Genomic DNA, 143,209 nt, shown 5'->3' with positions numbered 1-143,209 from the left:
AACCTGGAAGGGGACGTGGGGGGCGGGTGGAGATTGCTGTTTCCTAAGGCTTCATTGCAGGGATTTGCCTCCTAATGACCATGCACACCAACCTCAGCATCAAGCTGTCCAGCATGTAAGGACACATTTGTAGAAGGGAGTGCTTAGGGATTTGGATCTCATTCCTCCTCCTGGATGTCCCCACTCCCGAAACCACCCCAACTACCATCTGCTTGGCCCTCAGAATTCTCCTCATCTAGTCCCTCCCTGGGGAGTGGAGTAGATTTGATAATTTTCAAGGTTTCTTCCAGCATGGTTTTTGTCTTGAGTGTAAGGTGAACTAGAACTTGGAATAGGAACTGTGGGGTCCAGAATGTTCAGGTTAGCCTGTGGCCATGGGGACCTCCTTCAGGCAGACCTTGTGGTCAGTAGAGACCAGCCCTGATTGAGACACAGGTTGGAATTAGGTGCCCTCCTGAGTGAGATGGCATCCTGCCATGTCCCCCAGATGTCTGCAACGTCTGCTCCTTCATGCAAGGACTGTCCCTGTCAGCAGCTCCAAGGGCCATTTGGTTGACTTTGATCCTTTTTCAAACCAACACAGAGCCTTAAGAGTCATCGGTTACACTCTGCCTGTTAGTTTTTCAATGAAGGACATCATCCCTGCTTGGGCTCTGACTGTTCAACCCACCAGTTGCCAAAATTGTACCCATGCTAGTACAAAAGTCTGGTATGAAGCTTTCCCTGACCCTTCAGATACAAATTGCTCCCTTCTCTGGGCTCCCCTGGTCCTAGCTCTAATGTTGCTCTTCCTGGACCATGTTAGCTAGTAGTTGTTTTGCCCTTTACCATTAGGTGGTAAGCTCCACCATGGTGAAGACTGTGTCTCATTATTCATCTCTGTAGGAGGGACCTCGTCGATGCTGGAATTGAAATGACTTTTGTCTCACATTTTGATCAGTGATCAGGGCTATATTTACCTAAATCGTATGATTTTGTGAATTGAAAGCATATTTCCCCTGGGCCTTTCTCCTCCTAGACCAAATAGGTGTGATGATTTTAGTCCTGTGTAATATGGTACCATTCACCCATGGAAGTTCTAATGAGTCCAGAAGTTTGTTTGTTTGTTTGATTGTTTCTTTCTTTCTTTCTTTTTTTTTAAGATTTATTGATTTATTTTTGAGAGAGAGCAAGAGAAGGAACGGGGGAATGGGAGGCAGAGGGAGAGGCAGACTCCCCTAAGCTAAGCCTGATGCGGAACTTGATACTTGGACCCTGGGATCATGATCCGGGCTGAAGGCAGATGCTTAATCAACTGAGCCACCCAGGTGCCCCAAGTTTCTAAGTTAATCTGTGAATCACTGAGAAAGAATCTACCCTGTTCTGTTCAAAAGGTGACAAATGGAGTTGACTAATCAGCAAAGGACGGAGAATCAAACATGCCTTCTGCTAATGGTGATTTTTCCTGTTAATGTTTTTTTCCTAATTCTTTCTAGTTTAATTTGTTTATGATATTTAATCTTTTTTGTTGTATGCTTGAGATCAATATTTTGACTCTAGTTTACTAAATATCAGTAATATTTTCTAATATTTTAAAGCATTATTCAAATGTTTTAGGATATCCTGAACATCTTTTAAAATCACTATATTGTTCTATAATGTATAGAAAATACACTTTACCTAATTTTTATAGGCAATATTTCCTTTGGTATTTGGGGTTATTTCTTGGAATAGTGTCCCAAAATTGGAATTATTATGTCAAATGCTTTTTTAAAAATCCAAAAGGAATATTAAGTTTTTTCACTTATTCAAGTAGTTTGTACTTATTGTTAATAAATACAGATAGATTAATAATTACAGGAATATGAATAAGAAGGAGAAGAGGAGGGGAGCAGGTTTCACTATCTAGAAAGAACTATTAATATTTTCATGTATATTTGTCTAGATTTTTTCTCTGCATGTTTATTTTATAAAATTTGGAATCATAATTCCATATAATTCCAATATATATAATTCCATATAATTCCAATAATACATAATCTACTTTTCAAATTACCATGAATTTTTCCATGTATAAAATATATTTCTTCACAGTTTTAACAGCTGCACAGTGTTCCATGGAATAACAATGACAGTTGACACTCATTTGTCCTTACTGTACGATAGAAGGTTATTCATGAGCTCGTTACAGATCCTTGTGATAAGCCTACATGATAGGTACCATTATTCTCTCCATTTTAGCAAAAAGAAAAATTCGGCATAGAAAGATCAAGTAATTTGCCTAATTATAATGTATATGAACCAAGAGTCTTTTGTATGACATTGAAGTTGGGGTTTTTTTTTGTTTGTTTTTTTGCTGTCATAGTGATGTTGCTCTTAATTCATGAAACACATATTTATTGAGCTCCCACATATGTTGGGTGTTTTGCTGGAAGCTGCATATACAAAAGTAAAATTGTCAGCAGAAGGTAAAATTGGTTGAGGAAGAGACCTATCTGAAAGTCTCCTGGCATCGGACTGAGTGTTCTCCGTTCTGTTTCCTCCCATGACTGGGGGAAGTCCGCGCTGTGATGACAGTGTCTGGCTGTGTGTGCTTCTGTCTCTCCCACCAGCGTCAATATTTCCCAGCTCCTCTTCCTGTTCTGCGCACCTGCCAGGGTGGGGCCTTGTGGAGCTGGCCTTCTACCTTCCTGAAACAGGCAACCAAAGCCAAAGGTGTGTCCTGTGGTCGGGGCGGGGGGCTGGTCTCACACCTCTGATTCTGCTGTTTTATCTTTGTAGTGTTTTCACAGATAATGAAAGTGTTTAGAAAGGTTCACTGTCATTTATTAAAGAAAAGTGCACTGGTTTCTCCATATGGAATGAATAGCTTCCCACCGGGTTACTCCACTCTGCTCGATCCCCAATCTTTCTTGTAGGCTAGTTGCTGATATATATTTGGTGTGTTTGGAGGGAGGCTAAGACTTTTCTGGGCACCAGAAAGGAAAAATTAAGCATTCTGGGGATTTTCATGTATTTTATTTTAATATATGTTTTATTGAGATAAAATTTGCATACCGGGGCACCCGGGTGGCTCAGTGGGTTAAAGCCTCTGACTTCGGCTCGAGTCATGATCTCAGGGTCCTGGGATCGAGCCCCGCGTCGGGCTCTCTGCTTGGCGGGGAGCCTGCTTCCCTTCCTCTCTCTGCCTGCCTCTCTGCCTGCTTGTGATCTCTGTCTGTCAAATAAATAAATAAAATCTTAAAAAAAAAATTTACATACCATACAATTCACCTATTTAAAGTGTACACAATTCTTTTTTTAAAGATTTTATGTATTTGACAGAGAGAGAGAAAGAGAGCCAGAGAGCACAAGTTGGAGGGAGGGAGAGGGAGAATCAGGCTCTCTGCTGAGCAGGGAGGCCAATATAGGGCTTGATCCCAGGACCCTGAGATCATGACCCAAGCTGAAGGCAGATGCTTAAGTGACTGAGCCACCCAGGCGCCCCAATTCATTGGCTTTTAGTACACTCACAGTTGTGCAACTATCAATACTATTTAATTTCAGAACGTCCTCATCATCCCTCAAAGAAATCCCATTTCCATACTAGTCACTCCCCATTCCTCCCTGCCCCAACTCCCCACCCCATCCTCCTGGCACTGGCAACTGCTAATGAGCTTTCCGTCTCTATGGATTTGCCTATTCTGGACATTTTACGTTCATGAGATCATGCAGTATATAAGCTTTCGTGTCTGACTTGAACTTAGCCTGCTGCTTTCAAGGGTTCATCTCTGTGGCATGTACTGATACTCCATTCTTTTTTTATGGCTGATAAGATTCCGTTGTGTGAATAGACCACATTTTGTTTGTCCAGTTATCTGTTGATGGACATCTGAGCTGTTTCCACTGTTTGCCTATTATGAATAATGCTGCTATGAACGTAAGTGTACAAGTTTTTATTTGAACATGTGCTTTCAGTTCCCTTGGGTATACACCTAGGAGTGGAATTGCTGGGTCATAAGGTAACTCTCTGCTTAACCTTCTGAGGAATGCCACACTGTTGTCCAAAGTGCCTACACAGTTGTGTGATTACACTCACCTTGTAGGGGATTTCATGCTTTTTCATTGCAGCTACCATGACAGTTTCTAAAAGCTAGCCAGTCGCAGGCCAGCTGGCCCAATGACTCCCCAGCTCACAATCCCACAGTGCAGAGGACTTTCTCAATCAGCCGTGATCCTCTTATCTTTCTGCAAGACAAGTTGGCAGGTGTATGGGGTCTTCATGTCTTATGTTTGCATGTGTTTAGACGATCATTCCTACTGATACCTGACTTCAGTGTAGAGGTTCTTTTACACTTTTACATAAAATCCCAGGCTTAGGACCAGTTATGACACTCTCTTTGTATGGTTCTTTGCAGTTTTCAGAGCATTGGACTTCTTCCCTTTCCTTTGGATCCTTGTGCTCTGTTATTTATTTATTTATTTATTTATTTATTTTTAAAAAGATATTTATTTATTTATTTTGTGAGAGAGAGAGAGAGACGGATTGAGAGAGAGCATGAGAGGGGAGGTCAGAGGGAGAAGCAGACTCCCCATGGAGCAGGGAGCCTGATGTGGGACTCAGTCCCAGGACCCTGGGATCATGACCTGAGCCAAAGGCAGTTGCTTAACCAACTGAGCCACCCAGGCACCCTGTGCTCTGCTTTTAAAGCAGAGTGATCTTATTAAAGATTGGCCTTATTAGAGAGTGGCCTTATTAAAGCAAAGTGATCCCTGCTAAGGTGTGTTAAGGCCAGTGAGATGTTGATCTTTCCTGAGGGAACTCTCTGAGTGCCAGTATTTGCCTATAGCGTGAGCATGTCTGCGATGGGGCATGTGTGTGGATCCATAACAGAGTAGACTAGTTTCTGAGGCCCTCTCAAATCCAACCCTACGGGATCCCTCTCTATGCAGAGGCCATAAGCTCAGCATTGTTGGAGGAATAGTACCATGTTCCATCCGCAAGATTTCTCTAGATCTTTCCTCTTATACAAAAATCATTCGTGAAAAAGCTGAGATTGGTGGCAGGATTTCAAGGAATTTTTCTTTTTACTTATTTTCATTTTCCTAAACATTGAAGATGTAATCACTAAAAATGTTCAGAAGAAACAAAAGAGTGGTCCAAAGCCCAGGATCCAGAAGCCTCCAGGATTTTGAGTTCTTCTCCAGCAGCAATTCTTGTTCACAAATGCTCCTTCCCTCTTGCCCATTCGCCAGTTCTCTGTGCCTGGGAGAACATTCCTCACAACCAGGGCTTCTTTAAAAAGAGTCTTTGCCAAAGATCCTTGTCAAATGTTTTTTCATCATCTATAAATCACATACAACTGCTTTCCCCCAACATCAACATCAGTGTGTATGCTGATTTCCTCTGAAAATGGTCAGGCATGATCACTCGGAGAAGCGAGGTTCCTCTCTCTCTCTCACCAAAGTCTGTGTATTCCCAAGTATTCTTTGCATGAGCTTCTTATTCTATCAACTCTCCCTGGGTAAAAAGATATCAGATTCTATAGATAAGCCCCCTTTAAAACCCAGTTCCTTGGGGCGCCTGGGTGGCTCAGTGGGTTAAAGCCTCTGCCTTTGGCTTGGGTCATGATCCCAGGGTCCTGGGATCGAGCCCCGCATCGGGCTCTCTGCTTAGCAGGGAGCCTGCTTCCTTCTCTCTCTCTGCCTGTCTCCCTGCCTACTTGTGATCTCTGTCTGTCAAATAAATAAATGAAATCTTTAAGAAAAAAAAAAACAAAAACCAGCTCCTTGGGGAGATGTGTGTTTCTGCAGCCTGAGCAGTCCAGAATCCTAGCCTGAAGGCCCCATGGTCAGTCCAAGGGCTGGATGTTCCTTGTTTAAATTCAGATTTATTTTCTAGCTCTAAATACAATTTGCAGTGCTACCCTACACCACTTGTTGCTATAACCCACTTTTATATTTACAGTTGCTCAGAGATAGTTCTAATAGTCCAACAAACTACCACCTGGAAATAAAGCAATTCAGATTCCCAGCAACAGTGAGCTGCCTTATTTCCATAGTCCCGTGTCCCTGTGATATTGACTCATCAGAGATGCACTGATTCTTGGTGATTTCAGAGCCATCTACCTCGGTTCCTGCTTCCGGAGAGGAGTGTGTGTAAAGTAACCGTCGCATTCTGTCTGCCCATCATAATCTTCAGGTTTTATGGGTGTGGGAAGATGACATCCTCAGCAAAAGATAACCTTCAGGATCTAATGTTTAGGAATTTAGGAAGTTCTTCTTGAGCAGAGGCTGAATATTTCTTTGCTGCCTTCAGACCGTTGTCTCAGAGCGGATCTAGTACCTGGAAACAGGAACCGTGGTGCGCTGAGTAAATACCGTATGCCTCACAGTTACTATTACAGTGTTTTATAAATGCTGCCTCATTTGATTCCTAGAATAGCCCTGGGAGGTATGTATTATTGGCAGCGTTTTCCTGAGACGAAGAGGCCTAGAGATACAAAGTAACTCAGCAAGATGGCACATATCTTTGGTGAAGCGGCAGTTTGAACTCACTCACTTATTGCTGCTCCTTCTTGAAACCCTACTCATACAGCACTCAGCTCTTTTAAGACCATAAAACAACAACAGTAAAAGAGAAGAGACTTGTAGAGAAGAGGCTTGTAGGAGACACACAGGCCCACAGAGACCTCAAGGCCTTCATGGCAGCACCGAGGGCATAGCCGAGCATGAGTCTAGCATGTCCCACAGACCATCCAGAGGGGCTCAAGCTCCTCCTTCTCCCCCTGAGACGGGCAATGTGAGCTTACAGAATCCCCAGCAATGCTGAGGGGCTGTGGGGAGCATCTGGAGTGACCGCACTCCTGTCTGGAAGAGGAGCCAGAGTGCAGGCTGTGAGCCCTCTGGCCAGACAGGAATGTGTCCTGGGGCTTCTGCGGGCAGCGAGGCTGGAAGGCTCCGGGTGCAAGCGCCCAAAACCCAGGGGATCACCATAAGTGACAAGGAAAACTTGTCCCAAGGGGACTGCCCCTGCCGGTCTGTCCCTGCTGACCCCCCAGGCTGCATCATCAGGGGGCCTCCCTGTGGCTGAGTAGCTGGCCTGGCTGATCCCTGAGGGCACCTTCAGAGAAGGGCTTTCCTGGGGTTGGAATAAGCAGGTGCAACACCGCCTGGGGTCTGAGGAAGGCATCCCTGTGCTGCCCACCCCCCGCATTGTTAGCTGTGTAGCCGCTGGCTATCGAGCACTGAAGTGTAGCTAGTCTAAATGTGCGGAGACAACAATACATTCACCAGATTTTGAGCACTTAGTACCCCTAATATATCCAATATCTCATTACTATTTTACTATTATAAATACTAACCTTACTATTAGTGTCGAAATGATATTTTAGATTTAGTGACTTAAAAGACATTATTGACATTAATTTTATCTCTTTCCTTTCACTTTTTTGAAATGTGGCTCTTTGAAAAATTAAAAATTCCAAAACTGGCTTGCTATATATTTTGACTGGACATTGCAATTTAGACACTAGACCTTTACTGAAAGGCACAAAATCACACAGACTTGGCCATACTCTAGAAAGCTGGGAAGAGGTCTTCATGCAATCTCGATGCCCTAGGCTTCATTCGGTAATTAAATAAGCGGCACCTTGTCCTCTAGGGTCCCAAGCCCTGGCCCAGATCCGCAGCTGTCCCAGCCCTCCAGAGATCTGTCACAAGCCACCCCTAACCACAGGAGACAAGGCGAGGTCAAGGTTGCTGACCCAGGCCCGTGCACCCCGAGGGGCTGCAGAGATTCTCAGGGGGAACTGCAGCCATTCCACTACTCTGGAAAGCTTGGCAGAAAAATATTCTACAGCTTCCCGAGTGTTGCCTCCTTGGCTGATGAGATCCGTGGTTCCCGGCCCGTGGCTTCTGGCAACCCAGCCAGCAAGGGTGGTGGTCTCCACTGCTCGGAAGCTCTAACTGGCAACTCTGAGTCTCTCCAGTTAATGAAAGTGTTGAAAAAGAATTACACGTGAAGATGTGATCGAATAGTCAAAATCTGTCCAAAGGTGCTATTCTTAAGAGGATATTCCTGAATGCTGCCCTTGGTGATGGCAAGTTTGGGAGCCACAGGCTGAGGTAATTGTATCCTTTAGGGTCCTGGTTCTCGCAGGTTTGGTCTCCACATTTGGCTGGTAAGTGACAGAGTTCCCCTCAACTTTCCCCCTGGGATATGCCCTTGACATGTACATCCCTTCAAACTTCGTAGAATTTCGAGATTTGGAAAACTTCCATCATTTCACCATCTGGGATAATGAGCAGCCTGCCCTCACAGCCCAAGTCCCATGACCAATCCCTGTGCTCTCTGTTCAGCCTCACGGACTCCACGCGTTGGAATGTGGCACGTCTCCAAGAAGGAAGCCAGAGCTGGAACCATAAATTCCTTAGTTTACGCTCCAGCTCTACACGCCACTGTCGCCCTCACAGAACCAGTCCTTCGTCTTTATGGAGACCACAGGGACCTGGGCCCTCCCAGTACGTGACCATCCCACTCTCCTTGACCTCTACCTGTGCCTCCAGCCCTCACCCTCCGTGAAGGTCACCTCGACCAGAGCTAAGGGCCTGTGCTCAGGGGAAGGCTGCCTGGGCCTTGTCCCCATGCCTTTCTTGTTACGGCCTGTGGGACCCTAGGCAGGTTACTTCCTCTTTCTGGAACTCAATTTCCTTATCTGTTCGCTGGGATTTATGAGAGCACCTACCTCATAGGGCAGGATGAGATGAATAATTATATGTGTGTATTTGTACATATAATGAGATAATGTGGGTAAAGCTTTCTGTAGTCCCTGGATCATAGACGCTCTCAGCAAATATTAGCTATCCTTAGTTCCTACTGTCTTTCCACCTGCTTTCTTCCCTCAGCCGCTGGGGCTGCTCAGAGAAAGACTGCTCGCCTCTGTTGCAGTCATCTTTTTCCCACGCTGGACCTGCCCACGGCCTGGTCCTCAGTGTGTGTGTGTGTGTGTGTGTGTGTGTGTGTGTGCGCGCGCGCATGCATGCATATGTATGTGTGTGTGTGTGTGTATGTATGTCAACTTTTTATTCACAAATATGTGGTTACATATTTCACAAGTATGTATTTTTTAAAGGATTTTATTTATTTATTTGAGAGAGAGAGAGAGACAGAGCATGAGTCAAGGGAAGGGGCAGAGGAAAAGGGAGAAGCAGACTCCCTGCTGAGTAAGGGGCCTGATGGAGGGCTCCATCCCAGGACCTAGAGAGCATGACCTAAGCCGAAGCTTGGAGATCGCTTTCTGATACTATTTATCTGGAGACATGAGATCCCACAGGTTGTGTTCTGTCTGAAAGAAGACTTTCACTACCTCCCTTTCTGACCTTAGTCAGTCTGCACTTTCTAATTGATTAAGTTCTTTCCAGCTTATCCCAACTCAGGCAAAAGACACTGTGGGCAAAGCATCCCATGAGGGGAATGGAAACTACCCCCTCAAGCAATAAGGACTGCCCTGACCCAGCCTGTGATTGATCCTGAGACAAGGACTGATGTGACCTTCATGCCCACCTGCATGTACCCATTGAACTTGGCTCCACATTTTATTTATTTCTTTTTTCACTTATAAAGATTTTATTTATTTGTCAGAGAGAGAGAGAGAGCACAAGCAGGTAGAGTGGCAGGCAGAGAGAGAAGTGGACTTCCAATGGAACGGAGAACCTGACCCTGAGATCATGACCCAAGCTGAAGGCAGACACTTTTAACGACTGAGTCCCCCAGGTGCTCCTATATTTCTTATTAGAAGTCACAATATCACAGTATGAGTATAAAACATGTTGTCTATTTGTTTATCAGCTGGTGGACATTTGGGTGGTTTCTCTTTTTGGCTATTATGAATAATGTTGCCATGAGCATTTGTATATAAATTTGTGAGTGGCCGTATGTTTTCATTTCTTTGGGGTAGATACCGGGAGTGGACGTGCTGGGTCCCATGTTAAGTCTATGTTTAACTGTCTGAGGAACTGCCAGACCGTTTTCCAGAGTGGTTGAGCCATTTGACATTCCCACCAGCGCTGCAGGAAGGTTCCCGCTTCTCTGTATCCTTGCCAATGCTTGTTATTGTTCATCTTTTTGACGAGAGCCATTCCTGTGTATTTGAAGCGGTATCCTGTCACAGTTTTGATGTGCATTTCTCCGAAGGCATTTAATGATGGCCACACCTGTTAGCCATCATTTGCTTATTAACTCCTGGATTCTCCTGATGGGTATTCTAAACACATTCCAAACTTCCTGAGGTCCCAATTCCTGTCCTCTCCAGAGATCCCATTTCTTCCGCTGTTGCGCAACATCCTCCAGCCCTCCCCGCCGCCCCCCCGCACTCATTCATTCTTCAACAGACAGTTACCGAGCCTCTCTTGTGGGGCATGGGCTGATCACTAGAGATCTGTGGCTCTCTAAGCCCTGTGCTTTGCCTTCAACCCCCGTCTGTTCATAGTCTCTTCTGGGCCCCTGACAGTCTGATGGCAACATGGCACTGTGGGACTCCTCTGCTTAAAAGGTTTCAGTGGCTCCCCAGAGCCTTTGGGATGAAATTTAATGGCAAACTTCATGGCAACACAAGGTTCTGTGCAGAACCATCCTCCTGCCCATTCTCCTTGCCCGTGCATACTTCGCTACCATCTTAGGCTCCAAGTGCATAATTCCTTCGTGCAGCCCACATATCGCATTCCTTCCCACTGGAAGCTTCCCCAGGGCAGGGGATGATTCCTATACATCCTCACATTTCCTACAGCCCTAAGACAGTACTCGACACATCCCATACCATACAGCCTACGCAATACATTTACCATTCAATTTCTAGGTGAATAGAGGCGAAATACACGAACGGAGATAAGCCATTCTGCCAAACAGTGCGATTGATTTTGGGTTTTAGTTGGCTAAGATGGCTTCTATTCTGATCTCATTCCACATGGTCCAACCAGAGTGATATACCAGACCAGCTGAACTGACAAGGCTTTCTTTTACTTTTTTCTTTTTTTAAGATGTTATTTATTTGAGAGAGAATGAGCCATGAAAAGGGGGAAGGAGCAGAGGGAGAGGGAGAAGCAGGCTCCCCACTGAGCAGAGAGCCCCACATGGGACTCGATCCCAGGACCCCCCAGGATCATGACCTGACCTGAAGGCAGTTATTTGACTGAGCAACCCAGGTGACCCTTGAGGCTTTCTTTTAGTCAAGTGTTTATAACAGATAGTGATGCCTTCAGGGGTTTTAACTCATGGCAAGTTCACATTTGTTTGTACCCTGTAGGGTTTTCAGCAAGATGAAATAAAGTGATAGCTCATAAGACACCCATGATCTGAATACAAACGTGTTGAACAGAGCCATGTTGGGGGGCTGTGTGGACATGTGGAGGGAACACTGGAGCTTTGGAAGTGTCTGGTCATGCTGGTCATACTGTACTTTCCCCTTTCGTCCTCATCTAGGCGGGACAAAGGTCTCTCTCTCCACCCAAGACGGGGAAATGTTTTCCTCCTGGATGGTTTTGTTGAGGGAGGGGATGGCGAGGACGGAAGTGGGCTTCTCGTGGGGTATCCGGCCGGGCCTGGCCCTGAGGGAGACAGGATGCAGGCAAGCAGCCCCCCAGCCCCCTCTCATTGGGCTGTTTCCTATTTTCAGAGTATATGTGCTGGCCCGTGTGGTGCAACAGTTGTAAATGCATTGTCCTCAAATCTAAACTGGGGCAGGAGGAAACGCCTGGCCTTTACGATAGGTCTGTATTCTTATTCGCTGAGACTGTTGTTTGGGGGAGATAATAAACACGTAGAGAGGGTTTTCAGAGATCTGTGTGGAAATAACTCTCCTGATGACATCTGAAGCAGGATGCAGCTCTTCTGCCACTGCAAACCTCAGCTTGCCCCCTGGCTCTTCCCCTCTGCTTCCCTCCTTCCCTCAGGGTCCTCCCAGTTGTCCGTGGCTCAATGGGATTACCCTTGACCCCTCCCCAGGGGACTGATCAGTGAGGGGATGCAAAGACCCCACCCCCTTGCCTCAGTTGGGCACAGCTCTGAAGGGCCATCCCCACTCCAGGGCACCTCAGGGGACCAGCCGCAGCCTCTGGTGTGCCTGCACCACAAGGCTGCCCCTCTCTCTCCCAGCCCGGCTTCCCCCACTCCACGACAGGTGGGTCTCTTCAAGACATCCCTGAAACCTTCCCGCATACTTGCCTGCCTCATAGTGTGGGTCCTAGGGAACCCAAGACATGTGGAAGCACAGAGGGGTAAAGGTGCAGAATGTGTTCCAGAAAGTCAAAATAGTCCCGGGCTGGGGCACCTGGGTGGCTCAGTGTGTTAAAGCCTCTGCCTTTGGCTCAGGTCATGATCCCAGGATCCTGGGATCGAGCCCCGCATCGGGCTCTCTGCTCAGCAGGGGGCCTGCTTCCTCCTCTCTCTCTGCCTGCCTCTCTGCCTACTTGTGATCTCTGTCAAATAAATACATACATACATACATACATACATACATAAAATCAATCTTAAAAAAAAAAATAGTCCCGGGCTGGCAGGCTGGAGGATTGGGGGTGGGGTGGGACCTACCGCGGGGGCAGCTCCTCCTGCAGCACTGAATGTCCAGTGAAGGACCCGTGCCCAGTTTTCTCCAGAACCTAGCCTGCACGGCCGCCCTGGGCCCCAGGGGCTTCACCTATTATAAGGATAAACTGTTGATGACTTAGAGAACATGGCAATTTGTGATCCGAGTAAATAACAACCTAGAAATGTTGGGGAATCATTCTGTTTATCAAGGCTTTGGAATGTCAAAGCTGCAAAGCAGCCTGAGAGCACATCCCGTGCAAAGGCCCTGAGTTATCATGGGGAGGTGTGAAGCCCCAGAGAGGAAACATGACCTCAGGTCAGAGCCGCCCCGGGAAGCCAGTGTATCAGTCTGTCCACCACTCCTCGGGGCAGTCTATACTTCTTCCTGATAAGAACCTGGACGTAAGCCCTTTGTCTTCGTCTTTGTCCTGTGACAGTGATGCCTCCAAAGGAGTGCAAACTGCCTTTGAAGAAGACTGCCATCCATCTTCCCCCAAGGCCGTGGTCAGGACAAATAGGGAAGCCATAGAAACCACGACTGAGGGGACCTCTATCTAAGCGCCTTTCTTCAGAAGGGGCCTCACGTGCTGTAGTCACTGTTTATATTCCGTACTCTCCTTCAAGCCTCACAAAGACTCTAAGAGGTGGTAGGGTGAGCTCCCATGTCACAGGTGAGAAGACTGAGGTGTTTAGTGCCAGCTCTGGCTGTGGGCTTAGTGGTTTCTCTTCACCACACTCCTCAGGTTCGTTGGACGTACGAATGTTGGACATCTTCTCTGGGGAAAAGGGTGTCAGGAAGTTGACCTTCAGCAGGGACACATGTTATGACCAATAATTGCAATCAGCGGCAGCAACTGAACCTCTGATAAATGGACGACTCCTGACTCACCAGTGTGGGAAAGAGCGGTGCTCAATTCTGGATGTCCTATCTAGAACTGAGGCTTGGTCTCTTGATCGGCCTCTCTGAGCCGGACAATAATTAGCTCACATAACCAGATTCTGTGTGAACTTCTCTTCCCAGATTAGGCTTATTTCTGGAAAGCTAGCTTAGGACCGTCCCCAGCAGTCTGATTTGTTAGCTTCCCATGAGCTCTGTGTATTAGTTATTCCATGGATGGGGAGGGTCCTGTGGTTGGTTAAGTTGGAGAAACACTGCATAGTTATAAATCTTGAGAAGATGTTCCATCTACTTTAAGGCAATAAGTTGTATTTTAAATTTGCCTACTTTTGTTTCATGTAGAACTTTCTAGAAACTTTTTTTTTTTGGTAATGGAACATTTTAACCTTCTTGAAGGGACTTCATCTCACCTTTCTGAGCCCAATTTCTCTCATTTGTTCTGGTTATTACAACAGGGTTTTCTGTCTTAGTCATTCTTTTGGAGTCACTGCTTTGTATCTTCCTTGCATCCCCTCCAATGCCAGGGTCTGGCCTTGCTCCTGGGGCTCTGCTCTCTGCTTCTGGTCTTGGTTCGCGGGGGACTGACAGGGTTCCCTGGGACAAGGGGCTCCCACTGCTGAAGCCAAGAAAATCCCAGGTGCACCAGGGCACATTGGTCATCTCTCCGATGACCAATGACCATTGCTCCATGCCTGCAGCTTCCCAGAGGCCGCCCTGGTGCTTCCCTGACCTTTCCAGGGATTCCTGGTGCTGGTTTCAGCCTCCCTGATAGAATGAGCAGCTGTTTGACCTTCAACTCCTTGCTCCCCGTCTGGGGCCATGACTGCAAGTCAATCCCCATCTTTCAGCTAAACTCACCCTCATCAGCCCCTTGCAGCTGGGGCAGACCTGATGTTCCCTTGCTGTCCATATGAGCAGACCCCATCCCGACCCCATCCCATCTGCCTTATGCAGACTCAAGAAACTCATGCCCTGCCCTTAGCTCTGACAGGCACAGGGGGAGCTGAGTGGCTCTCTCATACAGGGTCATGGCCGTGGGATCCTGGCTAAGAGGGAGGGATGGGGCTGCCCCAACATGTTTGTGTGGACGCAGAGAGAGAGCATTGTGTCTAGGGAACCGAAGCTGTGGCCTCCCGGACCTTTCCCTCACCCCTGCCCGGTCATCGCAGGTTGGAGGATTGGCACCTGTGACCGGCAGCTGTGTCCGTGTCTGGGCCACACAGATGTCTGCTCATGAAGGTGTGGTCTCTGCCGTCAGAGGCTCACTCCCCGTTGAGGAGGGTGATGGAGATGTGGGGAGGAATGAGCTCAATCAAGGGTTAACACGGGTCCCAGCACAACTGAGGGAGTGATTAATTTCCCTCATTTTCACTGCTATAGATATCCTTCCTTCCTCCCGTGTCTTTCCCCAGCCTTTCTACTTCCCTGCTGCAAGGCTTTGTGTAGGCTTGGATCAGGAGTTCCTTTTGTTCTCTAAAGTTCTGACTTATTGAGAGATGGTTGACATTCCCGCAGGGGAAGGCCTGAGCTGACGTGTTGCCGTCACAGCCATGTCAGAGGCAGGTCTGGACCAGAAGGGGGTGTTTCTCCAGAGCCGGCGAGCCCTGGAGGCTCCCCATCCAGAGGTGCAGGGACCTCATGGGACTGAGTACGCTGGAGCCCTGGGGATGGTGGGAAGACCCCTTGATCATTCAAGACTGCTCTACTTGACGCCTACTTGGTGACAGGCAGTGCTGCAGACTCTGGGCTCGAGCGAGGAATGAACAAAACAGACCTGTGCCTCCTAAACCTTGGATCTTTGGGGAGACAGACACAAACCAAAGGCCCACAACTCAGGCTTTTGTTTGAGGAGCTGTGAAGTCATTGCAAGGGTCTGCCTAGAGGAGTGTGGGTTCACAGGGATCTCGGAGGCTTCTGTGCTGTCAAGAGACCAGAGGGGTACGGGGGCAGGAGCAGAGAAGCCAGCGAGGAGGCTGCATTTGAAGGATCCACGGGAGAGGGGATGGTGATGTAAAAGTTGTCAGACGTTGGACCTATTTTGAAGGTAAAGCTGGAGAGATAAAAGGTGTGGTATGAGACGAAGGTGAAGTCAAGGATGCCTCCGGGGATTCTGGAATGAGTCACCATCAACTGAAGTGGGGAAAGCTAGGGCAGGAAGGGCTTTTTTTGTGGGGAGAGGATCTTGCCCAGTGATAGCTGGACGCATATGGCTGTGTGTGGGTTAGAAATGGTGTCCTTTCCTCTGGTGGACACAGCCCCACATTGGGGGCCCAGCTTACCAAGAGGAACATTAGATTGTCCAGCCTGAAGTCCCGTCTCTGTGAATACCCTTCCCAACCTCATACAAAGGCCCTGCACCCAGTGACTGTGGTCACAACAGAAAGGCCCCGCCTGCAGGCGGGATGGGGCCAGTTGAGTACTGGGAGCAGTGCAAACTGAATTTGGAGCATCGTTCATATCCCCATGTCATGTTTTATAGTAAACTTGATATTTGCCTCACAGCTCTCGAGGAAGCCTGCTTGCATGAATTCATTAGAGGTATAAAGGGAGGAATGTTAGTATCATTGGTCCCCTTAGGATTGAAAACTAACGAATGCTGTTTTGTTTTGAAGTCCTACTATCCTCTTTCATACACGCTAAGAGCAGATAAGTTCTCTATATTAGTCCTTCTTTATAGAGCAAACCAAACACGGGGAAATAAGGGCATTTATTCTTTTCTGAATGTCTTCCCTCTGCACTGGATAGAACTTTCAATGTATTTGCTTTGAAGAATTTTCTTCCAAATCTAAGGAGTGTTCCATTCTCTTTCACGCTCATCATTACCCCTGAAATGACCAGATGATTCCTGCTTTTCTTCAGAAGGGACCTCACAGGCTATAGTCATTGCGTTGATATTCTGTACTCTCGTTCAAGCCTCACAATGACTCTAAGAGGTGGAGGCTGAGCTCCCATTTCCCAGGTGAGAAGACTGAGGTTTGGAAAGTAGCAATGACTTGCCCAGGACTTCCCAGCTACTATACGGCAGACCCTGAATGTAAACACAGGTTCGTTTGGTTCCAAAGCCTCTGTTCTCTATTAAATAGTGTTCCTTGGACTGACTTTTCTGATGTAAAACCTAGAATCCCACAGTCCCAGGGCCAGAGATGTCTAGGATTTGAAGGGAATACATGCATCTTCTCTGTGCCTCCTTCCCTACCTGATGCCTGGGCTCCCTCTAGACATCCTTGACGAGATGTATCCATCAATGGTTCCAGACCCTGGTCCTATACAAATGCTGGCAAAAGTTTGGGAAGCTTATCAGAATATGTATTTCTGTTTGTCATCCCAGAAAGATATTATTAGAAAGTCCCCCATGTGGTTTCAGTGCAGAGTGGGCCTGGGGACAGTTCATGCAGCCACATTCCGGTGATGGTGAGTGTCCCGCCTACCTCTGGAGTGGGCCCTGCCCATCACTCTCCCCCTCCCCAAGTTCTCCTCTAGTCCTTCTCCTCAGCTAGCTCTGGCTCTTGGAATATATCCCTTAGATTACATTGAACCCCATCTCCCTGTAGGTTTTACCTACTGAGCCCCATTCTATACATTGGTTCACACAGAACATATCTAACTGCTCTGTCACAGGTACAGAATTGAAGGCACTAACGTGTTCCCAGGTCTTTCCTTCTCTAGAGACAACATTCCCAGTTTTGTCACCTGCATCTCCCATTATTTGATGCCAAGTTCATAGATCATCTGTGTCATGTTCTTCTAAAATCATTTGGGTGGTCCACGTTCTTTAAATCGTGGTGCCTAGGGGTGCCTGGGTGGCTCAATCGGTTAAGTGTCTCCCTTCAGCTCGGGTCATGATCTCAGGGTCCTGGGATTGAGCCCCTTGTTGGGCTCCCTGCTCAACAGGAAGCCTTCTTCTCCCTCTCCCTTTGCCTCTTCCCTTTGCTTCCTCTCTCTCTCTCTCTCTATCAAATAAATAAATCTTTAAAAAAAAATTGTGGTACCCAGAATCAAAGGACACACTTTAGGCATGGAGTGGTTCACACAACACAGCAGGGCCTCTTGCCTTTCTGGTCTAGACCCTGCCTTCCTCTGACTGTATTGTGAAATTAGGTGAGATGTTCTGGGTCATGGAAGGGTTGGCTTCTGTGGAGTTACTGGCCAAGCTGAGTTCCACATGTGTCTTTAGTACACAACGCTGCTGAGCAGGGTCTCCTCTCCCTGCTCCTGGTGCCATTGTTGACTTTGGACCCAAGGTGAGGACCATAGGTTTATTCCTGTCGCATTCCCTCTTGTCATATTCTCCAGCCTCTTGGTTTTTTGGATCCTGCCTCTCCCCTCTGTAGATTGAGGGGTCCTTCCTCTGAATCTTTCAGAATGTCTGTGTTCAGACTGGTTTATACCAGACTCTCCAGGCCACATGGTGGCTGTGGTTACTGCTGTACCTGAGATCTTTACTCTGAGCCATGCCATATTACACACCCATTGGTATCTGCATGTACATTTAGATTTTATAGAGACACAATACATAGATGTCATGGACATGGTTGGTGCCCACCTCACTCTCCTCGGCCCTCTTTTATCAGCTCTGAGTGTCTTTCCTAACTGTTAACCATGTGTTCTGACACTAATAGTTTGTACCTGTGACTTTCAGAGGATTTTCTGTGGCCATGGAGGTTCTTGCCCCTCCAGAGTTCCACAGTGCTTGGGAGCCATATACCTCCTTCCCTGCCCTCCCCTTCACCCCCACACCAGGGAATGACTGGCCGGTGTAAGAGTACAAACACCCTTTTGTCTTAAAGCACGACTACCTCTGAGGTGCACTGTATACTCCAGAGCTGTCCACAGCATCAGGCTGGATCTGGAACTCTCCCTAAAATGTTGTCCTTGCTTGCTTCTTCCTTTTCCTCTGTCTCCACTCCCTTCCTGGTTTCCCCTCAGAATACCTCCTCGATAATCATATGGATCCTTGGCTCAGAGACTCTTTCTGGGAGAAGATGGTAGTCATAACATCAATAGATCCGATATCCTGCGTGAATACACATTTATTAAACATCTCAGGGCTTTTTTATTTTTTAAAGAGCAAAAAACCCCACTTCCCCTTGTAAATCGGCTATTTCATTTTTGGTATAGATGCGAATACGGGTATTACTCATATTTTGGTCAGTCCAAATGGGATTTCCTGAGAAGTCACCAATCCAGAAGCATTCAGGCAAATCTGACTTACTCATGGAAGGAAGCACTGGGTTACAGAAGGGGATGTTCCTTGTGCTGCTCTGCTCAGGAAGGGCCCTAATTCCTTTAACATTTCTCACCAGACTTACTCCTTCCCTTCTGTGAGAATTTTTTTTTTTTTTTTGACATTGGGTGGAGCTGTCTTCCTCTTAAAGACAGTAACCAGAATGTCTTCCTGAAAACATAAATACATAAGGTTTCTGCCTTTGCACCTGCAAGTTTTCTACTACAAGCCCACTGAGCTATTTGGAAAAGTCAGAAGGATGCCTGTTTTTAGATTTGCCCCTTTGCGTTTAATGCACAGCAAAGTCCCGGGGCTGAGAAAGGAATCATGTGTCCTTTAGTGATTCCCCTTCCCTCAGGAGCTCTACAGGTATTGGCTGACTATTCACTAAGGTGACCTACAATTCACAAAAATCCTCCAGCTTGGGCTAGGTCACTCGGTGCTATTGATTTTCTGCCGTTTGAATTCCTCCCCTCCTTTCCTTTCTACCGCTGCCAGTGGCCCTAGTACAGAGCCTCTTTATCTCACATCAGTACCGTTTCAGCAGATGCCAAAATGCTCGCTCTGCAGTCTCCACCTTCCATCCAGACTCTTATCTCTGCTGCCTGAGCCTGTCACTGCCCTGCTCGCAAACCTTTAATAGCACCCTACCACCTGTGGATTGATGCTCAACTTTATTTAAGGCCTTGGCAATCTGAGCTCTACTGGCCAGTCCCTTCTGCTCCGAAGGTCAAGCTAAACTAGATAACACAGTATTTCCCAGACTCTCTGACCCCTTGGTTTCCTCTGGCCCTGGATGCCCTGACCTTTCCTTCTCATCCTTTGGGGCCAGCTCCCATGCTGCCTTCCTGGGGAAGGCTTTCTGCTCTCTGCTGGAGGAACAGCTTGCCCCCCCCTTCTCTCCTGCCCACCACAGTGCTTTGGACTTTCTCACGTCTGCTTCCACCCAGTATCAGAGTAAGCTGGCTGGCCTTGGGACGCTGGAGCCATGCTGCTGGATGGGAGCTTACTTAGCCCCGCCCCTTACTAGCTCTGGTACCACGGACAAGTCACACTACCTCCCAGGGCTGTGATTTCCTCCTCGGCAAAACAGGAGACCTGCACCTTCCTCATGGAGATGCCCAGAAGGTTCAATGAGTTGGTGTATTTGGAAACGTTTGAATGCAGAGAGTGCCATCGAAGGGGTAGATACTATTTTACTTTACTAAGTACCTGCCTGTCTTCTCAAATTGATTGTAAATGAACGCCTGGAAAATGGGAGTGGTCTTCATCTTGGTATCCCCAATGCCTGGCACACGGTAGGGACTTGCTCCATATTTGTTCAGTGAATGAGCTTATTATATTTTACCAGTGTTTCATCTGTGCATGAGTTAACTGGTGAGGGCAGGATTATTTTCAATGAGCTGGGATTCCCCAGAGTGGACCAGCAGCAGCTTCCAGCCCCATGTCTAGACAGGTTTATAAATGGTGTGTGTCTGGGTGACTTGGCCAGGGTGTTGGGTTCCTCTTGGTCTGCTTATCTCTAGAGCCTGCCCTCTTCTTCTCCAACGCCCCATGAATATGGGGTAGTTCTTGTTCTACTTCAGCCAGAGCTGCTCTATAATTTAATACCCTTGTTCTTGGGTTGGAAATGTGTCTGTCTTTTATTGTGAACATTTACTTTCTGTTTAGCATTCAGAACAGGAGAATATGCCAGGACTGTGACAGCTGAATGGCAGAGGGAGAAAAGGGAAGCTTCAGAGACGTAAGAGTGAGGAGGGCCCACAGTAGCAGGAAGCCTGGCTTTGCTTGGCCTCACCTACCCTGTGTCCTTGTCCAGTGATTCAATTTCTCATTGTCTCTGCCAAGAAATATCAAGTCAACAGTCTCCGAGGCTCATGACTTTGCTGGAGAAGTGGATCGCCTTGTTAGCTCCTCAACTAAAGATGCCAGTGGAGAGTTTTGGGAGCAGCAGAGAGTGATAAGGACAATTCTGAAAGCAGAGGCAGGGAAGATATGAGAGCATTCTAGAAGTAGGGTGAAAGAAGGAGGTTCAATTCAGTGGTTGATTTCAAGGGAATAAAGAGTGTCTATACAGACATCTGGAATTTTCTATAGACCTGTGCTTCAGCAGGGAAATTCAGGACAGCTCTTAGGAATGTGTGACTGCTACTGTGGATGGGTAGGATGGCAACTAAGGCAGTCTTGTCATAGGTCCTGTTCCCTTCTGCCAGAACAGCAGTGGTCCTTGGCTACCAAAGCTCACGGTGGGCCCGGAGTAGATGGGAGCAATGTTGAAAGGGAACAGGGTGACCTTCCACCCCAGAGTCCTGCCCCTACCCCTCTCGAACCTGCCCCATCCAACCCTTCAGTTCTGTAGGCTGTAGAGGACATCTGACTAGAGCAGAAGTGCTCACTTTTAATTCCCCTTTTGAAAGGAGTCAATCTTTCCTTTCCATCTTTTCCTCCCAGAACTGTTCATAGAAACTCACCACTATGACTTTATTTCTTTCTTCCATTTTAGATACACTTTCCATTGATTTCTCAATCCCAAATTGCCTTCCCACTCCCCATCTTTCTCCTTTCCCACATTGCTGGGGGCTCCCCACTCTCCTCTCTCTTGCAATTCCATATGTGTTGGCCTAGTAGGGAGGGACTGTGGCATCTGTCCAATCACAGTCAACACTGTGTCCAAACACAGTGACAGCCAGTGTGGGGGACTTTCCTAACTGGGATAGTCCTGGGGCTCTGACTGCTTCTGCTGGCAAACTGCTTGGAGACCTTCACCCAACCTAGAAGCTGGGTTTCTGTTTTGTTTGACCTTGAGTGAGTTGCACTGTTGCTCTCTAACATCATTTCATTGTTCAACATTATTCAACATTTAGCGTGTACTTGCAACATGCCAGTTACTGCTCTAGGCAGAGATGTAAACGCAGTCCAGTTACAACAAAGAGCTCACAGGCTGATGTGCCGTTGGCTGCTTTTGTAATAAACTGTAATATAGCATGGAAAGTAATATATTAACAGTATGAAAAAGACTTGGGTAGGTAGAGGGAAGATTAATCCATGGACCACATGTCCTTTCTAATGCTGACTCCATCTTGGGTGGTCACTTGGGAGGTTGCCATCGTGGAAATAAACATTGATGATGCCAGGCTATTCTGACTCTGTCTGAAGGGCAGCCCATTTCCTTTCTCCTTAGGGCAACATAACAAAACAAAACAAAACTTAACAGAGCTCCTTTCTGCTGAGATAACCAGGCAGATATTTCTAACCTGTATTGGCTTTCAATGGCCACATTTTGACCACCGTCACTACTTATTGAAAAGCAGACCCAGCTTTCAGTTTTATAAAACTCTCTGAGGATGATGGGGCTGCGTGGAAGTAGGATACAAAGAGACCTATTGTGAAGGGTAGGGGATGAGAGGGTGGTCCAAAGGCAGCAGACTGGAAGTTAGAACACTCCAGATTTAGCTCCAGTCTATTCACCAGTTAACCTGATGTCCCTGCGCCTCATTTGCAAAATAGGGACAGTGACAGTATCTGTCTGTTGGGATCATGGTGAGAATTGGATGAGAAAATGCATACAGAGCATGGAGAACGCAGGCCCAGGGGTGGTGGTGATGACAGCAGGTGAGGTGACTTTGGGACCGTTGCTTAGAAACTCTGGCCTCAGTTTCCTCATCTGTGGAATGATGGAGTCCCGCAGGAGCATTCGGGAATCTGCGCGGCCTCAGTTTTTTGAGTATCTTTCATGTTAGTGCTACACTGGGGGTTCAGAGAAGGGCAAGGCCTGGCCCTCACCCTCTGGAAGCTGGCCTCTGGGGAAGGGGACACACACACACACAACTCTAATGGAAGACAAGTTGCCAAAGAGCTGCTAGGTTCATGAGTGTGAGTGTTCAGGGCAAGTGGGCCCTGGAGAGCTTGATGGGGAGGCAGTGTTGGACCCGGGCTTTGAAGAGTGAGTAGAGAGAGATTGTCTTTCCCTGCTGAAAGACACATTATCTTCAGGATAATGGTTCAACCCTTAAGCTGAGTCTACCAGGCTCTTCGTGACCTGGCTCAGCCTCCTTCTGCTGCTTCTCCGTTTGCCCCCATCAGGGCCCCTCACACTGTGATAGTTTAAGGACCTAAAAAATACACCACACCTTCTCTTGCCTGGTGCCCATCTTTGCATATGCCAGTTCCTTTGGTCTGTAACCCTTGCCTCCCTCTGCTGGGGGAGGGGTGCAGCAGAGCCGTGGGATCCGACCCTGCGGTCTAGCCTAGCTTTGCCCCTGCCAGCTGGTGAGGCTTCTGCTGTGTTACTCAATCTCTGGGTGGGTGAGTGTCCTCATCTGCAAAATGGGGATACGGGAAAATAATAGTGCTTGCCTCAGAGGGTGGTTGCAAGGATTAAATGAGTTATATATGCAAAGTACTTGCCGGCTGGGACCACAGTAATCACTGAATAAATATGAGCAGTTGTGTAAACATTCTGCGCCTGGCTGGCTCCTGCCAGGTGTTAGCTCCTTCAGGTGTTAGCTTCGTCACCACCTCCCTGCACGGGACAGCTCCCAGGAGCCTGTTGCATGCTCCTGTTGGTATCTCCTCTTCTACCAAAGTACCAACACCTGTCGCCCCTAGGTATCCCGACCAGATTGCAAACATCATGAGGACAGACAGCGCCAGTAGATTGATTTGGTGCTGGAAGAGACACAGTAAATAATGAATGACATCTCTGAGGGTTCCAGAGATGCGGCTCCTGGGGGGTTGGCGGTGGGCCACTGAGTACCGTGAGGATGAACAGGCAGGGGACCTTGACACCGCAAGCAAGAGACAGAGCCTGGGCGTCCAGAGTATCTAGGGCTCCCGCTTGCCCCGGGAGGGACCCCGGGCGGGCACTGCGCCACGGGCAGAAGACAGCGCTCCACTCGGGCCGGGTCTGCGCCGGGGGGAAGAAAATGCAGCCGGACGGGTCTGGCGAGCGCGCTGGGGCCCCGCCCCCGGCCCCGCCCCGCCGCCGCCGGAGGTGCTACCAGCCCGCACCGCCCCCTCGGTCCCAGCCTGCACCGCCCCCGCGCCGGGCGGGCTCCGCGCGCTTATTCGGCCGGGGGCAGAGCCGCTGCGGGCCAGCCGCCGGCCGCTGCTGCGGGATGCTGCGCTCCACGTCCACCGTCACCTTGCTCTCGGGCGGCGGCGCCAGGGCACCCGGGGCGCCCAGCAGGAGGGTGAGTAACCAGGAGCGACTGCCGCCGCCGTCCCACTTCCCCAACCCGGCCAGGACCCTAGCGGGGTCAGGCGTTGGGGACGCGCGGGAGCCAGTTCCCTATTACCCCCGCTCCTCACCCCCAGCCTTGACCCGCACCCCCACGACTCTGGACTCAACTCTCCCATCCCGTCCCAGCTCCGGCTGTGATCCTCTGGACGGCCAGCCACCGGCTCGTGGGGCTTAAGGGACTTTCTGGATTCCCAGAAATTTCCTTTCCTTCCTGTCTCCTCTCTTAGGCCACGTTAATTGGTGGCACGAGTTTAAAAAGCAAGGGGGAAACATTCTTGCATTTCCTTACTTGAGGCTCAAAGGGAATGAATGTCTTTAACACCCAAACTTGCCTCCTTTCGGCGATTGAACAAAAGGTCACTTGTCCCCACTGGTGATAGAATAACACCGATTCTGGAGTGAGCTTAGCTAAGGTGTGGGCTTCACCTTACAACAGCGAGATCAGCAGCGGAGCCCAGTGGTACGGGAGTTGGGTTTCTGCAAACCGCTTTCTTCCTTCGTTCTGATTTGAATACCAGCACAGGGGCAGCCGAGATAGCCCAGGGAGCCCTGGGCCCCGTCTCCAGGAGGGTTGCACTTTAGAAGCGCTCTGTTTCTCCCACACCTTGGTTGCATTTTTTCTTACCTCTCCAGATGCTCTGTGAAATGATGCTAGGCTCATGCAGGTTGCACCTGTCTGGTTCTGTATCTCTTCCAAGATCAGGCCTCAAAGCGCCCTGCCAGGGGCTGGCCTTGTGGCTGCTTAGTTCATCCCTTTCTCATAGTACTCATGATATTTATCACTTGGTGCCTCTTTTCTGTGGTTGAGACTTCTCTTATATTCCCCAAGTTTTAGCTAAACAGATGCTTAAGTCCAAGTCAGGACCCCCTTTGGCACCCCCAACTTCTAGTCTTGCACACGTGCCTATATGCGTTTCCATACTTCAGACGAGGGACTAGCGGTTACCTTCTGTGCTTTGTTTATCTCTAGAAGAAGGTCATTGTGTTACTCTTGGGTGTGGACCAAGTGATGGATTCTGAGGGGTGTTGTCTGTGTGTGTGTCTGTGTGTGCAGACATGTAGGACTGACAGAACTCTGTTCCTCTGGTTATTAGCTTTGTAAAGCAACATCCCCATCAGGTCCAAGTGGGTTTCCAACCACAGTCCCAGCCTTACTCCAAGACAGGCATTGGCCTTTTTTCTATGGAAATCCTGCTCAGTTGGAACACAGTTGAGATTGAGAAAGAATGAAGTCATTAAAAAGCCAGCCCTGAGCCTGGACAGAGACATATGTGGGACCAGACTGCATGAAAGTGTCAAGGGCCCTTCCAGAAATGGGTGGCTAGATTGGGGGTGGGGGTGGGGGCGCACTGTAGATGGGACTAGCACACTAGATAACCTTTGTGAAGATTGTTTTTCTCAAATGTTTACTCTCAAGTATTTCTTTAGTTGTAAGTGGCACAGTGGACAGACTGTTGAGAAAGCTTTGCCTTTTGATTAAGACAACCAAAATACTTTGGGCTAGAGGGGTCAGGGACCTAAGTCAGACCATGTGGGGCTGTTATGAGCACACAAGTACTGGCACACTTGTTCAGGAAAGAAGATATCTAAAGGTTCTAGGATTCCCTTTAAGATTACCTCTGCTCGTGATCTACAAATACCACAGGTCCTGGCAATATGTGTGTGTGGGGGGGGCATGGTGGGAAGATGTGATCTGTTGATTGATTTTTTTTTTTTAAACATTTATAGATATCCTGGAGGATACAGGGCTAGGCATTGGGATCCACTCTACCCGTGGAGGCAGTCCTTATCACAGACTACCATCGTACAAAGTGATGGTTGTTATACTGGGGTACAGTGTTAACAGAGTTGGGTGAAGATAAAAGGAAGGGTTCTTCCCAAAGCAACTGAGGAAGACCTCTCTCTTCAGGAGCCATTTGAGTTTGGTCTTACAAGGTGAATAGGAGTTCGTGGGATGACTGGTATTGGGATACTGAAAGGAGGAAATGTTACTCATTTTAATGTAAGTCTTGGCATACATTGTATCATAATGGCATATTGAATTTGCAAACACTTATGTTTTTGGTGAAAGAAGAATGGGATATCTTGAAAATAAAATTGTAGACCAAGTAATCATGAAAATTGTTCCTGACGTCGAAAGTAGTTTGTCAGTAAACTCTGTGTCATCCTACCTTTCCTCTTGGATATTGGACAAGTGATGGTCTTGAACAAGAACATGCTAGCCACCATCATAGCAGTTCTGTTTTTATCCAAAGAGCTTACCAAATTAGGGACTGTGGGAGAGCCAGGCTGTGTTGGTCCAGATAGTCAAGCCAGCTAGAGATGGTGGTGACAGCTGACACTGAGCCGGGAGTTTTCTGAGTCAGCCAGCCAGGGTGGTGTAGCCGGACCAGACTATCACAGGTTATCCCCTGTCCCATCGCTGCCACAGACAACTTGTATTTCCTTCTTATCTGAAATCATCTCTCAAAGAAAAAAAAAAAAAACTGGTGGGAAAGTAATTTCTGTCAGCTGATAAGCAAAGAGGCATTTATGGAAGCCAACCAGCAAGGGTTGTGAAAAAAAAAAAATCTACCTTCAAACCAGTTGTGCACTAAAAATAGTTTTATCTCTGGCAACGGCAGGAAGATAGATTGGCTGGAGAATAACCACAGACAGCATGATGCCCTTCGAGAGTGCTGGGAAGACGTTTACAAAAACACTGATATCGCTTCTCGATTTTGAAGGGAGTTTTGCAAACGAACCTTAATCCCACTGAATGAGCCTTTGAAATGAAAGGTCCGCTGTGTGGCCAGGTTGTATGTGTTGAGCAGGGAAGGCACGTGTTGCTTCGTGCAGCCAAATGCTTTTGGTGAAGCTGTTCAGCTGGGGCGGTGAGAGACCGAGATCTGTCAAGGGTTTCCTCCAGCACCAGGCCATCTTGATAATGAGAGATTGTTGGCCGGTGTGATGGGTCGTGACCCCCCAGTGGTTCATAAAAAGAAAAACAAAACAGAAGCAAACCCAAGAAAGGCCACAAGATAGGACTGCCTTGCTGATCTTTCTGTTTGGCAAAGGTGTCTTCTGTCCAAACCCAGCTGGCCTGCTGGTTCTCCCTCCTTAGCTAACACACACTCTCCTAGGACACATTTCTATCTGATTGGCTCAGAATAAAGAATTTTCTTCAGCTGGCCAGTGAATGGGTCACACAGGTATTTACTTCCTTTTCACAGAAACATCTGTGTGTGTAACCTCTGTATCTGTGGGCTCCGAGGAAGGGACGTGGCACTCTGGGGCCTCAGTGTCTGGTGGAAGGAAGCTAGTGGCGGCACCCACCAGGAATGGGTGGGCAGGGGGTCCACTGCCCCCAGAAAACAGGCAGGCTCCTCAGCAGGGCCCCCTGGACCCAGCCCTTGACAGGCCAAGTTGCAAAGTTTTGGAACTGTGGCATCCTCAGGACTTAGCCAAAAAGCCTCTTTCACTTAAGTGTGACAGTTGTAGGTTCAGAAAAAAGTGTCCCAACCTCTGTGCTTTGGTTCACCCAACTTGTTTTGTCAGAGGAAGGATGAACAGACGTTGAGTCTTGGGGGGCTCTTAGGACACTTGATTTCCTCAAGATGGTGAACCCGTGGTGCTTCTGCAGAGGGTATGGAGTGGGATTCTGGACCCTTCCATGTCTTCAGTGTCCTGTGAGAGGGCTGCATACGTGGTCTGTGTCACAGATCACCTGTCCTGAGCATCCATACCTGAGCAAGAACCCCAGATGCCCGAGCTTCTGATCACTTGGAAAAGCCTTTCAGGTCAGCCATCTCAAAAATGGTCTAGTTGTGCTCAAGGAGTTGTGGATCCAGGACTAATGAACCAGAGATCATTTAAAAAGCTTCCATCTGAAATACTTTTGGCCATTACCTGTGTCATGGTCTTCGAGCTTCCGGTGGCCGGCTACCCCAGCAGAAACAGTTCTGATGTTCTCCAGCACACAGAAGAGGGACACAGGGCTATTTCCCTCTGTCTTGCTGTCGCTGAGTGATTATTTCCTAAATTTCAGTCCTATTGCTGACTCTTATTTGTACTTTAAGGCCAGAGTGCCCTTTCTAAAATGCAACTCCCAGTCAGCTGATGACCCCACTTCAGGAGCCCTCCTTGGTCCTACCAGCAACAAGTCCAAATTCCATACTCAAGCATCCAGGCCTTTCTGATCTGGCCTTTGCCTTCCGTGTCCCCCCTCCCACACGTTTCCCAGATAATCCACATTGCTTGCCATCCCCCAAGCTTCCCATGCTGTTCCTCGCCTCTTTCATGCTTCTTTGAGGAGGGGTCCCCTCCTCCAGGGAGCCTGTCTGAATTCGCCTTTTCCGTTTTTCCCTTGAGGCCTGTACACCCGGTTATTGTTTACATCATCTGTGATTTACTACTGAGGAGAGGGGTTAGGGACCCTCCCTCCCCAAGCCTGGTGTAATTGGTGCTTAAAAAGAGAAGGGAGTCACTGGGGTCCTACAGGGGCCATAACTCATGCTGAATCAGCAAACAAGAAACAAGGAAGAGAAACTTGGGATAAAGCCAGCCTGTCACCTCTGGCCCACCTGGGCAGGAAGCAGGTGACAGACAGTCGGGAGTGCTGGTCCAGCTGAAGAGTTTGACAGTTCTGGGAAGGTCTCCAAATAGTTGCTCCATCCTGTTGCACAAGTTGACGTCTCATTCCTTTGGTTAAGTCCGTGGTTCCCAACCCTGGTTATACATAGAATCACTGAGAAGCTTAAAATATCTGTGCCCAGGCCCCACCCCAGACAGTTTAAACAGGAACCTCTGAAAGTAGAGAGTAATACCCGGGTTTTTCAGGAAGCTCCCCAGGTGATTCTGATGTGCAGCCAAGAATTGGAACTACTTCTTGAATCATTGCTGTCTTCTTAGAGCTTTCTTGGAAATACAGACATTCCTGGGACAGTGCTCTGGAAGGTCGCATTGCCTTTGTGGAAGGTCAAGGCGGAGGTGGGAGCAGAGTGGGGAGGGGGTTTCCTAACACACCAGGTCACACTGGTATTTCTGCGCATTCACTGACCTGCGATTTCTCTCTGCATGTTGGCATTCCTGGGCACATTGTGTGCCTGTACAGAAGTGAGCCAGTGAGGACAGACAGGAGAGATCACTGTCCTTATATTTATGAGTTTTGTCCAGAGTCCATCCCAACACAGGAAAGAAGGGCTCAAGAACCCCTTATACCACCTACAAAGAGTCCAAAGCTGTAGATCAGCTCATGCCGCCTGGGCCATATTTGGCCCTCTTGGCTTGTTTTGTATGCCTCTGAGATAAGAATGGCTTTTCCAGTGGCCTGCAAAACCTAAATATTTCCTATCTGGCCCTTTACAGATAAGATCTGCCCCACTCTGATGGAGTGGACCAGGCCTGCGTGTTCAGGACTACAGCGGAGCTAAGAGGTCAACTCCAAGGGGTGTAACTTGCTCCACACAGTCTGACCCACATAGTCCAGAGGCCTTATAGTTGGGCCGAGCAGAGTGTGGTGCCTGTGTTCCAAGCCACAACACAGGAACCGCACCTCCTGTTGTTAGGTGGAACTGGGCAGGAAGCCACCGTCACCGAGTGGACCAGGCCTTAGAGAAATGGAAATGCATGTGGCTAATTTCCTTAGGGAAATACATCTCTGGCAACTCATGAGCATCCCTGCCCCCTCCCTGGGTCATCTTCTCCACCCCTTTTTATTTGATGATACTTTTCTCTTGGGTGAGCCCATGTGGTGAAGCCATGAGCATGATGGTATGTGGCTCCCCAGTTTCTCCTGTCAATGGAGACCAGCCTTCTGCCTCCACAGTGAGGGTGGGCAGAAACAGGGCCCCAGAGGACCTGCCTAGCTCCCGGGTGCCCTGAGTTGCAGACAAGGGCTTGGTTGTGTGATTCTTGTGGAGGAGGCTTGAATAGTATCCGTGCCTCCCTTGATGTCCCTCCCAGGGGGGTTGGTTTGAAGAAAGTAGAAGGCGCTCTGGGGAGTTTCAGATATATTTGCCTTACTGCGTTTTACTTCAACCTAAAAAAGAAACACCTACTGACATGTAATTTACTGAGTAAGTGCCTATTATGTGTTGATACTATACTAAGCCCAAAGGGTGACAAAAGCAATTAAGCATAAAGCTTGCGTGATTTCTTCCCCTATTTCCCAGCCCCCCTTCCATCCATGTTGCAATGCATGGACTGTAATAGGAGGCACCCAGTAACTGCTGTTGGATCACTTAACTCAGATTTGAGTGTTAGTCCCTTCCTGCAAAGAGGTGAATGACTCCTGATTGTCTTCTACTAGAGACCTTGCTTCTCCATCAGGCCTTTCTTTGTAGCTTGTTAGAGTTTGGCCCTTACCTGTCTGTTTTCCTTCCCCACTCTAGTGTAGGTTGTAGACCTGCTTAATGTTCTCAGAACATTCTCACATCTGTGCCTTTGGCCTGGAGCAAATGCCTTGCCTCATAGTTGTTTGCTTTTGTGATGATGGATTCTCCAAACCTCAATGAACCGCAAAGTCCTTCCTGTCTTTCTATACCCAGCTCAGATGTCCTCTCTAGGAGCTTTTGATATACTCCCACCTCCGATTAAGACCGTTGTTCCTTTTATATTCCTACTCCTTTGTAAGGAAGTGCAATTCCACCAAGCCTTAACCACCAGGTTCCCCTGCCTCTCAGGACCTTTACTGGTAATGTTAAGTGTTCCTATGTGTCTTGTTTGGGTGTGTTTTTGGATGCTGAGCTCTTGGGAACATGGCTGTTTCTTTTTCATCTTGGTACTCTCATTGCCCTTAATAGTATTTTATAAGAAGTGGGTGTTCCATAACCTAATGATGAAATATACTGAGTCCACCTTCCTGCTTTTGATTCACTGCAACAGACCATTGCTTGTAGGGACAACTAATCCAGTAGCTGTGGTGTTCAGGGTAAGAAAGATTTAGTTCTTCTCATTGTTCAGAACATAGGGCTGAGCCAGCTACTGTGGGAGTCCTGGGAATAAAGGACCCTGCCCTTCTCAGGTACTGCCCAGCCTCGGCTGCTCTGGGGATCATATATCAGAGTTTAAGGAAACCATAAAGATCAGCATCATAAAATGCTAAGGGAGATAAGCAACCCTACGTTGATCTTACTCAGGGGGAAATTTTCCCATGGGGAGATTGCCTGAAAATGAATGAATAAAGGGAGGTAAACTACACCAGGTCAACCTAGTGGGTTCCTTCAAAGGTTACTTAGTGCTTCTGTTGAGGAATTCAGGATATTTTCTAGACCTCTGGGTGGTTCTCTTTGATGCTCATGAGGCACTCCTGTGGATCTAGGAAAGCTTGATCTGTCTCTCTCTTTTCTAGATACAGTGTCTCTCAATCTTTATTATTGCTATCACTGCTATTATTTTTAATTAAAAAATTTACACCTACTTGGAAGAGTTGGACTCAATGTGGGAATCCCACTTTACATGGACAACCGTCACCACCATCCATTGGTTGTGTTTCCTTCAAGTTTTTTTTTCCCATAAATCTATGCAAATTATCAGAGTGTATTTAAAAAACAAAAATGGGATGATTATTCACATTTTTCCCTGTAATTTCCTTTTTTTTTTTTTCCACATGACAACACATTTGACCATCTTAGGAAGGCGTTTGATTTTCTTCCATGCTGGGTTTCCACTGTGTCTGTGCAGTCCGTCCGTCAGCGGGTCAGTACTGATGAGAGAGTGCTGGCCCCACGTGTAGCCCGTGCCTTACAGCACCTCTAAGGACAAGAGTAAACATTGAACACAGGGGCTGGCTCTGACCTCAAGAACCCACTACCATTGCCAGATAGCTTTGAAGTCAAATGTGTGATTTTACAGGTTCCTTTTAGGTTCGTTCATTATCTCTCACCAGGGAAAACTGATGGCTTAAGGGAAATACATTCTATTTCTTGTAGGGCTTTGTCATCCCCCAGGGTACACCTGACTTAGTGTTGAGTGCTGCGGGAAGTATGCTGAGGTATAGCAGGGTTCTGGGTGGACAGATCAAGAATTGTCTCACACAGGGGAGGGAAACAGTACACTTTTGGGTGATTGGACCAGTGGAGTCCCTTCTGGGCTTTGTGCCCTCTTCAGTCTTTATTCTGAAAGTTACATTAGGGACCAGTCACCCTCCAAAAAGGTATCACTTACAGTAGATCCATGACCAAATCGTTGTTTCATGAAAGGCATAACCGTAAAGCCAAATGGGACTGTTTCTTTTTGGAACTTACAGGATGATGGTTGCATCTAGATAATAATACAAATATCTCATACCAATAGAGGCTTCCTATGTAGCAATTTACCCTTTATCTGCATTTTCACTTGAGATTCAAAGAGATTGAAGAGCTTGCCCATAGATAGCCAGCCCAGCCAGGAGGCATTGATACCTGTAGGTGTGGGCACTTGTGCAAGCGTGTGCGTGTATTTACCCTTGTGTATGTGTACACACATGTGCGTCTGGAGTGGGGTGCAGGAGGAGAGCACTTCCTTTTCTCTGCAAAACAGTGCTGCGGATTAGATCAGCCTATCACAGAAGATTATTGACCGTCACAGACTTGGGTTGCCTACCTGCTGTGAGTCCCACTTTGGTGTTTGTGCAAATGCCAGCTCATTTCGACCAGTCCAGGTGGCTCCAAGTCAGGGGTTTGCCTTCCCCTGGAGGAAACCTGATTCCCCGTCTGTGCTCTTGGCTGTCAGTGAAGAGAACTGCCTCCTGGCTGGAATGGGTGGGTTGTCCCTGGCCAACAAGACTAGCAGTGAGTTTCGAAGGGTTCAGTGCAAAGTTGGCCACATCAGGGGCGGTGAGCGCTTTGGGGTCCCTGGGGGATGCAGCTTGCCCAGCAGAGAGTGAGGATGGAGAATAATTATGAAACCAAGTCATTTAGTTGAAGGAGCTGGGTTTTTTAAATCCGGAGGAGAAGAGGTTCAGAGGGAAGGAGGCCAGTGTAAAGGAAAGGGAATTCTGTTGCCATCTCTGAGGGCAACCCCGGGTCCCTTAGATAGGAGTTCTGTGGGAAGATGCAGTTCATCATCAGGAAGTTGGCGACACCGGGGAGCAAAATGGGATGTCTTGAAGGGAGGTGACAGTGTATATGGAAGTGCTAACACGTGTCCCACGTGGGCGCTCTTACCTGTAGATGGAAGATGCTATCCTTAGTCTCAGCATTCACCTGCCAGGTACATGGGTGCATGTGGGGGTTCCTTTCTAGGCTGGCAAAGATCCTTACAGTCCCATCCCATTCTAGGTGTCTAGGCTGCAGGGTAGTTCTGCTCAGAGGCCGCCCTCTGGACCCATGCAGACCCGAGACCCTGCAAACACGGTTGGGGCTATATTTATCTGCGAGTGCTGCTGTAAGAAGTACTGCCAACCACAGGGCTCAAACAACAGACATCTATTATCCCATAGTTTTGGAGCTGGAAGTCGAAAATCAAGGTGTTGACAGGGTTGGCTCCTTTGAGGGCTGTATGGGAGGGAGCCGTTCCAGGCTTCTCTCTCTAGCATGTTCCCGTGGTGGTGGTCTTCCTACATGTGTGTCTTTCTTCAGATTCCCCTTTTTATAAGGATATTAGTCATTTTGAATTAGGCCACCCCTAATGACTTCATTTCAACTGGATAACCTCTGTAAAGAGCCTGTTTCTGAGTAGGGTCACATTCTGAGTTACTGGAGGTAAGGCTCCAACACAGGAATTTTGGGGGGACACAATGCGGTCTATAACAGGGACAAGCAGCACTCCCGTGAGCCAGGCCCACATGGTTGTGGGCTGGGTACTCTGCATGCTGCTGGGACCCTTTTTGGGCTTTTCCAGTGGCCCGATCCCTTCTCCCTGGGAAGTCAGAGCAGGACCGGGCTGTGACATTAGGGTGAGGTAGACATATGCGGCATTAAGTACAGTCTTGTTGGGCAGACATCGCCACCATTCATCTGCAGAACGTTTGTATCTTCTCAGACTGAAACTCCATATGCGTTGAATAATAACTCTCCATTCCTCTGTGTTCCCAACCCGTAGCAATTACCATCCTGCTCTCTGTCCCCGTGCATTTGACAATTTGAGGTAGCTCAGATACATGGAGCCCTACGATATTGGTCTTTGTATGATTGGCTTCTTTCATGAACCATAACGTCCTTAAGGTTCATCCATGTTACAGTGTGTGAGAATTTCCTTCCTTTTTAAGGCCAGATAACATTCCATTCTACGTAGATACCACGGTTTATTTATCCGTTCAGCCACTGATGGACATTGGTGTTGTTTCCACCTTTGGGCTGTCGTGCCTAATGCTGCTATGAACACGAGGGTACGGACTTTTAAAAACTTTGTGCTTAGGTGTATTTATGTCTGTTGGAGAAAGATCTGACAGGAGCCCCGGAGAAAGCACCTTTACAGCCCAGACACCCGGTGCATATTTTGACCTTTGCATGTGAACTATGACCATTCTGTACGTGTTGTTACGGAACCTGAGCCTTTCAAAAAAAAAAAAATGTTTGAGGGGAACCTTGATGGCTCAGCCATTAGGCGTCTGCCTTCAGCTCAGGTCATGATCCCAAAGTCCTGGGATTGAGTACTGCATGGGGCTCCCTGCTCAGCGGGAAGCCTGCTTCTCCCTCTCCACTCCACCTGCTTGTGTCCTCTCTCTCGCTATGTCTCCACCTGTCAAATAAATAAATAAAATCTTTAAAAAAATGTTTGAATGCAATGAAATTACTTGGTAATGTCCTTGTTTTGAGGATCAGGGTGGTGAGTGCCCCATATGGGCCAGGCAAAGGCTGGTCTTAGACTCAGGTTCCCCTGTGGGGTTGGTGACATCACCTCCTTGCTCAGCAAGGGGAACAGGCTCTGGGAAGCACCAGGTCACTCAGCAATTTCTGCCTCAAAGGCGGGTTCATAACTGGCTTCTCCTCTGCGTCTCTCTTAGGCAAATGTCTGCAGACTGCGGCTGACCATCCCCCCCGAGAGTCCAGCCTCAGAGCCAGGTGAAAGGAAGACTGAAAGAAAAGAACAAGTAAGCTGTCTCTGAGGCAAAGCTCTGACAAGTTCTCATCTTTGCACTCCTTTTATTTTAACCCTGGCCCCCGCCCTCCCTCCATCCAGGCTATTCACAGAGTCTGAATGTCAGCGACTCTGCTGATGAAAAGGCCCTCTCGACCTTGCCACCCCATCTTCCATCTTCCCAGACGTCAGACCGCCCTGCCTGACTGGCCCTGCCAGCCTCCTGCCCCTGCTCTTGTTTCTTGGTGAACACTGGCTCTGGGAGGCCTCGAAGCTGTCGGGACACTGGGCTTAGTGACGGGTGCCATGGCAGGGAACGGGTTTCTCCTGAAAAAGCCCAGTCCTGTGGAGTCAAAGGGCCCTTTGTAAGCTGCCCGCAGCCGAGCCTTTCTCAGCAGCTGGAGGCGGAAGCCCGGCTCACAGCGAAGGCCTCTGGGAGAGGCTGGGCCCGGCAGGCAGCCTGGGCACGGGGCAAGGGCACTTGGCTGGAGGGCAGAGGAGGTCAGCAGAGATTTTTGTGCTAAGCACTGGGTTGTGAAGATAAGTCTGACCTTGTCCTTGTCTTAGAGGAGCTCGAAGTTCTTCAGGTGAGACAGACCAATGAGCAATGTAGACTTGCTAGTTCAAGTGTTTGGATCCGGAAGGGCAAGGAGGGCTCTGGGAACACGGGGAATGGAACAGCTGACTGCCAGGGGTGACACCGAAGCAGAGGCCCAAAGGCTTTGTAGGAGGTGCCGCTTGCCTCTAGGCCTCTTTTTTTTTTTTTTTTTTTTTAAGATTTTATTTATTCATTTGACAGAGATCACAAGTAGGCAGAGAGGCAGGCAGAGAGAGAGGAGGAAGCAGGCTCCCTGCCAGGCAGAGAGCCCGATGCGGGACTCAATCCCAGGACCCTGGGAGCATGACCTGAGCTGAAGGCAGAGGCTTTAACCCACTGAGCCACCCAGGTGCCCCTCGTCTCTAGGCCTCTTGTCCCAGGCAGGCCATTTTTCTCATTTGCAGATGGTTACGGGACACCTCATGGATTCCAGGCACTATGTGTATGAGCGGAGTGTGCTGTTGCTACACCGTAGGTACAGTAGCGAACAGAGCAGTGAGCAAGAAGTGCCTGTCAACTCACGGAACTTACCTCCTAGTCAGGGGGAGAAGGAGAATTAAATAATCATATTTTAATTTATTTTTTAGAAAAAATTTTATTTATTTGACAGAGTGAGAGAAAGCACAAGCGGGGGAAGGGCAGAGGCAGAGGGCAAAGCTTCTTGCTCCCTGCTAAGCAAGGAGCCTAATATGGGGCTTGATCCCAAGACTGTGGGAGCGTGACTAGAGCTGAAGGCAGATGCTTAACTGAGCCACCTAAGTGCCCCTAAAAAATCATATTTTATAGAATTTGGAGGGTAATGAGTGCTGTTGGAGACAAAGCAAGTGAAGGGGAGAAGTGCATTGGGGGGTAGGTGGTAATTTTTCCTGTATATATATTTTGTGTAAGCATAAAACAATAAAATGATATACGGTCATAGAAGTTTTATAAGTAGAATCATGAGACAGTGACAAGCCTTCCTATGGAGGTGACCACGAGTGCAGCCCCCTGTAAAAAAGGAAGCTCCCCTTTGAGTGGTACATGGTTGATAAAATCCTTAAATTTACTGTTGGTCTTTGTCTCTCCTCTCCTTCTCTTGTGCCCTTCTTCTTCACATTTTCTACTAAGGACAGAGCTCTTTGTAGTAATTCAAATGATGAGTGACAGGGGAAGGAGGAAGCAGGCAGGGAGAATGAGGTTAGGACTAGAACCAGGCTGTGAGAAAATGACATAACTTACCTGCTTAAAGAGAAAGAATGAGTCCCAAAAAATGGCTCCAGGTGGGAGCAAGGCGAGTCCAGAGCTAGCCTGTGACATCCCGTGCCGGAGAACAAGGTGGACACTCACACAGCGGGGGTCATAGCAAAGGACCCAGAAGCCAGTTTGAAGGGGGTCGCACTGCACTGGCAAAATTGGAATAATGTGAATATTAAAAAGTAATGACAGGAATATGTTTGGACACATTGCATAATTTAAAAAAAGATTCATGAGTGTATAATAATCATCAGAGATTTAAAAAGGGCAAGCTGTTTCATAGAACTTTGGCTGATAAATTTCGAGAATCTCTCTTTAGTAACCCACGGGTCAGTTCACTAGTGGATGCCAAGGCTAGCTGGTGGGGGTGGCTGTGGGACAGTATTTTCACATGCTCCCAGAATATCCCCTCATAGGTTACCTCCTGGCTCCATAGGCAAAATGGTGCCATCTGGTAGCCAGCATTTCAGCCAAAGCTCCCATCTAGCTTTCCCAGGAAGGAGGCAGCCTGATCAGTGGGCTTCCATGGTGACGCAGTCAAGGAGTGGACAGTATCCCCTATGAGATACTCATGCCAGACTTGTTCAGCTACATCGAAAAATAAGGAAACAAAGAAACCCCACATGTAGGACATTCTGCAAAAACAGCTGGCCAAAAGGAGACTAAAGAGAGTTAATGTCAAATATAATGAGTGAACCTTGGTTAGATCCGGGATCAAAAAAAAAAATCAGTTGAAGTCATATTGGCATAATTACACGGTTTTGAATCTGAACCACGTATTCAATATTATTGAATAACTGTTAACTTTTCTTACTTGTGATAATGGTACTTTGAACTATTTTCTCAGCCTGTGTGTAGCTTTGAATATTCTCCAAAGAAAAAGTTTGGGGGTAAAAGCTCATCCCCAGAATCACCCAGCCAGACACTTGTTGTTGACTAGATGCGGGGGGTGCTCTGCCGCTGGGGGGGGGGGGGGGGGGGGTTGTCCCTTCTGCCCTCTCTGCCACCTTTTCTGTCCCTTTTAGGGAACTGGACCTGAGCTGTGTGCAGGGCCTCATGGACTGCTTAACACATGAGGAATGAGAAGGGGCACTTGTTGAGGAAGCGTCCCAGGCTGGAGGGTGTGAAGGACAAGGCCATAATGGCTAGCCCCACCAGCCTGACAGGGGAAGTGGGGAGTCTGGTGTGTCGGAGTCAGACCCGGGCAGATGTCTGTGAATGGTCTCTGCCGCTGTGAGGTGCCGCTGAGAGGAACCCGATGTTCCCGAGGAAAGCAGGCATGTGTTCCACACCAAGCGGGAGTTGGTAGCCAAGTCCTATACTTTGATTTGCCCATTTAGTCTGAAACCGTGCTTTTCTACCTTTTCAAAGTGATAGGACCCTCTTTTATTTTTTTAATCCGAATATTATCACAAGCCTTCCTATGTAAACCAGAAAAAAAGCCAGAGCCCCCCCCCCCGCCCCCGCATAACATTTCCCCCCCTCGGGGCTGAGAGGAGCAGCAGGGAGGAGCTGTCGGGGCAGAGCTTGCACCAGGAGGCCTCTACCCCTGCTGGGTGGACCTGGGGTGCAGCCACGCGCCCTTCTGTGATGCGTCGGTGACTCACTGTGAAAGAATCGGGGTAGAGTGGAGGACGAGGGTGGGGCTGGCTGTTTCCCCAGGACTGAAGTCCTTGGGTGGCGGTTGCACCAGAAGGTACTGGTGGTGGCTGTGAGGCTGTCCTGAGTGACTTTGCCACCATGTCCTAGGCAGTGTTTGAGTCACTGGGGTCAGGGGTCAGGCACGGGCAAGGAGGCCCTGAAAGTGACACGGGATTCACCTCCACCATGCTTGTCCCTCCCTGGGATGTGGTGGCCCACAAAACTGCAGGGCGCCAAGAACTCCAGACGGCCCCCCTGTGGGACAACTTGGGTTTCTGGGAGGGGCCAGGGGCGTGCAAAGGCTGGGATTCGAAGTTGGCATGGATGGGGAAGTGGGGAGACGGGAAAGGCCTGACTGACGTCCGATGAGGCAGAACCTGTAGGACATTATCTAGGATCCTGTTTGAGCTGCAGCTGAAGGAGGGCAGGCTGGGGCCTTATTCTCTGACGCCATTGTGGGTGATGTTTACTGTGTTTCAAGCCCCTGGGATTCCATGGGGACAGCTGGTCACACACACATGCCCCTGCCCGTTGGGCCAAAATCACTACAGAGGAAGCCCTTACCAGGGAGGGCTGTAGCGCCTGGCGGATTTTGCCCAGCTTCATGACAGAGTGTTTGGAGAATCCTGGAGGCAGTCACCTCAGAGACGTCTTTTTCTGGAGTCCCAGTTCCAGGGGTGTGTCCGGGGTGGCTTCCTGTTCCTTCCTGCTACTTTTAGTCCTCTTCTAGAAGGTACCCACTGTCCCATGACTGCCTTTTGCAGGCCCCAGATGAGCTCTGAAACAGTTTCTCTGCTACTCAGTTTCCTTCTCTTTAAAGGAAGCATAGTAATGCCTGGGTGCGAAGAGTAAGGAGCTTCCTGTATGAAAAGACCCACCAAAGTGGCATGTGATATTGCTTAAAGAGGACCAGTCTCAGCCTTTCGAATGCCAAGCACAGTGACACTTCTTTGCTCTTCTCCCTTAGGCCCTCTGGAAGTTACTCCCCTTCTGGAAACTGCCTGTCCCGCATCTTCCTCTTGGGCTGTGTCCATGGTGTCTTTGTTTGATGTCCTTATGTCCTTCTCTGTAAATCTGAGCATCCCTCTGCCCATGTCCTCAGTCCTTGCTTCCTCGCTCTGCAGACCTTACCTCCCAGAGCTCCTTCTTTCCTGGCTGGGAGCCAGCCTCTCTGGGGAGATGCTCACCCTACCCGTCAGCTCTGCCCTCCTGACCTGTCCTGCTGGTGGCCGGGACAGTTTGCCAAGTCCTCTACGTGGGGTATTTTAAAAATACAGGTATCTCATCAGTGCATTACCATTATTTTGGTATTTAAAAATATGTATCTGGATCCTTTATAGGAACAGACATACCCAGAAAGGTTTAGGCTGCATGACAGTTTGGAATGGAATGTAGGTAATGGCATTTAGGAAATGTTCCGACCCTATGCTCTCTGTGTGAGCCTCCAGAGGCATCTCTCATGCCCATTGCCCAATGACCAGTGAGAAAGTATGTTTTCTTGCATTTGTTATTCGTAGGTATTTTACTCAGAGCCATTTGCAATGGGTGATGTCTTTTTATTTTGTCTCCCAGAGCCCAGCTCCCTGCCTTGCACATAGCAGATGCTTCAAGAATGACTTTTGAGATATATATAGATATAGATATTTAAATCTATATGTTTGTTTTGTTTTAAGTTTCTTAGGGCTGCCATTGCAGAGTACCATGAACTGCATGGCTTAACCAACAGAAATGTATTGGCTTGCAGTTTTGGAGGTTAGAAGTCTGGGGTCAAAGTGTCAGTCAGCAAGGCCATGCTCTCTCTGAAGGCTCTAAAAGAATTCTTCCTTGCTTCTTCCAGCTGCTGGTGGCTCTGGCAGTCTTTGGTGTATGGCTGCCTCACCCTAGTCTTTGCATGATGTTCTCCCAATATGTGTGTGTGTATCCAAATTTTCTCCTTTTTATGAGAGTACCCATTATACTGGATTAGGGCTCTCTCAAATGACCTCATTCTAATTTGCCCTCTCTCCAAATAAGGTCAAATTTGGAGGTAACAGAGGTTAGGACTCCAACATATCTCTTTTTTGTAGGACACAGTTCAGCCCAAAACAAGTTTCTTTGAGAATGTTATCTAAAGGTGCCTGGGTGGCTCAATGGGTTAAAGCCTCTGCCTTCGGCTCGGGTCATGATCCCAGGGTCCTGGGATATCAGGCTCTCTGCTCTGCAGGGAGCCTGCTTCCTCCTCTCTCTCTCTGCTTGCCTCTCTGCCTACTTGTAATCTCTGCCTGTCAAATAAATAAAATCTTAAAAAAAAAAAAAGAATGTTATCTAAAATTATAGTAACAACTCAAATAATTTAGCTGTGGGCTTTTGTTTATATATTAAAAATTGTTAAAAATATGGGAGAGGAAATGTTCTTAGTTTGTGGGTACACATTTCATACTGAGGAGTTGATAAATATGGACTAGAATGTTTATAAAATTGTTGAACATTAAAATTCAAATTGGTGTACATAATGGTGAAATTAACCCCCATCATTTTCAAAGAATTTCGTGAATGTATGTATCCATTCCTATGCAAACCTGTATGTAGTGTATTCTTGGACACACACAACACACAGAGCAGCAAGAGAACTCACACCAGCTATTACAGATTTATCAGCTAAATCAGGGTCTCACTGCATACTTGAATTTTAGTGAGCCCGACTTGAGCTCTGCTGATTGAGTCTGTGGGATGGTGAAGTCTTGTGCAAAGCAACAAAGTAATTTGAGGCAGATGATATTGTCTTTTTTAAGATTTTGTTTATTTCACAGAACACAAGCTGGGGGGTGGGGAGCAGCAGGCAGAGGCAGAAGGAGAAGCAGGCTCCCTGATGAGCAAAGAGCCTGATGTGGGGCTTGATCCCAGGACCCTGAGATCATGACCTGAGCTGAAGGCAGACAGTTAAGCCACTGCGCCACCCAGGCACTCCAAAGCAGGTGGTATTTTCAGTAGCTGTTAACATTGCACCACTGTAGATGTCCGTTAGTGACCTGTGTTTTTACAGAAATGGTCTCTCTTTAGATCCTTAAGAATTCCAGTGAGGGAGAGCAAGTACGTGTGTATGTATGTATGCAAAGTCTAGAACTTTCATAGCCCAGTATGTTTCAAAGGAGCAAACCCTTGCTTTACAGTCCCCTTTCCCTTTAAAGCCCTAGATGAGTAAGCGTGCTGAGTCCTCGTCCTTGGTGTGACTGTTTATACAACAGCAATGGCTGTTCCCAGGGGAGGGAGTGTGCTGCCAGGATTCAGATTGGCGCTGGTGCCGCCCTGATGGTGTGCGGGACTCCATGTGCCTCTCAGAGATAGCAGCCCCTGGAGCATGGGAAGAAGCCTGAGTCCTGGTTCTGGTTCCCTCACCCGGCACCATAGAGGTCGGGCCAGACAGGGCATCTCTGGGCCTCCATTTCCTCTCTAGTAAATGTAGGTATTAGCCTGGAGGCAGCGTTTTTCCAAATCTCTTTAGCTGTCGAACTCCGTATTCAGCTGAATATGTAGGGAAGTCCCTCAGTAAAAGAGGGAAAGCCTAGGGGCTGTGGTTTCCAGCAAGCCCAGGGCTGTGCCACCTGCTCCAGCAGTCTCTCCTTTCCACTCTCCACCCACCGCCCCTGGCCCCAGCCTTATCAGACACCAAGGATGGCTGGGGTACCGTTTACAAACACACTGGACCACACAGCTCTTTTCCATTTTTTGACCTCCTGAGATTGTGATTTCGCCCTAGGAAGAGCAGCAAGGCCAGTTGAGGGGTGAACATCTCACTGTCCTGGCCAGTTTGATGGCTGTGATGCAAAGAGCAAAAGGACCCAAGAAGAGAGAGGCAGACAGAAGCCTCCCGACAAATGCATAGACTCTAGCAGGACCCCAGATACTCAGAAATGGAAAGCCCCCACCTCTAATAATGTCTCCTGGTAGCCCCAGCAGCATGCACAGGGTTTTACATATATTATGCTGTGTATTTCCAGAACGACCCTCTGAGGTGGGTGGTTTTCTCCCCATTCGTCCAGTTCAGGACGCTGAAGCTCCGTACGGTGAGTAACTTGCACAAGGCCATGCAGCTGGTACTCTGGATAGGCAGCTGGTACTCTGGATTCGCAGCTCCAACTTGGGTCTGAGCCTTGGCCGTGTTGCCATGGGAACGTCGACGCTCACACCTTCTCTTATCAATGAAGGTCTGTGGAGGATATTTGTATTTTATCAGTCAAGGTTACCTGACGTGAATACTACAGGACTGAGTTCCAGCCAAGTAGTTCCTGATTTTGCCCTCCGGATAGTCTTTTCTTTTCCCTGGGGTTGTTGGGCATAACCAGCTGTTGTCTGCGTAGAAGCTGGAAGGTGATAGCTTTAAAAAGTTACCTCCTATCAGGAGACTATTATTAGAACTACACTCCCTTTGGTATTTCTGGTTGGCTACGAGTTATTCTACTCCTTCTTTTTAAGCATAAAAAATGATCGGTGTTTGTCCAAGCATGAGTTTACTATTTTATATAAAATGGTCTCTTCGGTCTGTGAGATTCTCAGAAATAACAAATACCTTAATAAGCCGGAGATAGCCATTTCTTTGAGGAGACTGGGCTGTCTCTCCCCTCCCTATTTGCCTCCCAGGCTGTGGGAAGGCCTCTCAGGGTGGCTGTCGTGTTCATTTTTGTCACAAGGAGACGAAACAATGTCAACTGTGAGTCATGACTGGGGACTCCTAATTTTTTTTTTTTTTCAAGATTTTATTTATTTATTTGACACAGAGAGACACAGTGAGAGGGGAAACAGAAGCAGGAGGAGTGAGAGAGGGAAAAGGCTTCCCGCCGAGCAGAGAGCCCGATGCGGGGCTCGATCCCAGGACCCTGGGATCATGACCTGAGCCAAAGGCAGACACCTGACAACTGAGCCACCCAGAGGCTCCTCCTCATTTGCTAGAATGGACACACGGGTCAGACAGGTCAGAGCACATTCCTGACAGTGCGGTCCTCTGCCTGCAAGGTGGGTAGCTATGACACCCCTGGCTCAGCTCAGCTGTCCCTGGGTCAGCTGCTGCCCTCTGGCTGGAAGAACTGGGTCAAAACAAAAGGTTTTGGAGATAACTTGGCTTCCAGTTTGCATGTCATTTAGTTCATGTCATCGTCCATCTAAGTCGCATTGGCAGCCTGGACAGGAGACCAGCTGCCCATCCTGGCCTCTGGGGCTAGGGGCTGCCTGGGGCGGGCTACTACTATTGGTTTGAATTTATGTTAAACTGTGTGTGTCTGAAGTTCCCTGAGAATACTTCTTGACCAAAGGATTTTCTTCCTTTGCACAGATGAGTGTTTTTGGATGACCAGATGCTCCAAATCTTCTGGCATAGACCCAATTTCCAATATTCTGTCTTCCCTCTTCTTTTGAAACATACTTATTAAGCGTCTCTTTATGTCAAGTATTGGGAATAAAATGGTGAATATGGCAGCTCTAGTCCCTGAATTATGGAGCTTATCTTATGGGAAATCCTTTATTTGGAGTTAGGGTTTGGGAAATATGGTCTGGCTCTTTCAGCAGCCCTAAAGCCCTTGCAGTAGGAACGTAGGCGGCGTTACTTTTCTGTGGTTTCTCCTCCTTTCGAAGGCACTTTCCGGTACATTCACCTCTGGTAGACGAGCCTATCGGTAAATGTTCGGCTATGAGCACATCCCAGGGAACAGTTTAACTGAGAGATTCTCTGTATGTTTCTCTGATTCCGCCTGTTGTTAATTACGTTGCATCTCACGTGGGGGTTACGGATTCATTTCGGTCAGATGGTAGTTTTTCCCGTCTTTGGCGCCAACTCTCTTTTCATTTTGTGCCTTTGTTAGGGCGTTGGTTTTCAAAGCAGTTTTGCCTAGTATTGTCTCATGCCCGGGAGGCTTTTCATAGGCCAACTATATTTTTAAGAATTTGATATTTTAATACCAACCAAGCAACATTAGAAAGAAGTTTAAAAAAAAACCAAAACAACTTTTAATTACAGAGAATTTCAAACGTATACAGGAGGAGACCGAATGGGGTGCTCAATCACTGACCCTTAACCCAGCCCCAGAGCTCTCAACCCAGGCTCAGTCCTGCCCTGTCTGCACTCTCATCCGTTTCCTCTGCCCGTATCCCAGATATCATAAATATTTAAGCATGTTTCTCTGAAAGATAAAGGCTATCTCTTAATACAATCCCAGTGCTGTTATCATGCCTAAAAAACTAATATTTATCTTATAGGGAGATATTTTAAAGGACCTGCGAGGAAAAATACGCAGCCACAGACACAGTGCTAGGCATGGCACCTCTTTTTTCCATTTTTTTTTTTTTTTTTCCCATGTCCTACAACATGCAGACATTTTGTCAGAACGATAGCAGTCTCGGGCTCCTTTGCCACTGCTCTGATAGGAATTTTATGACCGGGGCAAAATCAGTTCCCTGTCCCTCCCTCTAAGAAAAGCAGAGGATGTTCCCTCTGGCTGGGCCATATTGACATCTGGAAAAGTCCCCAGAATTTCTTCCAACTTCTAAAGCTCCCTCTTCATTCAGCAAATATTTATTGAGAAAGTCACTAAGTGTCTGTCACTGTTAGGTGTCGGGGATTATAATAGAAAAGAAGACCACAAGGCCCAGCGAATAGACAAGCAAGCCTTCTGTGTATGATGATACTAATACCCTGTTGTGGTTATGAGGGTGCAGAGACCTAACCAGTCCGAAGGGTGAGTGAGGACGTCCTCGAGGGGGAGACATTTTGGCCCAGCCATGGGCACTGCACACAGAGAGAATGGCCCGTGTAATGCCCTGTGACAAGAGGGAGGTTGACTGATAAAGGACAGAAAGGAGGTTGGGGGTGAGGGTCCAAGGGAAAGACGGAGCCCAGGAGGCTGGATGGGAGCCTGCCTTGTGCTGAGCCTGCCTCTTCCTCGTGGCCCTGACAGGACTGGGGCCACGGCTCTCGGCTGCCCTGTCCCTGAGGTCTGAGCTGCCCCATGGAGACATGAGATTCAGTTTCACTCCTGACTCATAGCTACTTTGAAGATTTTGTGGTCAAAGGGAAGAGCTTAGATTTGGGGAGATGTCCTCAGGCAATTGAATGTCGCCACCTTGGAAGAACTAATAATATTTATGTGGTCGGGTTACTGTGAGGATGAGAGAAGATGCTGCACAATAAAACAGACAAATACTTGTCCCCTGCTCACTCTTCATCAGCCTCCCCTCCGTTTCCCTGTCACACTGCCTGGGGAACCCTCTCTATGTGGAGTGTCCCGTGAGGATGGCCCTGCTCCTGAGCAAAGTCCTGGGCTGGGCCCTTCTCTGGGCTCTTTATTTAGTTCCTGGCTTGGTAAGAATTTTTTAGTTTTAGTTTTTTGAAAATTGAAATGTAAGTTATTCATTAAAAAATGACGTCCCCACCCCTTTCTTTTTCTGGTTAAAAATCTAACCCACAGAAGCATAAGCGGGAAAAAAGTGAAATCCCGTTTTAACAGAGCCCACTGGCTTTAAAAGTCTGGATTCCATTCTTCTAGATGTTTTCTACACACAAACATACATTTAAAAAAAAAAAAATCCAAGAACCCGGAAATGACTGTTTTCCGCTTCACAGATCTTCAATGTCTTTCCATGTGTGTAACTGTTGGAGACATCACTTTCACAGACCTTGTTGTGACCTTGTGTGTGTTTTCCTCCACGGGTGGTGGTCCCTGTCCCTCCACCGGGCGGGAGGGCAGAGTCCTCTGGATGCGGCCACCTGAGCGTCTTCCTGAAAGCCAGAAACGCCTTTCACCGAGGCCCCAGGTCCTCATCAGCTTGTTTTTCAGGAACTGGGTGGAGTCTGACTGAAAGAGCCTGCTTTTGTTGCCTGGTCTGCCAGGATTTTCTTTACAGCTTTTCCTCTTCCTAATTCTATGTCTGGGAAACCGGGGCCTGGAATCCCAGCTTGTCATTCCACCAAGAGCCATGGAACAGCCTCTTCACCTAAATTTATGTACAGATTTCAAGAGTTGCATTAGTGCCTATGGGACCCCCGCACCATGGACTCCAGTGGAATCATTTTCTGGAAGCAAATTCAGTGTCACAACCCCTCATATCCCGTCTTTTGCCAAATATGTACAGAAGGGTAAGAAGCAATGGATATTTTGTTTTCTAGGTGTTTTGTTTTTGTTTTTGTTTTTAAAGCTCCCAACCTAGACAGACAAGCAATACAAACGGTTATAAAGAAAGAATTGAAAGATATTCTGATACCCAGTACCCCTGCCCCCCACACACTGTCCCCTCCTTAGAGGTTATTACTATTAATAATTTGTCATGTGTCTTTTTAAACTTTTCTTTGACAAACTTTCAATGAATGGGATTATAAAGTTTTTATTCTGCCACAAATGAATGCTTTTTAAAATGTAAATTACAGTTTTGTATGCCAAAAATATTTTGCGAGTGCATGGAAGGAATTTATGCAAAGGTGGTTTAAAGATTGGTGGGACGGGTGCTTGGGGGGCTCAGTCAGTTAAGCATCCGACCTTTGATTTTGGTTCAGGTTGTGATCTCAGGGCTGTGGAATCGAGCCCTGAGTCGAGCTCCGCACAGAGTCTGAGAATCTCTCCTCCCTCCACCCTTTCCCCTGCTCATGTTCAATTAAAAAAAAAAAAAAGTAAGTAAATAAAATCTTTAAAAAAAATTAGTGGGAGAACAGAGTTGCCATTATGGAATTCAGGCTTCTGTACTGTGATTGTCAAGGTACCAGGGTCAACCCCAGGGGAGACTGGACATAGGTTGGTTTGTCTGTGACATCTCAGTCCCTGGTTTTGTCCTGCCCTTCCTTCTCCCTCATGGAGGCTCTTACTCTGTCCTCCTGCACCTATCAAAGCCTACAGCATACTTGGTGTCAAGAGAGTTGGCCTTAAATCTAGATGTGTGGCTGGAAGCAAGCTATTTAACGTCTCTGAACTTGGGTTTCCTCAGCTGTCAAGTGCAGAGGACCATCGCTCTGTCACAGAGCGGTCGTAAAGATTCAACGTGCTAAGGGACGTATCTGGCTTATGGTAGAAGCTGAACAAATCTTAACTGCCCTTTTTTCCGGTTTCTTGAGCCTTCATTCTGTAAAGGTGTGTCAGGACATGGTACCCCTTCCCAGGAGTGTTTGCCTTTCAACATGGATCAAAGCTTTGGGTGAAGGAATTAAGGTACAGGAAGGTTCTTCTGGAGAGAAGCTATGCTGCTTCTATGCCTGGCTTTTCAGAACTACTTCATGAATTGTCATAGCCCAGAGGGCAGCCAACATTCCTCCCCCAGTATCTCAACCTCATGCATTTCAAGGGACATATTCAATGATGAGGTCTGAGGTGGAAGGCATCCAGAGGAGCTGATATGAGGTGCTGGGGTGTGGGGGAAGCATTACCAGGATACTGGGAGTGTGAGAGTGCAGACCCTTGCTCTTATCATGAGGGACAACACAGGTCCATCTGGCATCTTCATGAGAATGAGAAGGGCACTGGTCTGGGACAGTGGGGCCCGCAGATGGACTCTTAGGTGGGTGGATAGGGCTTCAGTAGAAATTTGAGAAAGATGCCCTTCCTCCAGGTGCAAGCAGGAGAAGGGAGAGTGGGCTGGGTCTCCGACAGCCTCTCCTTGCCGCCTGGCTCCTTGGTTGCCCACACAGCCTGCACGGCATACACAGCGCACCCCTTGTCACAGCTGCTCCCATGAGGCCTAAACGGTCATTCTTCTTTCCTCTCTTCTCCCTTCTTGAAGCAGCCTGACCTAAGCAATGGGGAGCCCACCAGGAAACTTCCTCAGGGTGTCGTCTACGGTGTGGTGCGGAGATCGGATCCAAATGAGCAGAAGGAAATGGTGGTGTACGGGTGGTCCACCAACCAGCTGAAAGAAGAGATGAACTACATCAGAGACGTGAGTCGTTTAAGGATGTTTGTTTGTTTTGTCCATACTCCTTTTGTAGCATGCGAGATGGTGGAGTAGGAAGCATTGATGTGAATGTGATAAGGCCTTTTGGAAGAATTCCTAGCATTACCATTTTGGATGGAAACGTTTCTGTGGATCTTCACGGTAGTGTTTAAGGTACAGATGTAATTGTGCAGCGAGGTCTAGCATGAACTGCTGGAGTGACTTAGTAGGAATGCTCAGGAGACCAGGTGACTCCCTTCTTCTGTGTATGAGATGGAGGCTTTTAAGTGATTTTTTGTTTATTATGTTGGACGTTCCATTCCTGGCATAGGAGTTTTGGAAACTGTATGCATTTGGTTGCTCTGGGCTGTAAGGAACAGAGATGCCATCTCAGAAAGGAAATCTGTCTCATGTGGGGATAAGTGTAGGGGTAGGTGGGTTCTTACCAGGGCACGTCCAGGCTCTAATCTTCCTTGTCTGAGTTTCCCTTGGTTCTAGCCTTCAGCCTCAGGCTCATGGCATCACCTGAAAATATCATGGTGTCTAGAGGAAGAAAAGAGGGCACTCACCTCTGTTTTCTTTTTAGAGGCCCCCTATTAGGCTTCTCCTTATGTCTCATTGGCCAGGATTGGGTCACAGGCCCATTCCCAATCTACCCTGGATGGGTCCCCTGGCGAGGGGAATGGGATTGATTATGGCTGGTTCAGACCAATCAGTTGTGTTGAAACAGATGCTGAGAAGTCAACCACAGTAGACACTCCATCTCGGGCCACTCAATATCATTTCTTTGTGTTTGATACTACGTTTCTTAATTTTTAAATTATATACTTTTTTCAAAGAAATTTGGAAAATATAATAGTGTATAATAAAGAAAAAAACAAAACCATCTATAATTCCACCATTTAACCAGAATAGTTATTAAGGAACTTTTCCTTCTAAATTTTTTATTTCTTTTCATCTGTCTCTCCGTCTGTCCATCCGTCCATCCGTCCATCCATCCATCCATCCATCCATCTATCCATCTCCATTCCTTTTTGTTTCTTCGTCCTCCTAGTGCCTTTGTTGGCCACATCAGTGTGATTAGATGGAGAGGAAATGAGTTTCTCTGACAGTGTTGGGCCCTGAGCACCTAGTCTGGTGGACTAGAAAGTTCTCATGAGAAGCAGAGCAGTGTGGGGCAGTAGAGTACCCCCCCGGGCCTCAGTTCAATGTCTACCTCTGTGTTTGGACCAGCCAAGCTTTTGTTCTCTCCGGGCTTCAGTTTTTTCCTATGTAGATTGTAAAGGTTGGGAGGGGACCCCTAAAGTCAAAACTGCCAGCTTTTTATATGGTGTATTTGCAGAGAAGACACAAAGTCATGTTGTCAGCTCTTGTGTGGATTTTTTAAAAGAATATCTCTTATTAAGTATTAAAAATAATAAGTGTTTTGGTCACCTTCTTTCATGTGTCTTGTAAGATTTGGATACTTATATAATTAAAAGGAATAAAAAAATCTTGTCTTGATTATATGTAATAATAATAATAAATACTTAACTGAGAAAATGGAGAAAAGCCAAAAAAGTTATCCACACAAATGCATAGGACAAGTGTGACAACCACCAGCCTCAAATCCCCAGTCATTATACATACTCCTCAGGTAGAACTTTCAATCTTTGAGTGTCTCATTCCGGATTTTCCTATATTAGAAGCAACTTGAATATCCTAGTCTCCCCTCTTTTTCTGATGGAAATACTTAGTCCCTTCTCGTATACCTCAGTGTGGCACCGCTTCACAGGTAGGCCTTTGAGGCAGAGCTGAGAGTCGCCAATTGCCCAAGACAAAAACAGCAGGTGGAGGCTGGTCGTGAACCAGGGATGATGTGTGTCTAGGACACAGGGTGGTTCTGACCTGCATTATTAGCTTCCACTGGGACTGCAACTTAAAATTAATTAAGGTCCCACCTTCTAGAGCTGCCTTTAAGTCCATCCCTGGCCTGCTTATGCCTAAGCATGTTTACGGGATTGTGGGTTCTCTCTTGACGTGGGTGACTCTGGCCTGGCTGGCTTCCTCCAGTATTTGCCGCCCAGCCAGAGAGCCGGCCCATGGATGAGCAGTATGAGCGCCAGCTTGGGGTCACAGTGAAAGCCATTCCGTCTGCCCAGAGTGCAGAGTTGTATTTGTAGGTAACAGCACGTTTTCCCAAGATGTTTGTAGGTAACAGCACGAAAGTAGACTCTGTCATCAGAATTCATTTAGGGAAGGCGTGGCACCTTGTTTGCACCCGGCTGCTGAAATCTCCAGTACACAGTCAGCCCTAATAAACATGCAGTCTGATTTAAAACCATGTGCCAGCTATGCAAATACAGCTTCAAGGTGAGGTTCCCCCCGTGCTGTCCCCTACACACCCCTCATTCCCACCAACTGCTGCCTTCGAGCCCTTCCTGCAGGGAAGTGCTGGAGCTCTCTGCAGGGGGCTGGCCTGGAGACTTTGTTTCTATTTGAGGACCCCTGAGCTCGCCACCAACCAGAGGGGCAGCAGAAGAAGGGAGGAGATGCGGTCAAGGTTTTTTGTTTTTATTTATACAATTTTTTAAAAAGATTTTAATTATTTATTTGACAGAGAGAGAGATCACAAGTAGGCAGAGAGGCAGGCAGAGAGAGAGAGACGGGGAAGCAGGCTCCTTTCTGAGCAGAGAGTCCGATGTGGGACTTGACCCCAGGACCCTGAGATCATGACCTGAGCTGAAGGCAGAGGCTTAACCCACTGAGCCACCCAGGTGCCCTATGTATAAAATTTTTAAGGACCTGTTAATCCTTCTAAAGTGCTACTGTAGAGAAACTTAGTCAGTGGTTGTGTAAACAGATGTTTAGGGGATCACCCTGACCCTTGTTATATTTTGTGTCTTGTGTATTATTGGTCATTGTTGAGGAACTAATGTTCAAATTTATGGTCTCTCTGGGCTCATACTTCCCTGCTGTGTATTCCAGACACTTCATTGCTCTTTGGTAGTCAGAGGTGACACAGGGAAAATTAGAGGGCTTTTTGGTTTTGGTTTTTTGGTTCTCCTAGCCAGCTGTTTATAGAGTCAATTGGTTAAAAATTTTCTACTTCTAAAAATGCATGGTAGGAAAAGGGGTAAATCTTGCCTGAATGTGTTTGGATAGGTGATAGGTGAATTTCAACAAACCTTCTTCAGAGGTTCTTATTTGGATAATTAACCTTTATTAATAATTATAATCATATACAATCATAGTGCATATGTATTATTACTGGTATTATTTGGATAATTCCCTTGACTTCTAACTAGATATTAGGAGTGATTTTATCCCTTAATCTCTTAAAATTGTTTTTTTGTTTGCTTGTTTGTTTTTGTTTTTTTGGGGGGGGGCCTTCCTGTCATTAAGGTTTCAACAAATTTCACATGAAAATGTTATAGCTTGATCTCTAATAGCATCTCATCTGCAGGTGAGAGCCACTTTGGAAAAAGTAAGGAAACGAATGTATGGAGACTACGATGAAATGAGACAGAAGATTCGACAGCTCACCCAGGAATTGTCAGTAAGTGACTATCTCAGTGACTTGGAAACATGGAGGGGTGGTAGAGCTTAGCACTCCTTGTGAGGGTCTGCTACCTGAATATATTTGAGTTTATGATGATGTTTGCGAGTGGAATCCTATTTTGAATGAACTCAGGGAATGTTATCACGGAATTAAGTTTATTATTTAAAGGGATATTTTTGTGGCAAGAATGATCTTTACATTAAAAGCATTCCCTCCACAGTCCGGAACAAGACAAGGAAACCAGCTGTCATCACTACTACTTAACATTGTACCTGAGAGATTAGCCAATGGAATTGAACAAGAGAAATTAATTTAGAGGCATAAAAGTCAGACAGGTAGACGTAAAACTGCCACTATTTGCAATCACACTATTTGTGTGATTATATACCCAGAAAGCACAAGTGAACCAATGAAAAAAAACTACTGTAAAAAAATTTTGTAAAGTAGGAGGGTAAAAAAATTAATAGTAATGGGCAAATACATTTCAGTATACAGAAAACAACTGGTAAGAAGAAATAAGAGCAACAGAAAACTACGAAATATTTAGGAGTAAACTGACCAAGAGGAAAGACATGCCATGTGCTTAGACAGGAAGAGCCAAAATCGTAAGCCATCAGTACTATTCAGGTTAATGTAGGAATGTGTTGTAACTCCATAAAAACACCAACAGATTTTTATCTTATGTTGCTTTTGCAACTGGACTGGATGATCCCAAAGTAGACAGAAGATAAATATGAAGAGTTGAGGAAATTCTGGAGAGAAATGCAATGAAGAAGACTAGCTCTATTAATATTACAAGACATTGAGAGAGCTTCAGAGATTAAGACCGTATCATATTGGCACATAAATAAATAAGCATCCATGAAAAAAGCCCAGAGATGTACGTCAGTATGTGAGAAATGTAGCAACCTAAAGGGAGGAAAATGGGCCAGTCATTATACACTGTGGGGACATCTTATGTGACATCACGACAGGCTTATATCTGGATGAATTCCAAAGAGATCAAAATCTTAAATGCTGAAGGTGAAATTTAAAAGTGCCAGGAGAAAAGGTGTGTGAGTTCTTTTATACTCTTGGAATGGAGAAGGCTCTTTGTTACTCTTGACATGACATCCCAAACTACAAAAGAAAAGTTTCATAACTTTGACTACACTGAAATGAAAGATGTGTGCTGGCAAAAACACCAAAGTCCAATGACAAACCCAGCCCAAATGACTTGTCCTTCACATCATAGGTAACAGGCTAATTTTCCGAGTACTTAAAGAGTACACAGACATCAAGAAAAAAAGGCCACAACTCAAAAATAGGCAAAATATTTGTTATAGATAACTTACAGTAATTTTTATCCATGAGCCTGGCATCCCTGTGGGGGTGGACAGGACACTGTACTAGCAGTGCTGTGGAGGAGCAGGCCGATTGCTGGACAGGATGTGATTTTGAATCACCCCGAGGACGAGCAACTTGGCAGTATCTACAAAATTACTTAGGTCTCTACCCTGTGACTTAGCAATTCTGTTCTGAAGAATGTATTCTATAAACTCTCACGTGTGAAATGACAGAGGTGTGAGCTTAGTTATCACATTGTTTGTGACAGAAACAAGACCGGAAACCTAAATATCCATCAAGAAGGGGAAAGTAAACTAAATTACTACTCTGCAAGAGAATACGCAGAATTTAAAAAAGAGGAGCTCAGAAAGAGATACTGAAAGATCTCAAAGATACAGAGTAGATGGTAAAAAAAAAAAAAAAAAACAAGATACAGGGAATTATGTACAGTGAGCTACCACTTATGTAAAACAGGAAGGGAAAATAAGTATGTTTAGCTAGTTCTATGGATATGAAAGCAGTTACTAGAAGGATAATCAAGAAGCTAATTAACCAGGATTCTTAGTTGAGGGGCAAAGCGGGCGTGGTGGTACCTGAGTGGAGGGGACAGGAGTGGTTGATTGATTTTGGTGTCTCCCTTTTATATTTGGTAAATGTTTGAACTACTTGAAGGTACTATTTTGGAGTTTAAGAAAAAATAACATTCCTCTGGTTTAAACAAGCTAAATCCTGTGAGAAAAAAAAAATTTTTTTATACTTAGGATTCATAATGGTGAAGAAAAAAAGTCCATGTATATATGACACACTTTCCAGAAAGGTAAACATCTGTAGGAAGGAAGCACAGTTGCAACAGTCAAGTTTAGGCAGTGGCTTGGCTGGGAGATGATCTGCTTAAGAGCCATGGCCCTGATTATAGGGGTGGGGGCGTATAAACAGAGCCGCCCAGCCCGGCCCGTTCTCCCTGACCTGCTGGGAGCGGTCTGGGGAGTCCTCACTGACTTGTGGAAATTCACTCTGCCGTCCACGGACACACACCAACAGCCATAATTAAAGCCAATGGTTGGCATTGCAGCAGATGCATAAGAGAGTCTCTTCCCCCCCTCTTTCCATCCCCATCTCCCCCACACCCCCATTTTCCCATGCGAGAATGGTGGCAGGAACTGTCCGTCTGCCACAGTGCCCTCCGGCTGCAGGCCAGCCCGCCTTCTGCAGCCAGATGACGGCTGCAAAGTTCCTGTTCGGTGAGCTCGCCCCTGAGCGAGAACATGCCGCCGGCCTGCCCCCAAGGCCAGGCCTACTGTTCCCACTCGGGCTCCCCCGCACACAGGGCACCACCCACTCCATCATTGCTGGTGGCCTCCTGTGGGCTTACAGACCCCATGGGCGTCCAGCCTTGACCGGTCCCGAACCCTCACCCCTACTCCCCCTGCCTCCTGCAGCGGTAGAGCGCCCCCCTCCCCCCCCCGCCCTCTTGAAGCTCTGGCTTGAGGCTGCTAGAACTCTTGGATGAAACCGTGTCAAAGGTGCGGAACACACACCCTACAAAGACCACACAGTGGCAGCCCCATAACGTGCTTGAGAAGCGCATGAGCCCCACGTGTGCTCTCTCTGGTGACTAGAAAGGGCAAGATGGCGGGAGAAGGTGTGGCAGCTGCGTTCCAGGTCCAGCTGTGTCTGTTCTCAGCCTCTGGGGCGAAAATACCTGAACTCAGACTCGGTTTCCTTCATAGAAAGGGAGGGAGCTCTGGCTGCTGCACGTGTTGTGAGGACCTAGCGAGGCCCCACAGGGGAAGACGTGAAGGAACAATGTCTTGTCTTTCCCCCTCTGGGCCATGCAGATGCGGGCTTTGTAACCTTAAGCTCTACTTGGACTATCAGGAGAAGGTTCTAGCCTAACCAAAGCTTGTTGCGGGTGTATGTGGTTTTGTGTAACTACCTTATCATCTGTCTAGGCTTCCCAGGCTCAGCAGGAGTATCTCAAGAATCATATCCAGACACAGTCGTCAGCCCTGGACAGTTTTAATGCCACCAACTCGGCCTTAACGTCGGACTCCATCGGCCTGCAGGTACTTGTTTGCTCACGGTCAACCTGGGTGCCCTCTGGGTGGGGCGGGCATGCCTAACCAGGTGTGGACCCTGTGCCTTTGGAGAAAAGCAAGTCATGGGGTGTCTTCGGACCATCATGCAGGATCCTTCAAGCATGGCCACGGTAGAGACCCCGCCAGGATGCTGGTGAAGGAAGTGAAAGGAAGTGCTTCCAAGCGGGGGCTCTAACCCTTTGAGTTTTATTTGTTTTCGCCTTCGTTAAAATGGGAGTTTCCATCCTGAGCTTTTTGCTAGAGGCATCTCCTTCTCCAGCAGGCACCTGAGGGGGTCTTAAGTGTCAGCGCCTGAAACAGCCCATCACCGCCCCTTGCAGCCCCAGTTTAGGAAGTTCCACTGAGACACAGGAGAGACAGACTTAACCACAGACAGTCTGTGGTCAGGCGTGGCGAGGAGCTCCCAAAGGCTGTTAAGCACGTTTGCCTAATTTAGAAATTATTTCACAAGAAAAATCCTATGCATGCCAGAGGATGTCCTAGAGTAGCCGACAGGGATGCAGAAGACTCAGGATCCTCCAGATGTGTGTGGTCAATCCCGGAGAATTGCTCTCATGAGTCATCTGATTTGCTGGGAGCTCACCAGGCCCGTGCCACCCTGTTACCCTTCCACCCCAGTCCTGTGTCTCTATGCAAATTAACCTGAAAGCATTCAGGACACAGTGTTATGTTCACCAGAAACCGCATCCCTTGGCTTTAGTCTCCAGATATGCAAAGGATAGTTTCTACTTCTCCTCCAAGTTCATTTGACTCTTATCTTTCTACCCCCCTCTTAAAGGTCCCACGGCCATTACTGTCCTTCCTGGTTCTATATTAATAACTTTTCAGATAAACAGATTTCATGTTGGGATCACCAGCTGTTACAGCAGTAGCTCCAACCCTAGAGCTGGGTGCAGCAGTGGGCCCAGGTGGGCGTCGTGTTCCAATTTGTCTGGGAGGCCATCTCCATCGGGGGCTTGGAGCCTCACCCTTTTCCTGGTCCTTCTTGGTGTGTGCCCGTTATCCCGGCCTCAGGCGTGGCCTTGCTTTGGGTCTGGTTTATTCGGTATCTTTGGCTTTCCCTTCCTCCTGCCATCAGGGGGGTTGGCAAGGCTCCCTTTCCTTCTCTCTTGGGCATCTTCCCACTCCTGGCCAACTGGGCGATGCTGCACCTCACCTGAGTCCAGACGTGAGGTCAGCTGTTAGAACAGGGTCAGCTTTGACCCAGGTACCCTGACTGGTTCTTAGTTATGGTCCAACCTCTTGGCTGGGGGCAGACCAAGGAGCTTTATCACAAAAAGATTAAAAATTATTGTTAAAAAGAAGCAGCAGAAAGAGAAGGAGAAAAAGGAGAAAAGAAAGGCACCCTATTCACAACCAGGAAATTCAAGCGAGTCTGAAGATAGTTGTGTTCTTATTTCTGCAAGGCTCTGACCTCTCTCATTGGTCAGACTAGCCTATTTTCATTATTCTTGACCATGAGACCAGACCCCTGGTTTGATTTCACAGAATGTCAGAACAGGAAGGAGGTGCTGAGATGATTTCCAGTCCCCTTGTTTTATGGATGAACAAGCCAAGGCCAGCAGAGAGAAATGCCTTGAACAAGGTGTCTAGTTAGTAGCAGAGCCAGGATTAGAACCTTGGTCTCTGGGTCCAGATGTAGGCTCATGAGCATGAGAGCTGGACCTGTAAAGCCCGGAGGGCTTGGAGAGGAGTGGTTGGGCCAGGTGGTTTCTAAACCCCTTGCAGCTCAAATTATTTTCTGATCCTCTGCTTCCAAATGGCTTCTGTGTTTCTTTTAATATCGCTCCATCAAAAATCCTTTCTCCTGATTCAAGGAGAATGAGAGGCATTTTATCCAAAGGGGAGGCTAAGGACTTGAAAAAGCTTCAGGGACTGATCATCTGCAAAGAGAACAAACGTATTAGAAAATGGGTCCAACCCCAGAGTTTCCCTGTCTATCTGAAAGTTGAACACGACTTGGGGAGGTGGGAGGTGGTGCCCATAACCCAGTCCCCAGTGGTAAGAATTCCGGGTTATGGAGACCATTCTCTGTACGAGGAGTTCACCAAGTGGAACCCAAAGCGTTACCTAACACCAGTGTGAATCCAATCGCTCTTGCTCCAGTGGGTGGCCGGGAGCAAAAATCTGCAGGCTTTTGATGCTTGTCAGGCCCTGGTCTGAGTCCTCAAACCCTGCTCCCTGGTGCTCCTTTGTCATCACCCTTTTCTAAGGGGGGAAGGTGGCAAACTCGCCGGGCGTCACCAGCACCTCAGCCTTTGGACAGGCAATCCACAAACAAGCGGTGACAGCCCCTGTAAGGAGAAAAGGCAACACTTCCATTCTCCAAAACGCGTTTTGTTTTTTTATTTTGTTGTGGGAATCTGAAAGCGACAGAAAACACAGAGAAGAAAATAAATATCCCCCCTAAGCCTACCACCTACCGGTAACCTAGTATTTGGATTTTGGTGAAATTCAGCTAGTCTTTAACCAAATTTTCTCTGCATAAATGCATTTGAACAAATGTTTATACATTTGCCTTCTCAAAATGGGATTTGTTCTATCCTTACTATTTTCAAAACACATTTTTTTTTTTTTAAATGTGAAATGATGCCTTAGGAACACTGTTCCTTGGAAAGACTCCATTTTAGTCCATTTCCATCCATCCTGAGCAGTGGTAGGGTGGGTGGGCAGAGGCTCGCTGGCCACCCAGCCACAGAGCCGGCGACGTCTTGACCACCGTCGGGGGACCTGCAGCCCCTCAGACCCCAGGGTCCCCGGCTTGCAGCTGCCGGGGCCTGACCTCTCCCTCAATGGTTAATGCCAAAGGGATGTCCCAGTGCCTGACTCTGGCCACATTTACTCACATCACTGGCTCTGGTTTTGATTTCTTTTCACATCCCTAGAAAACCCTGGTGGATGTTACTTTGGAAAATAGCAACATTAAGGATCAAATGAGAGACCTGCGGCAGACCTATGAAGCCTCCGTGGGCCAGCTGCGGGAAAAGCAGAGGCAGTTGGAGGTGGCGCAGGTAGAAAACCAGCTGCTGAAAATGAAGGTAAAGCAGAGTGCCGACGTCCCCGTGAGCTGCCTCCTCATTCCCTTTTCTCCTCTCTCCTCCCATCTTCAGGAATTCCATCTCCTTTCCCCTGTTTGCCTTGTTGGCGTTGTCCGCGTTTTTGTGGCCAACCCTACGGGGCTGGGCTGGAGGGCACCAGAGGTTTGTGTGTTCGCTGCTGTCAGTCCAGATTGGGGTTCCCCGTGAACACCCCCAGCGGGCACTCCTGCCCCAGCCCCAGTGGTCTCAAGGGCTGCTGAGACCGTCATCATGGCGCTGCGATCACACCCTGGGGGTGTCCACAGGCCTGGGACTCCAGAAGCTTCACAGTTTAGATTTTCTGTGACATCTCAAGGTCTTTCTGGGTGGTGTGAGAGGAAAGAGTCTGAGATCACACAGGAAGAACATCCGTGGGCGACCAAGGACTCTGGGCAGTGTCCCTCTTGTCCACCAGCCCGTGCCTATTCCTCGGCGGGGCTTCTCCTGCCTCGGAGGTGTTTGGGCCTCTTCTAGATGGGAAGCATGGATTGATCTCGTACCCACTGGTAGGAACAGACCCATGGATGGTGCCTAGAAGGCACTCAGTAAATTATTTCCTGAATCAATATGTTCATACTTAAGTCTGTGGATTTCCAGTCGTGTTCAGCACAGCATTAGGTGGTCCTAGAGGAGAGTTCCTCATGAGTGGTGGACCCGTATAATGGATTGCTCAAACCAGGACACTTTTGGGACTGGAGGGTGGTGCTATTGAGAATTGAGTTGGGGGATGCATGTGGGTGGCTGAGTTGGTTAAGCGTCTGACTCTTGGTTTTAGCTTGGGTCATGATCTCAGGGTTGTGGGATCGAGCCCTACATTGGGGGTCTGTGCTTAGTGGGGAGGCTGCGTCTCCCTCTGCCTGCACTTCCCCTGCTCACACGCTCCCTTCCCCAAATAAATAAATCTTTTTTTAAAAAAAGGAATGGGTTAGGGAGACAAATTGGGACATGCAGTCCCCCTCCGTGTGGGGGTACCTCACATGGGGGGGAGGGGTTGCCACATTACATTTTAAATTTTATTGCTTATTCTACTCAGACCCACTTCTAATAACGTGGTGATCTTTTTTCCAGCCCACAACAGAATACTCCAGAATTTGAAAAGCCATCTTTTGAGGTTAATTAGGGTATGGAGATTTTATCCAGAGATAAAGGTTTATTAAAATTGATAAAATAAAAGATAATAAAACTTAAGGATCAAAAGACATTAGGCCAGAAAAGTCCATGAAGAAAGGGATTAAGAAGATAGTGAAGCGTGGACACATTTTAGAGAGAATTCACTTTTTTTTTTTTTTTTAAACAGGGAGAGGGACAGGGCGAGAGAGAGAGAAAGAAAGAGAGAGAGAGAATCTTAAGCAGGCTCTATGCCCAGCACCGAGTTGGACATGGGGCTTGATGTCACGACCTTGATATCATGACCTGAGACAAAACTGAGTCAGACACTTAATTGACTGTGACAGCCAGGAACGCCCTAAGAGAATTCAATTTAAAAGTGGCTAAATTGAGAGGACAGAGCTGACACTTAGCTACATTTGTCTTTTGAAAAATTTGCTCACGTGGAAGGTCTTTGTCCTGAAACCACCGTGTGAAGTACTGCCTTGTCTTTTCCTACCCATCCGCTGTCCCTCTTCCCGCTGTCCCTCTCCTCTGCATTCCCGCTGCTTCTGTCTCCCGCAGCAGCATCCCACGTTCCCTGCTGCGTGTCCACACCTTGCCCACCTGGCGAGAGGGGCCGGCTCCCCGGGGTTGGCAAAAGCCAGAGCTCTGATGGGCGCGTCTTTGCAGGTGGAATCCTCCCAGCAAGCCAATGCCGAGGTGATGAGAGAGATGACCAAGAAGCTGTACAGCCAGTACGAGGAGAAGCTGCAGGAGGAGCAGCGGAAGCACAGCACCGAGAAGGAGGCTCTCCTGGTGTGTACGTCCTAGCTGCCGACCGACCAAGGAACGGAGAATGTTCCGTCTGTCATCATTGAGGGGGCTGCAGTAACAGGGTTTCTGCCTGGAGGGGAGTCAGTAGACACTAACGTGGGAGAGGGTCAAGGTGTTCATTCACTGGCTCCCTCCCTCCCCCACTTCTTCCTCCCTCTCTGCATCCCTTTCCTTGCCTTGAATACCCCCCTTTCTCTGGCTAGACTCTCTGGCGAGTCTGGGCTTCCGTGCAGCTATGCCCTTTCTCCCTCCATTGGCTCCTCTTTCCGTGAGATGCCCTCCTTCCCTGCCCACACTCCTCCCTGAGCTCCTGCAAAGCCTTGAAAATGCTATCCCCCTCCCCACCATGCACCAAGTCTTTCCCATTCATGAGAAGTGTCCTCTGTGTTTGGGAAGCCCACATTCTTTCTGCTCTTTGCTGTGGCCTTCTCTTGTTCCTGTTACTAGACTTGGACTGTACACCTCACATCCTGGCTTCCCTAGGAACGAGTGTAAGTTCCTTGAAGGCAGGGAGCGGTGGCTGCCTTATCTTGTGTTCTCAAAGCTCTATACGTGGGCTGGGTGGTTGACCGAGTTGGTACTTTGCAATATACGGGAAGGGTCTAGCAGTCTGCATTCAATTCCAGATATGGCCCTATTGCCCTTTATGCTGTTGGCAAATACACGGACAATTCGAGCGTCCAGTCAAGGGAGAAATAACGCTTGCAGGCTTGTTTTTTAGATATAAGGAGTCGGGGAGAAAGGAGAAAAAAGAACTGGGCCCATTAAAAAGCCACACAGTATTTCTTTCTTTCCAGGTGAGAACCAGAATCACAGGAGTTCATGATACAAGTTCATGACACGCCTAGGCCCCCAGGGTGTGCTTCTAGAGAGACGCCATGATTCAGCAAGGCTGGTGCTGTTTGGACCCTAGTCAGCAGCCTTGGGTCTCCAAGGCTGTGCTGAGAACAGTGTGCTTCTTTTGCAGGAAGAAACCAAGAGTTTTCTGAAAGCAATTGAGGAAGCCAATGAAAAGATGGAAGCGGCGGAGATGAGCCTGGAGGAGAAGGACCGGAGGATCGGAGAGCTGGACAGGCTGATTGAGCGCATGGAAAAGGTAACAGACACTGCCCTAGGCCCAGCACCTGCTTTCCCAGGCTCCCCGCCTCTCTCGAGTCCCAGCAGGCTTGTCTGAAGGCTTGAGGCGCCCTCGGCACCCATCCCGCCTGTCCTTCCAATTTGTGATTTAAACAGGAAAGACAGAGCTGTAAAATAAGGTCTGAGGCAGTCCGACAAAGTTCTCATTTTTCCTATGGTAACTCTTTCGATGCTTTAAAAAACATTCCATATATAAATATTTACCCAAATTTGTATTTTCGCACCCTGCTTTGCTGGGGTCCCAAGCACAAACTTCCATTTACTCATTGAGTAACCAAGCCTTATATAAATGTTCCATCTGTACCCTGAGTGGGCCTGCATCTGAAAGGTTGGCTTTTCTCGGACACCCCACATCTGCCAGCCGAGTGAGGTCACCACATTTTCTGTGGGCATTGGGAGTGGGGATGGGGGTAGGCTGGGAAAGGCAGGAGCTCGAAGGTAAAGAAGACATTTGAGAGCAAGGGAGGAAACCGGACATTAGGCAGAAAGTGGAAAACGGGAAGGAGGGGTGGGAGAGAGAAAAGAGAAGGAGCAGGAAGGAGGAAAAAGGCAGGGTGACCTTTAGCAGGTGACAGCTGACTTCTGGGGGTGGGGTGGTAGTCTGGGGGCAAAGCTGTGGCTGGTTTCTGGAGAATGGCTCTCAGCAGCTTGTGGGTCGGTAGGACAGTGACCACCTGCCGAGACTGTGACGTCGGAGCCCCCGGTAACTCAGGCTAAGTGTCCCCCGGCTGGTGACGAGCCAGGGGTAGGGACAATGCAGGTGAGGTGAATGCTTGGGCTTCCAGTGATTCTGAGGGCGGTCTCCTTACCTCTGTGTCTACAGCATAGACCCCCTCCCGTCTCCTGATGAGGCAAGGCACAGCCAGGATGGGAATGGCATGAAACTCCGTGCTCTGGAGCTTCGGGGCTTGGGGGGGTTCCCACTTAGGAAATGTCTTTGTTTGGGAGAGACTTGAGCAGAGTCTGTTACAATGCCACCTCCCCTCCTTGGGAAAACAATCCTAACTTTTATTGAAGAGAAGAGGGTATGGGCTGGTGATGGTCGTGAAGATTGAGCAGTGATGGCATCTTCTAGAACCTAGAGGAGCTTTCTCCCACATTCCCTTTCCTCTCCAACTGGTCATGGCAATCCTCCCCGTGGGTGACAGATTTTCCAGCCACATACAGGCGCAGAGTGAGCGGGTCGCCTGGTTTGGGTAGGATGCCAACTGCTTGTCCATGGGGTGGCTACAAATACAGTTTTAGAATCAGATAGACCTAGAGTTTGACTCTTGCCTCTCTTTCTAGTTCTGGGCAGTTACTTTTCCAAACCGAGTTTCCTCTTCTGTAACATGCTGATAGTAAACATTCTTTCACTTAAAGCTTTGTGAGCAGTAAAACAAGAGAAGTCCACACACAGTGCCAAGCCTGGTGCCTGGCATTTAGTAGTGGCTCAGAAATGTGGGCTTTGATTTTTATTTTGTCACTGACCTGTCTAGGTGTCTGCCCCCAGAGTCAGCTTTTTTTAGCTGGACTTCTTTTTTTTTTTTTTTTTTTAAGAGCTTATCTTCTTTGTACCCTTGGGATTCTCAAAGTAGGATTTTTCCCCACTGATTTCCATGTAGCGCCTGTGTGAGAGGTGATGGGCAGGAGGCCAGGGAGGTGGGAAGGCTAGCCCTCCCTGCCAGCATTTGTGGGATACAGGATGTTCCCCAAGTTCTGTCAGCTTTTTCTGTAGCAAATCAAAATATCAAAACGTATTGTCCTTTCTCTAAATCCTCTTTTCCATTTAGGCGAGAGATGGGTTTGCTTTATTTCACTAGGATTAGGTGTTCCAATGGATGGCTGCTTCTCCCTCAGAGATCCTTCTTTCAGAGTAGGAGAGAGAGCAGTTGTCCTTCACCTGCTCTGCTGACAGCGTGTCCCCACGCATGAATGGTGGCAGTGTGGTATCCTGCCTGCACCCATTTTTGGATTTTCAAAACACTGTTTTTTCCCCCCTGATTAGTAAAAATCTCCTAAGAAGTGTGATTGCTCAGGGACCCTGCTGCAGAAAAGGTGACAGTCTGTGCTTGGGCAGTGTGTTTGCAGGCATGTACAAATGTAAGAAATTACTGGGTAGTGTGCATTCAAGCTTTGTTGTACTTCCAGTTAGGGAAAAAAAATCGAACTTTTAAAGTGTGCCGGGGGGCGCCTGGGTGGCTCAGGGGGTTAAAGCCTCTGCCTTTGGCTCAGGTCATGATCCCAGGGTCCTAGGATCAAGCCCTGCATCAGGCTCTCTGCTCAGCGGGGAGCCTGCTTCCTTCTCTCTCTCTGCCTGCCTCTCTGCCTACTTGTCATCTCTGCCTGTCAAATAAATAAATAAAATCTTTTAAAAAAATAAAATAATAAAGTGTGCCGGAAGTGAGGCCTTTCCCTACTCTAGAGGGCTGTTTTGGGGAGCATCTGCCACTGGGGGTGCTTGTCTCTGAAAGGTCCATCACTATTATTTCAGGGCCGTTGTAGTCTTCCAGCCAGCCGCGAACCACATGAGGACAGGGGAGCCTCCTGCCCAGGTGGGCTGTAAGGCTGTGTCTTTGTTGGAAAGATTTAAGAACAAAAACAGATCCCCACTGAAAGTTGGTCTTCCCTCATGAGGCTAAATCCATCAGTGGTAATATATACTCTTCCTGCGAGAGCGGACAGTTCCCCCATCTCTTCCGCCTATTCCTTGGGTACCGCGGCTCGTAGCCTCAGCAGTGGTGGGAGTTAGTGTTTCAGCGACCGTGTTTTCAATAATTTGGCGGGAAGAGTTTGTTGGGAGAATTTCTGAGAATGATGAGAAGCACAGGAGTACTGAGGGTCTCATGTAAATTAATCTCCCGATATAGCGAACAGGGTTTGATAAATTTCATTTGAAGGAAATCTGTGACACCAAGATCTATAATGTATTTCTAGAGCAATTTTGGTTATGATAGGTGCTACTTTTTTTTTTTTTTCCGAAGGTTTTATTATGTTTTTATTTGGCAGAGAGAGAACAAGTAGGCAGAGCAGCAGGCAGAGGTAGAGGGAGAATCAGACTCCCCTCTGAGCAGGGAGCCCCGCATGGGACTCGATCTCAGGACCCTGGGATCATGACCTGAGCTGAAGGCAGATGCATAGCTGACTGAGCCACCCAGGTACCCCTGAGTGCTACACTTTTTTTTTTTTTTTAAATTAACATATAATGTATTATTAGCCCCAGGAGTACAGGTCTGTGAATTGCCAGGTTTACACACTTCACAGCACTCACCATAGCACATACCCTCCCCAATGGGGAGCTATACTTTTATTAACATTTTCCACTTTGTCCGAGGAAATAATAGTCCATATTCTTATATTATCTTTTTGGATAAACTTTAAAATTTGCATATATACAGCAAAGGGTACAAATCTTTTTTTTTTTTTAAAGATTTTATTTATTTGACAGAGATCACAAGTGGGCAGAGAGGCAAGCAGAGAGAGAGAGGAGGAAGCAGGCTCCCTGCAGAGCAGAGAGCCCGATGTGGGACTCGATCCCAGGACCCCGAGATCATGACCTGAGCCGAAGGCAGAGGCTCAACCCACTGAGCCACCCAGGTGCCCCATCAAAGGGTACAAATCTTAATGGACGGCTTGATATATGTACTAGTTTCCTATGGCTGCTGTAATAAATCACCACTGTGAGTCACTTAAAACAACCCCAGTTTATTGTCCTATGGTCCTGGAGATCCGAAGTGCTAAAATCAAGGTGTCCACAGGGCTAGGTTCCGTCTGGAAACTCTAGGGGAGAGGCCATTTGCTAGGCTTTTTTTTTTTTTGGAAGATTTTATTTATTTATTTGACAGAGATCACAAGTAGGCAGAGAGGCAGGCGGAGAGAGAGGGGAAAGCAGGGTCCCAGCTGGGCAGAGAGCCCGACACGGGGCTTGATCCCAGGACCCTGAGATCATGACCTGAGCCTAAGGCAGAGGCTCAACCCACTACCACACAGGCCCCTTGCTAGGCTTTCTAACTTCTAGAGGCTGCCTGCGTTCCTTGACTCAGGGCTCCAGCTGGCAGCTTCAAAGCCAACAGTGTAGCATTTTCCAGTCTCTGTTTCTTCCTGGCTCCAGCCCTTCTTCCTCCTGCCCATAAGGGCCCCCTGGATAATCCAGGGTCATTTGACCATGTTAAGACCCTTAACTTAATCCCATCTGCAAAGTTCCTTTTTCTGGGTAAGGCCACAGGTGCCCAGGTCTCAGGCCTTAGGATGTGGCCATCGCTGGGGGGCCACCCATTATTCTGACGGTCACAACACACTTTTACAAGTGAACCTACACGTGTAACCACCACCCAGCTTAGTATATAGGGTATTACCCAAATTCCAGAGATTCTTTTCTTGATGACGCAGAAATTCATCAAGAATTTTGCAATAACACAGGCCACTGGCTGAGGAGTATGGATTTTCATTTTCTAGAACTATAAATTCTCACAAGATATCTGAACCTAGGTTGATGGGATACTTATTCATTGACTTATTAAAGATTTCTTTGTTTTTATTGGAGAGAGTGTGCACACAAGCAGGGGGAAAGGCAGAGGCAGAGAGCAAATCCTCAAACAGACCCCCAGCTGAGCATGGAGCCCTGACGTGGGGTTCAATCTCATGACCTTGAGATCGTCAGGTAGGCCCAAACCAAGGGTTGGATACTTAACTGAATAAGTCACCCAGTCGCCCCATAAAAAGAAACCTTGAATGGCTTTATCCAGGATATTTGTCTCTAATTCATAAACACATCTGTAAATGCAGACCAGGAGCTTTGGCAGTTTCGAGCTTCGGTTAAACTCTGGTGGGTGGATGCATAGACCCTACGGGGCGTCCTATAGACTTGACCCCAAGAGTGCTGGAATCACTTGATCTACGTGCACTGATTCAAATATCGGTGTCTGTTTCAGGAACGTCATCAGCTGCAGCTCCAGCTCCTGGAGCACGAAACAGAAATGTCAGTGGAAATAATGGACCCTGACAAGGAAAGGTAAGACGGATGCCCTTTATCGCATAACGGACTTGGGTGGTGGACGTGCTGTGTTTCCGTGGGCTCAGCAGGTCCTCACATTTTCCTTCCCTTGGTCATCACCATTGCAGACTCTTACATGTCGAACATCAGGCTCAGAGCTTCTGCCCCGGGGCCAGTTTCTCTGGGCGCTCACAGCCACATCTTGCAGCCCATGACTGGTTGTTAGAGCAGAGAAGCACCCTGCAGGCTCTCTCGGGTGCAAAAGTTCAGTCTCTAAATGTTCTCCATGACCTTCAACTCCACAGGATGCACCTTGTTGATGAGAGCACACATCATCTGTGACTAAATACCACTGCAATGGAAACTAATTTTAGAATGCCTTTTTTTGTGTGTCCAGACATTGTTTACTCAAACCTGGCCTTGTGCCCTGCCTGTGGGCATATAAAAATCTACATCAAAAATGAGGGGGCGGTAGTGCATGGTCTTCCCCTGAAATCAGAAGGCAGAGAGGCTGTGCACCGCCCTCTGCTGAAGGAAAGTGAGGTTGGGATGATTCGAGCAGTTTGAACCAGCTGCTTAACTTTGCAGCTTTGCCAAGATTCCTTACTTATCTGCAAAGTGAGAATTCCTTTTAAAAGGGAGGCATGACGGTGAGTGCCGGTCTCATGGGGTCATTAACTGTGAGGGAGCTGGGGCGCCCACTGCCTGCCATGTGGTTCGTGCTGCAGAATGTCTGTTTCCCTTCCTCTCTGCAACTTCGGGCTTCGCAGTCTTCTGTAGACTTTAACGTGGCCTGGCAGAGAGGGGAGGGGTACACTGACCGCCAGACCCCATGTCCCCGGCTCCATTCCAGCGGCCCCCAAGCCCTGAAGAGTCTGTCTGCTGCTCCTTTGGTCTCACCGAACTGAGCAAAGGCCGAGGGTGGTTTGTGCTGTTCTAAGACAAAATGTCAAGTGTCTTAGGATGCGGCCCCATTTGTTTTGATGCAGAGAAGGTCTTTCACCGTGTTTCCCAGTTTTTCAGAATAAATGTTGCATAGACAACTGGAGTTCCAGATTTCCCCGGACTCGGCCCCTTGATTTCAGATAGCGGGTTGTAGTCAGAGATTCCCGCCTCCTCTGTTTTCCGAATCAAGGCATTTGACTTGTATAATGTATAGTGTACAGTATTATACTAACCCCCGGACAGAGAGCCCCCCCATTCTATATGTGGTGCCCCCCAAATTCCGTTTCAGACCCTGGAAAGTAGTGTTGCTGTCCTTATACAAGGTGAACCTTGCAAGAGGGAACATGAGTAAAAGTCCCGTACTTCTCCCGGGTGGGTGGTTGACAGGTAGTGAGCCCCCCCCCCCCCCCCGGGAGACTCACGGAGTAGGAGGCATGTGTGGCGGAGCAGCCTTTCCTGTTCCGGGCGAGGCTCCCTTCCGCCGCGACCCTCGGCACTGGTGGGGCTGCTCTGGTTGAGGGCCCCGCGCCTCACTCTGCTCCCTGTGTCAGGTATCAGCAGCTGGAAGAGGCATCGGCCAGCCTCCGGGAACGGATCCGGCACCTGGACGACATGGTGCATTGTCAGCAGAAGAAAGTCAAGCAGATGGTTGAGGAGGTAAGCCCCTGTGAGAGGCCACGGGCCAGGACGGCTGCCTGTCGTGGGGACCCGTCAGCCCTCGAGCTGGCTCTGCGTCTCAGCTCAGTTCACCATGGCTCATGAGTGGAGGTCCTCAGGCAACTGTCTTCATGGCCCAGAAGGAAATTTCCTCACATGTGCCACTTCTGCCCATCCCCGGGGACTGGTGATCATCCCTCTAATCAGATAAATTGTCACAATTAAGAAGGCCTGGAAGCGCATTTTATAAGCTCACTGGACTTCAGAGGGCTGCGATTCTCCAGGGGCGGGCCTACAGTTCAGGGGAGCCCCCGGTGTGATAAGGAACGTTTCCTTTAGCTCAGGTCTCTGCACGTCCTTGCACCTGGCTGCCTCTCTCCCAGGGACCACACCGTCTTTCCTTCCTCAGTGGACAGGTGTCTCCTTTTCCCCTGTTCCCTTTCTCCTCCCTCCTCTCCCTTCTTCCCTCATTCTCTTCTCCATCCTTTCTCTGTCTGTGGGACATCCGACCAAGTTACATGTTTACTCTGTGCCGGACATAGCTTACTTGTCTGTTATTCTAAATGGAAAAAACAGGTAAGTTGAACATTTATATTTCTACCAGAGGAAAAAAAATTCTTTCACTTGTGTTACTACAGTCTGTCTCTCTTTCCTGTGGTGCTCAGTAGGAGAAATCCCACGCTGTAGTACAGTGAGTCACATATTCTTGTCTCTTTCTTGCTCAATTAAACATCGGATAGAAAAAAAGGAACAGTTAATCCTAACAACGTTATAAATTCCCTATGGTCTAACTCTCTATCGTGCATTGAGAGGGCTCTAATTTAATTAAACATTTGGTTGGCAGTGGAAAAACTGAAAAAAACACTTTCCTTATATTAAGCACTGCTCTGAAAAGTTATCTGTTAATGAATTATTGAAATTAAAAGCATGCCTACTGATAAATTACACATGTAACAGACAGGATTAAAATATGCCTATTAATCTCTAAAATGTTGGTGATATTAGTGGAGCGAGGTTAAGGTCAGGGGACTGTGAGGTTGGGGAGGGATACATTATTCTCTTGTTGGATAAACATACACATTAGGTGAAATCCGTTGCCTAAATAAGAAATGAAGTCATACCGTGCTGACTCCCGTGAATCTTATGCTGGCGCATCTGTGAGTGTCAGAGAGCAGAACAGAAGAATGAGGAGACCCTCTGCACTCCCACTGCACACCCAGGCAGGAGCCACAGTGGCGGGTGGGTCCTGCCCAGTTAGCAACACTGGCTACGCATCAGGAGCGTGTTTGCCTAGGAAAAGCCTTGCTTCGTTATGCTTAGTTAACACCTCAGGCGGCGACGGCTGTCAGATAGTAGCTTTTCAGTTTCTGAATCTCACGCACAGGAACTCTGGCCAAGGCTGTCCCTGTTTCCCCATGTGCCTTTGACCGTGGAGCCCTGCATTTCTTCTAGCTCACCACAGTGAGGTGGTGTGCCCTGTTCTTAGATTTTATCTTAGAGCCTCGTACCGCTTGGCTTCTGTTTCGGGGTTGAAGATTGGTTCCTAAGTCAGAGATCCTTCTTCCAAAGACACTTTCAAGTGGTTTAGGAGTCTCTGGTTTCTAATTTCTGGAATAAAACCGAGAAACCCATTTGAGGGGAGCCAAGGGAAATCGATATATGAAAATAGAGAAGCATATAAAGATCACTGTCCATGCCTGCCTTTTCTACCTATGACGCACTGTCTCCCAAACAAGCTTCTCTAAGTCTGGCCGATGGGGTCTGGAAGACACAGTCACCAGAATGAAACCGCAGGCTGAAATGTAGGGTGGCTCCGTCATCAGACTGAGCACCACCCCCAGCTGGGTTTCCACAGTGCATGGGGACCAGAAAGAAAAGAGCGACTTTCTATTCTAAGTTTTAACAACTACCTAAAACAGTAGTAAGAAGGAAGGTGTGTTCCCAGCATACCATGCTAACTTACGCCACAAAAGGATGGTTTACACTTTCAGTTGCCGCTGCCCATGGTGCGAGGAGATTTTTTTTCTTTTTTTCTTTTTTTTTTTTTAAGTTGCAAACATTGAAAAGGGGCATCGACCAATCAACACATTTAGAAGAGCAGAGTTAGGTTGGAAAGGAGTTGAGAGCTCTAGTGATTCAGGGAGCGGCTGAAGGGCTTGGCTAAGAGATGGCCAAGGAGAGGCGTGAGAGCTGAGTTCACGTCTCAGAATGTTTTTGTTTTTTTTTAAATAATTTATTTATTTATTTGACAGAGATCACATGTAGGCAGAGAGGCAGGCAGAGAGAGAGAGTGGAGGAAACAGGCTTCCTGCTGAGCAGAGAGCCCAATGTAGGGCTCGATCCCAGGACCCTGGGATCATGACCTGAGCCGAAGGCAGAAGCTTTAACCCACTGAGCCACCCAGGCTCCCCAGAGATTTTATTTTTTTTTTAAGATTTCATTTATTTATTTGTCAGAGAGAGCACAAGCAGAGGCAGAGGGAGAAGCAGGCTCCCTGCCAAGCGAGCAGCCTGATGTGGGACTCGATCCCAGGATGCTGAAATCATGATCCAAGCCAAAGGCAGCCATTTAACTGACTGAGCCATCCAGGCGTCCCTGCTTTCTTGTTTAGCATTGCGAAGCAAGGCCAGGCCACAAGCCCTGAGTGGCACTTGCAAAGAGGCAAATTTCAGCTTTTCATTTCACATGAAGAAAACATTTCTAATATCGGCTTCCCTGGGAAGGTAGCCCTCCCTCACATGTACATTCCTTAGGACTTGCGCTAGAAGCTCTTTATAGAAAGTCTGCGTTACTGTCTACTGGGCTGTGCGATCTTGGCATTATCATTCCTTTGCATAAGCAGCACAATTAGCAGATTGATAACGTCTGACTTGAGAAGTTCATTTTTTTTTTAAAGATTTTATTTATTTGACAGAGATCACAAGTAGATGGAGAGGCAGGCAGAGAGAGAGATAGAGGGAAGCAGGCTCCCTGCTGAGCAGAGAGCCTAATGCGGGACTCGATTCCAGGACCCTGAGATCATGACCTGAGCCGAAGGCAGCGGCCTAACCCACTGAGCCCTCCAGGCGCCCGAGAAGTTCATTTTTATCTGTGACCTTCCACGATCCAGATATTGGAACAAACTTGACCTAGAAATAGAGGCAGACTTTCTGTGCGGCAGACGTTAGGGACGGTCTTGCTTCCCACACAAGAAGTCTGAAAGCTCGTGCGCGTGGAGTGTCACATCTCCCAAAGGTGGGGATCCCGTCTGCACCCACTGCTGGCATCATTTTCGCCATAATGTCTATGAAGAAACTTTGTTTACTGAAATGATGGGTTGCTTTTTTCAGCTCAAAACTGAAAAAGGGTGTTACTGAGGTTCTTGGAATCCTTAAATGTTAACCCCTGTATTTCCTTCCACTTTTAGTAGGACATAGTTTCTTGATAATAATACAGTGAATGAAAACCAGCCGGCCTCCGTTTCGCAGTGTGCAGGATGGGCTAACCGCAGGTCGGTGCAGGATGGGCCCTTCTCAGTGAGGGGTTGGTATACCTTTTATGGGGTCGAGTTTGAAGCATAGTGTCTTATGTGACGTGTGGGACCAGACACCGGCAGGCTAGATCTTTCTAGCAAATTACATCTCCTTTTGTGGTGAATGTCAGGGATTGGTTACCTCCCTCCCATCACTAATTCTTCTAACTGGTTGTGGCTCTGACAAAAAACAAAACAAAACAAAACAAAAACAACCCCCAAACAAAACAAAAAACAAAATGAGCCCATATATGCACCTTTTATACTTTTAAGGGTTTGCCACAAAATATAGAGGGACTGAAAATAGCACCTGTGGGGAAATGCACTGGTCTGTGGATTCACCAGATAAGCACCAGCACTTCCTTTGTGCCTGGGACAGGTGTGGTCCTGCCCTTCTGGATCTTACCATCTCCTGTGACCTGCCTTCCAGACTCCTCTCGCATCGGCTTCCTTTTTCTGTTGGAAAGTCTGGTTGGGATTGGCCGTCCTTTGTCTTGAGTCAGGCTGCATTCTTAGCTTACCTTTCAGGGAGTCCAGAAATGGGGAGGAGCAAGAGTCTGGGCAGAGCCTGATGCCAGATTCCTGTCTCCCCGCCCCGCCCCCTCCGCCCCGCTGGCAGGTCATTCACACCTCTCACCTGCTCTCACGCCAGGCCGCCCCCTGCCAACCAAAGTGGCTTTCCTGCCGAGGAGAAAATTACCTGGAGGAGAAAACAAATTCCTATTTGCTCTCTACAAGGGGGAGCATCTCACATTTTTGCCAATAGGCAGTGATATTATTGAGCTGACTACATGGTAATTTCATAGAGAGCTCCTTGACCTTCTCCCTTATCAGCCTTAGGAATCCTTCCAGTTTACCACCTCCTTCTTCTCCTCGCTTCCCATTGTGGTCTCCGTGGACAACGTGGTTCTTCCAGCAGCATGTCTCTCTCCGGGTGTCCTTACAGTGGCAGAGGAAACCGTTCTGGCTTTAGACTTTTCTTTTGCAGAAAGCCCTTCCATTTCCACTTGTCCCCCTCTGTGATGTAGATGTTTGATGCGTGCAAAGGCGGAAGGAGTGGGTTTTCCTATTCCTGCTTCTCCATCCAGGATGCGTGTTCAGCTCACTCCAGGAGCTCTAAAACACGCCAGGCCTGGCAGATGGCAGTGGGAGGAGGGCACTGGGCAGGGCAGGGGTTAGGGTTTTTTTTTGGTTTTTTTTTTGTTTTTTTTTAAGCTGCACAAGATTGCAGTATGCAGCCAGGACAGAGAAGCAGGGCTCTGAATCTGTAGAGCAGCGGCTTGGGTCCCCACATGGGGCCTCTGTCTGTCCATCTGTTCAGCCCGCCTCTCTCATAAGCTGCTGTCCCTGAGCTGGAAAGCTGGTGGTGGACTGGGACTGGAAAGAGTCAGGAAATGGCTCCAGGAAAGAGAAACCGAGAGACCACTGAGCAAGGACCATGAGCAGGGACGCAGAGAGCTGGTCCCAGTGTGTGACCGTGTGGTCTTGTCAGGGGATCTAGCACTTGCTGCCAGCCCCAGCGGGAGAGGGTGCTTTCACGGCCCATGCTTCCTGCCATACTGGCCAGTGGTGTCCAGATACAGAACCTCCCAGAGGCTCCCTGGATGCATCTAGAGAGATGTCTCCAAGGTGGTAGGTGGCACACACTTGTGAAGTAACTAGACTTAAGGGCACAAAATCTAGTCCGCCTAGTGGCCTTGGAAGCTGAGAACCTGCCACTGACAATGAGACCGGCAGTGGTTCTCAGGGATCCCCTTCCCTCAGGCTTATGGGTATGGGTGTCAGATCTTGCCATGGTTTAAATTCCTTCTGTCTATCCACAATACCTTATACTTGGTCACACTGTACCTATTTATTTATTTATCTATCTATCTATCTATCTGTCTAAGAGAGAGGGAGAGGGCAAGCACAAGCGGAGGGAATGGCAGGCAGGGGAGAAGCAGGCTCCCTGCTCAGCAAGGAGCCTGATGTGGGTTTTGATCCCAGGACCCTGAGATCATGACCTAAGCTGAAGGCAGAGGCTTAACTGACTGAGCCACCCAGGCACCCCCCACCGTACCTCTGTAGAAAGAGAACACAGGACCTTGTTGAAATGATAGCTGCTTCTCAGGTGCAAAATGAAGCAAAACAGTTTGGCAATTCCTAGGAAATGAATGTATTTAATTATCCTTTTGGGTTTTTTGTTTTGTTTTGTTTTTGCTTTGTTTGTTTGTTTTGAGAACGATTTACATAATGCAGCAGTTTTGGGGGAGAAACAGCACAGATTGGAGAGAACAGATGAGGAGTAACTTTTCCGAGAGTTGTGGTTTGGGTTTCTGGTTTCTGGCTCTTCTTGAGCCAGTCAGCAGAGCAGGTCTTCTCTTCTCCTTTTTTCAAGTTCCTAGAACCTACCCCCTCGACCCTGAATTTGCAGGCACCCCCTGCATTAGACACCTAGGAGAAGTGCAGTTAGAGACCTTGAAGGGTACACAGTGAGAGGCGGCAGAGACGATGGATAGGAGTAAGGACTTGAGAATCAGACCTGCGTTTATTAGCTGTGGAAGCTTCAAAAAGTTGGTTTTCTTGTTTGTAAGATGGGGTTAATAACACTATCCATCCAAGAGGATATTTTTGGTAAGAGTTAGATGATGCACATAAAATATTTACAGCATATTCATCAGAGCATAGGAACTACTCAATAAACACGAGCTGCTACTATTATCATTACGGGTGGATGGGATCCTGCTGTGTCAAGTTAAAGGAATTAAAAGCAAAAGTAGCCGAGTTGCTTTCTTGACAGACACACACACAGCTGTCCTTCTCTGCTTTGAGAGTCTTATGAGCCAAATGGAATCTTTGGTAATGCTACTCTCTTCTTTTTTTTTTTTTTTGGAACATTTTATTTATTTATTTGACAGAGATCACAAGTAGGCAGAGAGACAGGCAGAAAGTTGCTGGGGGGAACCAGGCTCCCCGCTGAGCAGAGAGCCCGATGTGGGGCTCGATCCCCGGGCCCTGGGATCATCATGACTTGCGCTGAAGGCAGAGGCTTTAACCCACTGAGCCACCCAGGCGCCCCTTCTCTCTTCTCTCCTATGCTCTGTTCCATCTCAGCCGCCAGTCCCTTGAGTAGAATATTTACACACAAGACAACTAAAACCTTTTTACGTTTTCTCCATTCCAAGAATAGTCCATTTTGAATGGAGCAGCCGCTTGTTAGCACTTAGGTCGTTTTAAAACTACCGTGTGGTGTGGTGAAATGTACCGCACAAAAGGACATTTCTGCCCAGTTCCCTGTGTTTAGGTGATTCAGAGCATCCCTGATAGTTTAACCAACAGGGGGTAGGGGAACAGAGCCAGAGCACTGAGCCCACAACCCTAATCCACTCAATTCCCCTGTTTCCAGATCATGTCACACGAGCTCTTCTCCAGATTTAGTCTCCGGTTCTTTGGAAGATGATAAAATGGTAGCCTGGGTTGGAAGCAATTCCTTTTACTGTTCGAGATTAGAAGAACACTTGTCCTCTGCTGGGAAGAGGTGGCATGTCTCTCTGTGATGAGCCGATGAACGAAACGGAAGGACATGCTGTGGAAAGGAAACTTTGACCATGTAGGGTTCTCATTTGTGAAAACACCACACACCCTGGACGCCACTTGTCCAGCCTCACGCTGCAGACTCCCGAGAACTCAAGGGATATTTTTAGAAGCTTGGGTTCCTAGACCTCAAACAAAGAGCTGCTGTGAAAAAAAATACTAAAAAATAATTCAGGAACTGCCAGGTGGAGGCTGGTTCTAAGATCTTGGAAAAGGAAGCCTCCCTTCTGGAAAGCTGCTGAGGACACCTGCTAAGGCTGGGACGTGGGCTTGAAGAACTCGAGTGCTCCGGGAAGGAAGTGTTCCCCACCAGATCGCCCCCACATAACGCGGAAGCGGCCAAGCGTCCGTGTGGTTTTGTTATATTTGCATGTGGGAAGTGGCCCTCAGGTGTTCTCTTGGAATGGAGATCCAAAGCACTAGTCAATGTAACATTCTCTTTGGGTTTGGTTTGCTTTGTATCTCCATGGGCGTTCTGCTCATATAGACTGTTCAGCTAACTTCATGGAAAGGAGAGGTCCGTCTGAAGGAAAGAGAAATGTATTTGGTCGAAATATATTGAAGTGAAATATACTCCATGCCTGCTTCATTTTTATAGAGATGATCTTGAGACAAGCCACAGGGGTTGGTCAGTCATTAAAACTTTACAGTGTTACTGAAGACTGGTAGAGGTAGCAGCGGCAGCCGTGGTGGTAGTAGTATGTGGGTTAGCCTGATGAGCTGGCAGCCTGGGCTGAGGGAGTGGCTTTATTAAGGGGCAGGGTGTCACTTAGGCACTGGGTGGGTGTCCGCCCCCACTTCCCCGTGGCAGAATGGGCAGGTAAATGGTTTCTGTCAGTATTTGTCTTTGGTCTCTCATTCAGGTGCTTCTGCCCCATGATAGCAAGTAGGCAGTGGATGGCGAAGGAAGCCTGGGATTCTTAAGGCTACAGTTTTGTCCCTTGGCCCCTCACATCCCCGCCCAAAGGAGGAGTTACTCAGATGTTTGAAGCAGAATTTATTTAGAGTAAATAAAAACGTTACAGTTTAAAATTTTCATATTCGACGTATTAGTCACTTCTTTATTTTAAAATCTTAGACACTTTATCTAAAATGTGATGTTTTAAGAAGGTATCAGAAAGCTCGCCGTGTGTGGGAAGCTTTTCTTTCCCTATCTGTTATGGAAATACTGCAGGTTTCTTTTATGACACCTGCTGATTAATATATTCAGGATATAAACTGTCCTTTTAAGGGAGGAGGTCTTTTCTTTGTAAATGTCACTGACTTCACCTTCTCTTTGTTGAGATTTTTTGCGATTGGCTATGAAATATTTCTTGGAGACTTGGGTGCCTATGTTCTACCCGTAGAGTTTGTGAGGTTGCACTCGTGTTCAAGTCACTATCAGCTACTGAAAGTTTCCCATGCCTCTCGGCCATGTGTCTAGACCCAACATTCCCACATTCATCCTCATACGGGGCGTATGAATAGCATAGTTTTTTTGGGGGGGTTGGGGGCACAGAAAACTGAACCTTAGACTCTTAAATAATAAGTAGCTGGCAGTCTCTCAGCAAATGATGATGGTGTTGGGGCCACAACAAGATCTTTGGCCCCAAAGCTAGTGTTCCCTCTTTGCTTCTCATTTTTGTGTATTTTTTAATTTGAAAAAAAAAAATTGCAATATGGAAAATGATAGGGAATAGCAAAAAACAAAGACCCAGGTACTCTCCTCTAGAAGTGCCAAAATGTTAATATCTTGGCATATTTCAGATTTTTTCCAAGTAAAATAAAAAAGTAGAATGAGGTTCTTTTTATTCCTCTGGACTTTTCCCTTCTTCCCTACTCCCTCCCTCTTCAGAAGCCATTTGGTCTCTATTTAGGCCATGTTTTGATGTTTTTACGACCTACGTATGTACCTATTATCAGTATTTAGCCTCATGTATATGTTTAAAAATGTATGTCCATCTTTGTTTATAATCTCCAAGTAAGTAGATTTTATTGTATATAGCATTCAACTTACTCTTTTTCCCAGTTTTGTTTTTGTTTTTGCTGTTGTTGCCTATGGAGCTAAACTATTTATTTTAATGGATCTCTAATAGTTCATTGAATTAATGTAACGTCATGTGTCCTATTGATAGATGTTTGACTTGTTTCCAGATTTTTATTCTTTTACAAACAATGCCAAGCAGTCTCCTTGCTTCTGTCATTGGGGAACGTGGCTGGAGGAGGACCTGCTTGGGCCTTGGGTCGGCACAGTTTCCCCTTCATTAGATACTGCCCAGTTGGTCTCCAGAGGGTGCGCCCACTTCCACCCACCGGGAGTGTGGATTTCCCCACATCCTCACCACCTCTTGGCGCTGTTGGACCATAATTTTAGTCGGCTGTGAAACAGTACCTCTTTGTTTTGATTGTAATTTGCTCCAGCCGGATTACTGCTCATGGCTTCGGGTGCCGCCAAGCATCCTTTCATCAGCGTGTTGACCATTCAGTCTTCCTCCCCTTTCGTGAGCTGGCTGTTTCTATCTCTTGTGCACTTTCCCATATGGTGATCACTTCTGCTGCTGAATTGTCGGGACTCTGCATACTGCGATACTGATCATTTGTCACAGTGTTTCTTCTCCCAGCCAATGTGTTTCTTTGTTTATGGTATCTTGTGTAAGGCACACATTTTACATAAACTGGCTAATGCTTTGGTGCTGTGTCTTGGGTCTTTGTTTGTTTGCCATCTCTCTCTCTCTCTCTATATATATATAGTATATATATAATGTATATATACATCATAATGTATATATACATATATATACATTTTTAAATTAACATATAATGTATTATAAACCCCAGGGGTACAGGTCTGTGAATCGCCAGGTTTACACACTTCACAGCACTCACCATAGCACATACCCTCCCCAATGTCCATAACCCAACCACCCTCTCCCTACCCTCCCTCCTCCAGCAACCCTCAGTTTGTTTTTGTGAGATTGAGTCTCTTATGGTTTGTCTCCCTCCCAATCCCATTTTGTTTCATTTTTTCCTTCACTACCCCCCAAACCCCCCACATTGCCTCTCAACTTCCTCATATCATGGAGATCATATGATAATTGTCTTTTTCTGATTGAGTTATTTCACTTAGCGTAATACTCTGTAGTTCCATCCATGTCGTCACAAATGGCAAGTTTTCATTTCTTTTGATGGCTGCATAATATTCTATTGTTTGTATATATATGTGTGTGTGTGTGTGTGTGTATACACACACACACACACACACACATGTCTTCTTTATCCATTCATCTGTGCCACCAGGATATCTTTGTGATCGTTTTAGAGTTTTGTTTTTCGTCTTTATGGTTTAGTTACAACCCCTACCACACTCATAGCCTTTATCTTCTCTTACTGTTTTCCTCCATACACTTACATCCTAGAATAGATATACTGCATTTCTCTGTTTCGCTTACTTGTTTGTTGTCTGCTTGCCCCCACTAGAATGTAAGCTCCACAAGGGCAGTGGCTTTTCTCTGTTTTGCTCTTGGCTAGACTCCTAACATCTGGAACAGTTACTGGTGTATAGTAGGTGTTCAATGAATGTTTGATGAACAAATAAAGAATAATCCATGTGGAATTTATTTCTGTGTATATAGTGTAAACAAGTTTGCATTTTTCATTTTGTGCGTGTGTTATTTTTGTTTTTTGGGGGTTTTGTTTTTCGGTTTTGTTTTGTTTTGTTTTTTCTGCTCATGGAAAGCTTGTTGTCTAATAGCATTTAACCAATATTCCTTCCTTGCCCCATTGAGTTTTTCATGGCCCCTTTATCAAGCTGGAGTTGTTCCCCTTGACTGTCTTTCAGTACTCCTGTTCTCCTGCCCTGATGGGTCCATCAAAACACATTTCAGAAACACCTTTTATGAACAAAATGCAAAAATGGACATCAAGTTCTTGCCCTCAAAGGACTTTCTGGTTGATACTAAAACTTGCTATAACTCAAGGCAAACTATGATGAGTATTAACCAGGAGTTTGAGCTGCATGCTGGGGACAGGGAAGCTGGAGACGGGAGTGATTAAGTTCATAGGCGTTGAGAAAACTGAATCTGATTTTGCATCGTGCTCCTCTCTTGACTAGGCTTTCTGTCTTGAGCAAGTCAGTTGTTTTCAACATTCAGTTTCCTTATCAACCAAATGAGGACGATCGTAATCTTGCCTGCTTCAGAGGCTGTTGTAAGTAAGGATTGACTGATGTAACGTAGGCGACGGGCTTGGTGCTGGTGTGGGGGCAGAGACCTTGGGGAGGGAGTGAGAACTGACCACATCTTACAGGATTGGATTGGATTTTTCTAGGCAGGGACTAAATGGGTGGAAAAGGACATGTCAGACAAAATACAGAATAACAACAACAAAACAACAAAAAACAAAAACATGGAGACCAGAAAGTAGAGGGGGAATGCAAGGAGCTATCAGTCTAGTTTGACTAGATGGTAGTAGGCAGGGATAATGGAGAGGCTGGAATTGAGGTGGAGAGCAGTCATGGGTTTGCACCTGCTCAGCACCAAGCTGAGAAAATGTCTGGTGTTACCCTGTTCCACATTCCTCAGTGGGGCCCTTTGCCTGGTCAGATGTGACCCCAGAATGACGTCTCTGGCAGGAGGGAGCTGGGCGACTCAGAGAGGAGAGAAGCTGGGAGGGCAGCTAGGAGGCTCCGGGAGAAGCCTGGCCTGGCTGGTGTGGGTGAAGGGCCACACTCCTGGACACTTGAACTTAGGGACATTGTAAAAACCACCGTTGCCGAGGCACCAGCTCTATCCCACCTGCGGAGCTGGGGCTGCCACATGCCTCATCATAGGTTCCTCTGAAACCATTCTCTCCCTGGACATTCCTGTTCAATGCAGAGTCTTTTGTCCAAGTCAGAGGGAAAAAGAACAGCCTCAAGACTTACGGCTGCAGCAGACACTTGGTAAAGGACGATCCCAGCCAGCTCTCCCAGCCTTGCCTGATTCCCCGCAGTGTGGCAGTGATAGGTCACCACCATGGGGAGGGCGGCAGCAAACCTCTGAATGTCACTGTGGTGAGAGAAAGAACCAGGGCCTTAACCTCAGGGAGATCTCAGCCCTGCTGGCATCCAGCTCTCGGGTGACCAGCTGTCCTGGTTTGCCTGTGAGTGAGAAAGCTCCCGGCACATGAGATCCCGGTGCTAAAGCCTGGGTAGCCCTGGGAAAGCTGGGATGGGCCAGTCACCCTCTTCAGCCCCCAACTCTGACCCCTGCCCTCACCCCATCGGCAGTCAGTCGGCAGGTGCATCCTGCCTCAGGGATATGAAACTTCTCTGTGCCTCTCCCTTTATTACCCTTTCTTGGGTGTTTCTCTGCCTGCTGCCTGCCTTCCTCTGTGGGATGTGTGGTCCGTGAAGGTGGAGATCAGGTCTTCCTGGCTGACTGCTGTGTGCCCAGTGCCTAACACTGAGCCTGATGCCGAGGTGGTCCTAGGGGATTGCTGAGGGAAGGACTGGTGATGAAACTCTAGCAAAGATCAGTTTCTGCCTCTGTGGGGATGACAGCGCCGCCTAGGGTTGTTTCTGAGAATACCAAGCAAACCCAGCTACAGTCCTGGTCCCCAGGACACCCCTCCGTCTCCCTCCCCAGTGGTACATTATTCCCCGTCAGATCGGAAAGCCAGTGTATCCATCCTTCCCTGATGTTTATACAGCCCCATCATGTTTAGGCACTGGGGAGAAGCAGGGTGCTACTCCTCTCCTCAAAGAGAAGCTGGGTTATCTTTAATATAAGATAGAAATCAAACCAAATTAGATTATTTTACCTCAGAAGCCAGTTTCAACTGATCCTTTTGAATGGTATCGTTCTATTATTATATATTACTTCAAACTTAATAGAAAAAAATGGATTAAAATATGTGCCCTGATCATAGCTAGCCTGGCTGAGTGCCACAAGACACATTAATTGGAAATGAATTTCTACAAACCCAACCAGGCATCATGAAGATGAAAAATGTACCTTTTTCCCTCCGTTCCGTCATTGATTTTTCATTTTCCCCACTCAGAGCTTCATTTAACAATTTTTCAGTTTCGTTTTGTTGTGGCCTTAATTCATTCCCTTCCCTCCCCCCCGGAATGAGATAATGTACCATTTTCCTTGTCCTTTTTAAACTGTTCTTTTATGTTGCATTAGTGCAGGGCAGATTCTGATCTTGTCATATTTCCTTATGTTCTATTATTTTTTAGGAAAAGAGGGTAACTTTATTATTTTGAAAATTCTTACTGCGGTGGTTTTTATCAAGGAGAATGCACTTTAAAAATACAATAACTGTGAAATTACAGTGTTACAAGACTTTGGAGATAGAATTAAGAGTAGCTGCTGCAAACACGGAAAGCCTTTTCAGAGGAAGAGTGGGGAGTATCCATTATTCTTATTTCTTGTGGCGGGGTACGTGAAGATTGAGCATAATGCTGATTTTAAGGGAAATGGGGACAATTTTATTTTCTAGATCACAGAGGGGAACAAGAGTGCAGGTGGCAAACAAGGCCCTGTCAGGACAAGGGGAGGCAAAAGGAGAAGGTGATTACATGCCTGAGTGAGTTCTAGAAGGTTCTTGGCTGTCCTGTTCCATGCCAGCTCTGGTCATTTCACTGATTCACTGGGCCTCGGGAGGGGCGGGGGTTTGAAAACAATAAGGGGAATCTTCACACCGTTTTTCTTACGAACTTTTCAAATATACTAACAGCATAATTTCCCCTGAGAAGTCAACGAGGACTCATAATAAAGTATCCTATTGCTTTACTTTTACCTAGAATTCATAATCCTGGTAATCTTATTTTTGATTAGAAGTTTTAACTGGCAGTTTCCCATCTTTGATACAGTTTTGAGTGGGAAAATGAATTATTTCTTCATAAATGCAATTTAAAGCAGAAAGCCTTTTGAAGTGAGTGTCTGTGGGAAAGAGTAGCTAATCAGAGGTGTTGGTGGTGGAGGTCGGGAGCTTTATTAATGTGTGGTCAAGTTTCACAGTACACGCGCACGTGCGCACGCACACACATAGCCCTCACACATTGATTTTGAATACATGTGCCTATGGGCCTTACTTGGTTATTCCTAAACTTTGAATGAAAACAAAATTAAACACATTTCAAAGAAAATAAGCAATTATATCATAGACCTCATTTGCTCTGAAAACAATCTAGTTTCCTTGCCCTTGCCAGATTTTAATGCAATTCAACGTGATTGTCCATTTTAACATACCTTCTAGTACCGTGCTCCATTTCGGTGTGCTTACGGTTTTATTTAAGGCATTTTCCAGAGACATGCATATTATTACTAGGCAGCTGGTAACACATGACACCCTAAATCACAGTTTCTTTTTTTTTTTTTTTAAGATTTTATTTATTTATTTGACAGAGATCTCAAGTAGGCAGAGAGGCAGGCAGAGAGAGAGGAGGAAGCAGGCTCCCCGCTGAGCAGAGAGCCTGATGCGGGGCTTGATCCCAAGACCCTGGGATCATGACCTGAGCTGAAGGGAGAGGCTTAACCCATTGAGCCACCCAGGCGCCCCCTAAACCACAGTTTCTTTAAAAAAAACACATTAAGTGTTGTCTAACATTTAATACTTAGTTGCTGCTGCATTTCTTCTATCTGTTGCTTTCTCTTCATATCCCCAACCTTGATAGTTAGGTTTGGCAAGTCTCGCACAATCAGGTGCTATTCACATAATTCTAATCATAGAGCTGTATCTTCTTCTGACATTGACCTGAAATGACCTGTGACCTATATGTCTGTCACTAATGGGAAACAAATTCCAGGAAGCTGAGAAGCCTTGTAACTTCTAGGGTTGCTCCAAATCCATAACAGGACCTTCCTAAAATCTGGTACAGTTTCATTTTGTTCCGGTTGACATACAAGCTTTTTTCGAAAGAAATCGGGAGGAGTTCTTTCACTATAGCATCCCCACCCCCCGAAAACAAGTTATAAAAATGTGTGGATTGACAGGGCAATTACATCTTCTAAGAGAACAGTTCTTTTGTATAAGATCATTGATACAGTAACGTGTCTCCTGTGGGTGTGCTGTCTAGTGCAAGAGAAAGATGTCAACAAAGGATTGTAGCAGCAGTCAGGGGCCCTAATGGGGGTTTGTTCAAAGGACTGAGGTAGAACTGAAGAGGGAGACTTGAAGCCAGCCCAGACGCCTCGGGCACTGCTGGTCTGGGAGGTGACTTGTGAGTATGTTGTGACAGCAGATTTCCTGGTAGAGAGGTGGGTGGGAGGTGGGAAGTCATGCGTGGTAGAAGCAGCAGCCTGTGCAAAGGCCCGGAGGCAGGACCACTGCGTGTCTGTGGAGTGCTGAGAGAATGGACTGGCTTAAGTGTAGGGTTCATCGGGGACAGGACAGGCCTGAAATGAAGTGGGGAGATAGCGGGACCATGGGAGGGCCTCATGTCCATGCTAGGGAGTTCAAATGTTAGAAGTTTGGAAGAGTTTAAGGAGGAGAGTGATATATTCAGCATCTCTGGGGGTAGGCCTAGAAGTCAGTATTTTGTAAAAGCTCCCTCTAGGTGTTTCTGTTGTGTGGCCATGGCCTCAGAGGGATTGCTTAGCTCAGATCAGCCAGGGAGCTGACTCCACAGTGGCCAGTGTGAAGAAAAGCCATTAACTAGAGGTACCCCTCCGCCCCCCCACCACTGTGAATATCAAATGGGCTGTAGTCTTAAGAGATCTAGCATCATTAGGCTGCAATGCATATATTCAGTTGAGTTACAAAGGAACATGCTTTTTGAGACAAAACTAAGAAAAAATTCTATTAACATTAGTTAAGAGGTTCCAGATTTTACCAAGATGGGTTTCTTCCTTTGTTCTATAAGGGGGTCCACTATTTCATATTGAAATTTAACTGTTGGGACAAGATTATGTTCCTGTTAAGTAAATGGATAGAGGTCTGGAAAATAAGTGCTTCTCAGTTCTCATTTCTTAATGCCCTGATTTGAGCCTGGGAGCTTGGGTCATTTACCACCACCTGGTGACAGCTGGACCAAAATGCAGCTTCGTGAAGAAGACACAAAGCTTTTCAAGGTCAAATTTACAGACTTCAGTATATGGAAAAGAGCAGAAATTGCATGCCAGCTGCATGGTATCCTGGATTTTGGAGTGGCCCCTGATTTTGGGGGGTGCTTTGGGGGGTACATTCGTCTTGGTCCATCAGGGCCTCCAAGAGTCTCTTCCAGACAATTTTGCCCCTGGAGTCTAAGGGATAGACTGTTGAGAGATGGATGGATGGAGTCAGTGATTCATTCATTCATTATTTGAGAATAGAAAGATGACCAAGGTCTTCACTCTCAAGCTCCCAGTCTAAGTGGGGAGGAATGCCAGCAGTAACACAGTAGTAGCTAGATTTTGAGTGTTTATCATGTGCTGGGCTCTATAGGAGACAATATTTGAAGGCACTTTGAAGTCAGCAGTCAGAAATAACACCACTTACCCCTCAGATGTGTGACTTAGAGATAGCGCCTCATGATGGGTGTCTCTTAGGAAGTAGCGTGGGTTGGGCTGGTTGGGATTCTGAGTTGACACCCTTGTAGGACAGGAGGGCCGAGGCATGCCATGCCTGCCATCCTTGGTGTCCTTTTCTCTCTAATCCGAACATGTCAACCCCTGCAGAAGCTGCTCCTGTAAGGAACGCTCAAGGATGAAAGCCAACGCGTGGGCCCAGCATTCCCTCAGCCCAAGAGTACGATTGCTTCTCGAAGCTTCAGTTGCTGAAAGGCAAGACTTGTCAGCAGAAGCTTCAGCATCCCCCCAAATCCTTCCCATAGCCGTTCTGTCTCCCCAGATGGCAGGGCCTGTTTGCTCCAGCATCAGCCCTCTGTTCTCTCAGAACTCACAGAATTGCCTTCTCTCCACATCCTCCAGACGACATATCTGCCTTGTATCTCCTCCATTTTTAAGTGAAAATCCTCAGTATCTTCCTATGAACTGCCCATTAGAGTGCCTTCAATCACATCTCTTGCTTCCCTGGACTCACCAACCACTCTGATTACTTCAGAGAGAGTGAAGTAAGTGTACTTGAGGTCCCTTTTTATGTTAATTGATGAAATTTACCCAGACCTCCTTGGAATATTGTAGCTAATTTCAGTACCCATCTTGCCTCTCATTTAAAGAATTCAAATCAGTTTTTTAAAAGGTCTTAATACTATAGGAAGGAATGAAAGAGGAACACCGTAAGAACGATTTTTTGAAAACTATTCCTAAAACACTGAAGGAAATTTAAAGAAAAAGAAACTTTCCTTTTGCCCGTAATTCTACAGCAACTTCAGTATGATTTTGTTGAGCTAACTTCCAGCTTTTACTTTTGATCGTTGCAAGCTTTGGTTTTTGTTTCTTGTTTTATTTTGTTTTTATCCCTTGAGGATTTTCGTAAACACTTTTACATTTGGCAGTGTGTTTGCAGTGTCTGTGTCATATGCTCCATCAAATTGTTATTCCATAATGTACCACCCTGTGCCTTAGTGCTGGACGTTAAGGTTATTTCCAGTTTCTGTTATAAATAATAGGAGCAAGAACATCTTTGTATATATAGCTTTTTTCCTATGTCTGAATTATATCCTTAGGATAAATTCCCAGGAGTGGGATTAGTGGGTCAAAGGGTATGAACAGCTTTATGGCTCTTAATATTTATTGCTAAATTGCCCAAAGGGTCATTCTAATTTACAATGCCACCTGCAACACACGAGAAGGGCTGCCCCTCCCAGCTCTTTCAGTGCTGATTTCTTTAGCCGGTAGTTTTGGGCGCATTCAATCGTTATTAAAGGGTAACTTGTTACTGTTTTTAATTATAATTTCTTTAGTTATTATCAACATTGGACAGTTTTTCTTAAATGTGTTTCTTATTATATTCTGTTTTCTATGGCTTACTTTTTGTGTGGGAGGATTGTATTTTTTGGCACCAGGTGGAATTTAAAATATTTTATCATGAAAATGTCAGATGCACTCAGGACAGAGAGACTGATCGATGAAGCCCCCTAGACTCATGTCCAGATTCAACAAACAGCAAAACTTGGCTCTCTTTGCTGTATTTGCTCCTTCTTTTCCTCTTTTTCCCCTTCATGCAGTCATTTTAAACCAAATCCCAGACATCCTGCTTCTGTTTCCTATACACCTCACCATCCAGCTCTAAAACATACATACTTTTTCTTATATAAACATGATGCTATTGTCACACCGTACAAAGTTAATGATAATTCCTTGGTATCATGCAATAATACCCATGTGTCCTAAAATTTTCTGGAATGTCTTTAAAATGGCCTTTTTACTGAAGCCTTGCTTCAGTCAGTATCCAGAGAAGGTCATTTGTTTGGTGGTTATGTTTCTAGAGTCTTTTAATCTAGAACAGGCTTCTCCCTGTGTATCCTCCTTCCCTGCTGAGTTTCCCGCACCCAGCGACATTGCAGGAGCTGTGTCAGTTGTCCTATAAATGTTTCTGTGTTCGGGAATTGACTTTTTGTTCATTAGCTCTAACACACGGTGAGATTCAGTTTTCCCTTTCTTGGGGGCTGGCGTGGGGAGGAAGCACACTTCCTGGTGCTGTGCGATTTACTCTGTCTTCATGTCTGATTGACCCCCTTTGGGTGATGCTGAGGCCGATCACGGACTCAGATGGGGACAGCCCAAAACGCAGTTGTAAAGTTCTTCCTTAGCTTTGCCTCTGACTGGTTCATCTGTTAATTCATCTAATACAATGAGCCACTTTCTTCCTAGGGATTGCACAATGGTGATTTTCTACATCTATCATCCTTTCCCCATTTATTCACTGGTATTCTTCTGAAAAATAAAACTCTTTCCCTCATTACCTAGGACTTCTTAGTAATCTCAAAATGCAGTTTGTACAAAAAAGGCAGGCTACCTGCCTTTAAGTCTGCCTCTAAGTTGCCAAGTTTCTAAGTAAGAAGTTGGTTCCCTAGTCATTCCCTAGTCATTGCTGTTGGTTTTGGTTTTTGAAGATTCATAACATACTCAGGGTTTTAAAAACGTATTTATTCCATGTGTTTTACTCAATTACATTCGTTATTCTTTTTGATGCTAAAATTGTAATCCTTAGCCCAAGGGAGATCCTTCATGCATTTGTTTTTAGGCACAAGGTGTCTTGGGTTCCCCTAGAAAATTTTACCCCTTGAAATGAGCCGTTTCTCGAAGATGACCTGTGTTTGGTTGGTGAGGGTTAGTATTTCGATGCCACAATCTGGATACATTATGTGTTTATTGTTAAAATTTCTAAGTTTCCTCAGTGGACAGAATTAAGAAATGCATACTTAACAGAGGAAAATAAAATATTACTTATGAGTTCATACTAATATTTTCATTTCAAACTTAACAAAACTTTTTTTTATTTCTTTGATTTCACACTTGTATTTCCTTCTTTTACACTAAAAACCTTGGTTCCAAACATTATTATACTGCAATATTTCAAATAGTTTCAAAACAACACAAAACAACAATACCAACATTATTACCAACAGTTTTCCTAGTGAATAAGAGATTTCTTTGCAGTTCTGTTTGTTTTTAGAATACAGCTCACTAAAAACAGAGTCAAATTAGCTTGTTCAAACAACACTTGAGTTCTTTTCACCAACTGGATATATAGTTGAGCTCCTTTATTTTGATGCATTTTCAAGTTTTCAGGTTCGCTTTTTTTTTTTTTTTTGGTTTAGATTTATTTTTTTGAATCTGTAAAATGTGCTTCCAAAATTAAATGTAGGTAACAAGGTATTACCAAAAAGTCTTTTCTTCTTCCTCTGATTTCCTTCTTTCCCTATTGGCAACTATTTCTTAATAATTAAGGTTTCTTTTACCTTTGCAGAATTTCTTTTTGCAAGTGTGTATGCATTCCGATGGCCTCCTCTGTTTTACACTAAAGCTTGCGTACCATGTATTTCTTATGAAACACCTTATCTGCTCTAGAGATCTTCACAGTCATCCGTTGTCATGATGAACCATGGTTTATTTAACCAACCACTTATTGATTGATGGGGTTCTGTTTTCTTTGTGTCTTGTAAAAGCCCAAAATCCTTTGTCCAGGTCATTTTGTAGTTTAGCCAATGTGTCTTTGGGGATCTATTTCTAGGAATGGGACTGCTGGGTCAAAGGGCAATGTGATTGTACTTTTGTCTTTTCCTAGCTCTGGCTAGATTCACTTCTAAAGGGGGATTGTGTGTCATTTTGCAGAGACAGATTTTTTTTTTTTAAAGATTTTGCAAATGCACAAATTGAATATACCAGGTTGTTGAGAAATTAGTGTGTTCTTCCAAATCACCAGTTACTGACTGAACCCGCACACTGTTCCCATGATTGCCTGTTGTCTGCGGCATAGCCTGGAATGGGGCACCCCGGTTCCTGCTCTTAGGGCATCTGTAGTTTGTCTGTGGAACATGACATGAATGAAAAGCAGAGTTAGAGTAGCTAAGATAGACCACGTTGTAAAAACAAAGGCGAATGCCCAGCTTGAGTCTCTGTCTTTGTCCCAAGCCACGTGAGTCTTGGATCCTCTCAATTCCATTTGCACTTTTAGTGACAGTGACCCTGCTCCCAGACCACAACTTCTGACACCCAACTGAATAAATCTACTAACAGGAATAACAGCGTTGAATGTCTGAAATGCGGGCTGACTCTCGAATTTAAGCTGAGTATTTTATGTGTGTGTGTGTGTGTGTGTGTGTGTGTGCGTGTACTCCCAGAGCATGCTCTCCAGCCCATACATGGGATGTTAATAAGGGTTACACAGCAAAATCAGTGTGGAAACGTCAGGTTAAACAAACCTAATGGGGCGCGACTCCAAAATCATGTGGCCACCAAACCCTCTGTTCCAGGGAGCGTCTCGTGTTAACACTGTTCCTTGAGACACAGAGAACCGAAGGGCGGGTTCTAATTGGAGGACAACCAAAGACGTCTCTTCCGGTTGATTAACTTGTGTGTCTACAGTTGTGTGTAGTTTTCATTAACAGTTCTTCATTTGTTTCTTTCTAGATTGAATCGTTGAAGAAGAAGGTGCAGCAGAAACAGCTCTTAATATTGCAGCTTTTGGAAAAGATCTCTTTCTTAGAAGGAGAGGTAAGAAGCTGTGTTTCTTTAAGTTGGTGTCTTCTCTACCATTAGATTTTATGTTGCCAAGCCTACTGCCGACACTTAATTAAAAATATGGCTATTTCCTGGCCTTATAAAATTGATTGAAGGTTAACTGCCAGCACTGAAAATGGGATTCTGACAGCTAGTTTTTCTTTACCACCAACTCTCCTCATCCCAGCCTGCTGTCCACCTCTGCTTTTTGGCTTTCATTTTTCTTGTTCCAGAATTTTCTTAGTGAGTCTGATAAGCTGTTGAGTAACACTGACAATTTCCCGCATGTATGTAGGGCTTTATAACTTGGGAGGTATTTTCACGGACATTCCTCGTGTGGTTTTCTCCGCAACTTTAAGAAAGGCAAGACAAGGATCGTTGTCTCTATATTAACAAATGTTTCAAAAAGAGGCACAGGCAAAAAAAAAAAAAAAAAAAGTAAATAAAGAATAGGAGACCCAGAGGAGGCAGGTGGCTGTGCTCATGATCCCCCAGCTTGGGTAAGGCCAGAACCAGGCCGAGAGACAGGGTTCTGACTCCACTTCTCTGTGACACTGAGTCAACAGGTTTGGAGGTGACTCGCTTTCACCTGAAACTTTGAAGATATTTAATTTTCCTGGCTTTCTGGCTTTCTTGAAAGTCATTTTGAAGATTTGGTGTAGGTTCCAGAAAAGGAAATTATGGAGCTGGAAGAATCATAAGAGCTTAGGTATTAATGGAAGCAGAAGCCAAAATCCATTCGCGCTGAAGGCTCTTCATTAAGAGCTTGGCATCGAGCCCCTTCCTTCTGAGCCTCATGAATCTCTCCTTGTCTGTGCGCCTCAACATAGTTCTTCCCCGAGGAAGACAGCTTGGGAGACAGTGAGGAAGGATGGAGACAACAAAGACAACATTGGTGAAGCAGCTGGTGTCACTGGGCGCTATTAATTGCTTTTCACATCCTTTGTATAACTTGGAGGCTAAGAGTGGAATCAGACTTGCCCAAGTTTGAACTCTGGATCTGCCTCTTATTAGCTGGGTGATGCTGGGGAGGTTTCTTAGAATCACAGAACCAGGATGGTAGGTGCACCTGCAGGTGTGTCACGGTGCAGCGAGAGTGCAGAGAAAGTGCCTGGCATATTTCTTAAGAGACATCCCTAGGAATTAGATTGTATCTCTCCCACTTTATAGGTGGAGAGACTGAGGTTCAGGGGCATGAAGGAGCCTGGCCAAGGTGATGGTAGAAATGGATAAGCCTGAATTCAAAGCTGAACTCTTAATTGCCATGTTTGTGGGAAGAGTGAACCGCCTTTTCATTTGCTCTGTGTTTGGGGAGCTGCCTATAAAAGTCATGGCCCACAGGGACCTGGCGGTAGGTTCAAGCTCAAGGGTCTCGTTGTCGGGACAGCTGAGTAAATGGGCACTTGCCCTGTCTCCCTCCTCCCTTCCCCTCTGTGGTCCCTGGGTGCAGCTCCAGCCTTACGAATGGAGGTTTCTAAGAATGTCCTCCCAAATCAGAACCACCCGTGGGAGCAATCACACCTTCTTCCCCAGTGAGACCAGAAAGGGGGTGTCCTTGGGGGAGCCTGTGGGTCCAGGACAGATGAAGGAGGTACTGACAGGAGAGGCAGTGCCCATCAGCCCTCTCCCTCCCCTGGCTCTGCCCCTCAGGACAGCTCTTCTGCAGTAGATTATGAAAGCGCGAGGGGATCCTGTGTGTAGAGAACATTCCACATGGAGGTTTGTTTAATGCTCGAGTTCTGAAACTCCTCTCTTGCCCAGACCCTGAGATGTGGATATTAGTCCACAGAGTAGATCTGGTGAGTGATCCCAGGAAGCCCCAGTAGAGGAGGGGTGGGGGTGAGTCAGGAAGAGGATGGTGTCTGAGGAGGCTGCCACTGTGGGCATCCGCAGCTCACGCACGTTGGGGGACTCCGGGAGACGTGACGTACTGGCCTCGGAGTTGTCCTTAGCTAAAGGTCAGAGAGCTGGGCGTTGATCCACTAACACCCATCTGCCATCGGTTGAAGCCTTGCTCCTCGGGGATGTGACAGCTATGGCCTGCCCTCAGAGCCGGGTACAGTCTGGTGGTTAGAAGAAACCCCCAGGCAGAGAGTCACAAGTGGCAGGTCAGGCAGTGGTGAGTGTCCAGAGGGTATGGGCGGGGCCAGCAGCGTCTGTGGCGTGCGTCCAACAAGCAAGACTTTGAGAACCAGTTTTCCTTGAGCACTTAAATCCTGATTATAAATTTGTTTGATTGAATTCCCATAAGCTCTTTAAATCCCACTATGAACACACATAGTATGGCCGATTCGTTTTGATCACTTCCTACGTCCACTTAAAGAGCAGATGAAACACACACAAAATAAGGTATATAATGACAAGATTTAATAATATATTTATACTTTAACTTACTCTAAAATATGAACTATCTTGGGTGTAGTTTATTTCTTCATTGTTTCTGTTCTTATTTTTTGTATCTTGCCAAAGCTGTTTTACTTATGCCCCTGTGCTCTCAGAGTTGACATCACTGTAACACTTTCCAGACAGGAGCAGGGATCTTTCAGATCCAAAGGTGACAGAACAGCTTTTCTGAAAGGTCAGAGGGTGCTGATTCTTGGGGGAGGGGGGGAGTTCCCTCAGGATGAGGTGGCTTCAAGGTGACTCAAAGTCAGGACCCCTTATCATGATGCATTGACCAAGCTGTCAGAACTATTAAGAACTTACGTATTCCTTATTAATATTTTACTCTACCTTGTTGGGCCAGGTAGAGATTTCACCTTCTGGGAGATGAGAGGTTGAGTTCGAGTACTTGGCTTTCCTCTTTAGGCTGCCCGACTAGTTTATCATGGTATAAACACACTGCTGACTCTTGGTTCCTTGTTAACTGTGTGTGACCACTAATGGCAGTAGATCTCTGCCATTCTTTCCTCCTGGTTGTTGTAGGATTACCAACGCCAAGCGGTCCTTCAGTGGGCCCTAAGGTCCTGGGATGACCTGACTTATAATTCCTTTTGTTAGTCTTTCTTACTTGACACAGAAATTTTATAAACATACATACAATTAATACTCTATAAAAGAAATATCACCTTATATGTTAAGGCTTCCTAGTTTTAAAAATCAACATAAATTGTGACCTAGCATTTTATGGTCACCCTTCTTCCTATTAAAAGTATCTTCAGGGCACCTGGGTGGCTCAGAGGGTTGGGTCTCTGCCTTCAGCTCAGGTCATGGTCTCAGCATCCTGGGATCGAGCCCCACATCGGGTTCTCTGCTCAGTAGGGAGCCTGATTTCCCCTCTCCCTCTGCCTGCCTCTCTGCCTACTTGTGATCTCTCTCTGTGTCAAATATATAAATAAAATCTTTAAAAAAAATTGCCCTATAAATCTACATTGTCAGGACCAAGTTGAAACAGAATTATTTTTTTAAAAAAGTATCTTCGTGTACACTTTCTAGGAACTTTCCCTTTGAGAGACACTGTTGAACACAAGGCATTTCTCAGACTCACCTTCTTTCCATCATAATAATTTCCTTCTCCTCCTCCTTTTTTTGATGCTCAAATTGTCACAACTCAGCCAGGGAGAATTTTCCTCCATCAGCTTCTTTGCTTGTGTAGCAGGGCTCCTGATCCTTTTGGGTTCATTCTTTTCATCCTCATTTTTGTCTTGTTTCAACATAGAGTATTGGCTTGTTTCCATGGAGCCGTGGTTTATTTTAGTGGTGAACTACATTGAGAACTACTTGGGCATGGGATTTGGTTATGGCTAAAGCTCTGCGCCTACTGTTAAGCCAGTTCTAGTCATGACAGAACTGGGGGCAATATGGGTCTTCTTGAGATTGTGAAGTCACACTGACATTTTCCAAATTTAATTACACCACTTTACAATATGGGTTCTGTTGGCCACTAAGACTTTCTATGCTCTTGGCCTTCTAACACAGCTTTCCATCGCCTGCTTTAAACCCTCCTGATCCCAAAAGTGGTATTTCAAATATCTTTGCGAAGTTTTGATCGACATACCTGGTAACCTCTTATATTCCATCTTAATAAAGTAGCTATTTTTTATTAAGGCCCTAACTGCAGACTCCGGAGTGAGGCTGCCCAAGTTCAAATCTCAGCTCTACCACTTACTGGTTATGGGATCTCGAGTGAGTTACTTAACTGCTCTGGGCCTCGGTTTGTTCATCTGTTAAAGGGAGTCTTCTCTGAAATGGTGTCTTCTTTGTAGAGTTGTTAGGAGGATTAAATTAGTTAATATTAAGTGATTTGAAAAGTATATGGCTCATTGTAAATGCCGTATGTGTTTACTGTTTTTCCAATTGTCTGGGCCCCAGGGTCTCCTTTCATTGTCACGGATACATATTTCTTCCTCCTCCTTCTCCCCCTTCCCCCCCACCCCCGCTTTCCTTTTTAAAATAGAAAATGTGGATACTTTTGGTCTCTAAATCCATCATTGGTACTTCCTAAGGCTTACTCATCAAATTTTGAGCCCCCCAGTCCCGCCAGATCCCCAGAAGTTTGCTTTAGCCTGGCCCCATCAGACCGCATTTTCATCAACCAGCTCAAAATCTTCCTATACAAAAATATGTCCATTCTTTTTATCCTTATTCCCTATTTACACTTGCCCACCCCCTGAAGAAGGAATATCTTATTCCCTATTTCTGATATAAGCTTGTTACTGAACTAAAACCATAAGTATATACCTCCGTAATGTTGATCAGCTTTCCGAAACTCTGAACTGATTCCATTTTTCTCTGCTGAAAATCCTGAACTGACAGAAAAATTCAAAGGTCAGAGGAAAGGAGTGCTACGTCTTGGTTTTGTTCATCCTGCATTTAATGCGTGTTGTATGGCACGTAAACCTCTCAGCGTGTCCGCTGTGCATTGCTGGGACTGTTACTAATTTTCCAGGGTACTAGTGGGGCGGCAGCACTGGGCACCGGGGCTCCACGGCCGCATTTTATTGGGCAAACATTCTTGTTTAGTGCATGTGCTATGGCTCCGGCCGCTCCCTCTCCTGGGCCCGAGGGAGTTGGGGGAGGAGGTAGCTGCCTTACATTTGTGACATAATTTCCAAAAAATGCCAAAAGGTGAGGTACCAGGTCCTGCTTTCCTGGAAGGCCTGCGGCCTCCCAAGCTGCATTTCCCATCTAAACACGAGGGGGCGGTATTTGAGAGCAGGACAACCCTGGAACTGGAGGCTCCGGCTCAGAAGGAAGCAGCCTTCCAGCGAGCCTGAGCCAGGCCTCTGCGAGGCTGCCCTTCCTGGGTTCACCCCAAGTACAGTCTGTGGGACACCCGGACCGGGTCCTGGCACTTTTCTGTTTTAACTCTTTCTTAATCCATCCTCCTTCTCTAATTTGTCTCCTACTGCCCATATTCAGGGCTCTCGCCTTCTTTGTGTTTGTTTTTGTTTTTCTGGTCAACCTTGTGTATTTTTTTTTTTTTTTTTTTTTTACATAAATAAACCTCATCCATGTTAAGTGTGTGGTGACAGATGGCAACTAGATGTATAATGGTGGTCATTTCACAGTATATACCAGGAGCAAATCATCATGTTGTACATCCAAAACTACTACAATGTGATCTGTCGATTACAGCTAAAAAAAAAAAAAAAAAAAAGTGCCTGGTTCGGGGACTTTTGACAGTTGTGTGTACCTGTGAAACCACCGCCACAATCCAGATATGGAACATTTCCACCACTTCCCAAAGACTCCCTGTTTCCCTTTCTTGGTTCAACTCCAGGCAGCCAGTGATCTGTTTTTTTTGGTTTTTTTTTCGGTGGGAGGGGTCACTTTGTCACTTTTTGTCACTGTGGACTTGTCTGCATTCTCTGCAAATGAAATCCTACAGTGCAGACTCTCGCACCGAGCGTCTCCCACACCACATGACAGTTCTGATGCATCTATGTCGTAGGCAGCCCCCTCTATCCCAGAGCGGCAGACACTCTACTGTATTCCTGTCTCTACGCGTTTGTTCATCCACATTCGGGTTGTTTCCGGTGTGGGGCTCCTGTGAATGAAGCTGCGGTGAGCATTAGTGGGCGTCATTATGTGGACGTAGGCTTTTACTCCCCTGGGGTAAATTCCTAGTAGTGGACTAGCTGGGCTCAATAGTAGATGCAGGTTTAACTTTCTAAGGAGCTGTTGAACGGTTTGTCACAGGGGCTGTAGTCTTCTACATTCCTAACAGCGGTTTGAATGTTCCAGGTTTTCTACATCCTCACCCTTAGTATCGTCAAGTCTAATTCAGCCATCCTGCAGGGTGCGTGGGTGGTGTCCCGTTGCAGTTGGACTTGCATTTTCCATGGTCACTGGTGATGTTGTGTGTCTTTATAAAGGCTTCTTGGCCATTTATATATTTTGTGTTTTGAAGTGTCTGTTCAAATCTCTTGCCCACTATTTTATCAAGTTTTTAGTTTTCTTATTATCGACTTGTAAGAGTTTTTATATTCTGGATATCAGGTCTTTGTCAGATACATGTATCGTGAATATTTTCTCTCATTTTGTGACTTTTTCTTTTTTTTTTTTTATTATGTAAACTCTTCCTCCAACATGGGGCTCGAACTCATGACCCCAAGATCAAGAGTCCCATGCTTTCCTGACTGAGCCAGCCAGGTGCCCCTCTTTTTCATCTTCAAGACGTGGTTTTTTGTTTTTATTTTTGATAAAATTCAGTTCATAAATTTTTTTCTTTTGCGGTTTATGCTTTTTGTGTGCTAAGAAATCTTTGCCTACTACCAAAAAAATCAGAGATTTTCTCCTAGGGTTTTCCCTAAACATTTTATAGTTTTGGCTCTTTAATGGTGATCTGTAATCCACTTGGAGCTAATTTTTGTGTTTGGTGTGAAGAAAGGAATACATTTTTTCCCACATAGATATCTAGTTGTTCCCTTTTAGTTCGATGCTCATTATTATTTGTAGCCCCCTTCTTTGATCAGACTAGCTGGGGGGTTATCCATTTGTTAATGTTTTAAAAAATTAGAATAGCGGGGCACCTGGGTGGCTCAGTGGTTTAAAGCTTCTGCCTTCGGCTCAGGTCATGATCCCAGGGTCCTGGGATGGAGCCCCGCATCATCGGGCTCTCTGCTCAGCAGGGAGCCTGCTTCCTCCTCTCTCTCTGCCTGCCTCTCTGCCTACTTGTGATCTATGTCTGTCAAATAAATAAAATCTTAAAAAAAAAAAAATTAGAATAGCTTTTGGCTTTGTTGATATTTTCTATTGTACTGAGTTTTGCTTTGATATTCATTATTCCTTTTCCTTCTAATTATTTTGTATGACTTTGCTCATCTTTTTATAGCTCCTTGAGGTGGACATTAGGCCATTGATTTTAGAGGTCTCTTCTCTGTTACGATCAGCAGCTATAAATGTCCCTGATCACTCTGCTTCAGTGGCACCCTCCAAGCAATGACAGGTTGTATTTTCATTATCATCCAGTTTGAAGTATTTTCTAATCTCCTTTGAGATTCTTCTTTCGACTTATGGACTATTCAGAAGAATGTTGTTTAACCTCCAAATATGAGGTTTTCTTAGATTTGTTTTTTGATTTCTAATTTAATTGTTATGGTCAGAGAACATACTCTGTATGGTTTAAATTCTTTTAAATTTATCAGGACTTTTTTTGTGGCTCAGCACATGGTTTCTCTTGCTTAGTGTAAAAAAAAAAACAGTTTGCTGTTTTTGTGTTCTATATCAGATTTAGGTGGTTGATAGTATTGTTTATCTGATTTATGTTCTTCCTGATCTTTGAGTAATTGACAACAATTACAGTTGCTGACAGAGGGGTGTTAAAATCCATTGCTATGGTTTTAGACCATCTACTCTTTTTTTTTTTTTTTTTAAGATTTTTATTTATTTGACAGGCAGAGATCACAAGTAGGCAGAGAAGCAGGCAGAGAGAGAAGGGTAGCAGGCTTCCTGCTGCGCAGAGAGCACGATGGGGCTCGATCCCAGGACCCTGAGATCATGACCTGAGCCAAAGGCAGAGGCTTAACCCACTGAGCCACCCAGGTGCCCCTTTAGCTTCAAAATACATGAAGTTAAAAAAAAATTACACCTATACATTTTTGATTGTTACGTCTTGGTAAATTGGCCTTTTCATTATTATGAAATGTTGGTCCCTGCCTTGTTCATATTCCATCTTGAAGTCTCTTACCGCACATTATTAATACAGCTGTTCCTGCCCTCTAAGTTTACTTTTTCCACCCATTTATTTTCACCTGATCCATGTCTCTGTATTTAATGTGCATCTCTGGTAGGCCATACATACTTAAGTCTTGCTTTTTAAAAATATATTCTGATAGTCTCTCTCATTGGAGTGTACGGTCCATTGACATTTAATAATCGATATGACTGGATTTAGGTCTGTCGTTATTTGTTTTCTGTTTACTCCCTCTGGTTTGTTTTGCTTATTTGTTTGTTCCCTTTTTCTTGTTTTCTTTTGGATTGTTTTTTAGAAACCCATTTTAATAGATCTATTGGCATTTTGCTGTGTCTTTTCTTTAATATATTAGCCATCATTCTGCATATCACAACATATTATTAACTGTTCATAGCCCACTTAAAAGTAATATTGTACTACTTTGTGTAAAATGTAGAAATCTTGCAAGATATATGTCCATTCCCCCCCCCGCTGTCATAGTTATTATAGGTATCACATTTGCATGCATTATAAACCCACAATACATTGTTATAATTTTTGCTTTAATAGTCACATGTACTTTAGAGAAATTAAGAGAAAATACACTCTTTCATATTTACTCACACAGTATTTATTTCTGATGTTCTTCACTCATTCCTGAAAATCTGTTTCTCTCTGATATCAATGCTCTGCAGCCTGAAGACCTTTTATGTAGCATTCTGTATAGCATAGCAGCACGGGGACAAATTAACTTAGTTTTTCTTGATCTGAAAGTGAGCTCTTCCTTTCACATTCATGACTGAATCACAGAGTGTTCAGGGATAAGTTTCTTTCTCATAATGCTGTCTTCTGACTTCCATGCTTTTTTGAGGAGACTTCTGTGGTAATTCAAATTATTATTCCCCTATATATAAAACAAGATTGCTTTCAAGATTTTTTTTCTTTATGATTTTCAGTAGTTTGAGTTGCATGTGCCACGGTAGATTTCTGTTTGGTGTTTGCTGAGACTCTTGGATTTGCAAATTTATGTCCTTCACCAAACTTGGGAAATGTTTACCCATTATTTGACTATTTTTCTTGCTCTAGCTTCTTTATCCTTTCCTTCTATGATTCTAGTATCCCTTATATTAGGCATTAGAAATTGTCCCATATGGGGTGCCTGGGTGGCTCAGTGGGTTAAAGTCTCTGCCTTTGGTCCAGGTCATAATCCCAGGGTCCTGGGATCAAGCCCTGCATCAGGTTCTCTGCTCAGCAGGGAGCCTGCTTCCACTTCTCTCTGCCTGCCTCTCTGCCTGCTTGTGATTTCTGTCAAATAAATAAATCTTTTAAAAAAAAATTGTCCCATAGTTCCAGGAAGCTCCATTTATTATTTTCAATCTTTTCTATTCATTTTATTCTGATCAAAATGATTTTTTTCAAAAGTCTTATTTTAGAGAGAGTGCAGTGGGGGAGGGGCAGAGGGAGAGAGTCTTAAGCAGACTCTGCACGGAGCATGGAGCCACATGTGGGGCTCCATCTCACGACCCTAAGATTATGACCTGAGCTGAAACCAGAGCTGGGTGCTTAACTGACTGTTCTACCCAGACACCCTTGATTGAATGATTTCTGTTACTAGGTGTTCATGTTCCCTGACTCCTTCCTTTGTCATCTCCCTTGTTTTCTTCAGTCTATTGACTTTTTAAAATTTCAGGCAGTGTATTTTTCTGTTCAAAAATTTCCATTTGGTGTGTGTGTGTGTGTGTGTGTGTGTTGTGTAGTTACTACATCAATTAGTAATATTTTCTCTTACCTCACTGAGCATAGGTAGAATAGCTGCTTGAAAGTCCTTGTGTGAAAAGTCCAACATCCAAGTCCTCTTGGGATTAGCATCTGTTGGTTCACTTTCTCCTTGGAAATGGGTCCTATTTTCCTCACTCTTCACAAATTCAGTAACTGTGGATTATAACCTGGACATTGGAAAGGTTCTATTGTGGAGACTTTGGATTGTTTTATTATTCTGAATGGCGCTGAGGTTTTTGTTTTAGGCAGTGGATTTGGTTAGCCCCACCTCCACCCTGCCGTGCTCTAGTGGGCGATGGCTCAGATCTCGGTTCTGTTCTTGAAGCCTTGGCTGCAAACTTCTTTCATGTAGCCCAACACATGCATGGTTCGAGGGGATCTGCCAGAAACTTGAGCGGAGTCTGGACACAGAATTTAAAGTTTCTGCCTTTTCTGACTCTCTCCTTTTTGGCTTCCCCTTTACTTTTGGCAGTCCTGGTTATGCTGGGCTCCTTCTACTGTTTTTTTATCTACCAGCAAGATGATCTTATTGAATTTCTTATGTGTCTGTGCCGCTGCCACGATGACTATACTGCTCTTGGGCAAAGCTGCAAATGAAAACAAACACATGAGTCACAGAGAACCTATTCTAAGCTTGTCACTCCCCCCTACAGCCTGCCTGTCCTTGTTCAGTCTCCAAAGACCGTAAGAGATGGTTTTTTTGTTTGTTTGTTTTCTGTCCAGAGTTTATAGCTATTCTTTGCTGGAGGATCCACTGATTAAGGGCCCACCCTCAGTGCTATAAATGTGGCACTCACTCCTTGAACTAGGAAATTGCGGTGACCTCCTTGACTAATTAAGGAGTTTTCTTTCCTTTTGCCCAGTTTTATTTCCTTCCAAGACAGTTTCCACCTGGAAGCCCAATGACTGAAATAAAATTGAGTGTTGACTCTGGCCGTATAGAATTGGGTACAAAGTCCTTGTAAAGGCAGATGTAGCCCTTTGTATCTCTCTCTTGCTACCTGTATGCTGCAGCAAGGTGCTTGTTCTCAACCCGGTATGTTCCACAATCCTGGAATACTCATCCCTTTGTTTCTTTTACTCTCTTTCCCCTGCATAAGTCCAGCATACCTTTATGGAGTTCACTCATTTTCCCTATCTTGAGTTTGGCGTCCCCTCTGAGTTCTCCCTTAATATTTGGTGGGTCCCTCTGGCATGGGACTTATGGCTTTGTTATCTTCTGCTGGGTTGTCTGAACCCCCACAAGACCAAACTCAGGGGTACCAGTCATGCCCTAGTTCTTTAACAGCTAACTAGCTCCCCTCAAGCTAACTATACACACTACCTGATATGTAGTTGATGCTTTTGTTTTTTGCATTTAAATTTAAGAGTACAGTTTTTCATTTCCGCTTTCGGTGGGGGGTCTGCTGTGCACACACACAGTTCCTCTGAAATAGAAGAAAGGATTTGTGGCTCCTTGTCCCCTGTGTTCAGTGTACCCGTAAGGCGTATTTACTCACCTCGTCTTCCTTTCACGCCCCCTAACTATAGGTAGTCAGCTCAGAATCATGTAAAATTATTAAACTCTACACTGAGAAGAGACAAGGCGGTGGGATTTCTGGAGCTTGTTGATGGGCAAGCCTCTTCTGCCTTTGTCTTTCTTAAGAATGGAGGAATCCAGACATTGCTGGGGAAGCTGTGTGTACTTGAGTGTGTGTAAATGTTGTACCTCAGGCAGTAAGCCAGCAACATTCTCCCATCCTGAGCATTAGGTGACAAATCTGGAGCCCATCCCTCTGTCCTGGCTCGTGAGCTGCTAGGGAATCTGGAATGCACTCTCTCCCCATCTACCATGTCCCATTCCCGCTGAAGGGATCCACAGACCTTCTTTACAGAACGTGAGTGAGCTCCTGAGTTCATACCAGAGCCGGTGCTCTGCTCCGTGATGTCACCCATTCAGAGCAGGAGCTGCTGAGCTAGACTCCACATTCTTCCTTTTGAAACAAAGGAGTTTCTTTTTTAAAGAACTTTCCTGTGTTCATCTAGTGTCTTAGAAGAGCACGTGAGCTTCCGGTCCACCTGAAAAGAAAAGACAAATGCTTTCATCTTTTTCTAATCATGCAGATAACATGCTCCTTATAAAAGTATTTATGCACTGATTTATTCAATAAATATTTATCTTGTATCTCTGGCATGCCCTGCTCTGAGAATATAGCTAAGAAGATAGACTAAATTTTCATGAGGCAATACTGTATCTAACAGCAAGTGTTGGTGAGGATGTGGACAAAAAGGAACCATCTTGCACTGTTGGGGGAATGCAAGCTGGTGCGGCCACCCTGGGGAGGTGGGTTGGGGGATGGGTGAATTAGGTGATGGGGATTAAAGAGGACACTTATGATGAAAAAAAAAAAAAAGTTAAACTAGTAATATGCAAAAAGAGAAAATGTAGAAAAATTACAGAAAAATATAGAAGAACTTAAAAACTCAATACCCCAAGATAACAGTGATTTAGTCTCTGGATTTTGTGTATGTTTGTCCTTTAGGCATCAGGCACCATCCCTCTTCCTCTTTTCATTCCAATAGCCTCAACCTCTTGCTCCTTTGTCCTTCATTTCCCCCATGGGGCAAATTTCCAATTCCTGAGCATCTAATCATCAACCTATGTAATGTTTGGCTCTGGCCTGAAAAAAACTGTTTAGAATGCTAATTTTAATCCCAAGGAGCTTGTTCTACTTTATATGTTTGAGATTCTGAATTTTTCCAAACCCATGAAATACTAATTATTAAGTTATAGAGGTATTTCCCACTAAATTAAATTAATAGACTTACTCATTTTATAGTTTAATAAGGGAGTATTAAAACATGAGCTGTACCTTATTTATAATTGCAAGAAAAGTGATAAATATCTAAATGCCATCAATAAGAGACCAGTTAAATAAATAATGGACATCCACCCAATGGAACGCAATGAACCCACTACAACAGCTTGTTGACCTAAAAAGAAAACTAATACACATGGCAGGATATTCACAACAAATTGAGTGAAGAAAACCCCAAATTAAACATAGAAAAGGATATTTTGCTTGTTTCCATTGATGTAAAATTGGATACATATGTGTGTACATGCACAGAAAGCTATCTGTAAGGAAGCAAGCAATCTATTTCTGTAATTCCTATTGTGTAAGATGCTCACTAAATATGTCATGATAGATGTCTGTGGTATAGGGGAAAATTGGATGACACATATAAATTGTATCATGCATGTTTGTGGGGGAACCTATTTGCTTGACTAAAAGTACTTTTCTCCTCCTCTCTAGAATAACGAACTACAAAGCAGATTGGACTATTTAATGGAAACCCAGGCCAAGCCTGAGGTGGAGACCAGAGAGATTGGAGTGGGCTGTGATCTTCTCCCCAGGTATTTGGGAATTTCCTATTTTCCTGACTCAAATTCCTCTCTGACTTAAGAAAAATACTTTACGGGGCTGTGATTACCAGAACTGCATTCTTTCTATCAAAAATAGTTCTGCAAAGATAAACGGCAGCTGGGGGCATTGTGCAGGGCAGAGGGGGTAGCAAAGAGAAGCCTGGGGAAGCCACGTCCCAGAGAGAGACATGGGCCCTGGCAGGAAGTGAATGCACTGGTTCCTCTGTCCACTCATTCATTCACTCAGCAAACATCTGCTGAGCACCTTACCTGTGCCAGAGGCTTAGGGAGAGGAAGGAGGTTGGGTTCCCAACCCACAGTCTGGGAAGGGAGACAAACACAGAGGCAGGCATTTACAACACTGCAGGAGGGACCTGCGAGGTGCTTTGGTAGCACAGAGGAGGAAGGGTCTAAAGCTTGAACAAATTCATCTCTGCCCCAGAGCCATGACACAGTCCAGTACTGGCTCAGTGTCATGAATAAATTGAGCGGTTTCAGTCACGACAGATGAACAAGAACCACAACCTTGTTGGTTCAGTTGCGTTCCTGAGCTTGAGGACTGACCTATTTGTCCTTAAACTGCTCCACACACCATGCCTGGGTCTCTCCTTAGTAAAATTAGAATCTGGGACCCAGTAACCCACCCACCATCTCCAGGTGCTTGCAACTGTGCTCAGCCCAAAGAGGACATAAAACAAGGTGAGAATGAGGATGCCCTCGGCTGACGGCATGTGGCCTGTGTAACCAAAGTCCCAAAGTACCCCAACTACTCTGTGTAGGAGGGTGAATTCCCATGGGATCAGGGGCATTTGGGTGTGTTGTGTTAGATAGCAGCAGGCCACAGAAGTGCAGAATCCTGGAACCTTGAATGGTTCGATCTGGCGGGAAAGGGTTGTGAGCCCATCACCGAGCTGGGATGTCAGATACCTTGGATTTAGTACTCGCGAGCAACATGATGCGATCAGGCCGGACCGTCTTTGCTGGAGCCTCCGTTTCCCAATCTGCAAAGTCAGTGGTTTTGAGTAGATTTCTCAGGTTTAACAGGCTCAAGCAGGGAAAAAGATACGTAAATAGACTCAAGGTCTCATTAATATCAGGGGCGAAGTCCATGATAAAAATACGGCTGAAAAGAATGGTCATGTCCAGGGCCTCCTTCTGAAATATAAATAGTTTGGCCATTTCTCTCCTCTTTTATTTTTCAGGAACCAAGTGGTTTAGTCCACTTTAATTGCCCACATAATAAATCTTGTTTGGCTTAAGATGGGTGCAAAACTATGTCTGAAACCAATAAATTGTTTGTTTTGTAATTCCCATGTTTTGGCTTAAAACAGGGTTTTCAATTTGTATGCTGAAGGATAGCCTGAAGCAAACTTTTATGGCTAAGTTATGAAACCACAAAGCGGTTTTCATAATGGAAGTGCTGACAGACCCTTAACTTATGGCCATGGTGAACTTGGAAGCCACTTCAGCATCTAAAAGCAGCTTTTCCATAAATGTAACATTTGGTTTCCCCCAGGATCCATCTTAGCACTTTCACTGCGTAGGTCAGTCAGCAGAGGAAATGAAAGCTACGTATCCGCATTTCCGAAAAGGCAGGGTAAGGTTCCATTCGTTTCCTCTCCGATATTTATTAAGTGCCTACTATGTGAAAGGTGCCACACGGGTCTGAGTGGGAAGGAGCACGGGGTCTTTAGAAAATTCAGAGCAGCATTTTCCCACCTGTGCTTCTCGGAGCTGCCTCACTAGGCTCCGGGCTCCACGCTGGGGCTCAGGGAGAGGCCTCCGGATGCCTCAGGGTGAGGGAGGGGAGCAAAGAGCTGCTGGCCTGCGGGGACCCTTCCCCTCCTGAAAAACTAAACGACACAAAACTGAGAAACTCAGCTTTTAGTGTGTTTTAGATGTTGGATCCCAAATAAGATTTTGTTTGAATAAAGAAACTGGAACCCCCTGGTTGGGTTTAATCCCCATGTTTGATAGATCCCAAAATTGAGGCTCAGAGAGGTAAGTGATTCACTGGAAGCCACACAGCCAGGATCAGAAGCAAGCCTTTGGAATCCTGGTGTGGTACGTGTGTCATTTTAAAATAATAAACAGGGTTGGGGCGCCTGGGTGGCTCAGCGGGTTAAAGCCTCTGCCTTCGGCTCAGGTCATGATCCCAGGGTCCTGGGATCGAGCCCCACATCGGGCTCTCTGCTCAGCGAGGAGCCTGCTTCCTCCTCTCTCTCTGCCTGCCTCTCTGCCTACTTGTGATCTCTGTCAAATAAACAAATAAAATCTTAAAAAAAATTTATTAAAAAAATAATAAACAGGGTTGCTAAATTGTATTATGTATGTTCTAACAAAATTCCTCGTTCTTTTTTTTTTTTTTTTTTTAAGATTTTTTTATTTGACGGAGAGAGAGATCACAAGTAAGCGGAGAGGCAGGCAGAGAGAAAGGAAGGGAAACAGGCTCCCTGCTGAGCAGAGAACCCGATGCGGGGCTCCATCCCAGGACCCTGAGATCACGACCTGGGTCAAAGGCAGAGGCTTAACCCACTGAGCCATCTAGGTGCCCCAAAATTCCTGGTTCTTACTTTGACTTTGAACTTACATCTAATACAAGGTCCCATGGTGTCTTCCAGAATATTTTTAAAATGGCCCCCTCCAAAATGTTTTAGATCAAAGTATTGCATTAAGCCTTTCTTCTGCAGAGGAGTTTTGTTCTACCTGTTCTCTCACAGAGAACCTGGCAGTATGGTCCATTGGGGAGCCTCAGGCTATGGGGCTGCGCAGCCCAGCCAGCTGCCAGCCGAGCACAGCCTTAGGCAAGCACTTAATTGCTCTGAAGCCTTCATTATTTCATCCTTAAAGTGGGAACAAAGAGGACAATACCAAATCTCAGAGGGTTTCTAGGGGGACTAAATGTATATACAGCATTTAGCATGGTAACTGGTTAAGCACTTACTTAATAAAGAATAGGGATTATTACTATTAACTACACCAAAGCTCTGATTTTTCTTGTAAGACAATGGATCAAATATAAGTGAATTGGGGGACGCCAAGACAATTTCATTCACTTTTTACTGGTGGTTTTTAGTGATTTTGCTCAATGGACAGATGGTGCTTCAGTATGCGTTAAGCTCTCCAATTAAACTCTCCGTGCTTTGGAACCCTCTAGACAGTGCATAAAACTCTGGAAGGCCCCGCGATGGGTGAGGCCTCTGTCAGCTGAGATGTAAGAGTGGTCCTGGCATGTTCCGGTGCTGGGCACGCAGCCTCACGGGACAGGAGCGGGCCACCTCGGACTCATTTCTCCCTCCACCTGGAGGCCTTTTCATGCTGTCCTACTGCTAATAGTGTCTCCCTTACAATTACTGCTGCTCCATTTTTATGCTGGAAAAATTCAAAATCAGCCTTTACTGAGAGAGCCAGTTAAGCCCCTTTTGTGACCTCCTCCCCACACTGCCACCACTTCCCCATGTGTGCCAACTCTGTGGACTCCAGTGGACAGGGACCCTCGGCTCTCAGGCCAGTGCCCGTACAGGACTAGCCTAGCACTTTCTGGATGTTCCATAAACCTGTGTTAGACGATCTGCCTCTTGCTAACATCTACAGCTTTTTCTCAGTTTCTCAGCCGGAACTAGAAGATTCTGACAGTGATTCCCTCGGGAGGCTGCTGGGCTGGTGAGATAGGACACAGGCATAAAGCGCCCAGCAGGATGGGTGCATTTTCCTATTTCTGTTGATGCTGCCACCACCTTCCCAGGTCCCTGAGGTCGGTTCACTCCAGACACCGGTGCCCCCAGGACAGCTTCAGTGCCCGTACAGGGCTGTCTGTCTCCTCCCTTCAGTCCCACTGACACCAGCCTGCTGGAGACCTGGGCTCTCTAGGTCTAGTCAACTGAAGACCACCTTCTGCCTCCAGTTTCTCCTCAACTCCTTCCCCTCTTCATCCAACCCTTGCATTCCATACGTTTCTAGAATGCAGAGATCTTACAGCAGAGCAAGGAGGGAGGGAAGGGGGGAGAAGGCATTCACTGTGATTTCAGAGGCTCTTAAACAGCTATTTTTTAAAGAAAAGACACAAGAGTTTGATTTAAAGTTTCGATACATGTTAGTGAAAGCCACTGAGAGCAATTTCCAGCCCGCTAGCCTTCCTTCAAAGAGAAAGATGAAAAACAAGAAAGAAAAAGAAATTTTTTCTCCTTGCCCCTTAATGACACTTGGTCTCCAGCAAGCTCAGAAATTATGTCTTAATGGGTGTGATGTAATGAAAAATATTCCCAGTGGTCATAAGTGCCGGGCACATAGTAAGGGCTTTAAAGTGCCAACATGTTCAGACTTCTGTTGTAGAAACCAGAACACAAAGTAATTTTTGTCACTTATTTGCTGACTCTGCTGTTGTTTCCCCCAGGGGACCTGCCTCTTTCTGGACTAACAAAAGGTTACCAATAGCCTTAATTTGTTAAAGAAAGTGGTTGAATTTCAGTTGTGGTTCCAATCATTTGTGTTCTTGAAATCCTGTTGTTTCCTGGTCATCAACCAAATAAAATACCTCACTGCTTTTTGAAAGGCTGGGATATCCGAGCCTCTTTTGGAAACTCAGAAAGCTCACCTTTATAAATATTTCTGCCTTTTACAGGCTTTTAGGGTATTATCACCAGAGACCATTTCTGCTACGTGGAATTTTCATAGTGGTTGGCAAAGTCACCATCTGGCTTCTGCCCCAGCACTCCACTAAATTGTCCAGTCAGGTCCCTGGGGACCCCTGAATTCCCAGATCTTGTGGGCTCCTCTGTGGCAGGTGACACTGTGACCACTCATTCCTGGAAATCCCTTTTCCTCTGGTTTCCTTCAACATCCATACATTTCGTGATAGCTCTGTGCCTGGCCTGAGGGAGCTGCTGGAGTCATGAAGATGAGTGTGGTTTTCAGCCTTCAGGAAACTATGACTAGTAGAGGATGTGCAGACCAGAGGGGGTCAATGGGGTGCTTCCAGCAGTGCGTCAGAAATCTAGGGGCCTTGGGTGGCTCAGTCGGTTAAGCACCTACCTTTGGCTCAGGTTATGATCCCAGAGTCCTGGGATCAAGCCCCCCCGCTCCCCCCCACCATAGCAACAGGGAACTCTGCTCAGTGGGGTGCCTGCTTCTCCTTTTTCCCCCAGCTAGTCCTCTCTCTCACGTTCTCTCTTGCACATGCGTATGCTTTCTCTGGCTCATATAAAATCTTAAAAAAAAAAAAAAAAAAAAGCCAGGGCGCCTGGGTGGCTCAGTGGGTTAAAGCCTCTGCCTTCCAGCTCAGGTCATGATCCCAGGGTCCCGGGATCGAGCCCCACATCGGGCTCTCTGCTCAGCGAGGAGCCTGCTTCCTTCTCTCTCTCTGCCTGTCTCTTTGCCTACTTGTGATCTCTGTCTGTCAAATAAATAAATAAATAAATAGTCTTTAAAAAAAAAAAGCCTATATGACAGCCCTTTTCAAGGTCTATGTGGGGGAGGGTAGTTTGGAGGGTATGGAAAAGACATATTGAATCTCTTGGGGAGAGACATGTGAAGTTTCGAATTTCCCCCAAGCTTCTAATACACCCCACGAAGCAGCTGTAAGCCACCTACAGTTGAAAATCACCACAGCATAGTGGGAAATGTTAACGGCTAGGAAAGTTTAGCAAAAGGGGACCTTGTGGAGGCAGAAAATTTGAGCACCACTGCTCAAGGAAATGGACAATAAGCACAAAAAGAAAGATCATTTCTATCCCTGGGGTACGGAATCTGGAAAATTGTCATACAGGAGGTGATGTTCGGTTTAAGTCTCGAAACGCAGGCAGAGAATCATCAGATCCATTGGATTAGGGAAACAGTCAAGACAGAGGGGATGGCATGAGAATGGCAGTGTGGCTATGGTGACAATTGGGTTTCTTAGCAAGGCCAGACAGCAGATATGACAGGAGATGGCAGAGGACCTCTAAGACCATGCACAGGAGGTTAGACTTCGTCCTGGAAGCAATGGGGAGACTTGGAAAAGTTTTAAGAATGGTATTACTGCCTCGCTCATGAGGAAGCTCTCTGACCGCAAACTGGGTAGAGGATTTAAGGAGGAAGACCATTTAGAACAGTACTCCAGGATTCAGAGAGAGATTCTGAGAGCCTGAACCAGGGCAGTGGCTGAGGGAATAGAGAAGACACATGACAAAACAGTTAAGGAGGCAGAATCCACATCGCTTTAGGAATGACAGGCTACGGGCTGTTCAGGGAAGGGAGCGGACTCCTATCTCATACACGCCACGGCATTATGGGGAGAAGGAATGTAGCTGCTGTAACAAAAGCCCACAGACCTCCGCTTAGCAACATCAAGACTGATTTCTCCTGTTACAGAGCAAGGCTGGTTGACAGGGGCCTCGCTGCAGTCATTCCGAGCCCGGATTCTTCCAGCTGCTCATCCTGCCTGGGCTTTGGAGCCCTCTCGGACCCCCCACTCTATCTTCTGCATGAAAGGGAAGAGACTGGGCAGAGAGGATGATGTAAGAGGATTTTATGAGTTAAACCTGGAAGAGAAAATTCTCTCTTCTAGTTTCATATACATCATTTCCGTCCTTTTTAGGCACATGGCCCATCAAATTGCAAAGGATGCTGGGAAAGGTAGTTATGTGTCCAGGAGGAAAAAGAAATGGAAGATTTTCTCCATCTCAGCCACCAAATCCTGGTTAATTCTACTTCCCCAGTATCTCCTTACCCTTTCCTTGCTACTTGACCTCCAGTGCTACAGTTAGAATTCAAGTTCTCACGATCAGTCTTCCACATCCTAAATAGCAAAAAAAAAAAAAAAAAAAAAAATCTAACATTCTGCCTCCGGACTAAGCCCTCTGCAGTCATCCCTCAGTGAAGCTGAGGAATCTTGCTCGAATAAAAAGATGAGCTTATCCTGCCCCTCCTTACAAATATTTAGTGGCTCTGTGTCCCCTTCTAAACTCCTTAGCCGGGCACACAGAGCCCTTCTCACTGGGCCTCGTCTTCTGTCACTTTCCACTACGAACTCTTCGCTCCAGTTCTGCCAAACGTGTCCCCTTTCCACAGCCATGGCCCCTGTGCTCACCTTTTGCTCTTGCACACCCTATCCCTTCTGCCTGAATTCCCATCTCCTCCTTGACCACTTGAGGCTCGCCTAGGCAACCTGCAAGATTCCGCTCTCTGCACATTTCCAGATGCCCTCCTAAGTGCTGCTAACTTGTTCTGTCCTCAGTGTGCCCATGATATGTTAATTCTTATATTGCTCACAGTCCTGACAGGCCAGGAAGACCGAAGAGAACAAGGGGCAGTGGCACACTCTGGGGCTAGTACAGCGGAAGTGGTTACCAGCCTGGGCCTGAAGAGGCAGGGGGAGGAAGCCAGGAGGACAGACAATGGGGACAGCTGCAAGCTGTGGCCTTTGCTAGGGGAATTCAGCCAATTACCAAGCTGCAGCCTGGCTGGGAGGGAACACAGGTCCTGACTGCTCTGTCCTTCCAGTCTCTCATCCCCTGCTACCAGTTCCCAGCCGGTCAGAATCAACCAGAAGCTAAGGGGTAAGGGAGCCCATTGATGCTTACCACTGAAACTGATCAGTTTCCCAAGGGCACAGAGGTGGAGACAGGGGAGAGTAATCTGAATGGGTAAAAGGAGACTATCCAGCAGAGCTCATCACGTGTCTCTCAGAGCACCTAACACATTACTTATTTATGTACATCTGTTTCCCACCAAATTAGGAGTTCCTTAAATATATGTTTTTTTTTTTTTTTTTTTTTCTGAATTATCGATGCTTAGCACAACCTTTGAAAGTTGCTGAAGGGTTGCTTGGGTGGCTCAGTTGGTTAAGTGTCTGATTCTTCATTTCAGCTCAGGTCATGATCTCAGGGTCCTGGGATCCAGCCCTGCAACCATCTCTCTGCTCAGCAGGGAGCCTGCTTAAGATTCTCCATCTTCCTCTCTCTACTCTCCTTCAGCTCTGCTCTCTTTCTCTTGCTCTAAAATAAATCTTAAAAAGTTGCTAAAAATAAAGGCCCCTCTTATAATACTTAAATGGAAAATTCAAATATCAGTTTATAAAATTGTAGGGTACAGCGCTGGCAAAACCTTCCTGGAGTTGCCTTACAATGAAGAGTATGGACAGTTTTGTTCCATCTTCCTGACCGGCCTTTTCTCATTTCTCAGCCCAACAGGTAGGACTCGTGAAATCTCGATACCTTCCAGGAACTACACTCCATACACACGGGTCTTGGAGTTAACCACGAAGAAAACACTGACTTAGGCACGTGGAGACACACACTTTGTACGGATGGACAAAAGCCCTGGAACCGTGTGGCTCGAGGTCTGGGAAGGGAGGCTTCTGCTTCCTCCTATCCAAGTTTCAGCCAGAAAGGAGACTGCTGAGGTTCTAATCTACTTCTAAAACATGAAGGAAAAGTGAGGCAGAAGGGGAGGGCAGGAGAGAGAGCTTTCAAGGGCATATTTCAAACACCCAACCATGCTTTACTGGGCCATCATTAGCTTTCCAAGTAGACACTGAAATTCTGTCAGAATTCCCTCACAATTTATTTTCTGGTTCACTAGCCTTCGGTTGGAAGGAAAAAGGGCATTAATTTGAAATTTCAGGTTATTCACGCCAGGATCATTTGTTACAGCGTGAAGGTTTTATTCGCCCATAAAAGTATTAGAAGCGATGTTTCTCTGGTGCCAAGAAGCCTGTCCATAGGTGCAGGGGCACCTGGGGATACCTGACCCTGCCAGGGAAGGGTGCTCACTCCTCTTGGTCCCCAGGATCTGTATGGAATTGTGGGAGCCACGGGTGGAGACTGGCCTCCTGCGGGCACAAGTGCCTCGTTCTCATGTGCTAATCCTTGGTTTAATTTGTGCCTTATGCCTTCATGGGGCTCACTGAAATCAATGTATTTATTTCACCTGTGATTTTTTCTTCCCTTTCTCACTTTAACTGAATTTTTTTGTATGTTGTGAAAAGGTAATCATTGAATGTTTTCAGTATCAATTGTTTTTTTAAAGTAATTTGTTCACGCATGTTCTACTCTGATATAACCTATGTCACATATGTTTAATAAATGCCATGTATTTTCTTCTACCTATGTTGTCTCTGGATTTTATCCATGACCAGGTAGCAGGGGTAGAGAGCAGAATGGGGCTCGGGCGTGTTGAAGTCAGGGTACAGTGATCTTTCTTTCAGTACAGTCCATAGAGGCATTTATAAACCTTAAGTTAGGGTGTGTGTGTGTGTGTGTGTGTGTGTGTGTGTCTATGTGTGTAAACCCTGAAAGTTATTTAGTTAACTCTAATATTACATAGTAATTTTATCTTCCTGAAGTAAAAAACAGTTTTGTATGCAAGGTTTTGTCCTAAAAATAAATAAATAAATAAATAAATAAATAAATAAATAAAACAAACAAACAAACATCCTATAATAATGCCTCTATCAATGTTTTCATTTCAATCCTTCTTGGCTTTCTTAAAACACATGCACATACTTTTTATCTTGTTTTGTATTTAAAACACATATGGCACTATATTGAAAGGCAAAATCATGATATTTAGGAACGTGGCCTCTGGAGACTGAGCTCAGTCACTAGTGTGTGCTTTGGGCAAGTTATAGAACCTCTTCGAGCTCCTGTTAGGTGGGATACATGATAGTTCTTTCCTAGCTGGAGTTGGTGGGAAGATTAAATGAGTTACTATCCATGAAGTTCTCAAATAGTGCTTAGTACCCAGTAAGCACTTAATAAATGCTGTTCTCATGACATACTTTGTGATCTTTTTTTCACTTACTGCATTATGACCATTCTATACAGGTATGGATATATAGAGCTAGGCCACCGTTTCTTACAGTTAACTGGATTCCATATTATTGATGTACTATGATTTACTCGACCTACCCACCCATGTTGGGATTTGGGAAGTTATCTTTACTTTTTTTAAGCAGTCCTCTGATGAATCATCTTGTACACACACCTTTGTACACTTGCCTAATTACTCTCTCAGGATAAATTCCTAGAAGAGGAATCACTGGGTCGGGTCAAAAATCATGCAGACTTAAGTCTTTTGGTGCATATGGTCCAGTTGGGCCTGTTGAAATCTGTGTCCACGTAAATTCTTACAACAGGATAAGAATGGGGTTTCCTGACCCCTTTGCCAACACTGGGAATGAGAAATGAAGAAGTGTATAAAGTTGCTTGCTTTAGGCAGACCTGTCCCCCAAACAGGCAGTGAAAAAAGTTCCTTCAGGATATTGCCTTTGGATCCCTGAGCTGAGGGACTGTGCAGGTGTGAGCTGCAGGCCTGTAGGCGTCCCCGGGGCCCAGAGAGAGCATGGGCAGCAAACAGGAAACAGGCCTGGGCTGCAAGGGAGTGGGGCTTTCCCTCAGGATCCTGGAATCAGAGAAAGCCTGCTACTTAGTCAGAGGCAAGAGCCAGCCATGGAAACAAAAAATTCAGGCCATGCAACTGAGTTTGCATCTGGGTGGGACTGGCCCCAGAGCACAGATTTCAGGGCTGGCCAGCAAGAGGCACATTTAAGAAGTGCTTGGAGTTGCGTGATACGATGTGCCCTCCTCCCTCTAGGGGGTGCACCAACCAAGGCTGGCCTCTGAGTGGACGGTGAGTCTACCCTGGGAACCCTCTTCCTCTCCAACAAATGCTATCTTCCTGCTCCAGGAGCTCTAGGGTGGTCCCCCAAGGGCAAAGGGTGAGGTGGGGGCACGTGGCAGGAAGGGCAGGATTCCTTCCTGTCTTGGCTGAGACCACATCCGACCACAGCACTCTTCTTGATATCCAGACTCAGAGGCCCAGTTCAGTTCAATCAGCACATGCCAGGTGCCACCTGCCAGATGGGGGGGCGGGGAGGGGAGACAGGTATATGCACCTCGAGACCCTCGCCTCTCCAAAATAGTTCCCAGTCTGTTTCCTCCCGATCTCTACTGTCTTTGAATCCCCGGGGGCTTTTTTCCGAGCCTTCTCTTGTCCTATTACATCTACTGACTGATCATCACGTCCACTTCCGGTCTCTCTTGTGATGTGAGCTCCTTGGGGGTAATTTCCCATCAAGGAGGGGATTCATTGCAAACCTCGATAATCATGAAGAAATCTACAAATGGAAAGTCTTCCAGAAAGAGCCCTGGCTGGGTTAATACAGGAGACCAAGAGCTACTAATCTAGGCCCAGCATATATCCACTAAATCTTTGCAACCACTCATTCTCTGTGGAAGATGTTACTAGTGCTATTTTGCAGACAAGGAAAATGGAACTCAAAGAGAGATGAAAATTGCCTGAAACCACGTGGGCCTGATTCCAGAACACAGGTGGGAAGCTTGGAGTAAGTCACAATACCCATTTGGTCAGGCCTGTTTCAGGCTCAGGGCTCCCATAAGCAGTTTTGCCTAGAAATGGAATTACATCCCCCTCATAGGCTGGCTGTGCAGCTCACATGAAAGACCCTGGAAAAATTCTCCAGCACTGTGCCAGAGACATGCCCACAGTTGATACCTGCCATTATCACTATAATTACTGGGAAGGAGGTGTTGTTGCATCAGGAATATTTGCAAATTTAAGGATTTCCTATTGGACACAGACTAGAAACTCAATGAATCCTAGTGAGTGGGACTGTGCAGGAGGGACATAGGGGGAAAAAATGGATAAACAGATTCAATAAACTGTAGTCTCCTTCTCCTCATATTCGAATTTGAGGATAACTCATTTGAATTGGTCAGAGAAGGAAAAACCCCAAAGGGAGACTAGAGAGGAAAGAGAGGCGAGGGGCAAAAAGACCAGAGGGAGACTAGCCGTTAAATTTGGGGGTAATTTGTTGGACGGGATTAGATTACTAATACGTGGTGTAGAGTATAAATTGTTTTAGCACCATTGTTGAAAAGACGACCCATTTTCCCCTGAATTGCTTTAGTACCACTGTTGAAAATCAACTGGCCATAGATGCATTGGTCCATTTCTGTACTCGCTACTTTGATATACTGATCTATTTGCCCATCTTATTCTAATACGGCTTGAAGTCACATGGTATAGGCTCTAAGACTTTGTTCTTCTTTTTCAAAGTTGTTTTGGCTATTCTAGGTCCTTTGCATTTCCGTATGAGTTTTACAGTCCATCCATGTCTACCAAAGGCTCCGGGATTTTGACTGGCATTGCACAGAACAGACAGATCATCAAGGAGAACCTCACTGCTGAGTGGGGCACCTGGGTGGCTCAGTTAAGTGTCTGACTGTTGGTTAGGGCTCACGTCTTGATCTCATGGGTCCTAGGATTAGGCTCTGTGCTGAGGGGGCCTGCTCAAGATTCTCTTTCCCACTCTCCGTCCCCTCCAACCGCCACTTGCATGCTCTCTCAAATAAATCTTGAAACAAAACAAAAAAAAAAAACAACCAAGCAAACAAAAAAACCCCTCACTGCTGAGTGTCAGGCCAACTTGGAGCAATATCAGGGCCTAGCTGAGAGTACTAGATCAGATCCTGAACGTTGGGGCTGCTTCTCCCTTCTCCAGCTGGGAAGGTACCAGGTAAAAATTTCCAGAATGTATTTTGATAAAGTATAATCTTTGTGGAATTCTGAACAAAATATTCTAAGAAACATTAATTTGTGCCCAAGGGCCATAAAACTCATGTAATTTGAATGCAATAAAATATAAATAAATAGCAAACAGTTCTTAGGGGTTTTCTCTTAATTTTTCAACACATACTTCAGAGTTTTAACATATAGCATTTATAGCATTCACCTTCCTGAATTAGGGGTGGGAGGGGGTTAAGATATAATTAGTAGGCAATTTTTTGGCCCTGGGACTTTTCTTGTAAATGTTTTCTTTGGCAGCCATACTCTTGAGAACAGGAAGTTACTCTCTTGTTACAGATTTAAGACTTTTCTGAGCCAAATAACAGAAAGCTGGATTAGTTCTGAAATGAAGAGGGAAAAAAAAAACAACTCTAGGCTCTTGCTGGAGATTAATGACATCTTGCAAATATTTTAATTCTCTCCTTTCCTCTTAACTTGCCACCTCCTAAACAAAACACATTCAGCCTGAAAAACTTAACTGGTCACTTTGCGGCCCAACCCTAAAATAAAATATCTTTATGGTACCCACGAATTTATTTAAACATTTTTGGGGGGCTGGGGAAGGAAATTAGGGTTGTCTCAAGTTAACTTTTTTTTTGTCTCCAAATCCCTAAAATGGAATTGAAAATAGAAAAAAAAATAGTCATTAAAGATGATGTTTCCACGGAGATCATAAAAATTCATCATTTTGACTTTTTAAAGTTTTTAATAGAGAAAAATGTTATATCAAGCTTTGTAAAAAATGACTTTGAGATGCATACAAATAATTCTTTAGAAAATGTTCAAAATAACAGAATTATAACATCTGACTATAGCACTTTTTAGTTTGACTATAAAACAAAGCAACTGGTTTCCTCCCAGAAAAGGGTCTTTTTTAGTTAAAATTCGTCTTTTACACCAAATTCTAGAGGAAAAAAAAAACTGTAATCACAATGAAATTTATAATCTAAGGGAACATTAATTCTATAAATTATTTGAGAATCATTTGTGGCGATTCTTGTTTTAAGATTTTATTTATTTGCGAGAGAGTATGTAGAAGGGGCAGAGGAAAAGAATCTCTAGCAGATTCTCCACTGAGCACAGATCCCCACATGGGGCTCCATCCTGGGATCCTAAGATCATGACCTTAGCTGAAATCAAGAGTCAGATGCCTAACTGAGCCACCCAGGCACCGTGTTTGTGGGATCTGTAAAACATAGAAGACCTTAGGAAAACTGACATTTGGAGGTAAAGAACCCTTTCCTGTAACAAGTATGTATTTTGTACTAGTGACCTAGGGTGTTTCCATAGGATTAATTGTAGCCTCTCAGAAAAAATGCTGGGCAAAATTTTTCATTTATACTTGCATGACAAACCCAAAGTCAAATGCCCTGGTCCCAGGGTCTGCATGGAGGTGCAAAGGTCTGGTATAGGCTGGTTGGGAGAATGTATACCCAGATGATAAGTACACACCATCTTAAAGTCACTCAAATTCACGATTCTGAGAAACTCAATTCTGAAAAAAAAAAAAAAATCCATTTGTAGATTGGATGTGGCCACAGACCCACAATTTGCAACCCTTTATTTATATTATCTAATGTTTTTTTCCTATGAATTATAAAAAAAATACTTGTACTTTTAAAGCACCTTTTCCTCTAGTCTGCTTGAAATGATGTTCCTCCCACATCATTCATTATAGTTTGCTTGTCTTCTACTATTTTGACAACTTCAGGGTTTTTTTTTTAAACCTCATAAACAATCTTAAATTACTCAGAGCTGTCAACCACTAGATATAAAAATTAAATTAAGCTCAAGAATTCTAGGTGATGGAAGACACTATCCAGTTCCAGAAGATATGGGCAAGTATGGGAGTACAGCAAGGGTTGATAAAACCTGAAACGTCATCAATGTTGGATGAGTATTTATTTAAAGGGAGCTACTTGCTTCCTGGTTTACTGCATACCAAATATTTCTTCAACATTTATGAGCTTAAATAGATGCAGATGTTGCCGAAGAATGTATCATAACATTAATCACCCTAGAATCATATAATTTAAGTGTTGAAAGGTAGCTTGGAGTTTGTCTGGTTCAATACCATCATTTAAAACAGAAGAAAATGGAGATCCAGAGAAATTCACGGACTGGCCACAAAGCTAGTGGTGCGTAAACCCCCTCACCACAAAAACACAGTTGGGGATTGACAACCGCCCCTTCAGTTCTTGGATCTGGATCACTTTCACTGTCCTAGATACTAGGCTTAACTATCTTCTCCTCCAAATTTTTAGGAAGAAAAATCAAGGACTTTTTCTTCTTCTGAATCATTCTCCTATGTATCCCATGGGTGTCCCTTGTACCTCCCCCCTTCTTCCTGTAGTTGAAACTTTTCAGAGTTGTGTTCCTTTCCATGCAAGACAGAACATTAAAGGTGATCAGACACTTGATTCTGGTGAGGCCTCATGAGAGGAAAGGCACACTCAGCTTTCTCTAACTCCATCCTCCTGCCGGCCACCACTTTATTTCATAGCCTCTGACAGACATGAGACTCCAAAGAGTGAGATATATGGTGTGCTGACATTGTAGTAGAGGCCTGGTTCTTCTTCCCCTCCATGAAAGGCACAACTCTGAACTCCCTCCCCTGAAACACTTGAAATTATACCATCTCACGCTTTTGGGACTTTGCAAACTTACCTTCTTACTCTTCTACTTTCTGATAAATATAGGATAACATATTCCCTGAGCACAAGTATATCTGAGTGTATTTCTTAATGAAGTTATTTTATAGTCATCTTTTGGTACACCGTGTACTCCCACACACGTGGGACAAAGTCCATGTACATATGGGAGGTGTGCCCTCCAGCATGGAATATGAACCAATTCTAAGAGAAGTTTGGTTTTGACATTCTCCTTTTTTGCCCAATCTCCACTTTTTCCAAATCCTGGATAGGTGGTCCTCTGGGGTCTTCCTGCTATGTAAACCCTGTTGTAATACTCTCTGTGGTCTATTCTTCCTCTCTGATTGTTCAAAATTCTCTCAAATTCCCCTCTTGTCCTCCTATCAAATTCCACTCTTTTAGTGTAGGTTATCACCTCAGCTAGCCTTTTGTCAGAGTGGTTTGGAACCAATTCATACTCATGTGTAAATGGCTGATAGGTTGTGATCAAAACAGGTTGTGGCCTATCTATGATCTCAAAGGAAAATCCTTGTTAAGCAGTAATCTTATTGCTGGAATTTCAGTCAATGTGTCAAAGGGAAGTGGAATAAGTCAAGGGTAGGGGAAGATATTTTAAATCAAGAATTTGTCTTGATTCTGACAAGATTCTTTGTCCTAAACTAAGAGGAGGGGTCTCAGCTACAATGTCTATGTAGCCTGCGCCACAGATCAGTACATGTGATCTTACAAGACTATTTTTTTTCTGGTTCATGAGTTTGTTCACATGAAAAAAAAAAAAATCACAGAAAGATGTTATTCAATCACAATCACTAACCAATAATCTTCATTATGTTTGTTAATTAAAGGTAAATTTACAATGAAATCAAACATTTAATTATTTTCCCCCTAAAACTATCTCTTCCCACACTATCACAAAGATCATAAAACACCGTGGTGGCCAGAAATGGGAGATTTGTCACCAAATAACACTCAACCATGTGAAAGTCTGAAGAGAAAAGAATTCTTTCCCTTCAACTTGAACCTTATTTGGCTGGGATTTTTCTCACCAGAGTCTTCCTATTTTTTTTCCATGGGCAACTGCCCCCTTGATTAATCCCATTTCCCTCAGCCTTAGTTTCTCCAAGCAGCTGAGCAAACAAAGATGCAGGCGTCCATTTTAACGTGCTTCCTCCCTCAAGCCCTCTGGGATGGGCTGTCTGTTCATCCTGTTCATAAACCAATGGCCTGAATGTGCTTGGAGAAAGCAGCAAGGATCTTCTGTCAGGATTAATTTTAATAGGCCACAGTCTGTTCCCCGGTAACCACAGCCCCAGTAAATGGCTTTAAATTACTATTTGCTGATAAAGAGGGAGATAGGAGTTGAAAATTTGGTTCCTCATTTCAAACAGTTTGGATAACTAATGCAAGAATTTACTTTTAGTGTGGACTACATGCATTTTACAGCCTAAGCCCCTGGGTAGCTGAGGAAAACCTTTTGTTGCAGTGGGATCACCGTAAAATACAAAGAGGGGAAATGTGACATTTTGTAGTATAGAATTCTAGAGCTAGAAGGGAAATGAAGAATTATCGGGTTATTTCTCAGCATAAGGCTCCTGATGAAGCTTTCTGTTTCTGATTTCTGTGCTGAGAAACTTTATCCCTACGGCCGCTCCCACCGTTCTGTCTCCTCTTTACTGGTTCCCTTCCTTTTCTTTTTCCGCTCTGCTCTTCTCATGCCTGATTCCACTTCCCTGTTGCCTTCTTCATTTCTCTCCCCTAACTGGCCAGGCTCCTGCCAGTTATTTGGAAAGCTCTGTGCCAAGGGACGGACAAAGTCGCAGGACGAGTGGCAGGAGGTCCTAGCACTGGTGTCTTCCTCTGTAAAGTGGGGCTCGTCTCCACCGCTCTCTGCTCATCAGAGAAAGCAGGTGGGGACTGCCTGGAGGAGCAGGTTTGGTAAACGGTACACAGATGTCAGCCGTTATTGTACAATGAAGTCTAAGGTTTACCATTCTTTATTAATTTTCATCAGCTACAGCCACTATGGTTTGTTTGAAAGTTCAGCATGTTCCATTCCCAAATGAATGCTGAAAGAAGAGAAAAGAAGAGAAAAGAAAGAAAGAAAAGAAAGAAAAAGAAATTGCTTCAACAGTGTTTATGCCTCTTGGTTCCCATGTCTCCCTCACATGCCCAGGACACAGCAAGCAGCACAGCAAAGGCCAGCCTTCCCTCTCCTCCGTCAGCCCTCTCCCTCTGAAGTCCTCATGGACCCTTGGTTTTCCTAACAGAGTGATGCTATCAGGCTCTGTATCAGTCAGGGTTCGTCAGAGAGACAGATACAGCAGCACATGTTGTAGATAATCATGGGAGCCAATTCCTTAAAATGAATCTCGGAGATTTGGTTCACATGCCTATCCCTGCAGGTAGGCAGCAGGCTGGAGAGGCAGAGAAAAACCACTAGTGCGGTTCAAGTCTGGAGGCTGTCTGCTGGCAGAATGCCTTCTTGCTCAGGGGAGGTCAGTCTTTATTCTACAAAGGGCTTCATCTGATTGGATGAGGCCCACGCACATTATGGGGGGCAATTTGTTTTACTCAAAGCCCACCGATGTGAACATTCATCTCAGCCAAAAAACACCTTCACCGAAACATCTGAGCACCATGACCTAGGCAACCGACACATAAAAGTAATAAAAGTTTCTTTTTTGGTGATCATTGTTCCCAGTGACTTTGTCTGCTTCAAATATCTGCCTATCCTCTCCTTTCCATTTTCTTGTGGGACTCACCTCCCACTAACCGTCATTTTGCTGCCCAGGTTCCTGCCATTTGACAGGAGCTGGGCTACATTTTTCCTTTATGCTTTCATCACCCAACACTGTCACTGTGACCGTATACCACTGACAATTCTAGGCAGAGAGACTGGGCATGCTTCTGTGTGTGCCCCTGCAGTGCTCCCCACATACACTCTGCGACGATGCCAGCACGGTGGCGGGACCATCTCCGGGAGCTGAGAGGCCCAACAAGTAGGGAATGAACACTTCAAATTTTTGCTACATTGATATTGGTGTTTCCCTCATCAGTATCCCAAGTGAAGGAAAAAAAAAATTTTTTATTTTTTTATTATTATTTTTTTTAAAGGAAGAAAACTATCCAGCAGCACTTAGAAGGAAAAGGACAGGTAAGGCCAGCATAGGGATACCTTTTAGAACCATTAGAGCAGTTCACTCAAGGAGCTGGACAGAGGCAATGAAGGCAATGCTGGGTATGTGAGGAGGCGTTAAAAGCGGTGGGAAGAGGGAGAAGTATCCAGAAAGAAGGTATTTAGACGGTGGGGTTGAGGAAAGAGAATAGCTGGGTATGAATACTTAGTTTCTGGATTGGGCAACTACGTGGACGGGGATGCCATTAAATGGGAATTTTAAAAAGGAAGAGTGAGTTGGGGGAAGGGAACATAAGTTCAGCTTTGGAGGAGTTGAACCTGAGGAATCTTTGGAACATCCAGGTAGGAAGGTCCTAACACTGGCTCTGATTCTAGCCTGAGCGCAAAAACCGCCAGAGCCGAAAATCCTGGAGAGACTGGTAGCATGGGATGGATGACAGGAGAGAGTTGTAAGGAGGAGGAAGTGGTCAACAGGCCAGAGGCAGCAAGGAGGAGAGAGACTGAAACTTTCTTCTTTGGATAGGACGACATGAGAGGGTTCATGGCACTGGTGAGCAGAGAAAAGGAGTCAGAGGGTGCAGACAAGTCTTTTAGGCAGCTTAGCCTTGAAAACGGAGAAAAGGGTGGAAGACAGAGGGGGTAATTTTAACAACTTCACTGGGGGCATAACGGAGCTGTCATGCACCAGACATATTTTAAGTGTACAACGGGCTAAGGTGTGACTTATGAAATGAATGTACTCACGTAACCATCGCTACAATCAAGATAATGAATGTATCCATCACCCCCGAAAGGTTTCTACCGCCCCTTCATAATCCTTCCCTGTAGCCTCCCCTTGACATTCCACATCATTAGGCAATCACTGATCTACTTCCAGTCACTAAAGATTAGTTTGCATCTTTTAGAATTTTATGTAAATGGAATTCTATAATAAGGACACTTCCTGGCTTCACTCAGGATAACTGAGATTCACTAAGGCTGCTGCATGGAGGACAGTAGTCAATTGTATGGACACACTCTGATTTGTTTATCCATTCACCTAGTGACGGATGTTGGGTTGTTTCCGTTTCCTATTACAAATGAAGCTGCTATCAACATTTACATAAAGGTCTTCAGACAGACACAGACTTTTGTTTCTCTTGGGTAAAGACCTAGCAGAGGAACGGCTGGGTTATGTGGTAGGTTTTCAGAACCTACCCAACTGTTTTTCGAAGCGGTTGTATTATTTTACATTCGCATTAGCAGTGTAAGTTCCAATTGTCCCACATCCTTTCCAACACTTGGTATGGTCAGTCTTTCTCATTTCAGACATTTTATTTTAAGATTTTATTTATTTATTTGGCAGAGATCACAAGCAGGCAGAGAGGCAGGCAGAGAGAGAGAGGGGGAAGCAGGCTCCCCGCCGAGCAGAGAGCCTGACGCAGGGCTCAGTCCCAGGACCCTGAGATCATGACCTGAGCCATCCAGGCGTCCCTCATTTCAGACATTTTAATAATTGTGTTGTAGTATCTCATTATATTTTTGTTTCTAAAATTTTATTTGTGAGAGAGAGAGGGAGAGAGCACAAGTGGGGGGAGCAGCAGAGAAAGAGTGAGAAGCAGGCTCCCTGCTGAGCAGGGAGCCCAACTGGGGAGGCTTGATCCCTGGGCCCCAGGATAGCGATCTGAGCCAAAGGCAGATGCTTAACCGACTAAGCCACCCAGGCTCTCTCATTGTGTTTTTAATTTGCTTTTTCTTAATGGATAATAACATTGCTCACCTTTCACGTTCTTATTTCTTCATATACCTTCAGTGAAATGTGTGTTCAAATCTTTTATAATCTAACCTTAGAAGTGATACCTCGCCACTTTCACCATTTGTATTATTTTTTACCATGTTCTATTTGTTAGAAGTCAGTCAGTAAGTCCATTCCACATTTAATGGGAAGGGATTACAATAGGGCAGGACCATTGGGAACCCATCCTGAAGGCTGCCTACAACAGATGGCTTCCCATTTCTCTCGGAGCAAAATTCAAACTCCGTATTCTGGCCTAAGCCCTGCAAGATCTAGTCTTGGCCTTTTGTTTGTCTGTTATTTGGATGTGCTGAGCTCCCTCTCCTTTTAGAGCCTAAGCATTTGTTCTTCCCTCTACTTGGGATGCTTCCCTTTCTACATGGGAAACTTTCCCACGGCTAATTCTTGTCTCAGCTTACAAATGGCCTCCTCAGAAAAACCAACCTTGGTCACCCTCCATCACCTCAATCAAGGTAGCCTCCCAATCACTCCTTAACATCCACCTGTATTAACTCTCTAAGTGACACTAGTACTAATAGAATGTAAGTTTCAGCATGGCAGGAGACTTTTGTCTCACTCACCATGATACCTCCAAAGTCTAGAATAGTGTCCCACACACAGTAATTATTTGTTGAGTGAACAAATGAATGAGATCCCCGAGGAGGCAATATAGATGGGATCCAGATCACAGCTGGTGGAATTATTCTTGATTAATGCTCCTGCTACTACTGCTATTCAACAAATCACCCTAAACTTAAAGGTATAAAACAACAACCATTTTATTATGCACCTGAATTCTGTAGGTCAAGGCCTCAGTTTGGGAGCCTAGAAGGCTGTTCTAGTGGGGGCTGGAATCATTCAAAGGTTTGTTCACTCCAGTATTTCGTGGTTAATGCTGCCTTTCGGGGGAAACTCCAGTTTAGGCTGACAAAACACCAAAGATCCACACAAACTCAGGTTTCTGCATAGCTGGCTTGCTGGATGGGTTCCAACAGTAAGCACCCCAAGAAAATTAGGCAGAAGCTACATTACTTTTTATTACAAAGACTGGAAAAATCACTTTTGCTCTAGTCATAAGCATGCCCAGATTCAAGGATCGGGAGGACCAATCCCATTTCTTGGGGTGGTGGTGGGGGGTTAAATTCACATAGTAAGAACATGTGGCATGAGAAATAGTTTTGCCGCCATTTTGGTGGACCCCAGGCATACCATGGCCAGTTTCAGGCCTGACAACCAGTGGGAGAAAACAGAGAAGAGCAGCCTGGAGATTCTGAGGATCAATGCTACCAGTTTTACAACTGATTTCTAACTTTTATTTTCAACTCTAAGGACAAATGGAAATCTTTCCCAGGTTTGTTTTTGTCCTTTCTTGAGAAACCACACATGCATGCAAATAGGGGTGGGGTGGAGGGGGAAGGAACAGAGGGAGAGGGAGAAAAGAATCTTAAGCATGCTCCACCCCCTGCCCCCCACCTCCCCAGCACAGAGCCGCACACAGGGCTTGAGCTCAGGACCCTGACTGAGATCATGACCTGAGCTGAAATCAAGAGTCTGAGGCTTAACCAACCGAGTGAGCCGCCCAGGTGCCTGTTTTTGTCCTTTTAAACTGCACTCAAAGGACACATTTAACGGCTTGGTGGCAGTGGGATGGCCAAGTCATCCTGGCAGCACTTCACATAATGAAATCATCCACTCCTCTAATTCTCCATTTTGAATTTTTCTTGCTAATAGTCAAATTCATTAGCTTACTCTGAGGATAATTAATACTCTGGATATTAGTCCAAGTACCACTGGAAAAGTGATTTAGACTTTTTTAAAGGGCATGGAAACCCAAAGACAAAAACTAAAAATGCTTGTCTAGATTCAACTTTTAACAGATGGGCTCTTGATATGCAACTGGAATTCTTCAGCAGAGATTAGCTGCCTGTGGTTTGTGGGCTTCCTTTCAAGTGTCTGCCTGCTTTTGGCTGGAGACAGTTAAAATCTATGGTACTTGTTGTTTCTCTCTTTGTTAAATGTCTCCATTTTACATAATTCCCCCCCAGACACTGCTGTCAAAATTTGTTCTAAAACTTATCTTTCCTTTGTTTGATGGATTATAGAATACATGACCTTTCATACTGAAGTACAAATAGCCTGGTTTTAGGTTTTACGGTGCTGTTCCCTCACTTGCCAAACTTCTTGGTTGGTGACAAAATGAGTCAGTTTGTGCATGGGTGCTGTTAAAAAATTGACATTTGTATTAGGACATCTTGAAGTTCTAAGCTAGGTTGTATGAAAGATCCTATCCCATAGCACTGAAAATATCTTCACAATCACTATGGCTGATACTTCTACATAAAACGCTTACGATTTATATATATGAAAGGGACATTTAATTAAGAAGAACATGAGAGAAAGGCTGTGAGAAAAATTGAGAGGGAGATTCCACCAACTAATACCTGCTGTATGCATTAGGAGAGACAGAAAAGTATAAACGTAATTCCCTGACAGAACTCCCTGACTTCACAACTTTGTTAGAAAGGAAAAAGAACGCACCACGCGTAACACAACTGGAGAAGCGTAACAACAGATTTGAGCTCTAAGAGGCATAGTTATGCTCAAAAGAAAGAACAATTGGGGTTGGAATAACCTAGGAATGCTCAGGGAGAAGATGAGGCTTGAATTTAGATTTATAATGGGTGAAGGGAGAAGTGACAGCTTTCCACAAAAAGAAAACAGTAAGGGCAAAATTCTGAGTCTAGAGAGAAGACATCCTTGCCTTGAGGACACCTGTGGCGTAGGACCAGAAGATGGGGATTCACCACTGTTGGGCTAATAAAAGCCTTCAGCTATGGCCCAGGGATGGGTTGAGGGAGGCTTTGGGGAGCTTGCTGAGGGCCAACTACCTGACTCAAAGGGCTTACTCAAGTATCTCTTACATAGCTGGGCTGAAGCAGGTTCTTGATATCTTTGAAAGCAAGGCTTATGCTGAGAATGTTAATACTTCAGTTAACCTGATCAGAATGAACTAGATCGGGACACTATAGAAATGACTTAAACTGTACTCCCTGGCATGGTTTCAGATTTTATCTAGAGCTTCAGTCTGCCTGGGAGGGAAATGCTGTTTATTATAGCACTTCACATGGGATTGAGAAAATTTAAGTTTTCCATATCAAAGAATGGGGAGGTGGTGTTGGAGGTTACGGGGGTGTCCCAACCTCCCAGCTGATAGCTGTTGTGACTCTTGTATGCTTCCTATTCTTTATTTTGGGACACAGCTCTGGTAGCTGAATTGTAAAGAGAAGTAAGAGCTGTTTGGGATGTCTGACACTGCTGTACTCTTAACAGCCTGAAAAGGCTCTTTCAACAATTTTAAACATTAGGATATAGGCATAAAGCCAAGGAGATTTTCAAATAGGTGTGGTAGAAAGAGTAGCTGGGAGTTTGAGTGAAAATCTGGCGCTATTACTTACTAAGTTTTGAGCCCTGATAATACTAAACTGATTTTGTGCTGTTTTTCTACAGGTAAAACAGGGAATGATGGAGGGGTTCTCAGTGGCTTGTCCAGCACCTCCCACCATCATCTCTTGTGGGCCTTTGGAAATGTGTGTGTACCAGCAGGCCGAGGGTGGGGGGCGGAGGGGGAGGTAAAGGCGTTCTGGATTGTTCCGAGTTGGGGATGTCACAAAACTAGCGGGGGCAAGCCAGACACCAAATGTCTCGCAATGCCTGAGACAGTGCCGCAAATGAAAAGTCCTGCTCCAAATGCCACAGAGTCCCATTAAGAAATGCTGACACTCCCCAAGGATCCCTCCAACTCTGAGGACGTCATTGAGCCCCGGCAGCACCCCGGGCCAAAGCCTCTCCAGCCCCGTCCAGAACTTTCCCCCAACTACACCAACGGCTAACCAACTCATCGCTCAGGTTCGACTTACAGTTCCCTTCTCAGAGGCACCTGCCCTGGTGCCCATACCAATCTTACTATTATACTGTTTCATTATTACCTGATTAATGTCTGCCTCCCTCCACCCCTCGGTAAACTCCATAACGGCAGGAGTCGTGGATATTTGTCGGGGTCACAGTGGCGCTAACCAACACTTTTTTGAATAAACGTGACGAGCGGACGAGCCGAGAAAACACAACCTGCGTAAACGCGAGCCCAGTCGCGGCGGGACCCCACCGCCTCCCCCAAACAGCGGTAACTTCCGCCCCTTCCCTCTCCTCCCGGCGCCCCCTTCTCCTTGCCTGTGTTTGTTTCCGGTGTTTCAATAAAGCTCGATTCGGTTCGAAGAAGACCCGTTCTTCCGGGAAAATGGCGGCTCCCGCTCGTACCTCGGAGTCCACGCCGGCGGCGGATCCGGCGCTAGCCGCGGGGGCTGCTGAGGAAGCCGAGTGCCCGCCGCCTCGCCAGCCTCAGCCCCCGCAGAATGTCCTCGCTGGCCCGCGGCTTCGAGCCCCAAGTTCCCGAGGACTTGGGGCGGCGGAGTTTGGCAGAGCTGCGGGAGACGTTGAAGCGCCAGGAGAGACTTTTGCGCAACGAGTAAGCTTCGGTCCCGCCGAGTCACCACCAGGCTTCTTCGGTTCGGTGTCCCTGGGACGCGTTCCTTCCCCTCCCCCATATCGGGTTCCTTTCCCCGGAAGGTGACCTTGTCTCAGATCCATTTCGGTCCCGCAGGCGAGTAGAGGGCCTCCAGCCTTAAAGCCGGCTGCGTCCTGGTTTGGCACGTACCTAGGGCCCGTGCGGATGGTTAGCGTGCGGAAAGGCAGCTTAGGAGTTTCAGCTGTTCCCTTAGCTCCTTGCTTTAATTACCCGACCACTGCGACGGTTCCCTGAAGGGAGGGTCTGTATCCTAAATACCTGTGTACCCGAGCCTCCCTTGCCGCCCTTGTCGTCCCCAAAACATCTTGTCAGTTTCATCTCTAGGACCTGTAGGAAAGCGAAAGAATGGGACAGCAGGAAAAGTTGGTCTCATTCAGCTGGCAGTCTTAACGACTTTAGCAGCTGAACAATACAACGAAAGTGAAAGAAACTTAATTTAGCAGCTCGGTGTAGGAAGGTTTGAAGGCATGAAAGACAGAAGACAGCTGGAGGATATTTTCAGAGAAGTTGCCAGCATGGGGGTGTAGAAGGGTGGTTGTGGGACTGGGAAAACTACATCAGGCATGGAGTAATTTGGATATGTAGATGAAGGAGATGGCTGAAGTTTCCAGCTTGTATAGAGAACCACGAATAAGAACAAAAATTGGGGAATAGATCTGAGGTTGATTTTACTTAGGGAGGGGGTGCTGAGTTGAGGGGAGAGTTAATTATATGTACTTAAAAGCTGGAGAAGTGGTCTTGAGGACCCGGAGAGAGAAGGCTGAGGACATACAGGAATCTCAACTGCAGAGGGATGTTAATGTTGAAACTGTGGGAAGGAATGTAGTGTGAAAGAATAAAAAGCCAGGGGTGTACTCTTCCCTCCGTTTCTTATATGGATAAAGAAAAGAGAATCTGAAAAAAACCTAAGTCACTCAGCAAAAATGATCATTTGGGAGCTTTCTAGTAGGGCATGTACTTTGACTTTGTGAGAATGGGTTTTTAATCTATAGCAGGGACTTAACTTTTTGGTCTCAGGACCCCTTTATACTTTAAGACTTACTGAGCATGCCAAGGAGCTCTTGTTTTATGTGTGTTACATCTACTGATGTTTATTAGTGTGTTAGGAATTACAGGTGAGAGGGGCACCTGGGTGGCACAGTTGTTCCACTCTCGGTTTCCACTAAGGTCATGATCTCAGATCTCATGATGGAACCCCGAGTTGGACTCCATGCTCAGCATGGAGTCTGCTTGGGATTCTCTCTCCCTCTCCCTCCCCCTTTCCCACTTATGCTCGATCGCTCTCTCTCTCTCAAAATAAACTTTAAAAAAAAAAAAGGAATTCTAGGTGAGAGATCTTTAAAACACAAGAATACACAATCATGAGTCATCAGAGCAATGATACCACATATCATGTGGCCTTTGGAAATCTCTGCTGTACCCATATAAGATAATGAGCGTGGAAATGGCAAATAATGGCTTAGTGCTATTACAAAAATAATTCTGGCCTTGCAGAACCATCCACCTCCCCTCCCCATGAAGGTCTTGGACATCCCACTTTAAAAACTGCGAGTTTTGGAGTATATTATAGAGTATTATATGCTTAAAATACTTTTGCTGAAATTCTAATTAGGCATATGAAGGATGTTTTTCCTGCATCCTTTTTTTTTTTTTTTTTTTTTTTAGGGTATTTAGATGACGACTTATTTCATTCCTGTTCTGAGGCTGTTGGAAGTCAGATTTTTGACTTACAGATAGATTTTTCTCACTTTGAGGATGATGCTTTGTCTTTATATCTCAAGTTTGAAAACATGGCTCTGACAGATACATGTTTGTTTGTTTCGGTTTTTTCCATTCAACAGAAAATTCATTTGCAAATTGCCCGACAAAGGTAAAAAGATCTTAGACTCTGTTGCCAAAGTGAAAGCTGCCATTGCCGAATGTGAAGTTAGAGGAAAAAGTGGACTGTTTCATCCTGTTAGTTTAGACTGTAAGCTACGGCAAAAAGCAGTTGCAGTTGTTGATGTGGACACTGAAACGGCCCAGAGTTCTGACCGGATACTTGCTACTTCATCGCCAGTCTGTGGCTCTTCCTCTGTAAGTAACACCGAGTCATCTAAAACCACCTCCCAGCAGCGGGGACTTGTACATCCTCCTCACGAAGGCGCTGAAGAGGCTCCCGAAGTTGAGTACACAGTGAGCGCGCGCCCAGCTTCCCGCAGCAGAGCCAGCGCGCCTTCCTCCTGCGCGGCCGGTGAGCGTCTCCTTCAGCATCGTGTTTCAAGTCAAGCAGAAGATAATTTGAGCAGCTCTGACAGCCTGTTTATTAATAGGTTACAGAGGATCACAATTGTGGACTCAGGTGAAGAGCACTCAGAAGAGAACAGGGGTGCTGAGAACTTGGCAAGGCTTGATAGTGGGGCACAGAAGAAGCCTCATTTCATGGAAGTGCTAGAAATTCGAGCCAAAAACCCGGTACCCCCACTACATAAATTTAAAACTAATGTGTAAGTACTATCAGAAACAGGCCTGTCACAGGCACATACTATTTGTTAAACTCAAAACATTGGACGAATGCTTTCAGTTCAGTGGACTTTTTTTGTTTGGGAGCTACTTGTAGTTAGCAAAGAGCGTCTTGTGGAAATAGCCTGGCTGGAATGGAGGATTCGTGTTGAAAAATACTTAGGTTTTCAGCCAAATGATTGAACGGGTTTAAATAGCAGGTAGAGTATTAGAGTTCAGGGTGGGCTTAGCCAACATTTGATATTAAACCTGGAGAGAGAATTTATTATGATTATTTTCCACAATAATTTTTTGGTATGCAGCTCCCCCTTTGATTAGACTGTAAGCTAAGGGAAAAGCAGCTTTAGAAGCCAATGGATTTGACAGTGAAAAATATTTGTGTGCTCACTATAGGTAAGCAACTGGTGCTGGGGTGGCACAGAAGTAAAGATCCCATTCCTCAAAGAATTCAGGATCTAGGTGAAGACCCAAGACCTACCCACTTGGAAGAACATTGAACTGTATCATAACAACTTGAGGGGGAAGGGAGCTAGGAAGGGGTTAAAGAAACTGAAAAACAGATTGGGGCAGGAGGGTAAACGAACCATGCTTCTGAGTTCCTTGTCATAGTTTTTTGTTTCTGAGATTTCCAGAAAAAGAAAACCTCTTCGAAGAGAAAGGAATTTTATTTACTTGTAGGCAGATGTAACGTTCACGTCAGGGAGTATCCAGTGTATTTAGCCTACCTGTCTGTAATTACCAGGCTTACATTATGCACAAAGTGGAATCACTACTACTTTTCTTCGAAAAGCTGAGAAGCTCTAGTTAGAAATACCTAAAACTTTCAGAGAATTATTATAGTCTTTAAAGTTTAATCCTGCCATTTTTTTAACTTGAAAACATTTTATTCTTTAGAAAAACCAGGAAGATGAATTACATTAATTAATTACATTAATTTTTAGGTAGGAATAAAAAGTAATGTTTGTACTCTTGATGTACAAAGTGAGTAACCTCTCATCTTGTGTGCAGTGAGGTGTATTTCCTCACTTCCAGGAAGACAAAACCAAAAGCAGCATCTAGTCGGCCAGAGGATACACTGATCCTGGTTCTTTCCTGTGGTCCTTTAGCCAGAAGTGGGAGTGGGGAGAGCCAGAGGCCTCCCATGTAGTTAGAGCAGATGGGGAAAGGCTGGGCCTGGACTAGTGTGGATCAAGGGATTCCATGGATGAGCAGCCTTTGACTCCTTTTCTGTTCTGCCTTTGGGCACCATGTATTTCCTGGGTGCTGGCAGCTTCCTCTTACCTCCCTCTAGCTTAGGTCTTTCCAGAGCTTCAGATTTGCATGGCCACTTACCATGAAACCTGGCTATGTGGGTGTTTTGTGGCACCTCAGACCTAACCTTGTACAGTATAGAACGTATTTCTTCCCACGATTTCTCCCATATTCCCTAAATTCATAGTGCCGCCACTTTATTTTTTTTCTCCCAAGGTGTCTTTTGCTTCATCTCCCTATCTGCCAGCCATAAAGACCAACAGTATATTTTGTTGATTTTCATCTCTAATTATTCTTATATGCATTCTCCTGTCAAAGTGAAGGCTCTCCTCCCTCTCCTGGGCTAAAACTGGCTTGGTCTGGACTCTAGGCTTAACTCCTCTAATCCATCTTCTCCACTGCTCAGAGTGAAATTCATACAGTGCAGATCTGAACCCATTACACAGAACTCTTCGATGAGGACTGGGCCCGGTCTACTGGCCAGCCTTATCTCACGGCCTTGCCTCTACACGTCACCCCCTGAACTCCCTTTGCGCCGCACCATGTTGCCCCTCACTCCCCACTGGGATGCCCTCCTCCCCTCATTTACATGGTGAGCATTTATTATTTCAAGATTCCTCAAAATTCACTCTTTAAAAGCTTTTCTGACAACCTCCCTGTCTCCCATTAGAACTCATGGTTTCCTTTCTGTTCCAGTGTGACAGTATGTATAGTGTGAACACCACCACCTCTGCGGAGTGTTCCACGGGTGGTATTATGGCATGGAAACTGTGTACAAGTTTGTTTACTGGACAGCAAGCCCATTTGCGCACGTTTTTGAAGGGAAAGATGGAAAGATGGCTTCAGTTCAAGTGTAAGGTTTTAAGAGCAAAGGATAATGCAGAGAGCTATCAGTCTCCCTGTTTGTTAAAACAGTAGATTGTCCTGTTACTCTCCAAAAAGATGCCAAGTTAAATACTCCTGTTTCTGGAGTAAATACGTTTAAAAACAGGAAGGGTCTTTATGAATATAAATATTGGAAACTATGTTTATCTTTGTAGGATAATTAACTGCTAAGGTTAAAGGCTGCTTCTGTGTGGGAATGTTGTAAATGTGTCTATAAAAAGAAAATAGTCTGATGATATAACAAATTTGCCCTCCAGATTACCTTCACAAAAGAATGATTCATCTAGTCATTGGCAAAGAAGAGGGTCTCCCATCTCCTTGGAAGAAAGGCAGCTCAGGGATAAGAAGCATCTTGATGATGTCACAGCAGCCCGGCTTCTGCCACTTCACCATATGCCCGCACAGCTGCTCTCCATAGAAGAATCTTTGGCACTTCAGAAACAACAGAAACAGACTTATGAGGTATGTAAGGTTTTAAATGTTTCTTAGATGCTGCTAAGTCAGAATTTACTCCAGGAAGTTCACTGAGGACAGGACTTAATAGAAGGGTGCTTGAGAAATGGTCAACTCATGCCATTAGCTCTCAGATGTGAGCCTCTAGTTTTCTGAGAGTCTTCAAGTTGCTAGAACCGCGGGATGCAGCTGGAGACGATCACAGCTACATGCAACAGCAGAGTGGTTTTTGCCAGGAAATGTGGGAAGACCACTGCAGAATTCCCCAGTCTAACGCCCATGCTGTCAGCCTAGCAGAAGCCGTGCTTCCCTGTCTTCCACCTCGTGAGCCCCATGCGGGAGGGTCTCCGTGGTGGAAGCTAACCAAGAATCAGGGAACCTCCTCCAGGTTTCTGTCTCCTGCCAGACAGGGAAGAGGAGTGGTGTGATGTTACCAACAGGCATTTGGACACAGAGCTTAAAAGCATGGTGTGCAGGCCCTCGTGAAGACCGAAGAATCGCCGACTTTTAATAACTTCATGTTGTATAGCACGTACCTCAAAGATCTGGGAGTTCTGCACCTTAAGCGTGTTTATGAACAAGTTGTGTATAGTATAATGAGATGGGAGAAAATAGGTGAAGACTGGAGGGAGAAAAGAAAGTGTCTGATGTACTTACAGTAATAGTTTGACCCTCCCCCGGAATAGCAGCTTAGCTTCGTAGAATTGCTTACGTAGATTTTAATCAGGTAGTAGATGCCAGTCAAGACAAAACCAGGCTGTTGTTCAGACTTGGCTTCTCACCGAAGCTCAGTTGGCATGGGTTGGCATTTTCAAGGCACTCCTTTTTAAAAGCCATTTTGCTTCCTCGAGTATTAAAGTATTATTGCCTAGTTACGACTACCCTCTTGGGGAATAGGTTTTTAAATTGTTTATATGATCTTGAGTGCCTGTCCTGAGATATCTTTAGGTTGAATTCAATTCCTTGGAAACCAGTTTCCTCGGCAGAGTGCTGTTAGCTGCCACTTCAGTCCTGCTTCTCCGGGAGATTCATGGCCTGAGGGGAGAGACACAAAGAAGTTCAAGTGGTAGGGCAAAAGCATGAGAAAAGCAAAGAGCCAGATTGAAAATGGGCATTGCCACCTGCCATCAGTCTGTGGTGCTCTCGTTGGGTGTCTGCGAGCACATTGGCAGTGTCTAAAATTTACTTGGACTTTCTGTCACAGTAATTTTCATGGGAACTTAATTTGGAGAGGGATAGTCGGCTTTTTCAAAGTATTGGTGTCTTGATTTCATTGTGACATTGAAGTACAACTCTCAAGCCTGAAAGCCGTGGTTTCATCGAGGAAAGAAGATTCTTTTTTGGAGAATCCACACAGCACTAGTGATTTTCGACACTTGATAGTTGAAACTGCTGTGTGAGTGTGTGTGTACACGTGCATGTGTCCGCATACTTGAAACTCTGTTCATGTTTGTAACGCACAGCGCTCTACAGATTCCTTGGTTTCCCACGCAGAGGTGGGTTATTTCAGTGCACTGTTGTGTGTGAATGGAAGTCTGACCACGACTGTGGCAGGCCGTAGCCCTCACCAGCATTGCCTGCCCCGCCCATCCGTGGTAGGCACAATTCAAGACGTGCACACTGCTAGAGAGAGCACTGAGGGGAGCTGTATGCCCTTTTATTTCCACTTTAAATGACTTCCTGCTGAAAAAATTATATGGAAAGGTTGTGAATATGTAACATTTTGCTTTGATTTTTTTTTTTTTTTAAAGGAGATGCAAGCCAAACTCGCAGCACAAAAATTAGCTGAAAGACTGAACATTAAGATGCAGAGCTATAATCCCGAAGGGGAGGCTTCAAGGAAGTACCGAGAAGTGAGGGATGAAGACGACGATCAGTCCTCTGGAGATGAATTCTGAAGATGCCAGTGGGATGTGAATCTCTGCCTGTTGAGCTGTCATGATCCTATATCAGACTTTCAAACAAGTATCAAGATCAGTGTCAGACATTGTCGAGGGAAGGAATTTTTTAAAGTTACACAAAGGTAGCTATAAAAATAGCCCAGTTTGTCTATCAGAAGATGATTTTCATGTGCTTAAAAAGTTTAATATTTGAATATTGTGTTTTAACCATACTGTATTAAAGTTTTGCAGTATGTTGTGTGTTAGTCTGATATTTTAGTACATAGTAAGCACAGGATTTTTTTCTCTAAGCCAAATGAAGCAGGTAACTGCTCTTTTCCTGGTTCTTACCTCTGTGGAATAGCATTTATTACATATCTGTCAGTGAAATACTTGGTTGCCCCAGGCATCACCTAAAATGAATTAGGACCATAAAGTTCCCTCCTTTTTCAAGTAATGAAGAGAGCAGCCTAGAAAATTTTATGCATGTTTGCATGGGGTTAATGAGGTAATTGGATGTGAAATACCTAGGAAGACACTCATAGAGGATTCTGAAATTTTGTTTCCTTCTTCTGTCTTCCCTTAGGAAGAATGTTCTCTTCTGATTAGGAATAGGAGTACTTTTAGTTGGTGCTGGAGGGTGGACGGTCTTTCTGGATGATCATATTTGCCCAAAGTGACACAAGATACAGGAAAAGTCTAGGGTGACTAGGTGAAGGGAGGAGCTGTTCTTAGGCTTGACCTGACTTGAGTTCATTGCTCTAAGAGGTGACAAGTTCAGTTTGGTTAAGAAAACAAAATTTTTTTAAACTACAATTGAATTGTCAATATACTGCCTCCCCCCATCCCCCAAGAGGCATATATAGGCTACAGAAATCTCAGTCTTACACATTTATGTACTTTTCAAGGATTACATGGTTTTCAGAGATTTCTTTAATGTGTTAGAGATTCTAAACAGTGTTGAAAGGAAGAATAAAATATTAGAGCAACTTCACAGTGTTAATGGTGATGTTTTATGGGTGTTTAATTAAGTTTAACTTGCTTTGAAAGAGACATTCATATATGACATTTTCCTGCAAGCACATGTAGGAGTGTCAGGAAGGGCTGGGTTTTCCAGCATGGACTTCCAGATACGGCTGTTGCTTTCCAACCCCACCCTCCACCTCCTCCCCTGTCACCCTTCTGCCCTCCCCCTAAAAATGTGAAAATACACTGAGCTAACAAATTCATTATTTCTCCTTTTAAAAAAGCAATAATAAATGGATTTCACAACATAGAATTATTCCTTAGAGAATAAAATGATATATTTCTGGAAAGCCAAGTAATGTCGAAGGGGTCCCATGCGTGGACACACAGTCCCCTGTCGTCAGATCACCCAGAGAGTGCCTCTGTTGAGATTTGGGTATATGTACTTTACATACTCTTCTATATGTTACTATTTTCAATAATGCAGTCATACTGCACCGTTGTTTTACAGCCTGCTATGTGTGGTAAACATTTTGCCATTAGTAGATAGCTCCAGAATATTCATTTTAGATAGCTCCAGAATATTTAATTTTATGGGTGTGCCCTAACTTTTAAAATTAATTTATTGTTTAACAGTTTGTTACAGCGTAAACTGTAATCAACAATGCAATCAACATCTTAAAAGATAATCACATTTGTACAAAAATTATTTCTTTCCAGAAAATACCTTTCTACAAGTGAGATTGCTAGTTGGGAATATAGCTAAGTTTTTGAGATTCTTATCTATATCACTCACCACAAAGACTTGTGTCCCTTTATATTTCTCCAAGCAATATCAAACTCCCAGGACTGAAAATTGCTATTTAAAGTGTTTGCTAACTGAGTAATCACAGGAAAGGATGATTTTTAAAATTTATATTTCTTTTGCTTAATGAAGGGTGAGTGATTTTTCATGTCTATTGGCCATTTATGTTCATTCTTTTGAGCATTGCTTATTCATATCTAAACTGTATTTTCTTGGACAATGTACTGTTTTTATTGGTCTATAAATTCTTGATGAATTAAGATGTCCAGCTTTTGTCATATGTTCTTGTTTTAGTGTGTTATTTTCTTTGTAATAGTTTGTGGTGTCTCAGTGTAGTAGTTTTCTTTAGAAGTCTGCCTTTGTGGTTACGTCTGAGCATGCCTGCCTTAGCTTCAGAATGGATACGTATTCATCCTTACTTTCTTCTAGGACTTTTTAAAAGTTTCACTTTTATACTTCTCTTTAATTCAAAAGGAAATTTTTAATCCATCTCAGGTTTTCTTGGGGAAGCCATATAAGGTAAGATTTAATTTTAATTTTTGCAGAGAGTTGACCAATTGGCTCAGTATTATAAACCACCATTTCCCCACTGATTTATAATGCTGTCGTTATAGGATATTAAATCCCCATGTGTCTTGTGCTGTGGGCCTAATTCTGGGCCTTGTAGTTTTTCCTGCACTATTTTAATAATTATGGTTAATATTTGGTATACAATTTCTCCCTCATTCTTTTAAATTCTGTCCAATATAACCTCCAGAGAAGTACACAAAACAGGTGTGCAGTTTAATGGGTAAAGCAAACAGCTATGTAATCACAAGCCAGATGCAGAAAAGCTACTGCCAGGACTCTGAAATGTCCCCATGTCCTCTGTGGGTATGCTGTTTATCCCCCAGAGCTAAGTACTCTCCTGGCTTTAGAGTAATACTAACCCCTCTTTAAACAATGGTTGTACCGGTTACATAGGCAATAATACGGTTAGTTTGTTTTGCCTACTTTCGCCTTACAAAAATGGAATCCTACTGTATGTGTGTTTGGTGTCTTTGACTCAATCAACATTGCTTATGAAATTCATGTGGCATAAATGCCGTTTATTCGTCTCAGCTGTGTCATGTGCCACTCCAGTCCGGTGTGGCGAGCACTTCCATGGTATCTTCAGTTTGGGGCTATTTCAAGCAATGCTGCAATGAGCATCTTTGTGCACATAAACATTTCTGTTGGGTATTTACCTTGGCGTTCAATTGGTGCATTACAAGGTATGCATATTTTCAACATTTAATATTCCCACCATCCAGGGGCCAGCCCATCTGAGAGTTCCAGTACACGAATGCCTGATATTACCAGACAAGCCAGTGTGACGTTTTGATAGACCTTTATTTTGGTTTTATTTTGCATTTTCCTAGTTAGGAATGGAGCATCTTGTTTACTGATCACTGGATTTCCTCTTTTGAAAAGTGTCCCTTCAAAACTTCTGTTCATCTTTCTATTGTGTTTGTGTCAGCTGTCCTTTTCCTTGCCGATCTGTAAGGTGCCTTCTTGATACTAATCATTAGTTATGTTTGTTGTGGATATCCTCTTCCTCTCTGGATTACTTTTCATTCTCTTCATGGTGTTTTTGTTGGATAGAAATTCTTAATGGCAAACTTCCAGGTTTTTTTGTTGAGTGTCTTTTTTAAAGAGAACCTTTCCCTGTCCTGAAGTCATGAAAATGCTGTCTTTTAAAATTGTTTTAGTTAAAAAGTGCTCTGTAGTTTTGCCTTTCCTTTGTGTCGTTGATGCTATCCAGAAATTATTTGTGATGGTGTGAGGATGGAGCCTTCTGTGTAGCCAGCCTGTTGTCCCACACTACGTGGTATATTTCTGGGACACATCAAACATCTGTGCATGTCTGTGTTACTTTGCTGGGTCCTCTCTTTGGTTCTGTTCTTCTATTGGTATTAATATTACTCCATGATATTTATGGTGGCTTTATGATAAGGTTTGGAGTAAAGCCTGCCATCTTATTCTTTAAGACTGGTTTGGGTATTTTTGGCCCTTTGCATTTTCACGTAGATTTTAGAATTCTTGCGAAACAAAACAAACCAGAAACCCTTGGTAGTGCAAATCTCCATTCATTTAAAAAGAGTGTTTGATATTCCATCCTTAATCAATTCACTTTTTATTCCTAACAGAATGTACTTGGAAACTTAGGAGGTTTGGAACCTTGCCATTTATCAAGGATAGTTACTATTTCAACTAGAATGACTATTTTTGGGCTATACAAGTTACATAGAAACTTCAGAACACTGATTTATTGCCAGTAAAGTATTATGTAGTTTTGATTGAGAAGAGTTAGCAAGTGAGGGGTTTTGTTTTTGTAATGTGACATGATTGGATTTTTATTTTCCCAAAGTACCATTTTTTCCCATTTATAAAAGAGGAAATTGAGGCATAAGGACCTGAAATGATGTGCCCAAGATCAGTGACTAGTAAGTGTTGGGGATAAGGTTTGAACCCAAGCTGTATATGCTCTTCGCTCATAATCCGCGCTGCCTCTCCAAGTCAAATCAAAAGGAGACAGACATAGCAGACACGTTTTCATCTGAGCTGCAGGTGAACAGAAGTTAACTTTTTAAAGTAAATTTTTCAGTAAGGAAGACTTCTTTTATATTCAAATGAGGTTTAAAGTAGGAAAATGGACTCCACAGTCCCGAACTCTTACCTTCCGTTTTCAAGTGAAGATGTTAAGAGAAGGAACTGCTGAAGTCTGGGGCTTCACTTGAACCGTGGGAGGTGTTGGAGGGTTAATCTTGTTCTGTAACAGTCCCCTCTAAGAGAGTAATTGCACGGGACCTGTGTCCTGTCCACATCACATCTCTGGGGACACAGGAGGTGTGTGAGTCAGGGTGGAAGGCAGATAGCTTGTGGGATTCCCTCTCCTGTACCTGGGATGTTGGCAGTTACTTGCACAAGGTCACTCAGGCAGCCGAGCAAAGAACTCAGCCCTCAAGACTTCCTGCCCGGGCTGCATGGCCTCCGCCTCGAGCACAAACCCACAAATCAAAGTTGCATGTGGGCTTTAGAAAGTGCTAATGCTAGGGGAGAGCTCAGATTACTCTGGGGGCATTTGTCGTGTCTCTAGGACTTACACCACAAAAGAGCTTTTGTTCTGGTAATCTTTGTATTTGGAATGTTTTGTTTTTAATCATCTGAGAACTGTGTATGGCTGCTTTGGTCACTGCTGGGATCTTCACTCTTCCCTCCTCACTCGACATTTGTCTGCCTAAAACTTTCTAGAAGAGATGCGAGGCAAAGTACCTCAGGTATCCTAGGCTTTATTCAGACGTGTGGGTAAGATCTAGTAGTTGGCCCTTTGCAGGATTCACGACAGTTGGTAGTGCTAAAAGCAAGTAAAGTCAGGAAAGAAAGGTTCTGTCTTTTGCCTCCACTAAATAAATAAATAAAGGGATTATATATCCCGCTTTAATGGAGAGCATATAGAGTTATCTACAAAATATGGCAAATTGCGTTACTGACTAGCTCCTTGACAGGGAGGAGAAACTGAAAGCTATTATTTTAATTTCTGGCTAAAGTGAGGGAGCTTTGATACCGGGCGGATGAGACAAACCTCGCGCCGGGTAATACTGAACCAGAGCCAGACCACAAATCAGAAGCGATTCTGAAGGCGCAGCATAAAAGCCTGAACAATTAAATATGATCTATTACTTCCCAGATGATTTTAGAAAACTTGGAATAAAAGAAAAGGCGAAAAAGAGGGTAAGCCACTGGAATAGCATTAGATTATTAGATTTAGGATTTAAATGCCACTATTTCCTTTGAATCCAATGGGAAGTTGTGTGCTCTCCTGACTATTAAGTCTGTAAGATGAGGTCAGAAAACCCTTATCTAACCTACAGGGTATGTTTTGAGAGAACAGAAATTTCAAAGTGTGGTCTTTAGAGAACACTTTGGGGCCTAAAAGAGATTCTATATGAAAACCTTATTGTAACGATGGTAACAATTATGATCGAAGTAGTTTGGGGAGGTACCTTTTGGCATACAAAGTAAAATGTTTTAAAATCACCACCATATGAAACTTTTAATTTAGTGTTAAAATTAACTTGAGATCAATAGAGACTCCCTAAAAGAGGCTATTTTGACAAGGGGAAATTAGGACACTGAGCTAAGGAAAGCCTAAGCTTCGGATGGAAAATTTTCTCATTATTAAGGCAAAAGAATGAGAGTTGTAAATCAAGACCTTACTCAGAGCACACAGAAACGCTCCTTAGAAGATGGAGACCCAGAATGATGCTTATAAATTCTGTCTGAAAATATTGCTAGTAAATACATCACTGTTCCTAACCAGAACCATATATATTTGTATTAAATAGCTCTTTTAGGGACTGTGTGGTAAAAACGAAGGCATATCTTCTATTGATTAGATTTTTAATAAGAATTTTTTCCCTTTCAGCTATATTTAATAGGGTCGAAATGCAGCACACGAGGAAACTCACTGGCAATAGAAGGCCAATCTTATCTCAACTTAGGATCTTTAGTTCTTAGGGAAGGAAGAAAGCTTAAATGTAATTTGTTCCACATCCTATAAATGGGGAAACCAAGGCACAGAGAGGCACAGGGATGCACCTGTGGTGTGCCCCTGATTCTAATGGAGCCGAGTCTTTCTGCCCTAGCCCTGTGTTCTTTGCTTACTGTGGAGTCTACTTGTAATTAAGTCCTTAACACATTTTTGCAAAGTGACAGAAAAAGCATAGTGCCAGAAATCTATTTTATACGTCTGAAACTATAGAAATGTTAGGCAGTCTTAGGTAGCCTTACCTATTGCAACTGGATTCAGTTACTATAATATTCTTGAAATAAAAATGGTTAATGTATATTTTAAAAAGTAGCATCAAAGGGATAATATAGTGCCCATTATAAGTGTGACTCTTTTTCCTCTTCACTGCCTGACTTTTTTTTTTTTTTTTTAAGATTATTTGCGAGAGAGAAAGTGTGTGTGAGCATGTTGGGGGGAGGGGCAGAGAGAGAGGGAAAGAATCTCAAACAGACTCCACACTGATCACGGAGTCCCATGTGGGGCTTGATCCCACAACCCAGAGATCATGACCCGAGCTGAAACCAAGAGTCAGACACCTAACCAAGACTGTGCCCTGACTTGATTTGTTTTGAATGTCCCCATTTTCCCAACCTCTTCCTTCAGTCTTTAGCAGTGTGACTTCTGCCTACTTTCACTATATCAAAACCTTTCACTATATCTCCCACCACACTCCGAAGGTAACAGGGGTCTTGGGGTTCTAGCATTATTGCTGGCTAATTAGCGTAATGAATAAAAATTCCAGGAAGTCTAATGGCTTCCGTGAAGCAAATGGATTTGAGAGGAGTAGACCTTCTTTGAGAGTGATCATTTTTTTTGGTTGAGGTACAACTGACCTATAACATTATATTAATTTCAGGTGTACAACATAATGACTCAACATTTTCTGTACATTGGAGAAAGATCACCACAATAAGTCTAGTTAACATCTATCACCATACATAGTTACAAACATTTTTTTTTTAATGAGAACTCTTAAGTTCTACTCCCTTAACAACTTTCAAATATGGAATACAGTATTTTAACTGTAGTCACCATGCTCTACTTTACATCTCTAGGACTTACTTATTTTGTGACTAAGTTGGTAACTTTTGACCCCTCTACCCATTTCTCCCCACCCCCTTAAATTGGACCTGAATTAAGATGTTAATGAAGTGTCTGTGACTACAGTAAGGGGCAAACTAACTTTGGCCTATTTTGTTCATAATCTTTCTCTCTGGGGACCAGGAGGACTTGGATGAAAGCTCCGTCCTTCTCAGAGCTTCAGGGATTTTCTGCCTCTGCCCTCCTTTGGCAGGCTTGTCTGCTTCCCTCGTGTGCTGCTGGCCAGTCTCTGCCATCTTTCAAGGAAGCGGTCAGATATGGAATGGAGGAGTGTGTCTTTCTTGCCCTACTCTGATGAAGTCTCTGGTTTTGATAGCCTTGCTACCAATGATCATTTCTTTGTCTCTTGTGTTGGTTTTTTAATAATTAAAAAAAAAAATCATGGCTTAATTTATTGCCCAGGGGTAGGACCAGCATTGCTCTTCAAAGCTTCCATCTCTCAGTCGTATCCAGAAGTGAGATCTGGGTGGCTGTGGGTTATGGGCAGATCTCAGCCCACAAGCTGTAATTCTGCTTGGCCTTAACACTCTCTGAGGGAACAAACAAAAGAAAACCATTTGTACTTTGGAACTTTATGACAGTAACAAACTATATAACATGCCTCACAACTGGTGGAGACTCACAGTGGGTCTTGATGGGTCGCTTGAGTAACACCATCCCCGGCAATGACCTCAGTGTTCTGCATCATTTCTTTGGTATGAAAGTTTATTTCCAAATAGAAAATTATATATTTGCAAACTGTGTGGTCAAAAGTAGGCATTGGATAGTGATGGATAAGGGGCAATAGGGTGTCCTGGATTCAGTGTTTTTTCTTCCTCCAGTCTGGGGCTGCCATGATCTCCTCTGGGAGAAAACATTTTATTTATTGGAGTCCTTTGTTAAAATCCACATGATCCTGGAGGTAGCATACAGTGAAATCTTAATCTCTCAGTGCATATTAGTTCATTAGATGACTTTTTTCCTGAAGGAAAGTAGGGCTTAAGGGGATGGGAGGTAGAACAGGCCAACTTTGGGGGAATGGGAAAAGGAAGACAGGAAATGGAAAATGGAGGAGGAGAAGGACAAGGATAGGAAGTAGGCCTGATGGCCCCTCACCAGCCAAAGAGCAGCAAGGAAGCATAACTCAGAAGACTTGTCTAACTCACCACCTCAACTCCTCTCCCCCAGCTCTCCTGAATCCACTCCAGTCTCAAGTCTTTTTTCCCAACATTCCCCGCAAAAAAGTTCAAGGTCACCAATAGCCTTGCTGTTGCTGAATTCACTAGTTAATTCTCAGTCCTTCTTCTTCTTGATCCCTCAGAGCAGTTGGCATAGTTGACCACTCCTTTCTCAAAACACTGTTTTTTCTTAGTTTCTGGAATACCACTCTCTGTCAGAGGCACTTGACAACTTCCCGTCGGTCTTCTTCTTCTTCTTCTTCTTTTTTTTTTTTTTTTTTTGAAGATTTTATTTATTTATTAGAGCGCACAAGTACAAGCAGGGGGAGGCACAGGGGCAGAGGGAGAGGAGAAGCAGGCTCTCCACTGAGCAGCGAGCCCGACATGGGGCTCGCTCCTAGAACCCTGGGATCATGACCTGAACCAAAGGCAGAGGCTTAACCAACCGAGCCACCCAGATACCCTGCCACCAGTCTTCTTTGCCGGTTCCTTTTTTTCCCAACCACTGAATACTGAGATACCCAGGGTTCTTTCCCCGAAC

The 143,209-nt window shown here is 45.5% G+C and overlaps 2 protein-coding genes across 5 annotated transcripts; both read left to right on the top strand.

Moving 5' to 3' along the window:
• Positions 1-23,711: 23,711 nt before the first annotated feature.
• Positions 23,712-111,443, top strand: MYZAP (myocardial zonula adherens protein). Of its 4 annotated transcripts, XM_032864856.1 has the most exons (14): positions 23,781-23,855; positions 34,812-34,898; positions 48,087-48,242; positions 51,682-51,774; positions 55,056-55,169; positions 58,088-58,240; positions 60,059-60,184; positions 61,170-61,298; positions 66,250-66,329; positions 67,808-67,913; positions 88,977-89,060; positions 102,258-102,358; positions 103,884-103,964; positions 110,528-111,443. In XM_032864856.1, the coding sequence occupies exons 1-13, from the start codon at positions 23,781-23,783 to the stop codon at positions 103,909-103,911; spliced, it is 1,332 nt and encodes a 443-aa protein (XP_032720747.1). In that variant the 3' UTR covers positions 103,912-103,964; positions 110,528-111,443. The 4 variants fall into 4 exon arrangements, with proteins under 4 accessions (XP_032720746.1, XP_032720745.1, XP_032720747.1 ...); XM_032864855.1 differs by lacking the exon at positions 103,884-103,964 and having other exon boundaries at positions 23,712-23,855; positions 48,090-48,242; XM_032864854.1 differs by lacking the exon at positions 103,884-103,964 and having other exon boundaries at positions 23,713-23,855.
• Positions 111,444-126,772: 15,329 nt separating this feature from the next.
• On the top strand, positions 126,773-134,307 carry POLR2M (RNA polymerase II subunit M). Its single transcript, XM_032864858.1, has 4 exons — positions 126,773-127,017; positions 128,919-129,563; positions 131,973-132,177; positions 133,920-134,307. Exons 1-4 carry the CDS (start codon positions 126,905-126,907, stop codon positions 134,064-134,066), a joined length of 1,110 nt encoding a protein of 369 aa, XP_032720749.1. The 5' UTR covers positions 126,773-126,904; the 3' UTR covers positions 134,067-134,307.
• Positions 134,308-143,209: the final 8,902 nt, after the last annotated feature.

This window comes from Lontra canadensis, unplaced genomic scaffold, assembly GCF_010015895.1.
Source record: "Lontra canadensis isolate GAN:19392208 unplaced genomic scaffold, GSC_riverotter_1.0 scaffold28, whole genome shotgun sequence".
NCBI classification, from domain to species: Eukaryota; Metazoa; Chordata; class Mammalia; order Carnivora; family Mustelidae; genus Lontra; species Lontra canadensis.
Note: the sequence above shows the minus strand (reverse complement) of the source record. Positions and strands in the feature narration are given on the sequence as shown.

Excerpts from the sequence above, each read along its gene's own strand:
- MYZAP (XM_032864854.1), top strand. The coding sequence starts at position 23,781 with ATGCTGCGCTCCACGTCCACCGTCACCTTGCTCTCGGGCGGCGGCGCC. Across the intron at positions 66,330-67,807 it reads ATGGACCCTGACAAGGAAAG|GTATCAGCAGCTGGAAGAGG; the intron begins GTAAGACGGATG and ends TCCCTGTGTCAG. Across the intron at positions 102,359-110,527 it reads GGCTGTGATCTTCTCCCCAG|CCCAACAGGTAGGACTCGTG; the intron begins GTATTTGGGAAT and ends CTCATTTCTCAG.
- POLR2M (XM_032864858.1), top strand. The coding sequence starts at position 126,905 with ATGTCCTCGCTGGCCCGCGGCTTCGAGCCCCAAGTTCCCGAGGACTTG. Across the intron at positions 127,018-128,918 it reads GAGAGACTTTTGCGCAACGA|AAAATTCATTTGCAAATTGC; the intron begins GTAAGCTTCGGT and ends TCCATTCAACAG. Across the intron at positions 132,178-133,919 it reads AACAGAAACAGACTTATGAG|GAGATGCAAGCCAAACTCGC; the intron begins GTATGTAAGGTT and ends TTTTTTTTAAAG.